Here is a 134,745-nt window from a genome sequence, read left to right as displayed (position 1 = left end):
CATTAAAGGATAGTTTCTTTTGAACAATTAGATTTTATTCAAGATTTTACAAGACTTTATTCACTGCTTCACCCACGAAATCTCTTAATTTCTAATTTCAAATTCTATTGTTGTTGCATACAACTTGTATATTCGATTTACGCCTTAGTTATTGCCTTTAAACTGCACACGTTTTATTACCTCTAGCAGTCTCTGGCTCTCCGCACGCTATTTTTAGTTTTAATTTGCTGTTGTTGTTGTTTTAATGCTGTCGTGCTTTGTTTCGAAACATCAAAAACACAATCGAAATGTAATTATGTGCTAAAGCACAGCAGGTGGTCCACAGCACGCACATAAATTTGCCAAATTTTCAAGTGGTTGTAGCATACTTCTAGGCGGTGCCGTGTATGTAACACACTAAGCGCTGTTGGCTTTTGTTCACCTTTGTTTTTCGCTTTTAGAAGTGTGTGTAGGTGTGTCTGCTGCAATTATGCAGACACTTTACTTTGTTGCTGGTAAACTCACTTTGGCATTAATTAAAAATAATTTGATTAAACGCAGATTTTCATTTAGCAGGCGATGAAATTTGAAACGGGTTAGGGGTTAGGTGTTAAAAGCGCATGGCTTAGTGGAGTGTAAGTAGAGTTGTAGATGAGTGAGTGAGTATACCATTACATTAGTCTTTATAAAAGCTGTGAAGGTATTGCCTAGTGCCTCTGAGCAGAATCCACTCAAGGCACTGATTTAAGACAAGCTGAAAAATTCGTTTAGTTTCTCTAATTGATGTCATATGTGTTGTTGTTAGACCTAAACTTTGAAGACAAGGTTACACACTGTGGGACTGGTAGCAGATATTGGATATGGCCTGGGTTAAAGAATCGTTCTTGATAATTCTGGCTCTCAAGAATCATTTCTTGTTCTCAGGTCACCAGAAATCGCTCGCTGGTGGAAATAACCAAAACTGAAGCCTTTATAGCACAAAAATGGTGTCGAAAACTTGCAACCCTGCAATAAATCGTTGTTTCGCACTTGATGTACTACTAAGCAATGATTACATATTTTATGTGGTTGGAAAAGAACGGTACAAAGCTGAACGATCAGGTAGATCATTGGTTACATGGTAATACTACAATAAGATCTTTTTTAGTCCATTTTCCATATTATTTCCGTTATAAGAGATTTTCTTACACCTAATTGAAGACTCTAGCCTTCATCACTTCCCTTTATATATAGTACAGCTGAAAGATGTAGCATAGCTTTAGGAGTCAACACAATCTGTACAGATCCTGCGAGGTGATTAGAGACACTATAAGTGATTGTGAAATAAATATATACTTCAATCACATAATTTGTAATGTACTGAAACGACGGTAACGTAATAGGCCAGTGCAGTAGCACTTTAAATGGTAAAAAGTGAAAAACTCCATCGGCAAGGAAAGAATATAACAAAAACCAAATAAGGAGAGCTGAGTTCGGATTCACCTGAATATTTTATACTCTTGCAACTGCCAAGAATCAAGGCCAGAGAAATACCTTAAGATGGAAACCGTCAATCAGAATCCCAGCAATAACATATACAGTTGAACTTCCTCAACTCGAATCACCATAGTCCACAAAAAAACTTCAAGTTAGAGAGACTGCCAGTTTTTGAAGGAAATTTGTATGAAATTTGACTGCTATTGCCGACTCAAGAGTTTGAGAGGAGCTGTGGAAGTTCAAGTCTATAAGTATATTGACTGATATAGTCGATAAAAAATTTGTTAATAAAATTAAAATCATAATACATGTTATATGCTGTATATGGGAGTTGGGGTGGTATCGATCACCCAACTTTATCTATTTTTGCCAATAATACATACTATTAATATGCCATATACCAAAAAAGATGCTGCCTGGGTTTCATAAAGTACCTCACATAACTACAATCAGCAATCATATGGAGTAAAGTCACTTGGATGTTATATATATGTTTATTATATGGGGTCTAGGTCAAGTTTTCGCCCAATTTTACCATTTTCTGCACAAAGATACGCTGTTATCAGTAAACTTCACCTGGAAGTTCGAAAGCCGTTGGGTTAGAAAAATGGGGGTTAAGGAAAGTATTGACACGATTTAACACATTTCTGACACACAGGTAAACCATTGATAGGAAAAGATTATGCCTGAATTTCAAAGCCCTCTATATAACTCGAGTGTAAAATTTAATGTCTAGTTATTGATTTATCGTGGGAGAAGTCATCTTACGATTGCATCCATTTCCACACTGTTGGTAGAAGCTCTTATAATGTTTGTGCTGAACGAATTTGGTTATTATAGCTTTAGTAGTACAGGAGACAGCTATATTCAACTTATTAGAGGGCGAGGCCACACCCATTTTTTCGAAGTTTACAGCCCACAAGTGCCTTGCTACTGCCAATTTTTCTTATCAAAGCGAATACTAAATTCCTTGGTGAATACTTTAGTTCTTACATACATACATACTATGTACATCAGATTGCCTTTGAGGCAACACTTTTTCCTCAGACAATTCCTTGGCCGTCTGCCAGCCATTTTAATTAATTTCTGAAAAAGTCTGAACACTTTGTGTATAAATTGAAATCAGTTTGGCAAAATTTCTTTTATTAAAACGAGACTTACTTAAAAAGTACCCGCAATACAGCAGCCCAACAAATAATCGCTCATTTTGTATTCTCTGCGTCTACGACCCGGCTCACACGCACGACTGACTTTGTTGATAGATAGGCGGCGTCGCTGTTTTGACTTGTTGTTGTTTTTTCTGCTGATTATTATATTTCTTTTGAAGCCCGCATTACTGCGCTTTATAGCTGCGCAGTATGCGTACCCTAATTATGTGCAACCTTTTTTGAGTCGGGTCAGCACGTCGCGGCCGCAACACATATTGAGCCCGTAATTATTGCTGTGTGTGACCTGCAATTGTCAGACAAATAAACTTATTTGCTTTATGTGACTTTTATATGAATTATTTCTACGCATTACCGTTGTATTTTTGTATATAACAACAACAAATGTCGTGCAGAGTGTGTGATGCTGCTGTCAAGTTGACAGTTGACGTATTGCCCACACCCAATTGGTCGTGTGGTGAAATTAAATAATTAAAATATTGTGTGGCGGCAATTTGTATGAATTGTTTGGCTTTCATTATTTGTTTTCCTACAAATATTTAATTGACGATTGCAACGTGATTGGAAAATTAAAATAAAATGAATTTTAATGAAATTGAATATCAATGGCAATATTAAAAGAACTCGTAGCAGTTATATATTGCAGCAGAAGCGGTAAGTGCCAAAAAACTTGCTCAGAAGGGTCAGAAAGGGAAGAAATGCATTGCTTTGTTATTTGAGAATAAATGAAGTTGTCCTAATCAGGAACTCGCCTCGGAACATTCATTCTGAAATAAGTTTCTCTCGAGCATAAAATGTTTTAACTTTAATCACGCAGCACTAGAACTCTAACAACTATTGAAAGGTGGACCTTACTGAGAGCGAAAATTTCTCTAGACGTCCTACAATTTGCACTTTTCAGAAGCACCTTGCGACTGCTCAGCTGCTGTCCGCAGTTTTTAAGACTGAAGTACCTTTCCTAGTAAGGTAGTCAGCCGTATAGTTTCCTGAAATACCGCTACCCGTTACCAAACATGAAGAGTTAAGTCATTCTTCCACTAATCTTGATCACATAGTCAGAGAATTCAATGCTAACATCGCTGCCGTACTATCGAAATGGATAGTCCCCACTCTGAAAAAGGCTGCACTCCGGAGCAGTAGACACACTGCTACCTTCATGGCCACCGCCACCACTGAGCAGACGTTGTAGTCTGGAAGCTTGAAATTGTAGCTAATGGAAAGTTCTTCCATTAATTCTCCCTGCAAGCTTTCATCCACCCCTAAGGAAAACACACCGCCGGTTCTCTGTAAGGAGTTACTTTAGCTTAAATTTTCTCTAGCTGGAGAGTTTCTCATATTTCAGACAGATGTTCGCAGATACTTGTATGACACTACCTGTTGATACCGATAAAACCGATATTTGAAATAATGGTTATCTTTATAGATTTCGTCTCTATCGGAATTTGAACCAATCTGTGTTCATATAGTAGTCACTTCCTCATCATTCACGGTTACAGAACTTCTTCTTGGAATCATATTGCATCTGGAGTTTTAGAATGCTGGGTTCTCTTGATATCGTAAAAAACTTTAATGACTAAGTTAGACCCTCTTCGAATTTTCAAATTACCTGTATGTGTTGTTTGTGACAGCGAAATTGTCATACTCCAAGGAAACTTCTTTCACATTCAAAATCACGTTTAAAAAGTCCATCAGATTGACTGAAATTTAGCACCAAATGAATAACTCTGGCTCTACAATATTACTTGATAGCTTCAAGAATGGGACAGGTGAAATTAATTTTATTGGAAATAAAAGCTCCGAAGCTCAGGATACTCATTATGACGAGTAATGATTGAGTAAAATCTTATAGGTTTTTATTTTCATCTTCATCTGCGGTATTCGCTTTCTCTCGAAAACTCGAAACGCCATCTCATCAGATGTTGTCATCGTCCTGCAGAGGCACCATATAACATAGTAAGGGATGATGAGAGACTTGTTCGTTGAGAGAGGACTTTACTTCTCAATTGTCTATTTTGGTATTGCTCAACGTTAGTTTACAAATCCGTATTAGTTTTGTGAAGATACCAAATTCAGGCAAAGCGGCATAAAGGCAGCTCCTTTTCGAGGTGTCAAAAGCAGCTTTGACATCAACGTAGGTAGGTGTGTGTGTGTCGATACTCTTTTTATGGGTCATTTCCTAGATTTGATGCATGGTGAAAATCTAGTCCGTTGTTGATTTTCCAGGCCTAAAGCCACACTATTAAGGTCTAATCAGTTTGTTGACGATGGGGATTTAATCTTTCACATAATACGCTCGATAGAACCTTTTATGTGATGTTGAAGAGTCTTATCCCACGGTAGTTGGCGCAGAATGTGGTGTCCCTCTTTTTATAGATTGGGGAGAGCACACTTGAATTCCAATCGTCGAGCTTGCTTTCGTCCGATGATATTTCACAATCAAGCTGTTGCATGCTCCTTATTAATTCTCCGCTGCCGCATATGAAAAGCTCGGCCTGTAATTCAACGACCCCCGCCGCTTTGTTGTTCTTCAGACGGATACTCGTAATTGCTATTCAAACTTGTCCATGGTCGGGCAATGGAACATCTGCTTCATCTTCATCGTTTGGGGAATCGGGTTCAACATCGCTAGGTGCCATTCAGCAGGCTATAGAAGTGTTTCCTCCATTATTTCAGTATGCTCTGAGCATCAGTCACGAGATCACCTCTTGGGATTCTATAAGAGTAAATATGGATATAAACTTATTAAAAAAACATGTTAAGTTGAACGCTTATAGAGCATATGTTCTCGTTCTCCATGTATGAGTAAGCTGTGTCGAAAGATCGCTAAGTAGACTATTTTAACTTACGAAACATCTCTTTCCCCTAGGATAATAGCAAATAGCACAGTTTTGGGTAAAGCTTCAATTTCTTTAATCTACATAAACATCTGTCTTCGCCAAGAAGGTAAAATCAGGTAGAGGAAAAGAGTGTTCTTTTTATTTGATACCCTTGAATATGGTATTCTACGAACTTTTCGATAATATATATATATACAACAGTAATACCTTGTCCCTTCTCCGATACTGACTCAAACTTTCCAGGTTAAATATTTAAATGAGCTGCGAAGATGAAGCGAACAAACTTTAACGACAAAATTTTGCATAAAGCGAAAAATATTCCCCTCCATCATTCTCATCCATATTTACTTGTACACAGAAGAGTACTTCCGTCTTTTGTCCCTCCTCAACAAAAGAACACACAACGCTTGTAAATATTTAAGCTAATTTTATTAATGCCAGCAATTTATTTCGTCAGCGCCAAACAACTGCAATAACAGCCCCTTGCAGCAGCTGTCTGCAATTGTGGGAGCGCGTATGGAGTAACGGAACTCTGCGCGTTGCCAATACACGTGGTGTACTTCGGAAGAAAGGAAAATATCGCTGCAATATTTTCGCTTCGCAGGCAATTAAATATGAAATATGATTAAGGAGTCACAGGAAGAAGAAGAAGAAGAAGAAACGTAAGAAGAAACAGAATTTAAGGGGGAAGAAAGTAAATAACTCGAACACAACTGTAAAGTGTTGAGGCAAAGAAAATGCAAAAACAATTACTGAGCTCTCCATTCCACCACACAACCAGTGGTGAAGAAGGGTGAAGTGGGTAATCGAGTGGCTAAATGAGGTGCAAATGAGTTTGATAAACGCCATGAAGACGAACGCAGCTGTGCACTGCTACGTGTATGTGTAAGTGTATGTAATTTATATAAAAACGAAAACATTTTTGGCACCGGAAGGTACTTTCAGAAGTATGTAAGGGGTAAGTTGTAGTGCTGTCATTTGCTTATTTGTTTTTGTTGGTGGAGAGGGGTTTCAACTCTGTGTAATTTAGTTGAAATAGTTAACTAAATTGTTGATTAGAATATTAAGTGCATATACTATATATGTACACATATGTACATATTAATTTTGGTAGGTAAGGGTGGTCTGGTAAGTTCGTGGGCCACAATTAAATATGTTAGACCAGTTTTGAGTTTTAGTGAAGCTAGATGGAGTTCCGTAGTACATGAGAAGGAGTGATCCTTCAGGATGCCAGTGCTTGGCGCGATTGCAATAGGCTTTACTAACGATTCATCTTCCAGTGTCACACACGGTGTGTTTCCCAAATGATTGAACGGTCACCTTGTTACTGCGGAACAAGTGCATAGGAGATTCTTTCACTGGTGCGTTGCCCTTGACATTATCTTGTCAGCTTAACAGTAATCTCGATCTGTCAGTACCATTCTACAAGCGTATGCCGCCGGAGAACTGTGACCAATGAGTATGCCATCCTTGTTCCTTATATTTTCTATCATGAGTGAAATTTAGGTATTTTTGATCTACCGCCTTGCACATGACCTTTACAGTGTAACATCTTGATGGATCATTCCATTTAATTTTAACCTTCATTGCCATGTTATTGTCCAGATCGCTGTAAAAATATGGGTTTATAAAACTCGGTCGCGTTATCGGCGGGCAGCCATACGCCACTCTTTGAAATCTCGTCCACTATCCCATTGCCAGCGATGCCTTTGTAGCCTGACATCTAGTAGAATTGAAGTCGCTTGTTTATGGCGACATTTTTCACTGCCGCCCTGCTTCTCAAGACACTTCTGACCGACATACGGTGATCGATTACTGCGTTCAGTTCTGCTTGACTTTCTACATAGATGTTGACTCTGGTATCGCCTGTGGATGCATTAAAGGCAGGCTTCGCACCTTGACCAATAGCAAATACTCTGCTTTAAATATACTGGAGTGATACGGCAACTTAAAGGCACTAACTTCAATACCCGATGTTGGAATGGTGCTTGGAGTGGAGTGGTTCTCGGATATCCCGAGCGAGCCTGTAAACCCTTTCCATTAGCTTTCGGTAGGTGGATTTCCGTACATCAGAACTACAGTCATACTACAACAACGTAGAGCAGAATTGGTCTCACAAAAGCTGACTAGAACCAGTACATGAGAGATGGAGTAAGCCCCCTGACTGTACCAAGCATCTGGCTACAAGCATGTAATGCATTGCTAGCTGATCATAGTAATGTTAAATATAAGTAGACACTTACCCGTTATAAAGATGGCAATGCCGTTCGCACATGTCATTGTCGTAGGGGTTTTTTCGTCTAAGTTCCTTAATAGTTTACATAGGATGACTTTCCTGGTAGTTTTAGCGTCGTTCTATTGTGTGCTTATACTTCTAGAGATCAAAACCCAGAAATTTCAAATCGAATGGGGAATGTTTGTTATCATTCGAAAGAACATTATTTAGTATTTATTTTTAAAGATTATCTTTTTCAAATGTTAGGTCCAATTTTTGATAAGTCGTTCAAGCATTTCGACTGTTATTTAGCTCATTCGCCCAGTGGTATTTTGTTACAAAGCCTGAATCGAAGCCGGATTGTCCGCATAGACTTTGGACACACACATTCCTACGGGACAAAGCCTAACGGTGTGATATCACACGATCTTGGTGGCCAAACGACCGGCTCAAAACGTCGAATTCTCCCCACCTAAATGTTCTATCAATAAATCTATTGATTGATGTGATGTGTGGAAAGTGGTGCTGACTTGTAGAAACCAAATGTCACCGAGATCACGAGTTTCAATTTCAGGCATAAAATAGTGTATTACCATAGCGAGATACCGGCCGCCGTTGATGGTTATATTCTCACCGACATCATTTTTGAAGAAATCATTGAACCGATGATTCCACCGGCCAAAAAAAACCCACCAAACCAATGTTTTCTGTTTTTTTTTTGGATGAAATAGTACATAGCTTTAGAATCTTTTCGGGTTGTTCTACGTCGCAAATTTGTTGCATACTCATTTAACCAGGAATGGACCTCATTAATGAACAAAATTAGGATCGGATCTTCTTGGACCTTTTCAAGAGCCTATAGAGCCATTATTTTGGACGTTTTCGATATAAGATATTGACGTAAAATGTCGTTCAATACGTAGGTCAGAGCTGCTGCGAATGGCGCCAAATCGACTCTCCACGGTCTTGGTGAACACTCTCAACTACGACTGCTATATTTTCCTTAATACTTCCTGGACGTGGACTATTCGGTCGAATATTATCCAATAATGAATGCTGGGTCTCAACATGGGTGATAGTGTTCTGAATAGTACGTTCAGTAAGTCGGTCTGTCAAAAAAAGGCTATTGAAAAAAGTACCTCTACATGGATCACCCCTATAACACGCAAAGGGAACTAAATAAGCACAGCTGGATTTATCCAACAATTTCTAGTGCTTATATGAATAACAGGTAGCTCAATTTGCTGTTACTTTTATTAATTTAAATACAGAAAGATCGCTATTTAATTGTTGTTTGAAGCCAAAATGCAAATTTTCAAATCCAAAAGCCAAATTTTCTCGCTTCTGTTCCGTTTTAAGTGTTGGAATATAATATACACCATCATAAAGCAGCCAAGGTTTTATTCTGTACTCAATGCAATATCCAGTTGCAAACTCTTTAGTAAACTTCTGCGGTCTTTGCTGGCAGAAAATCGATGAAAAATTTAATATTGTCAAACAATTTTTTATATATAAATACGTCTATATATCTATATGTATATATATATCGATTTGTTACGAGTATTATATGTATTTCCTCAATGGAATTTAAATTGCGAACATTTCAAGTGTTTTCTCACATTTCCAGACTCTGCACGTTTTATTTTTTCACTTTCGCCAAGTGTAGCATACTTTTCAGCTTATTGATGTCTGCTTGCAACAAAGTTTTTGCAGACTTTCACTTGCATACAGTGCAAAGATAACAAATAAATATGATAAACGAGGGGAAAACGAGCGGAAAAGAGTGAAAAGAACATATTTAAAAGAAACTCTCGCACAACAGCGCTGTCACATGATATATAAATGCGCCAAGTGCGGGTGGTGGCAAAGGCGCGCGGCGGCCTGTAGCAGGAATTTGCATAACTGATTTACTTGTTCATGTTTTTTTTGATTTTGTGTTGCGACTGCCATGGAATTTTGCGGTGATTTTTCAACAATTCTCAAAGCCGTTGCAACGCTATCATTGTTGTTGTTGCTGTTACTTCGGTTGCGCGTTTCGCTGGCGCTGTCTGACACGTGTCAGCCACATTTTGATATATGCAAGTTGCGCCGCGAAACTTTTGCCTTATCAGTTTACACAATCCCCTCCCGCCCACACTTTATTTTACAATTCTTTGTATGTCGGTATGACCGATATGGTGCAACTGGTGGTTTCCTCCCATAAGTATTAATGGTAGATTTTGCTACTGCTTTTAAGGCTTAAAGTTGCGGCTACCTTTGAAGAACTAGTGCACTTCGAGGCAAATATTGTCTTTTACACTGCAACTTAACTTGGGTTATCAGAACATCTGACTTCGCAAACATGATATAATACTGACCGGAATGAAAAATGTAAAAGGCTTCCTCTGTATCTATATACCTATTTCATTCTTTATATCACCTTTGGAGTCTTAAACAGAAGCCACTTCGTTATCTGTTTCACTCTGAGAGCTCAGGATTCCTATTGCTTTCAAAGTTCACTACCCAATTAGCACTTAATTATGAAAGGAAACTTAAAATTAAAATGGAATTTAAACTTAAAGTACCCAGTACCTTGTCTTCGAAACCTTTATAACTCTAGTATGTATAGTATATCACCAGAAGACCTCAAAAGGCTGGTCATGGTGAAAAAATCTCTACTAATAAGCCCAAAATTTTGGTAACATTACATCAGGTACACTTCGTTACTAACCTTTGGCAATGGACAGAACTTGAACTAATATCTTAGTTAAACTACCGATGCCTTGGAACACTGCCGATGGAACGTCTGATGAGAATTCAAGGTTCTCGATAACTATACAAAATACTGACTAAACCAATTTTTCCTATGATTTCATTCTCAGATTCAGATTCTTCGAAAACATACTCAAAGCACCTAGAATGTATTACTGCCGATTGAACGCCTGATGTAACCTTAAGGCTCTCGATGACTATACCACACACTTACTAAACCAATTTATCCTATAATTCCAAAGCTCTTCAGATTCTTCGAAAACATACTCAAAGCACTTAGAACTATACTAAGTACATAACATAGTAACATCGAGAAAATTTTATTGGGAACCCTGCCAACCGCAAAATATGCCTAAGGTTCCAACGATCTACATCAGATTTGAAACCTATGCAGATAATATTTGGATAAATGCTATCAAAGCCTCATCAACAAACCATAGATTGCGCGTAACCCGTCGCAAAATATTAGTTTTTCATTAAGGTTTTCCAATTTGCTGAGATTTCACTAATTTTATCTTGAGATATAATTATGGATTAGTATCGTCTCAATTGGTGCGACAGAAAATAAAAAAAACTGAACTCATTGGTGGTACTCTTAGCTCCGAACTTTTTGTACGAACTCAGTCAAGTCTAAGAGACCAGTGGAATAATATAAGGCGTAAGCTATTCCCATGCCTGCCGGGTCTACGTAACCGTAACGGATCCAGATTTTAACTGGTCAAAACTGTCAATTCGCAGAGTTCTGCCGCTACAATAACAACGACGCGAAAGCAAAGGTTTTTTAGAAGTAAAGTTAATCTTCTAATCAGTTCTTATATCAGATTTTTCTTATGTTATCAAACTAGCTATGTTTATTCGGCTATACTCGTATTCTTCTATACCGCAGACGATGATCCTACTTGTTCTAGTATGCTGGTTCCGTGAGGCAACTTATGCATTAGAATACAAGATACATAGTGCCTCCGCCTATCCAGTAGGGAAAAAAGAATTTTTTCAATAGAAAATTGAAAAACTAGGTCTTTAATATGCGGATCTTAAGTTAAAAATTAGTGTAGCAAACGATCCCAAAAGGGATCTAGTAACTAAAATTATCCCAGAATTTTAAGGTTGAGTCATAACGTTATGCCAATTCCGTGCATAGTTGAAAGCTAAGATATCGAGTTCAGTATACTTTCGGATTTCTAGAAAAGATTGACAGGTTTCAAAGCAACCACATTGAATGAAATCATAAAAGTGATGTTTCAAACGATCTCCAAAGCAATCTAGTATCTATCTACCATCCCAGAATTTCTTGGATGGGTCCCAAAATAATGCAACTTCCATTCATAGTTGAAAATAGAGGCCTCGAGCTCAATTTGACAGCCTCCAACTTTTGGAGTTGCTAGTAAAGATTGTCATATTTCCAACACTTAATTTTAAATGTATAGAATTTAAGTGCTTGAGCATTGGTGTGTAGAGTGGTACTCCAAATGACGAAGTGCTTCGGATAAGGGTAATATCCATTTTAAATGAACTTTTCTAGTCGTCTCATAGGTCATAATTTTCAACCACGGATGCCAATCTTTGTAGAAAACTGCTTTATTCTTTATTTTTGCTAAAGAAAGTTGCAAAGTTGCAAAAAACCAAGTGATATTCTACTAAAGTGCAAGCATATATCCAGAGACCCATTTACATATACGTTCATACATATATGATAGCTGTATTCATAAATATATTGATTATTTGTTTTTGCTCTTTTACTTTTTAGTGAGTGACTCCTAAGCACCACGTGGTTGTCATTATAACTTAATTAAATTGCGGTCACGAGCGCGCTGAGTTGCCTAGCAAACACACATACACACCCACAAAAGCGTTTAGGTACAGTGTGAGCCATTATTCTACGTACAACCAAAGCTGGTGGTCAAAGTTGGGTAGCAAAGTGAAGTGGCCAGAAATTATTCATCAAAAATTTTTAGTCGAAATTCGCAAAGCTCGTGCTCTCATGCTCTCTTCCATGAGCTGTGTTCATGCCTGTGTTTGTGTTAGTCTGTTTGTATGTTAGCAAACGGCTAAGTTTCGGTTTTAGCACAGATTATTATATTAGTTTATGTAATACTGTCAAACTAAGTGAAAATTAATTATTTTTGGTAGCGGGAAATTTGCGACAAAAAGTTACTTTTTTCCACAATTAAATAAGTTTTAATTTTGCACAAGTGAATTGCACAATTAATGTGAGGTGGTTGAGTTTTCATATTAAAACGACACTCAAGTGGTTTAGCGGAAAAACTGCATTATGGAGTGAAATGAAATGATTTTTTGTTTCTGATACGGAATTTTGCCAGTTTTTCGTTGTATTTGAGAGAATTTAAATAAAGTTAAGGTCAAATTGGAACATATTTCGTATTTAGATAATTTTTAATAATTAAATATATATTATACAAACATATTACAGGTCATCCAAGTAGAGGTTCCTTATTCAATAGCCTTTTTTTGACAGAACAGGCATGAGTCGACATCGCTTAGCTCTATGGGCCCTGAAAGAGTTCCAAGAAGATCCGACGTTTTCGAGCCAAATTTTGTTCAGCGATGAAGTTCATTTCTGGCTCAATGCAAAGTAAACAAGCAAAGTTGCCACATTTGGAACGAAGGACAACTTGAAGAGATTCAAAAGCTGCCATTTCATCCAGAGAAACAACGGTTTAATGTGCGTTGTGGGCCGATACGAGTATTTCTTAAAATTATGCCGCTGAAAACGTAACCTTCAATAGCACCGGTTATAGCGCCGTGAAAACCGACTATTTGATAGCTGAACTCGTCATCTCGGCGACAATTTTTTTTCAAAAAGACCGCACCATTCAATGGATTTATTGAGAGAACACTTCGGTGAGCAGATAATTTCACGTTTTGGGCCGATCGATAGCCACCAAGTTCTTGTGATATCACAACGATAAACTTTTTTCTGTGGCGATATATAAAGTCCAAAGTCTATGCGGACAATCCCGCTTCGATTCAGGTCTTGGAACAAAACTTTAGGTGTGTCCTCTTCCAGTTACCAGTCGGAATGCTTGAACGAGTCATCGAAAGTTGGACTCAACGGATGGACCTGAGACGCAGCTAAGGCTAATATTTGAAAGAGGTAATCTTCAAAATATAAATAGCAAAGATTGTTCTATCGAATTATAATAAACATTCCTCATTAAATGTTAAGTTTCAATGTTTTTTCTTTAAAAAACTAGAGAACAGCGAAATAAATAACTCTTTACAATATCTTATTATGAAAAATTAAGATAAAATTATAGAATCGAATAAAGATGAAAAATAGTTGCACCATATGTATAAATGTTTTACAATCGAACCGAATATCTGCTGAATATATATCTTATAAAATGAAAGTAGATTTTATTATTATTCAATATATAGGGACGGGACTATACGCCGCGGATTTTGAAATATGTCTGTCTTTATCCTTCCGTTTACCAAACTCATCTGTGGGGTTCTTCTCAATAACAACGGGAGGACTGACAGGGATCTTGCTCACAGGAACATTTTAAAGACGAAAACAGACAAGTTGACGAAATCAGGAGCCTCTCTAGACCCACTCTAGGCAAAGACCATGTCCGCTTGGAACGATCAAGAGAGAACTCAATACACAGTTTGTACAAATATGTGGCTATTAGTTCTACGCTTTTCCTCTAAATTTTTTTACTGATATTCCTGAAAATAGGATCCAATAAAAAAAACTACTACGTTACTGCAAAGGTCGCAAAGTTCTGAAAGCTGAACGCCGTTTTCATGAAACAGAAATGATCTCAAAATAAGTATATATCAAGAGCCACTTGATGGATAAAAAAAGTGAATCGTTTAGCGGTTACATAACACCTAGAGACACAATTTAAGGCAAGCCGGAGTATATAATTCTTATTCTTTATATCTTTTAGCCACCGCTTACCCGGTTACAGCGGAGTTTATAGCAGCAAACTGTTTCATTTGGTCTAAGACCGGAAGTCGTGAGCTGTTTGAGCCACATGTAAAAGAGCTTTCCTCACTTCTGTGAACTTCTACATATGACTTCATTCTTCAATTGCATCTTCCAAATATAGATCATTACAAGTTCACTAAACGTATCTAAATACATATCGCCTTCCAACATTTCATTTTGCAATCAAGCATCCAAAAGCTCAAATGAACTTCATGGGCTGAAGATCATTAAACAATAATCGATGAATGTCACCGCACAGAATATTTTTGTTGTTTCCGCTTGACCAGGAAATTAAATAACAAATCGAACGCTCAAGTTTTAATGATTTATCACACAACTCTTCTCGATATACTCGGTTGAGTCTCGCGAATTTCTTCAGCTGTTGTCTGTCAGCGCTGAACTCCTATACATTCTTAAAAAGGAAGATACAAAATCCATACAGGCAGACCGAACTTCTGAAAACTCGAGCCGATTTTAAGAAACTCTCTCTACAGCGAGCCTTTCTTGTGAGTTTTATATTAAAGAAGCTCTCCGGCAAAATTTTATCTAACTAATTTTATTTTTCAGCGAAATGTTGCCAATTTGTTGAGTAAAAAGATTTAATTACTAAAGTTCGTCGAGTTTATCAACGTTGGCTCTCTTCCTCCTCTATATCTTTTGCTATGCCCATCATTTCACTTTAATAAACACAAATTAGAATTGATTGGCTTCCTTTTCAAAATACTTTGTTTCCACTTATGTACTCCTACTTAGTATAACGCCACCCACTAAATAAGTCAATTTCCCACCCCTCCAACCACGCCAACAACGCTGGTTACAATCCTTTGTCAGACATTATACTGCATCCTGTGAGTCTTTGCCAAGCGCTGACGTCTACTTTGAAGAAGCACATTAAATGCTCTGCTATCTGTGATAGCTTTGCTTTACCGCCAACAACAACAACAACAACCAAATAACAACAAAAGTGACAGTTAAACTGAATAATGCCAGCGACGAGCCAACAGCAACGTTCCTCAGCATCTGTCGCATACTTATTAATCTTCGAGTAGCAGCTTACGCTCGGCACCACTATCGTTGAATTGTCGTATCCTGTCGCTGCAGGATATGCATTTCTCAGTGTTGGCACGCGCACTCACGCATTTGCTCCAATTTACATTGTCAGCGGACGTGATTCTACCAGAGTTACTGCAACGTCGGTGTATTGATGACACTTGAGCGCAACTGGAGACTAGAGTTGCAGTGAGGTGGAGGGGAAGTGGAGTGTTGAGAACGAAAGACAGGAACATAAGCAGTGGCATACCTATATGAGTATGTATGTATAGATAGAAGTACATCTTAAATAGTTTGAAAGAAACACCTCAACGTCTCAATGGAGTCTTTGGTGTGATTGCATTTGAGAAAGAGTAAACGAGTTTTAAGCGAACACATACTCGAGTTTTGTTGTTATATGAAGTGACATAAGTAAGCTGCAAAATTGTTACGCTCAGAGTAACATAGGTTTTGTGGCAACTAGAGTCCAAGAAGTCGTGTGCCCGAAGCAAAACTTATTTAAAACTGCTTAGAATTATTCGATTTAAGGGTCCAGATTTGCACGCAGACCCTCTCTAACCGAATGGACAAGTCCAGAGGGTCGACCAAAGTAAACAGATAAGATTTATATCTTCCGCTTTCAGTTTCATCCGCCTTCACTTAACTCACAACGAAGTTGGTCGGCATCAGCAAGGCAAACCAGTGTACTTGGATGGCCGCATGATACGATGCGGATTTTCCAGTTAGAGAAAAATGTGACAGCGATAAAGATATTTTTAGCCGTGATTTCCTTATTTGGTGGATCAAGGTCGAATCTATATTAAAGAAAATGATATTTGTTTCCAAATGGCTGTTCCACGGCAAGAAATTGATGAGGTAGTATTCGTTCTTCTTCCTCTTTACTGACGTAGACACCGGTTCCCCGATTACAGCCGAGTTTACAACAGCGCGGCAGTCGTTCTTCCTTTTCACTATTTGACGCCAATTATAGATTCCAAGCGTAGACAGGTCCTTCTTCATCTGGTTTTTTCAACAGATTGGAGGTCTTCCCCTTTCTCCGCTTCATCCAGCCGGGATTGCGACGAATACTCCCTGAGTTGGGATGTTATTATCCATTCGAACGACACTAGCTAACCAGCGTAGCCGCTGTCTCTTAATTCGCTGAATTATGTCAATGTTGTCACATATCTCATATAGTACAGCTCATCATTCCATCGATTGCGGTGTTCGCCGTTGCCAATGCAAAAAGAACCATAAATCTTCCGAATACCTATCTCACGAAAACTCGTAACGCCGACTCATCAAATATTGTCAATAGATTGAAGAAGTGGCACGGTAGAGAGACGTCTTGCCTGAAACCTCGTTTAGTATCAAACGGCTCGGTTAGATTCTTACCGATCCTGACGGAGCTCTTGACATTTCTCAATGTCAGCTTACACAGCCGGGCCAAGCTTTTTTGGCAGTTTGCCAGTCGGAATGAAGCATAGAACCAGTAAAACGCAGTTGTTGAGTGAGAATATTCTTCCGCCTCGACTGTTCTTCGGAGCGTGCGCGCACCGATTGGATTCGGTAGATGGCGTTCCTAGCTAACGAACGAGTTGTCTCCAAGAAACTGAAGAGTCTGGGCAAACATTTTCGTACGACGTCTTTCTTTGACTGATACAGTCCGAAAAAGCAGCGTTCGTTTGAGCAGAGGTACGCGGTTAAATTCTGTGTTAAACTCATTAAATCTGCGACAGAGACGTTTGATATGATCAAGCAGGCTTACCCAGATGTTGCTTTAGCAAGATGTGGTGTGTTTCGGTGGCACCAGGTCTTTATGGAAGACCGGGAAGAGGTCGCTGATGAATGAGAAAATTCTAAGTAAAAATGATGCTCATTGTCTTTTTTGAGGTCAAAGGCATCGTGCACCATGAATTTGTTCCTCCTGGATAAACCGTCAACACGTCCACCTTTACGTCGAAGTCCTCAAGAGACTCAAACAAAGGGTTAATCAGTTCCGACAAGAGATCGCAGCCGATTAGAAGTTGCACCACGACAACGCCCCGGCTAACACCGTCTTACTTATGAACAGCTAACCAAGACTGGCATCCCAACGCTTTCGTAGCCGCCCTACAGCCTAGATGTGGCCGCCCGGACTTTTTTGTTTCCTTGTCTGAAAAGGCCGAGGCAAGAATTTTGAGACGACAGAGGGGACCCAAGCAGCATCTACATCGGCTCTCAAGGCTATTTCGGAGAACGCCCTCCTTGACGCCTTCAGTGTTTGGAAATCGCAGAGCAGGCAGAGCTGCATCCATAATGAGCCAATTTTAAAATAAAAAAAAAGAATGTGACGATTGGTTCAATCAATTTTTTAAACCGACTCAATACTATGGATTTCCGGACGAACCCTGTGCTTAAGACGTAAAACAGCAAAAAGTGTACTTCTCAACTTGGCGGTGACCTACTATTTCTTACCAGAATAGACACAACGGTTTCAACTTTAACTGGTAGAACTCATCAGAAACATTCTTCCCTTTTCGGGTGAACGTGCCAGAACTCATAATCATATCAATGACATATCGGATCGCTTCAGACGAAGCTCAACGACGAATTTGACACGTTTAATCCATCTGAGATAAGTCTGATATCTAACCATTTCAGCAGTTGGGGCTTAATTTGTCACCTAGTTCTTTTCTTCAGTATCCAAATTGGAATGTGGACTCCATTGTATAAAACACGAACGCTGTCCATTACTCCGTTCCTTTCTTCAACAATCTCGACTTTTCAAACCTTTCTCATTTTACTGTAAACTTCTTCGGCATTTGAGTGAAGGAAAAGTAAATCTTGGTCGTTTATAAAAGGCATTATTATGTCTACATGTCTCCACACACTCATTGGTGCTCACTCGCGCATGGATTGAACTTTCAGCAAAGCGAGCCGTATACATGTAATAAAAATAATTCAAAGTTTTCTTTATGTTCCCACATACGAGTATGAGTGACGATATACACGATTGTATGTATTATGTAATAACTTTTTTCGCAAATTCCTCGAATGGGATTAATTTCGTTTTAAGAAGTTTGCTAAGGCAGCTGCCGTCATCGTCGCAAATGTAATGAGAAAAGTTTCGTAATTGTTATTGGCATACAATTATTGAGATTTCGTGAGCGAACCAATTATGGTGAAAGCGAAATTCGATATAAAATATGACTAATACGTATGTTTAAGAGTGCGGTTTTATTTTGCCACAAATCGTATGTAAGCGGTCGTAACCGAGTCGAGGAATGTGGGCTCATAAAGTAATTAAATTAACTGATAAGTGCAATAAACATTCAAAAAGAAATTAAAGAAAATTGCTCAATTTAGCATGAGAGCTTCTAATAATTTCGATGGCAAACATTTGTAATATGTTGAGTTACCCACGGAATGTTAGGGTCATCTTCTTCTGGCTGGGCTCCACAACATTACCTTAAACTAAGGCATTCCGCTACTTTGGCTGTGAAATGTCTGCGTCGTCTTCTGCTTGGTTAGCTTTCAAACCAATCTTAAAGATAAGTTTTACTCTAACTTGCCTGTCAATTTTAAGGAATCTTACATACTTAGAACACTGGGAATGCCTTTTCTCACAACTAGGTTTCATACTGCTTCTTACACAACGTAATCTCCAAATTCCATGACAACTTTTAGAGCCGATAAGTTCGAACAATATCTGATAGACAATGCAGTAACACACCCATCCTGGAGGGTCTTTATAAAAATTAGGTTCAACAAACTAGAAAGCTATTACGATTAAACAAATTTATCTAATCTGAAAACTAAAAATTATGAAACCAAATAAGTCAACCTTTACGAGTATTACTATCTCACCATCGCAGCTGAGTGCGAGTTTTTCTGAATGCTCTCTGAGCTGAAGTGTTTGAACAAAGAGTTGAGGAATTGCGTAGAACTTCGTGCCAGTTTAGTAAGCCGAGAAACTTATGAGGAGTCAGTTGTGTTTATCGAGTCTACCGCCTTCCGTTATTTTATTGACCCGTACTAGAGCGGACAGGTCATCTACACTTCATATCAACGATCATGGAAGATATTGTACAAGATTTGTCCGGAAAGTAATAGGACAAATTTTCTTCCGCTTCTTGCTAAAGCAACATCTGGGTAAGCCTGAAAATGAAAAATGGTAAAATTAACTTAACAATGGATTTAGGATTACAAAACTTCTCACACTCTACACTAATACACTAAAAGGTATATCAATGGCTGGAATGGTTAGACTACTAGAAGCATAAAGGGGTAGCCGGCAATGAGCTGGCAGACGAACTAGCCGAACTGAAGTTGTTCCGCACGGAGGAGAGAGTTGGCAGCAGGTAGGAAGAATGCACAACGCCAAGCTATTTACTACTGAGATGTTACAACCTTGCAAGACTTAGAGATATGATCAACCTCCCCCGGTGGAAATTCCATCTCCTTGTCACGATCTATACAGGGCACTACAGGCTCAGGAGGCACTTGTTCAATATAGGTATTGTCTCTTTTGCAAACTGCGGTTTTACGACATGGAAACGAAACTGCAGAACATCTGATTCCGGATTGCATGAAACAGGCTCGTGGCCTTAGGATCGCACCCAACAAGCTCCTTATAAATTATTCAGAGCGCTGGAAATTTGTAATCATATGTGATAGAGGAGAGGCCAAATAGAAAATAGATCGCATTGGAAAACCGCAACTATTTTCTATTTACGAGTATCTACGTGAACTTTGTAATATACTTAAGAAAGTATCCGACAACATAAATATGTCCACACTTTGAGAATATAGTCATCATATGTTTTCATGTGGCTCCATCAGATAACTTACGATCTTATAAATCTAACCACACATCGAAGGAAGTGTAGCCCAAATCCTAGTATAATATATAGCAAGTGAAATACTTACGACAGATCCGTCTTTATTCAACGGCTCTGACGAATTCCAACCGAAAAATTAACGAAACGCGTCGGTACCTGACATCAATCGTCTCAGTTTGCGTCATAAAATACACACAGTCCAAAGTTTTCCTCAACAATAAAAATTCGTAGCACCAAAAAGTTTAGGTTTTTATTTACGATTAGCATAAATAATTCACACTGTTGTGTAAACCTTTTACAAGGTGCCATAAAAAATTTATTCACTATGGAAATGAGCTACTTGTTTAGCGACGAAGTCGACGGCGAAGTGAAGCTTTTGTCAACTGAACAAGTGAATAATAAATTTTTATTGCGGCTGCGGTGTGCCTGAATGGAGGTGTTTGGGTATGGCTGTGCCGTTGGGAATTCATTTTGCACTCATTTAGTGTTTACTGTTATTGCACTTTCGCCACAAATAATGAAAAATTGAAAGCGAAATGCACAATGACGCGCAAATAAAAGGAAAATAATAAAAGCGAGCAAGACAATAGAAGAAAAGTGAGGTGAGATTTTTATTTTTGAGGAATCCATCTTTTGCTCTATTAAGAAAGGGTGCGAACGTTGTAATCGCGTCTAAAAAGAGCAACATTTTAGTGAAGTTCTAATAATAAGCGCGTCGGTCTGTCATTACTTTTCGATATGGTGACGAAATATAAGCCGAAATATAGACCGTAAGTACTCGAGTTGCCTCGGCGTGTCGCATTGTATCCGAATCCGCAGTGCTAGTTGAGCCGTTAGTCATAGAACTACTCTGAAAAGAGCAACGCAAGTACTCGAAAGATTGTGAAAACGAGTCAAGAGGGTGCGCCCAGACATCGCTCGTAACTGGATCCTTCATCACGACAACGCGCCGTGCCACACCGCCCTCAGCGTGTCCCAGTATTTGGCCTCTAAAGGGATCGCCGTGTTGCAACAGCCGCCTTATTCGCCCGACATGTCACCCTGTGACTTTTTTTTATTTCCTAAAACAAAATCGGTGGTCAAAGGAACCCATTTTGAGTCGATTACGGACATCCAGGCGGCCGTGACGAGGGTACTCGCGGACATCCCAGTCGAAGCGTTCCAGAAATGTTACGAAGCTGGAATCGCTGTATAGCTGCCCAAGGGGACTACTTTGAAGGGGATGGCAGAGTTGTAGAATAATTTTCAAATATACGGTTTTTATGGAATCAGTCTCATTACTTAATTGTCATACCTCGTATAGCCTATAACGACCTACATAAAATCTCACAAGCTGTTTTAATTTGCTTCTAGGAAAACTGATTAGTTTCTAGAACCATTTTGAATAGAACTATCCGTGAAACAGTCTCACTGTCGTTTTTCTCTTTTCGAAGCTCCACTTGTACAGTGTGGGGCTCAAAGCGGTTGCGGTTCTATTGCACTTTTCCGCAGCTTCTTTTTCCAGGAGATCGAATCATGTCAGTAAAATGTTACTTTTCAATTTATATTATTTTCTTTTGGCTTAAGCATCACCCAGTTATTATGATTCAAGATTTTAGCTTTACTAATTAGTTCGAATTGTGGAGTAATGGGGTATAGTTAAGTTTTTGGTAAGCAGTTACAGTTGTAGGACTATACCCAATTTCTGCTATTGGGTTCTTGCCGAGCAACCCGGAAACGAGAGTAATCCTTGTGTAAGATGCGGTAGCCAACCCTTATGGAGCCTGTGGCAACGATTTAAAGAGAGTAAGCTTCCGTTTAAAGATTCGCCGAAGCCTAATTGCAGCGTCTACTTACCAAAAGTGCAGCTGCGAGCGGGAGTCGGTCTTAAAACAAACGACTCGCTATATAAATGTGTATAAAGCCTTCTATCACTCGCCTAGCGACCATGTGTACTGGGTATGGAACCCGCTACGTAGAAACAACAGCCTCGAATGCAATAAAGATGAAGAGGTTCGAATGACAATTACCCTCCTGAAGAACAACAAAGCCGCAGAAGTAAAGAACTGACAATATTCATGCATCAGTTTCTTGGCAAGAAATGGTCGGATGAAATCATGCCTGAGGATTGGAACCTATGTGTGCTCTGCCCAATTGTAAAGGTGCCCCTTACAATCCGCGCTACTTACCATGGGATAAGCTTTAAGGTAGAGAAGGACCTGGCAGCACTCGATATCTCGAATTGGCGCCAAACAGTGAAAAGAAGAAACCACTGGGGTGTTATTTTTAACTCGGCGATAACCAGGTAAGCAGTGTCTGCGCCAGTAAAGAAGAACAAGAAACTCGAATTGTAATATTCTGGCTCTAAAACAGAATTTTTGAATTTCCATCGTAGTAGCTGAATCTATTAATTTATACGTATTCCATAATTAACTGCAGATAATATCTTAGGACACTTTACTACGGTTCCGGTTGACTACTAAATGCAGTGTTCGTGTTATTATGATGACCGTATGTCACTTAACCTTAGTTGCGCACCTCCAGCCCTTAATAGTCCTTAGCAGCTCCAACTTCATAAAATCTCAGTATAGTCTCAGTGTTCCAAATGTGGTAGATAGATTGTAGACCTTTCGGGCTCAATTATGCTTCTGATTTTTCGTTACCAAAAAGGTTCCTAAGAGCGTCAAAGCAAATTATAGTGCAGTTGATCAGAAAGTAAGCTTAAAGCCTTCCAACATTTGTTGACCATGTAGGAATTAATCGTTGGTGACCACAAGGCTAGCAATGACGCCTGGCTATCTCTAGATATGACAGCTTATCTCAACGCAGTTATTCAGTAGAACCCTAATGACCTTCTTTATGTCTAGTATTTCCGCTAAGAAGATGCTTGCTGAGTTTGGTAGACGGATGGAGAGAGATAGAGAGAGAGAGAGTAATCGAGGACCTTGGATTTTGGAACCGTCGTTGGAGTTTGAGATAGTATTCATAATGTAAAATCAATACTTTTTTTGCTTCGTCGTCACCTTCTACTTAAATGTGAGATTAATTAATTTTGGTTCAATTTTGAGTTATGAAACGTTTCGACGATAGTAAGAGTCTAGGGGTTTTGGATGCATTTCAAGAAAAACATTCGCAAGATATAGCTACGTGTATCACTCATTCCCTCGCCGATTTCAATTCAACAATTCATAAAGGATTTATGGTAGTTTAGTTTAGATTTTAATATTAAGTTTGCGCCTCCTAAATTTATTGCCCAAACGAGTCAAGTAATGCCAAAAATAGACAGCACAACCTAACAAACATAAATACCAATATTTTATATTTAAACATGACTGTAGCGACACATTCAATTCTCTGAAGCAATTACAAAGTGCGAGTGATTGGAATTTACGATTAGGTACTAATTTTTATGATTTTAGATTTGCGACACGCGTTTCTTTTTCTATTCCATAAAAAAATAAATTTACATAACCTCAAACTGCGCAAATGGTACGTATAAAATACTGTTTTATGACATGCGCCAAAAAATAATAAAAATATTTCATAGTCTGCGCGGCAAACATTTTGCAATTTGCATAACATTGCCAATTTTTCACAGCAACAATGCCAGTAAAAATACAATAAATATTGTTTAAGAATTCCCATATATTTCGCTCGCGCTAAATTCTAAACACTTTTGCAGCTACGCCGTTCCACTTGTTCAATAATATTATATGCCGTTTCACTTGTTCAATTGTATGCATGTACCGCTATATACCCTGCAATTTGAACGACATAGCAGCATGCCGTGTGCTCGTATATTGACCATTCGCTCACGTGCGAAAAACTGCTAGCAAAATTTATTGTTCAATTTATTTATTTGTCAAATGGTGAGAAAATTTACCGGATGCAACATTGGCAGCAATCGAAGGAGTGTCGAAAAAAGGTTGCGCAGCACAAACTAGATTTACATACCTAGCTACAATGGCAAATGATGCAAAAATCTGTAGCAGACATAAGAATTTCGGGTCAGAAATTTACTCAACGTTTGTTTTTTCTTTTTTTCTTTGCTGCAACTAGAGTTGAAGAAAGTAAGAAAGTAAGGTAACGGTAATGGTAAAACGGAAGTGCTCATGGACTAAGGAAAACAGCAAGTTCGAGCGTTTTTCTACGATTTATTTATGTTTTCCTTTTAGCCTTCAACGCATACTTTGCTCCTTTGATGCCATTGATTGTTTGTGTACGTAAAGTTGCCGTTTTCGGTTGAAATCAGCAAAGTTCGGTGCAAATTTATACACAAATACGTGAAAAAATGCGCCTGCAAAAAGGTTTTGGCAAGTTGCAAATAATGTCGGCAACCAAATATTGAACTGCGAAAGCAAGCAGAAAGCTCCGTAGAAAAACCTAAATGCAAACAACAGCAAAAGGTTGGCGAACGGAGGAAGTGAAATGTTGCGGAGTTACAGCTGTTAATAATTTATTGTTTTTCATTTATGCAGACAGGTTTTTGTACAGAAATTCCTAGGAGCTGAAGTGGAGGCGTATTTATTATCTAAATATTGAAAGTTTCTAAATATAAGATGACAGTCTGGTGTTATGGTACGGAGCCGTCATTTGTGATAGACATAAGACATTAAGGCATTTCAATGCAACTGTTTAAATGAGTTAAGTCCGCTTACAACTCCACCCGTCACCAAAAGGGCTCACCCTAATATGAACCAATGTAATCACCACATCTGGGAACATATGGGAAAACACCATAGTCAACGACACCACACTCGTACGCAACAAAACTCAACGCAAATCCGCTGAGACATCGTATAGTGCCCACCAAAGACGGCAGACTATCGAAGAAAACCCCAATCAGTCCAACCACTAACGCGCGTAACAATTGAAGCTGTGTCCATCCACTTTATGGAAGAATTTATCGCAGGATCTTAGGGGAACAAAAGTGAACTTCATTACTCAACAAAATTTTCTTGTGAAAATCAGGATCGGTGGCCATCTCGCTTAGGGTCTATTCATCAAACGTGTGACAGGCTTGATAGCCTTACGAAGCTCACTTTTGGGTTGAATGGGTACATTAATAAAAAAGCCTTCTGCGTAGCCCATTATCGTCCTTTCTTCTTCACTTTTGGAAAAAACAGTCACAGCGGCCAGGTCTAGGGAATACGGTGGCTGTCAGCACCAGTAGTGCGTTGTTTTTGACCAAATATTCGCGCACAACCAACGTTGCCTGAGCAGGTACGTTATCATGGTGCAAAAGCCAATATTTGTTCTTCAACATATCCAGGCGTTTCTGGCGGATTGCTTAGCATAACTTGCAGCTAATACTTTTTATGGACCGTACGACCTTTTGGCAAGAACTCATGATGCACGGCTCCCCTTCAATCGACTGTTACTATTAGTAAAACCTTTACGAGGTTTGACAATTAAGTAATGAGACTGATTATTGCCGCGCTTGTTGTAAACCTGTGACCTTTTTCTTTTTCCGGCATCCCTCCCCTCTCCATTGATATATGTACTATCGCTCTAGCTTGTTTAGTTCGCCTGCTGCGTCAAGTTGAGTAGACGTGTGTTTGTAGTGCTCGTCACGAAAATGGAAAAACGAAATCAAGAGCAACGCGTCGCGATAAAATTTTACGCCAGATTGGGCGAAACAGCTTCAGAAACGTACGCTAAAATTGTAAGAGTGTATGGTGATAGTGCTCTTAGACCCGGAAACCAAACGCCAAAGCTCACAACGGTTGTCCTCGCGTGTCCCCCGCCCGGAAAAAGCTCGAATGAGCAAGTCGAAGGTGAAAACGATGATTATTGCCGTTTTGATAGCCGTGGAATCATCCACAAAGAATTCGGTCCACCGGGGAAAACTGTGAGTCAAGTCTACTATTGCCAAGTACTCGAAAGATTGCGAAAACGAGTCAACATGACATCGCTCGTAACTGGATACTTCATTACGACAACGCGCCGTGCCACAAAGCCGTCAGCGTGTCCCAGTATTTGGCCTCTAAAGGATCGCCGTGTTGCAACAGCCGCCTTATTTGCCCGACATGTTACCCTGTGACTTTTTTTGTTTTCTAAAACAAAATCGGTGGTCAAAGGAACCCATTTTGAGTCGATTACGGACAACCAGGCGGCCGTGACGAGGGTACTCGCGGACATCCAGTCGAAGCGTTCCAGAAATGTTACGAAGCATGGAAAAAACGCTGCAATCGCTATATAGCTGCCCAAGGGGAACTACTTTGAAGGAGATAGCAGAGTTGTAGAATAATTTTCAAATATACGGTTTTAATGGAATATGTCTCATTGCTAAATTGTCATACCGAACTTGCTTGGCGTCTGACACGCTCTTCATCATTCACATCTTCTTCGACACTCTGAAAACATTTTGTACCACCTACATATAAGTAGTTGCTCTTGTCCAAATTAGCTTCATCATATGTCTGAGTCAAGGTTCGGTCCAAGCAAAAAGCTTTAACTAAACTTTATGTAGACAATCTTTGGTTCTGATAAGACGTCGTTACATGCCATACAGGTATAGCCACAAGCAATTCACTTAAGGAAACTTTTAGTGAACGCATTATCTCGCGTCCTGGACCTGTGACATGGTGTTTGTCGGTGCATTTTTTATAGGCTTCAGGGAAGCCATACGATCACAAATTGTTTCAGCAATTTCACTTTTCACAGGTTTTTGAATCTGCATTATGGTTATTTGACTTTCGGTAATACGCAACGTTGCAATGACTTGGAAATATCGATAAATCGTGGTGAAATCCGACTTATGTCGGTATTCTGCGTGAGACGATTGTCTCATGTCTCTAATAGTGACTATAGTAATTTAGTGATTCTGTTAGCCAGGAGTCTCATTTTGGTATTCTGGCAAATAGAGTAAACTACTTTACAGTATACTACTATACTGTAACTGCCAGAATACCAAAATGAGACTCCTGACTAACAGAATCACTAAATTGCTATAGTCACTATTAGAGACATGAGACAATCGTCTCACGCAGAATACCGATATTAATCTGACACTGTTGTGAAGCTGTCGTTCATGAGCTATTTGGCTATAAATGTGACAACTGGCGGCGGCTTGTTTCATGAAGAGGTCGCCTGATGGGCAAAAGGTAGTTCTGATAGACGTTTTTTAAACTGAATAATAAGCTCAAGTAAAAAAATAGGTGGAAAAACATGAAAACCGTCATCGCGAACAACCGAAGTTGTTAGGAATTTAACGGTTTTCTCGTAACACAATTTCTACTAATGCTAATTGTTTCCGGCAAACCCTCCTTTATGGGAAAAATCTATCTATTTTACTACAGTTTGACACTACTCTTAACACCAATTTCGACAAAGATGTAGTTAGTCGATAATTTGAAGCATTCAAAGCACCTATGCTCTCCCTCTCCTTCTCCCTCTCTTTCTCCTTTTTTCTCTTTTCAAACACCAACCGTGTAGTTTTCGCATAAAATATCTTAAAATCTTTCTCGATGAATAGACGATCTCTAAGAGAGATGAAGCATGTTCACATTTCTATATCATAATTGTCAATTCTTGTTTAGTTATTAAATAAAATTTTGAAGAATATACCAATGTAAGACAAGAAAGTTTATCCTTTCTTAAGTTCAAATCTTTCAGTGCTCAAAATTAAGGACCTTAAGTCTAGTTTGCTTGCATATGTCTGCACTAAAATTCCGCAGAATATTTCCTTTCCTGAAATGCAGCGCGACAACCGTTTTACTACTTGCATACTATTTAATTTTTTTTTATTTTTTTTTTGCAGCCCACTAAACATTAATCATTGCTTTCTAAGCGCCATGCAACAACAATAGAAAAACGTTTCGTCTAAATGCCATAAATAAATCTTGACAGCGCTTGTACACCTAACAATAAGTGTCGCCCTCAAGTGTGCAATAAAAATTACGAACACACACACCCGCAAGCACACATACACACATAAATACGTGCACAATATAAAGGCTGCAAGGCTTCCATACATATGCAAATGCCAGTTGCATTAACAATTTCAAGGGTTCAGAGGGCAGGCGCAGGTGGTGTCCTGGTGCGAAAGTGTTGTTGGTGTGAAAATGTAATACTGTTGGTGCGCATTTTTGCAGCTATAAATTCCAACACAACAGCAACGTGTTGGCAAATCGCAAGTCATGGGCTAAGCATGCGGCAACGATGCACTTGTGAACATACCCTGTAGGAAATTTTTTGATTTTAGTTTAAATTCATAAATATTTATGATAAGTGCTAAGTGCCACTGTATGCTAACATTCCGTTGAATAATCAACTACTTGGTGAGGAAAGGAGGTGTGCAAAATCTTATTGTGTTACCTCCAAAACTGAGGGACTCGCTTGCATATAATAAACGGATCGACTCAACTCATCACAGTGACCCTTTATATATTTCCATATACTTTATAGAGTCCCCGATGTTTCCTCTTGTGTGTTACAGGTTTTATAGAAAACCTAACGTACCCTGAGAAAAGTATAAAGATCGATATTTTTCCTAAACATTAGTAGCACAACGACTCGGGAACAAGACACTTGGTCATTGCGGACAATTAAAAAGCGTCTAATGATTTCTCCTGAATATCATTTAGACTTATATAGCTTACCACGAACTTATTTGTTTAACAGTATCTACTTGAATATTTTAGAAGATTGAGAAATTACGTCTGCTGGAAATGCGTGGAACAAATTCACATAATAAAAATTTCCCTCAATACCTTGATCTTGCTTCACTCACAAACTGTCAGTCAATAAATTTGGTAGCTTCTTCCTGAGACTGATGTCCTGAGACACACATAGTGTCCACGCTTTAGTTCGAGTATAGAAAAAAATACTGATGTTATGTATATGTATTACTGCAGGTCAACTCCTGCGATTTAGATACCATCTTTTTGTACAATTACGGTTTTACTGTCCATTAATTAAACTACCCAACAAATCACATCAATAAATATTCGTTAACTTCTTCACAGAGCTGGAAGAATCGGTATACAAAGAATTAATCTCCACTAATCATCTTTACTCGTCTGTATAATCTCAAGTCATATTTAAAAGGTTTAAAGAGCCACATTTAAGACGAAGAACAACGTAAAGAAGTTCAAAGGTGTAATTTTCTACCGAAAAACAACGGGTTGAAGTGGTTTTTGGGCTGGGGGAATCATCAGCCCTTGATAACCGACTATTAGGTGCCTGAAATTGAAGTTCGTGTACTAGGCGACATTTGGTTTCAACAAGACGGTGCCACTTCCCACATATCGCATCAATCAATGTATATATTGAGAGCACACTTCGGTAAGAAGATAGTTTCACATTTTAGGCTGGTGGATTGGTCACCAAGATCGCGTGATATCACACTATTAGACATTTTCCTATGGAGATATGTAAAGTCTTACGTATATGCGGACAGTCCCGCTTCGAATCAGGCCTTGGAGCAAAACATCAGACGGTTCATACAATTCGAAATGCTTGAACGAGTCATCGAAAATTTACTCAACGGATGGACCATCTGAGACGTAGCCGCGGCCTATATTTAAAAGAGAGTCGAATGATAACAAACATACCCCATTAAATTTGAAGTTTCTGTGTTTTTTCTTTCAACAAATAGGAAATCTTGAAATGGATCATTCTTTATAATATAATACTTACGAAAAGTTTAGCCGATAATCAGTTTGTGTTCGGCACCTTAATGCCGTCTGGCATGTGTACATGCAGGGATGTTGAGAAAAAACCGGAGTTCGAGGATGATTGTAGTGAATTCTCAGAGAAAAAGAGTCTGCCAAAAATGTTCTATGCAGTAGTAATCTGGAAACAACACATTGATTCCATCCCCAGTTTGTACTAGAGCTTCATAGTTTCGTATGCTAATTTAATCTTTTCAGCTTTCTACCGAAAATCAGTTGTCAGAATTGAAATAAGAATGTAATTTCTTCGAAGTGGATCGAGCAATGTTTGAAACTTGGATCCAACGATGTGGTAAGTTATTAAAAGTCGTAAAGAAGATCACTAATATCCCCTTGTAAAATTGAAACACCGCTTCACTGTCAACACTCCTGAGTCTTGAATGATAACACTGCAATTCGGACTATAATGGGATGACCTATCGCCGGAAGTTCTGCAAAGTCATGAAAGGCTCCCAGTTAAGAAGCAGAATGGTCTCCGTTCAAAGCAGTCCCTGCAGTCACTTGCTTGAAGCGGAACCGCCTCCTAGGAGCAGCAAGAGGGCCTTCCTCAACTACGTCAATGGCATAAGATAATACGCCGACCAAACTTCAGACAAGCACTGACCGCCACACACACAGTGGAGCCACCTTCACCGACTCCCTCTTAGCGAATGGCGTGCTTGGAATCAAACCACCACTCATTGCAGACGAAGAACTCGTGTTGCCGCGAGAAACGGTAGTGAACCCTGCGCAGCTTCGTTCTCTATGCTGTAGCAGGTTAAACTCCTACTTATCCAGAATCAACCCCGATATATCAAATTTAAATATATTCAGCATGACAGCTTGGGGCACGAGTCCCTGCTTGACTCTAACCACCTCATTGCATGTCCAGCTAACCTTGAAATAGCACGTTTCCTGGGCCTACCATTGGATGACCTCAATGACAACTTATCTGCACCTTACCATCTTAAAGGGGACTATATAACCGACCTTCATGTGTCGACAAAGAATTTATTATTTATTATTTAGAATTTAATACGTCTAGTTGAGAAGAAAGTTGTATCTTACTCGGCTTCTGCTATATCATGGAATCCTTCAGCTCTTTCTTAAGTTCCCTCTTCGCTTCTCAAATCAAAACCTGTTCTATGTAAATTAAAGTAATCAGATAGCACGTGACAAAATTTCTACTCGTTTAACAACAACTTAAGTGCGATTTACTGAGCCCATACCCACAACCGAACAGGAAATGATTTATGCGCTTTCTGCAAGCAGTGAAAGGAGCAAAAAGCAATTGCCTCTTTGACAATGATTTACATGCATAGTCTGGAATGCGTTAGGCTACTTATTTGTTATTTATATAAGATGTAGTATGGGAACCCCTCCAGCAAGGTATGAGCTGCTGTTGATGTGGTGTAGCCACTCATATTGGCCTTACTTACTAAATGAGTCCTGTCGAAGCCACACAATTTGTCCATGAATCAGACAGCTGCTCGTTTTGTAAGTCAACACTGGTTAGAGGGCCGCCTGGCGGCTATGCATGCAGAGGTATGCGAATGTAACATTTCAGAACCTTGCCTGTTTATTTATAGAGTGTATTGTTGTTATTGTTCATGCAGTTAACAACAAAAGCCTGCATGTTGCACAAATTAGTTTTGGTTCTACACTAAAGCTATTGAAATATACATACAAACACTGAAATATCATAGTTTTAGTCCTTTGACAGGTTAGGCTACTCGGTCGCACAGTTCACAGAATGAGATGATGTATTATATGCTCTCAAAGACAAAGCAGAATGTGCGTTGAGCGCCGCTCATTAACCATGCAAGAGTCAAGATTCGAAGCAGTAGACAGTGAGTTTTTTATTGGGTGGAGCAAAAGGAGAAGAGAAATAGGTAATAATAGACGATTATACTCAAAAGACGTCTGCTGAAATGAAGCATGGAAAATACGAACGGACTCAAGCGATTAGAAGTCGATGAAGCTTCAAAAACAACTTATTTTGTAAGTCATTGAATTCTTTTCCTAACACGTTTTTCTACTTCCGCTAGTCTCCCAGTCCTCGTATTCATTCGGACGTATCTAAATTCTTTCGATGCTTTCACTGATTTTTTAACAAGAACGCGTGTTTTGTTTCCCCTTCAGAAATTTCTGGGATGCATGAGTTCTACTTGTGCATACCATCAAAATATATTTTGGAGTTGCTTCAACGTTTCGGAGAGTCATCCGCTTTCAAAATATATTTTAGAGTACCTTCACCGTATTGAAGAGTCATCCACCTACCAGTGTCCAACCCGGAAAGCGTACCAGATGCCAAAGACTTTGGAAACTTGTGAAGATCTCTTAGCTTTATAGGTGAATTTAGTTAAATAGTTCATTTAGTCGTCATCAAAAGAAGGACTCTCATCCAAGGCTGATTTGATCCTTTCAATAAGGGTATATTTTTCATTTCGGTACCAAAACCGAGTGCACCACTCGGGGTGGGATGTATTGTCTTCACGTTTTAGCTCGCCTTCAAACGGATGTTTTTCGGCCACCCAGAGGATACTTGGTTTAAGACTGGAAGCCGTGAGCTGTTTGACCATATATGGAAGAATCGTCTCTGGCCACTCCCAAGTGAATGAGGCTCAGAGAACTTTCCTCACTTGCGTAAACTGCTATACATGATTCCATTCTTCTTTTAGTACTTCTCTCTCCGAAAAGGAGAAATTTTTGTAACTGGTACCGTCATTTCTTTCATGTTATCCAAATCCTTCCATTAAACTAAATTTTTGGTAAACAAAGGTTGGATTCTCCGATTAGTTAACTTCACGTCAGCTCGGAATATAGTTTCTTAGCACCAGGTTCCATTGTTTTCAGATTCATTATGCCGTTCCTACATTCAAATAAAACTTCGATACTTGGTTACCCACAGAGCAGGTTGCAGCTCTACAGGATTCACTCCGTATTTGGTTCATGGGCTCTAAAATATGCCTTGATATCACAAGACATGGAACTCTTAAGCAAGTTTAAACGGAATCAAAAGCTCTCAAGAGAGAAATCGAAAGGAGATCATTGGAGAACGTTGGGTTTATAACATACAAGTACAAATTTTTGGAATCCCACTTGTTATCCCAGCAGCTTTCCGAGGAGTAAGGATACTAAAATATTACTTAAAGAGTTAGGAGACCCGGATATCGGTCGTTCCAAGGGAATAATCACTGTAGAGTTCAAACTAAAAACTGCTCTCAATAGAGAATGAAGCGCACACACAACCAACTAATCTGATTTGATATTTAGTGAATGCTTCATCAGGCAATCTCCCTCAAGTTCAATGCTCTTGAAGTCTAAAACAAAGCAAAAGCTCACCACAAAGGAAAACAAAAAGCGGATATGACTTAAATGAGTAAGAAAATCAAAACAAGGAAGAACAACTTATATATTTAACACAGTGTGACGTTTACGTGTCTCAGCGTTGCGCCAAACGGACGCAGCTTCCAGCGCCAATTATTAAAACTGGCGCGACAACTTGGCGCCAGACACCCAGCCATCAACGGCCATAACCCGGCTGGGAGATTCTGCAGTCGACTGCTAAAACGGCTAGTCTCCAGGCTTGAAATACATACATCATGCGATAAACGCAAATACGCGTACAAAACGAGTTTGTGCATGTGTGCGAGGGCAATAAGGATATGTTGTCAATCGGTTGCAGACTGGCGCCGCCTCTTGCAGGAGCAGCTGTCGCTTTAACGAGTATGCGACGCTTCTACAACGTGACGCGGCTAACAATTGCTCGCTTTGGCGCACGGTTGGGGGAACGCGTCAGTCAACGCTCGGTCTGTTATTGTTGTTTTTTAGCTGATAACTTATACTTAGTGGTGGTAACCGGCGTATGGCTACGTGTGGCACGCAGACGATATGCAACAATTGGATATTAGAATAGACGATGACGACATCGTCAGCCTTGTAGCCACTATTCATGGCAGCCACGATTTGCCAGCAAACACATGAGGTCAAATTATGCGGCTGCTTTGTTTTCGCAGGACATCGCCACGTTCATTGCACTCAACGGCATGAAGAATTGTCTGAACGTGTTGCACGAGATGGCAAAGATTAATTTTAGTTATTTCTAATTTAAAAGCGCCTTTCAGCTTTATTCAGTTGGGGAGACTATTTCGTAGATAAACAGAAAAGCTGGAGGGACTCAGTCACCTTTGCAGCGGTTTTAGTTTCATAACCGACAACCAGATTTTCGGGTAATCTTCTATGAACCACTCTACCGATCTCTTAAAGCTTCAAACTTCATAAGTTTAAGTTTTCCAAGACAGCTGTAAGTTTGTGAACGCCTACTGGTGAAGACTGTGAGAAGAAAGAACTTAATTTTCTGACACAGAGTAACCACTGACGTGAACTCAATTTTCCGAAAATCCCATAGACCATTGTCAAATACTAATGCTACAAATTCTGGAACCTGTTAGCTTAAGTATTTACGAGTCAAAAAGGTTGAAGATACAGCAGCGTTTCAAACTAAACATACCACAGCTACATAACACAAGCTCTAGGCTTGAAGGCTCTAGCTGGGAATTCTCTGTTTAATGAAAGTGCAACGCTATTTTCCCACACTACCTCTAGGTGTTCTGGAATGGTATGATAACATGTAATGAGAAAATTAAGCGATTGCAATATTTGTTGCCGCATGTATCAGCTTCGAACGATTTGAGTCGGCGTTATTTGTAACCTTCTCATGAATATATCCGATATTAGCTTCAAGGCTTGTGGTTAGAACATTTTATTTCGTATACTTATTTTTATGAATCCAATAACATTATACTTTATATACTCTAACAAATCTACTCTTCGACATTTTAATTTAGTCGTAGCATGAAGCCGCTTTGCTTGCTTTATGGTTCCTCAGTTGTTGGTTCCTCAGTTGTTGGTTCTTCGGTTACTGGTTCTTCAGTTGTTGTTGCCTCATTTGTTTTTATTGTCGCTGGGTTCAACCTATCAGTAATTAGATTTATAGCAGTTTTGCTGATTACGGATTCAAGGAAGGACCGCTCGCAGTCGGCGCCATCTTCACATTTTTCAGGCAAAAGTTCTTTGGCAACTTTTGTGGCAATAGTGGAAACCAAGGTTGACGCTTTATCCATCACAGTTGCATGAATTGTGTGCATAATACTTCTTATTGTGTCTGTTGCTGATTCGACAATGCCCTGAAGTTGATGTTGTATGAAAGGTCTACCGCTGACACTTTGTATTTCGCCATTGATAAACAAGGCTGAAAAGAGAATATGTGAAGTGTTTGGATTTTAATTTAACTGTTTTGCTGGAACAAATATATCACAAAACGTTACGAAAAAAAGTTTTTGAAAAACATGTCTTTCTGCACCCATGCCAGTAGAAGCAATCCCAGCTGGGCTTCGCCAAAAACTAGCCAAACAACCAAGGAAGGCACAGCCGAGTCTAAGGACGGCGAGAAAACATGCTGTTAATCTTGCATCCAAAGAACGAACCATTCAAGTTTACTAGTGAGACACAACATGACACATTATCTTAAGTACACATCGGTAGTTTCAGCAGATAACCTGTCATATATATGACAAAATGCCAGCTCCAATTGAAGCAGGAGTTGGGTTCCTTGCTTGGATGTCTTCTTAGCTCTTTCTAGGAGCAATTCGCGTTCCTCGAAAAGGAATTAAAACTAAATGTATAAGTTCCAAATCCCTCACTCTTTTCCTTTAAAGTTTGTGTCGTAGATACACAATCGCGGCTCAATTTTTGTCTTGAAATGAATTATGAATTATTTCTTTTTAAATCGCCACTACGATTGTAGGACTCGTAGCGAACAAAAGTACTAGAAAAAAACCATCACAAACTCCCTTATCTTACAGTATTTTCAACACCTGTATGCATACGTCGTAGTAACTCGAGGTATCCTTAAAATCGCTTTTGAAATACTCAAAAAAACCTCGGTACCTACCGCACAACACCAGCGACACGAATTTGGTTTTCGAGAGCATTTTCCGGCAATCAACGCTTCTAAACACTAACTTATACTACCTAAAGAAGCCACTTCCTCATGGGCTTTTATAACCCGACTGATTGAGCTACATTTCTGAGGTTGTTTTAGAGAGCTGACCTTTGAACAGCACCTGGTTTGGTGAGATCTGTCTACTTCGCTTCGCAAGTTGATGGTGCTGCGCTCCGAAGTGGAATTTTTTCAGAATGGAGTTTACTCAATCTCTCAAAAGTTCTCTGAAAAACTGTACCCATATAATTTTAACAATAGCAATTCATGAGTGATTGGTATCTATTGTTAACTCATGAACGTGTAGCCGCATAGCTTAAAATTGGACGTGATGTCAGTAAAATTTTCAAACTATCTTCGTAGTTGTAAAATTAATCAAAGGAAACCTGATCTAAATGATAATGAGATCCGATAACATACGAGTAATTGTAATTTTTGTGCCCGCATAGCACTTTGAAAAAGTACAGATACTCGTGAAAATTGTCTGTTTTTTTCATCAAGAAGAATTTAAAAAACCTTCTAATATTGGCGGAAATCTCTTTATAATAGATAGTCTAAAAGCAAATGAGTCCTGACTTTTAAGGCACTTAAGGTACAGCGTGTTCTCAACTCGTTTATTTGAAAGTGGTTATACTGGTTCAGGCGTTGAGCTGCTTCGAAAAGTTTTGATATACCCGCTAGAGAGGGGAGCTTGGTCAGGGGCTAGCGGTGCTACTAAGACATGTCCAAAATGAAAAAACAGCATTTTTTGCAGTAGGAATTAAGGAGATTGTTGGTTGGAGTAGGAATAGTTATGGATAACACAAAACAAATCTAATGAAATCCGACTGTTTTCTCCCAAGTTTGGATTTCAAAAGTTTTTTCAGGTGCGGATTTCCGCTAGACGTGCATGGAGAATGAGAATGAAAGAATCGATAACGTCGGATCCAAAATAGACTGGTTGGAAGTGACGGGGGTATGCTCCGAGGACCTCGATATCACTTCCTCTCTATCCGTCAACCAAACTCAACTAGCATCTTCCAAGCGGTATAAGGCCTACACAGACAGCCAAGCGGCATGGCTAGCCTTGCCTTTGACATTTTCAAAACAATGACTGTAAGGTTATTGAATATGTTTGACAGACGTCATGCCAACCAACAGAAAAAAGTTGGGAGTCGTTCACAACAAATGTTCCCTACTAACACAATTGAATCTTGACTTGCACCTGGTAGCGCTAATTGAGCCCGAAGGGATTGCACTCTTGCTTACCTACTTATCCACAATGTTTTGGAACTATCAGCCGACGAAGTTCCAAGCTGCGCTGCCTCCTACTGACTACAATGAGTTAAGTGCCGTGCATGATTAATCTCAAATACTTAATGTCGTTTTCTGATGGCAATGTAAAGCGCATTTGGATTTATTCCACTTCTGCAGCCAAGAACACAGGTTTGACACCAACTCCAGCAAGATGGTACAGACATTAACCTCACTTCTTTTTTTATTCTGTAAAAATACTTGCACTGGAGAGTCTCGCTGTATTTTGAAACTGAATATGGTAATTGAGAATTATATTTACGTCTTCAAGCTTCGTGAATAATATTTGCATAAATATTTAACTGAAAGAAGTGGTGGATCATAATGGTAAAGTTATAGATGGCCGTAAGGAAAGATTGGAAATTATGCAGGTAATAGTTTGGTAGTTATTTCATCGGTTTCGTAGAACCAACTACTAAAATACATTGGGACAAAAAACACCCAGAAATTGTAATTAAATTCCCCGAATAAATGATATTTCAAAAAATAAAAGTATTGAGATAAATTGGTAGGTTTGTTAAAGCGATGGCAAGAGAGCTCGACATCTTTCGCTAGTTTCTTCGAATGATTTTGGTAGATATTTTGGGTATGAAACGCGTCCTTGCTCGACTCGTTCCAATAAAGCTGATTTTTTTTCAAAACGAATACCGTAAACAGGTCTCTTTGGATATGCTTGACCGTGGGAATTTCGATTCCAGATATATGGAGAGCATTATAACTGCCGATAAGTTATGGATTTATGAGTTTGACATGCAAACAAGACAACAATCACCGAAATGGAAGATAAAACATCACGCCAAAGTCGCTCAAAAATCAAGGTGATGCCCATTGCCTTTTGATATTCGTGGTTTGGTGCTTAAGAACTTGTTCCGAAGGGTCAGACGGTCAATAAGGAGTTCTTTTTAGCCGTATTGAGGGGTTTGCTTGATAAGATACGTCGAAAGCGGCCAGTATTGTGAAAGAATAATTCATGGATTTTAATACTGATAATGCATCATCACATAGAGCCACGATTGCGACCGAATTTATAGCCAACAAATAAGGGAAGGTTAAGTTAGAGTAAGTTTGAGGCCCTATGTTCCACCTAGGAACTACGGGAAAATATATATAAGTTAGAGTGCAACCGAACATTTTATACTCTTGCAACTTGAAAGAATCAACGCCAAGGAAATATTATACTTTATGGCGGTACACGTCAATCTGAGGATCGAAATCGAAGCAATTATATATACTATATATAGACTTTACTCTATATGATTAATTTTTTAGTAAGTGACATGTTAATAGTATGTGGTATAGTACATGGAAGTTTGGGCAGTTTCGATTCGATTTTATCTATTTTTTCCAATACCACATACTATTAACATGTCACTTACCAAAAAACTAAAAACAAAGTAAAGTCAGCCGGATGTTCAAAAATCCTGATATTAGTTATATGAGGGATAAGTCAAGTTTTCGCCCAAATTTATCTATTTTAGTCACAAAGATACACCTCTATGAATAAAACAGGTTCTCTTATTTGCATTGTGATAGCTCACATATTATCCGATATATATACATATACCGTACAAAGTCTCTCGGAAGTACGAATATCTCTTTTAAGGTATATGGGGGCGAAGGGAGGTATTGATTCAACCCATTTTCGATATGCAGACATACCATTATCAGAGAAGTACTATCCTTAAATTTCAATCCCACACATTGACCGGTTTAAAGTTCGGTACCTAGGGGCTTAAGAGATCGTCTTGGTACGACACGACTTAAATTTCAGCTCCGTGGAACAGTCGATCGAAGATATAAAAGAAAAGTGACTGAAGGAAATTAAGGCCATCCCAAAAAGTGCTAATGAAAAGTGTTTTGAGAACTGGAAAAATCGTTGCCATAAATGTATTACATGTGGTGGGGATTACTTTGAAGGCAATAAAATAAATATTGATGAAAACTTAAATATCTCATGTTTTATATATAATTTTCGGGTACTTTTTCGTCACAATATATGATCCTAAGAATCGTCCTTTATGGTTTCCGAAGTTCAATTTTATTTAGCAAAATTCTACCGGGCTTGGGAGGTTTAGGTGTTATGACTAAATCACATGAAGTGATTGAGGAATTTAGAATGGGCTGAGGTGATATACAAGCTTAAATTAAAGGCCATTATTAGGCGCTGCGAAACCCAAAAATTTCAAATTAATCGAAATAAACAAATAAAAAAAAACAACAAGTTTATTACATATGCATTTTATTTATTTACAGTATATATATGTATATATATATTATGTTTACAAATATTTTAGATACTCCGGCTATTAACAGCACCACTCTTCAAAACAAAAAACAAAAAAAAAAAAAAACAAATTGAATGAACATGTTCGTCACAATGTATGATGCTCAGTCAAGTTTTATTTAACCTACCACGAACCGCCCATTGCCATAGTACGATGGTACGTAATTGTTTATATTATCAAGATATTCCAAATAATTCTGCACATGTTTAGGGCGAACATATTTCTTTGTCGTACTTTCAGAATTATCTGTTTCTTTTGCTGTTTCTGTACTTACTTCAGGCTTAGTTGTTACAATCTCAGAGCTGCCATTCTTATTTTCACTACTTTTCTCCTTATCTTTTTCCATCGCATTATTTATCACAACCTTATCAAGTTCATTTTTATTTCCATCAGCAGCTGGTTTGCCACCAAGTAAGCTTGCGATTAGTTCTTTAGCTAAGTCCGATCCTATAACTAATGATGTTTGTGGTTGATTTATTACTATTGAGATAGGATCTGACGCGGTATTCGGTGGTTGTTCAAGCTCTTGTCCACTAACTCTTGGCATATTGTTGGCAAGCAGTAGAACTGAAATCAAAGTATTTAGAAAACAAATTTGTAATAAGTTTAGTGGCTTTTTGGTGGTAATATTCTAGTATAAAACATTCCTTATGCCTAGTGTCACCTTGAAAGAGGTTTAGTACTACATGACCGCTGATAACTTGTTGGGTGTTTAAGCCAGATTACAGTTCTTGTAAAACTTGTTATCTGTATATTACTGCACACTAACCAGAATACAATATGATTTATTCCTCTTTATGCAACCAACCGTCTTATTAGTTGCCTTTTCTGATTCTATTCAGAAAAAGTAAATTATTCTACTCACCGCCAATAGTCAAAAGCAAACATATTGGTCCCGGTAACATCTTCTTTGCCATTTCGTTAGTAGAAATCACGGATGTCTAGCGTTCACAAGTTGACCGTTTCAGGTTATCAGGGCGACTAATTTGTTAAGAAAGTTATAAGAACACCTAAGTGTTAAAGAGTATTTCACTCGTATTTAAGTTTGTTTTCACCAAATCACAAATGATCTGCGCCTATTGTTGTCAAGAAACGTGTAGTCGCATAACGATTATTTTTCAATGAGAAAAAATACGCCTTAGACGTGATTATAACCAATAAGATAAATTAATAAAATTCCCAAATCGATTTAATTCATTGACACGTTCATCGTATAATGAGTTCTAAGTTTTTCTTAAACTAAGATATCTCTTCTTTACTGACGTAGACACCGCTTAAGCGGTTATAGCGGAGTTTGCAACAGCGCGCTAGTCGTTCTTCGTTTTCGCTGCTTGACAACAAAAGGTGATTACAAGTGTAGCCAGGTCGTTCTACAACTGGTCTTACCAATCGAATGCAGGTCTTCCTCTTCCTCTGCTTCCCCGTCGAATACTCTCAGCGGTGGAGTTTCTTCACCCATTCGGACGACATAACCGAACTAGCGAAGCTGCTGTCTTTTAATTCGCTGAACTTTGTTAATATGATCGTATATCTCGTACAGCTCATTTTTTCCTTAGACTGCGGTATTCGCCGTACCCAATGCGCAAAGGACCATAAATTTTCCGCAGAACATTTTTCTTAAAAAGTCGTAGCGCCGACTCATCAAATGTTGTCTTCGTTCACATCTCTGCACCATACAGCTGGACCGGGATGCTGAGTGACTTATAGAGTTTGGTCTTTGTTCGTCGTAAGAGGACTTTACTTCACAATTGCCTACTCAGTTCGAAGTATCAACTCTTGGAGGTTGGTTGTTTTGCATTGGATTTCGATGCTAACGTTGTTTTTGGTATTAATGCTGGTTCCAAGATAAACGATATTATCCACAAGTTTGCAGTGTCAACAGTGATGCGGGGACCAAGTTGCGCCTGCGACGACTGTTTGTTTTATGACAAGAGTTCTTTCGTCTTGAACTCCTTCACTATCAGACCTACTAGCTTCACTTTCTTATCCATTCTGGAGAAAACTCTTCGCGGCCGTTGAGGCCAATAATATAAATATCAGCGGCTTACGCTAGCAGCCGCACACTTTTATTGAAGGTTCTCCAGCAGTGGATTGAAGAAGTCGCACGTAAGGAAGTCACCTTGTCTGAAATCTCATATGGTTTGGAACGGCTCGGAGAGGTCTTTCCTGATTCGAAGAGCTTTTGATACTGCTAGGCCATAATAGTTTTGCGGGGACGCCAAACTGAGACATAGCGGCATAAAGGCAAAGCGACAGATTGAGTAAAGATTAGAATATCTTGACAAAATTTTGGTGCACGTGTTCGTTGTCAACCGAGCGATGTTGGAATTGCGGTTGTGCGGAATCGAAACTTTGCCAATCCACAGCGAGATATAAACAAGTCTATTAGTTAGTAAATATCCAAACACAACATAGAGTGACATCTTTTGTTTGAAAGTTTTAAAAAATTGGCGTGGCTCATCACGGCCGCCCTAGAAATGCCATATAAAGGAGTGCAAACGCGGTGTGGGATTCGTGGTGGGAGAAAGACTCAGTTGTCGAATCCTAGCACTCGCTCCGATCGATGAGCGTCTAGCCACAATCCGCATCAGAGCAATATCTTTCAACATAACTCTGATTTGCGATCACGCCTCGACGGAAAAGAAGGACGACTAAAGTTCCTTTATAACAACTGACCTCACGATGATGTGTGCAAAGAAGTAACCTTTGGTACAACAGACGGGAAATTCAGTCTTCATGATGAAAAATCTTCAAATGGGATGGATCGACTTCGTAGGGGCCCGAAATAGGGTTGTCTGTAGTACAAGATTCCAGCACAAAAAAAAACACATCGATCATGTTGTGAGAAATGACATGTCTCCAGTGTTTTAGATGTGCGTGTGCTTCGAGGTCATAGCAACAACTCGAACCACTATCTTGTTATAGCGAAGATACGCACCCGTCCCTGCACAGCAAAGCACAACCGCCGGGAAGCTACGACGTCGAAAAGCTTCTATCACAACCGACAGCGAAACGGTTTTCTACTCGACTTGCACACCTGATATTTGAGAGCACTCATCAGCATCGAGTTAAGAGAACTGTGGAACAAGCTCATGCAAGCGAAACCATTGGTTTTCATAAAAGTCGAAAGAACAGCATGTACGATGAGGACTACCAGGCCGCAGTGGAGAGAAAGCAGACAGCCTAACTCAGAATATTGCGATCGACCACAACACGAGAGGGGTAGGGTAGTATAGATACCGAGAGTTGAAGAGAGAAGCGACACGCATATGCAGACAAATAAGGAAGAGGCCGAAATACATAAGTATGAAGAACTCGATAAGTTGGCCGACAGGGATAACCGAAAATTTTACGACAAAATGAGGCGACTAACGGAAGGTTTCAAGACCGGAGCATACTCCTGTAGGACCCAAAGTGGTGATCTAGTAGCTGATGTTCAGAGCATCTGAAGCTATAGAATGAACACTTCTCCAGCCTGCTGAACGGCAGTAAAAGTCTACTATAAGAAAATGGCGAATCCGATACCCCAATCCATGACGATGGAATAGATGTTCCATTGCCCAACTATTATGAGTTGCGAATAGCAATTACCCACCTGAAGGACAACGATACGGCAGAGGCCGATGGATTACCAGCCGAGCTATTCAAATACAGCGGCGAAGAACTGACAAGGTGCATGCATCAGCTTCTTTGTAGAATATGGACAGATGAAAGCGTGCCCGACTAAAGCTCACCATCAAAAAACTAATTGGACCTTATCAGTGATTCTTTAGACCGGGAAAATTTATTAGCGACCAGAAGAAGAAGAACTCACTTACAAATAAACTCAAGAGCTTTGAAGATTTTAGTTTTTTGAACAAATCGCATAAAGATTATGCATGGATTTGCGCGTGATGTGAATGCTTAAATTAAAGACTTTTAAATTATCGACATGCACGCCTCATCATCCAGAAACTGAAGATCTTCAGAAATTCCGACAACCTTCACTGAACATTTGAATTTAAACTGCGCGCGTCAAAGGATTTGGAGAATTATTTCTTTTTTTAGGTTGGTAGTACTGTCAGTCACATTTATGTCAAATTTCATGTCAAAAATATTCATTAGTGTTTGAGATATGTGTCGTTTTGTGAGCTGCTAAAAGAGAGTTTTTCGTTTTTTGCGATGTCGAAATTTGTTGAGCAAAGAATTTGCATTAAATTTTGTTTACGGGATCAATTTTCTGCTGCGGATACATTGAAGATGGTGCAGAAAGTCTTTGGTGATGAGGCTATGTCTAAAAAAAGGTTTACAAGTGGTATAGTGAGTTCCAAGCCGGCCGTGAACGTGTCGAAGACGAAGAGCTTCCAGGGCGACCATCAACCTCAACCGACGAAGCTCACGTTCAACAAATCAAAGATTTGGTGTTGAAAAACCATCGATTAACAATTAGAGACCCTGCTGATGACGTTGACATATCGAAAGGCTCAGCCAATACCATTTTGAAGGATGTTTTGGGCCTCAAGCGCGTCAAATCTCGACTAGTACCGAAAACATTGGATTTTTTGGAAAAAAGGCGTCGCGGTGAAGTGTGTGGAACGATGCTTTCCGACTACCAGGGTGTTATGAAATGCATTATAACTGGCGCTGAGACTTGGATCTATGCTTATGACCCCGAAACAACTAATCAATCGAGCGAATATCGTGCCAAAAAATAGCCGAGACAAAAAGAATCGCGCCAAAGTCGCTCAAAAATCAAGGTCATGTTGATTGTTTTCTTCGATTATCGTGGTGTTGTGCATTATGAATTCCTTCCAACCGGTCAAACAGACAACAAGGAATATTATTTGAACATTATGCGTCGTTTTCGTAACGCTATCCGCCTAAAAAGGCCGGAATTGTGGAAAGACAATTCTTGGTTTTTACACCACTATAATGCACCATCCCATACTGCCCTCGTAATTCGTGATCATTTCGCCAAAAACTCAACCCATATCGTTCCGCAACCACCGTATTCACCTGATCTGGCGCCGTGCGACTTCTGGCTGTTCACCAAGCTCAAAAGACCGCTCCGGGGACACCGTTTTTATACGATAGAGGAGATTCAAGCCGCAGCGAAGACGGAACTGAAGGCCATCCCGGAAAGTGACTACAACCAGTGTTTCGAAGATTGGAAAATCCGTTGGCATAAGTGCATTGCATCGGGAGAGGATTACTTTGAAGGGGATGAAATTGATTTGGAAGAATAAATAAAGAATTTTCAAAATAAATTCAATGTCACCTTATTTTTTGGGCACGAAAAAAACTTAAATTTCGGCTGATCACGCGTGAACAGATGGACCAGCTTTGCAACGAAGTTTGATTAGGTATTCAGTGAGGCAATACTTATATCGAAGTAAGAATTTTTGACAGTTTTTACTTGATTTAATCGTATACACAGTTTGCTTTGCCACTTCATAATGAATTTACTTTCCCTTACTTACTTACTTAATATTTTTTTGCTAAATTTATTTATATTCAACAGAATAGCAAAAAACAACCGCTATAATCACTGTAATCTGAAGAAGAATCCTTTTTTGTCGTAATAACGTTATTTATGACTATTTGACGATTATCTGCACTATACACAGAATTAGTATTTGCATTTGTATTTCCATTCCAATCTTCCAGAATCAATGGATCCGATGGCTTTTCTGTTTGAACTCCTATTGGATTTGCTCTAACTGTCAACATACTCGTAAAGGCGGCAAAAAATAGAACTGAAACGAAGAAACATAATTTATTTGTTAGAATTATATTAGTAATGAGAAGCTATTGAGCTGCTAATCCTTAATCTCTGATTTATTTTTCGATCACTCAGCAGCAGATTTTGTTCCGTAACTTAACTAAGACCCCACCAAAACTCGACATCAACACCACAAACTCTTCTTATTAAATCTGGGACTCTAAATATCCAATGCTGTTTCGACAATCTATCTATCTCTCTTTTATTGGGTACGAACCAGCAGTTGTTTTAAGTAATATTTATCAACACGTCGATGTTCTTCTTAAGGTAATGGTATCATAACGCTAAATATTTGTACTCACCGCCAATCGTCAGACAAACACTTTTGGGCCCCAGTGACATCTTATTTTTTAAATTTAGCAGAAACCACTGCACGCAGTTAGATAAGCTGTTAAGCACTTTTTCAGTACGCTTATTGCGCTGATCTCAAGTAAACTGATTGTTGAAGGAAAGTAGACGCAGAAAGTCTTTAAATATTTAGTCGTCCAATTTTTAAAGCTCATAAATTAACAATACCAATTCATAAATGTTTCGCGTTTATTGTTAACTCAAGAAACGTGTAATCGCATAGTGTTTGATTTGAGAGAGGAATTTTCACTGTTTAGTCATAAAATGATACAAAAGAAACCGTATCTAAATAGAGATATTTATTACCGCATTTCCATTTGAAAGAGTAAAGAAACATCTTAAAGTCACATCCAGCTTGGCTTAAAAAGTCGATACTAACAGGGATCGCACTTGGGTAGCTAGGCATTAGGACGTTGGTTCATTGTGGTACTTAAAACTCCAACATAATAGCTCATAAGACTCTTACACAACGACAAAACATTTTGAGCCTATGACAAATTTATTAAGACGGCTAATGTGAGTTCCGGCTATGTCTTCTGGATCACTGAAGGCAAAACTGCCGAAATGTTTTAACATCGCTCAGAAAGCAGTGACAACCGACGCCCGAGAATATTTTCGACATATAACTAAAACAAAATACAAATTCATAGAGGAGATTTTCCCAATTTATATGAAAGAGTTATATAGTAATAGCTGAAAACGATTTTTCATTTGCCTAAAGGTATGCGCTCTCAAGTGTCTTGGCCTCCCAAACACGGAACAATCATGGGGTAAGAGAGTTGTTTCCAACTCATCTTCTTTCATACAGATTCTGTAGATGTCCATGGTAGGATTTCCAGGCCTCACTGCCAATATGTGCTGTTAAAAGCCTCACAACTGGAGATGTGCTTCGGGAGTTCAACAATATCACTAGATTACTCCTATTAATCATAGGTCAAAAGCTTCTGCGAAGCCCAGCTGTATAGGATACGGGAGTACCGACCTACTTCCATTCTACCGATACTGATTCTAGGGTGCCTCTTCTTGCTAACTCATCAGCTTTTCAATTTCCTGCGATTCCCCTGTGGCCTGGCACCCACAGCAACCTCATCCCAAAGACACCGGATGCTATTGATAGCGAGGATAGGCACTCCTTGACCAGCCCTAAACGCACTCTTAATGAGTTCGAGGATAGTATCGACAGTCTGCTATCTGAGTGGATGGTCACTTCTCTGAAGGAGGCTGCACTCCAGAGCAGTAAATCTACTGTTACCTTAATGTTTGCAACCTGGGCCTGGAAAACACTGCAATTCTCAGACAGTCTGCAATGATAGAGAGCTCCTGACAGTAAATTAAGCTTTGACCCTCAGGTAAAGAAGACCATTGCCCCCTCTTCCCAACGACTTCTTCCCTCCCACAACTCCCTCGCCGGTATACGGGTAGAGAAGGAGCCTTCAGCGTTCGGTTAGGCGACACCATGATCCAAGTGATTCGATATGAAGTCGAAGTGAGTAAGGATTTCGTAGTCTTATAGCAACTTTCACACCGTTACACCTTCAGACGATGTCTACGGGCAATATGTGAAAGATGGCGTTAAGTGCCATGGTTGGAGTGGACCTTAGTGCACCACACGTGCTGATGAGCATCGCCCGTTGAACGCTCTCGAGTTTCTTTGTAAGTCTTTTCTAAAGCCCTAAAGTCGTTTCTAAAGCCCTTCACTACATAAAGTCTCCGCAGAACATAATGGGCCTGACTATGCCATAGCCAGAGGACCATTTTCGGTGAGAAACCTCACATTTTGCGAATGGCTCGTCTACAGCAGTACAAGGCAACCGATACCTTTTTTGCTTTCTCTTCGATATTCGGCTTCCATGAAAGCTTCCTATCCTGCCAGGAGATGATGGGGCGTAAAGGCCGCCATTTACCGTTACTCAGTATGCGCCAAATTAATTATACATATCAATACAAATCAATATTCATATATAGTAATAATAATTTTTTTAGATAACACATATAATTTAATATTTTTATTTAATTCTTGTGCTGTGGTACTAGATTTCTACAAAAATCACGTTCATAGCAAAGTGTTATCTCTGAGCTCTCAGAAATTTGTAATTTTGCAACAACCTTCAAGCTTGAAACAAAACTATACACATGTTCATGCAGTGCCTTCTTCTGATTCTGATACATCAGTTGTTGCAGCCATGCCGCTATCCCTTTGCGATGAACCGCCATTTTCTGAAGACCTATCTGACACGTTTACATACTTATTTACAAGTTTCTGCCTAGTTTCGGAGCAGTTTTCACAGGATGTTACAATCACTACGTTGCCATCCTGATTATGATAAACTTGATCTCCTCTTTCTTGCATACTGTCTTCAAGAGGCTTTCCACTAATGTTTGGAATTATGCTGGCAAAGAGTAGAACTGGAACCAAAGAATTCAGAAAAAGTATCTATTAGAAGTGTAGTGGCAATGTCCTTTAACGCCTGTTTTGTGCCTAGTGACCCCTAAGACGAGAAATAGGTCTACATGAGTACTAATGACTTGCTGGGAAATCAACTTTGTTGTAGAGAGTTCTAAACATGAAAGTTCTTGCAAATTTTTTCACTCTATTTTACTTCGGGGAAACCGGAACACAAATTAAGTGTTTTATCTTTAAGCACTCATCTGTCCTATCAGTCGCCTTTTCAGGTAATAGTTCACAACAGTAAATAATTTTACACACCAACTATAGTCAGGGACAAAAATATTGATCTTCTTCTTAGCATCTTGTTTCGCAAAAATTGTAGAATTGTCGGATCTCTAATTTTGACAAGTTGTTGGTCTTACGAACTCAACGGGTAGAATATTATGTCGTATATATTTCAGATGGTTCTAAAGCTGTGTAGCTCCGTACAATTTTAACAATACCAATTCATAACCGATCTGCGTCTATTTTAAGCAAGAAAAGTTCGTATAGCGAACATAATTTTACAACGGGACATGAGAACATGATATAACAACAAAAAAACAGCATTCCACGCGTTTCCTACGTACATACCTATCTCCCTACCAGTGGCGTAGCTAGGTAACCAAGGGCCCTGGGCCAAATTAAAAATGGGGCCCCACTGCTATGTAAACTGATTAGGTTTTTTCAAATAGAAATATAAAATATACAAATACTTTAAAACTGCTAATCGATTTAAGCTTTTCCTTTAAAAACAAGTATCAATGACTTCGTTTAAATGCAGACTTGATGCGGTTTTTTGTCTTCTTGCTTTTAGCGATAAATGTCCGAGCGAGTTTGGCATATTAATTGCTGCTGCAGAAGGGACAGAATTCTAAAGACAATAACATTGCTGGAAATAATTCTGCAGGAATGCTCGAACTTCTACGAAAAAATGAGGCGACTAACGGAAGGTTTTCAAGACAGGGCATACTTCTGTATGACCGAAAGTGTGGATCTAGTAGCTGATGTCCAGACCTATACTGAAGCTATAGAATGAACCCTTCTCTCACCTGCTCGAATGGCAGTAAACTTAATATAAAGAAATTGCGAATCCGATACCCCAATCCATGACGATGGCATAGATGGTCCATTGCCCAACTATGATGGGTTGCTAATAGCAATTACCCACCTGAAGGACAACGATACGGCAGAGGCCGATGGATTACCAGCCGAGCTATTCAAATACAGCGTCGACTGACAAGGTGCATGCATCATCTTCTTTGAGAATATTGAGCAGATGAAAGCCCGAACGGATCTTCCAAAGTTACTAACCAGAAATGCACCTGTGATGGGTATTTAGCTTCGTGCAACCGAAGTTAACGTTTTTCTTGTTAGATTATCAATTCGATTTTTCTTGGGGGGACGATTTATTTTTTATTCAACAGATGGTAAGAAATAACAATCGCTATAATCCTAGAATCGAAATCTGAGAATATCCTATGTTGTTCGTGACAACGCTACTTATATACTTGACGATTATCGCTCGTTATGCACAATTACTATTTATATTTTTATTTGTATTTGTATTCATATTTGTATTTTGTATTTGCATTTGCTTTGCGTTTGCATTTGGTATTCATATTTGTATAAGCAATCCCAATCTCCAAATTAATGCGATTCCGTTGTCTTTTCTGTTTGACTCCATTGAATTTGCTCTAACTGTCACCATACTCGTAAGGCGGCAAAAAATAGAACTGAAACGAAGAACATAATTTATTTGTTAGAATTATATTAGTAATGAGAAGCTATGACTGCTAATCCTTATCTGTGATTTATTTTTCGATCACTCAGGCCAGCGCTTTTGTTCCGTCACTTACTAAGAACCCCACCAAACTCGACATCATCACCACAACTCTTCTTATTAAATCTGGACTCTATTATCCAATGCGTTTCGACAATCTATCTAGTCCCTCTTTTAGTGAGTAACTAAGACCAGCAGTTGTTTTAAGTATATTTATCACACGTCGAGGTTCTTCTTAGGTACTGGTAATCATAACGAATAAATATTTTACTCACCGCCATCGTCCGACAACCTTTTGGGCCCCAGGGACATCTTATTTTTTAATTTAGCAGAAACCCTGCACGCGTTAGATAAGCTGTTAAGCACTTTTTCGTACCTTATTGCGCTGATCTCAATAAACTGATTGTTGAAGGAAAAGGTGACCAGAACGTCTTTAATATTTATCGTCATTTTAAAGCTCATAAATTAACATACCAATTCATAAATGTTTCCGCGTTTATTGTAACTCAAGAAAACGTGTCGTCTGCTAGTGGGTTTTGATTTGAAGGAGAGGAATTTCACTGTTTAGGTCATAAAATGAATACAAAGAAATCCGTATCTAAATAGAGATATTTATTTACCGGGCTTTCCATTTGAAAGAGTAAAGAACATCTTAAGGCCACTCTATCTTCGCTTAAAAGTCGATACTAACAGGAAGCGCACTTGGACAGCTAGGCACTAGACGTTGGTTTTCAATTGTGGTACTTAAAACTCCAATATAATAGCTCATAATACTCTTACACAACGACAAAACATTTTGAGCCTATACAAATTTTATTTAAGATGGCTCATGTGAATACCGGCTATGCTTCTGGATCACTGAAGGCAACTGCCGAAATATTTAACATCCTCAGAAGTAGTGACAACCGACGCCCGAGAATATTTTCGACATATTAACTGAAACAAATACAAAATTCATAGAGAATTTCCCAATTCGAAATTTATACGTTATTATGAAGAGTTTATAGTAATAGCTGAAAAACGATTTTTCATTTGCCTAAAGGTATTGCTCTCAAGTTCTTGAACCTCCAAATACGGAACATCCCGGAGTAAGAGAGTTTGTTTCCACTTCATCTTTCTTTCATATAGATCTGTAGATGTCACTAGTCGAATTTCCAAGTCTCCTCTGCCAATATGGCAATGTTTGTTAAAGCCTCACAACTGGTATGGGCTTCGGGGTTCAACAATATCACTAGATTTCTCCGATTAATCATAGGTCAAAAGCTTTCTGCGCAGCCCTTCTGTATAGTACTAAACACAACAGGAATACGGATTACCGACCCCTCATCCTCCGATAGCGGTTTCTAGGTTCTAGGGTGCCTCTTCTTGCTACACTCATCGCTTTGGGGGGAAATTTCCAGCGTCCCTGTGCCCTGCACCCACAACCAACCGTATCACAAGTCCCCTGATGCTATTGATCCGAGATAGGCACCCCTTGACCACCCTCAACGCACAGTTAATGACTTCAAGGATAGTGTCGAACCAGTCTGCTATCTGATGGTGGTCACTTCTCTGAGAGCCTGGCCTCCTGATCAGTAAATCTCTGTTAGCTAATGTCGCACCTGGGTCGGAAAAACACTGCAATAGTCAGAAAGTCTGCTTTGAAAACTTTGACCTTTCCGTAAAGAAGATCCTTCTCCTACAACGGCTTCTTCCCTCCCACAACTCCCTTGCCGGTATACGGGTAGAGAAAGAGCCTCCAGCGATCGGTTAGGCGACTCCATGATCCAAGTACTTCGATATGAAGTCAAAGTGAGTAAGGATTTCGTAGTCTTATATCACTTTCAACACGATACACCTTCAGACGATGTCTAGGGCAATATGTGAAAGATGGCGTTAAGTCATGGTTGAGTGGACCTAGTGCACCACACGTGCTGATGAAGCATCGCTCGTGGAACGCTCTCGAGTTTTTTGCTGTTCTTTGCTAGAACCCCCCCACATAAAGACTTCATAGAACCTAATGGCTTGACATGTTGTCCGAAAAGCCAGAGGGACCATTTTCTGTGAGAAACCTCAATTGCTCTGTTAAGTACGAGCATCATTACAATGCCGTTTTTTCTTTCTCTTCGATATTCGGGCTTACATGAAGCTTCCTAACCGGTCGGAGATATGGAGCGTAAAGCCCCGCATTTACCGTTACTCAGTTGCGCCTAATAATTATACATATCAATACAAATCAATATTGATATATAGTACTATATTTTTTTTAGATAACGACACATAACCTTTTGCTTTTTATTTAATTCTTGTGCTTTGCTACTAAGATTTCCCTACAACATCACGTCCTGGTAAAGTGTTTATCTCTGAGCTTCTCGAGAAAGTTTTGTAATTTTGCAACCACCTTCAAGCTTGAAACAAACTATACCATGTCATGCGAGTGCCTTCTTCGATTCTGAATACATCAGTTTGTTGCACCAATGCCGCTATCCCTTTGCGATGAACCGCCATTTTCTGAGACCTATCTGCCAGCGTTACATACTTATTTACAGTCGTTGCTATTTCGACGTCATTTTTTTTCACAGGATGTTACGAGTATCACAACGTTGCCATCCTGATTATGATAACTGATCTCCTCTTTCTTGCATACTGTCTTCAGAGGCGTCCACTAATGTTTGAATTATGCTGCCAAAGAGTAAAATGAACCAAAGAATTCAGAAAATGTATCATTAGACGTGTAGTGTAAGTCCCTTTAACGCCTGTTTTTGTGCTAGTGACCCATAAGACGAGAAATATGTCTACATGAGTGCTAATGACTTTCTGGGAATAAACATTCGTGTAGAGAGTTCCTAACAGGCAAAGTTCTTGCAAATTTTTTTCTCTCTATTTTTCTTCGAGGAAAGCAGAACACAATTAAGGTCTTACAGTCTTTCAGGTATAATTCATAACAGTAAATAATTTTACTCACAACTATATCAGGGAGCAAAATATTGATGCTTTCTTCTTAGCATCGTGTTTCGCCCAAAATTTAGAATTGTTCGGATCTCTAAATTTTGACAAGTTGTTGGTCTTACGAACTCACGAGAATATTTGTCGTGTAATTTCGATGGTTTCTAGCTGTGTGCTCCGTACCATTTTAACAATACCAATTCGCAAACCGATCTGCTCTCTATTTTAAGCAAGAAGAAAAGTTCTTATGCGACATAATTTGAAACGGTACTGGAACGTGATATACGCAAAAACATACAACCCATCTCCCTAGCCATTGGCGTAGCTAGGTAACAGGGGCTGCCAAATTAAAAAATGGGCCCCACGCTATGTAGCTGATTAGATTGTTCTCACTAGATATGAAATAGACACCACTTTAAAAATGCTATCCGATTAGCTTTTTCCTTTAAAAAAAGTATCAATGACTTCGTTAAAATGCAGACTTGATGCGGTTTTTGTTTTCAATTGAATTTATACGATAAATGCCGAAGCGAGTTTGGCCCATATTTTCTGCTGCAAGGACTAGGACTTCTAACATTGCTGTAAATCATTCCGACAGGGAATGCTCGAAAATTCACGAAAAATGAGGCGACTACCGAAGCTTTCAAGACCGGAGCATCTCTGTAGGACCCAAAGTGGTTGATCTAGTAGTTGGATGTCCATACCATACTAAAGCTATTGATGCACACTTCTCCGCCTTCTGAATGGCAGTAAAACTCTCATACAGTATACTCTCGAAAGTAAATTCTCAGAAAGTAAATAATCGCGGAAAAGTAAATCACCTTTTAAGAATACACATGCCCTCGAAAGTAATTTTTTATTTAAAAAGTAAATTTTTAATTTCTAATTTACTTATTCAGTAGAGTGTGATAAAAAATTCCAAACGAACAAGCAGCGTTTTTTACGATGATTCCAAAACCTTATTCTCTTGTTTTATCGCGTCTTTTTAGTAAACAAGAAACTGCTGTGAAATAGAAATTTTGTCAGACACTTCAGATGGAGAAGAAGTCAGCCAGGAACCCAAAGTGGACATATGCGTAAGAAATTCAAGAGTAAACAACTTGATCACTGGTTCAAAATGAAACGATGCAATCAGTTGTCAGACTTTTTGATTGTCGTACAAAAAATGGTCAGAAAATATATTGCAAAGACAACAAAAGCCAAAGATATTCAAGATTTTTTTTCTGTCATAGTAAATACATATGTATTTGTAATGTAAATTGTTTTCAGTAAATTTCAATGTTTTATTGAAGCAAAAAATGCTGAATTTTTTAAGTTTAATATGCATTTTGAATATTATAAAAACAGATATTTATGTATATATTTGGAAAAGTAAATTATTCGAAAAGAAATTACCCAAAATACCATCGATTTAACTTTTCGATAGTAATACTGTATAAAGAACTGGGCGAATCCGGATACCCTAATCCATGACGATGGAATAGATGTTCCATTGCCAACTATGATAGTGCGAATAGCAATTACCCACCTGAGGACCCGATCGCGGCAGAGGCCGATGGATTACCAGCCGAGCTATTCAAATACAGCGGCGAAGAACTGACCCGGTGCATGCATCAGCTTCTTTGTAAATTATGGACAGATGAAAGCCGACTGAAGCCACCATCAAAAAACTGATTGGACCTTTCAGTGTTCTTAAGACCGGGAAAATTTATTAGCACCGAAAAAAAAAGAAAGAAAGAACTCACTCAATAAACTCAAGAGCTTTGAAGATTTTAGTTTTTCTGAACAAATTGGCATAAAGAGATGGATGGATTTGCGCGTGATGTGAATGCTAAAATGTAGACTTTTAATTATCGCAAGCACGCCTCATCTCCAGAAACTGAGGATCTTCAGAAATTGCGACAACATTCACTGAATCTATATACATATCTATATACTTGTATATTTGAAAAAAACTTCATTTTCGGCTGATCACGCGGTGAACAGCTGGCCACTTTGCAACGAAATTGAATTAGTATTCATAGGCAATACGAGTACTGTAGACTAAACTCACCTTATAGGGCCACTCACACTTTTAGTTAAAAAGAAAATGCACAATTTCAAAGTCGTTATCAACTTTATTTTCTGCGAAACTCACTTCTCAATTATTGAATTGAAGTAATTGGATGTTTAAATATATATCTAAACTAGCAACCCGCCCGCTTCTGCACGGAAATAAAAAAGGTCTATGTCCCTCCTGAAACAATGATTAAAATCGATCCCGTGTTTTGATTTATTCCTATTACTGCGCCTCTTCTCCGCTACCACCTCCTGTGAGTATTGTGCACTCTAATTTGAAAGTTTTCCAGTGATTTTACACAAGCCAGCGTGCCCCATTGCAAGTTTGGTGGATTCAGGTTTCTTAATAAAATAACAGTACAACCCTACTTTCAACGCATTTTGTGAAGAGGGAGTCCAGATGGGTTCAAGATTTTAGAAATTCTGTAGGAAAATGAAACAGCTTCTTCCAATCGAGAACAGTATCGACCGGTATATATTTTCGTCGGCGCATCACCCTTTGAAAGAATCAAGTTATTTACTTTACCCTACTTGTTCGTTAGTTGTGACAGAATAGCTCTTTATTTAAACCAAGATAATTTGTCTTATCCCTTTTGTTATCATGTCAGGATAGACATTGTTGACTAACTCTTGGATGTGTCTATCAAAACACATAGGTTTTCTAGGTACTCCTTCCCTCACTTTGTTTTGAATTCTCCATTGCCAACCCTTTTAGCAGCATCTCTAGGAATACCTGTTCCGCACGTGAAATGACGAAACCCTCATATTAGTTTTTTTAAGTCTTAATTTTATTGACATCGTGACCAAAAATTATTATTATTATTTATTGCTTGGTATATACGCCTCAAGCTGCTAGCATTTTTTAGATTGCAGTTTCTATTATCTGATCAATTTTTTCCATATATCTTCCATTTTTTATCTTCCTCATCTAAAATCTTTTTAGCGATCTGCCTGTACTCTCGAAATTTTGCCTTCTAGTTACGCTAGCATTTATTTCGGGTGCCTTGTGACGTGGAGGGTAATATCGTCGGCATCTTGTGTCTATTGATTCTTATCACTTGAGTTTTATATTTTGTTTGCTCTGACGATGAGGAAGACAAATCTACATTCCCCCTGACAATTGTAATATTAAAATTGTATTTTTTTTTTTTTTTTTTTGTTCCCCCCAAATTGACGGTTGGTGCCAAGACACACCTGGTATGCCTTCTATAGTTTGAGAAATGCACAAATACGCAAATAGTTGCTTCGGTTGATGAGCTGATATTTAAAAAATGGGCCCGTCCTGTGGCTCGACTCTCAATTTTGTTTTAGCTAATTTTCTTTTGATTTCGCTCTTCCACTCAGTTATAACTATACAAATAATTGTGTTTTTATAATTGGCAGTTTAATTGTTGCAGGGAAATTTACTTACCTTTTTCCACCCATTTACCATCTTTGTGGTGAGGACCTGAAGCATTTAAGCGATTCCTGCCATAACGAGCTATTGTCGGTTTTATTGTGTTTCAGTAAACCCTCTTAAGATATCTGATTTTTTTCCCTAAATTCAATATCTCGCATTTGGGCGTTCAGTAAATGCTTATGTTTCCCCTACAATTAGTTAATTTACTTCGTTAGAATATTATAAATAAATTCCTTAACTTACATTTTTCTCAACCGTCTACACCCACGAAATATAACTGAATATTCAAATCTGCTAGCTATTATCTTCTGTTTTTTTTCGATAGCAAAACGATAAATTGATTTCGATGAGCACCCATAAACCGATACAAATTCTGTTTCGAACATCAAACCAATAATATCTGAATTCATGACCCTACTGCTTTTTTTTTGATCGTTTTCAATTCCGATTCGACAAACTACATCAGATTCCACACACCCCCGAATTACATGAATTCAGTACGGTAAATAACGACATGAATTGAAATACCCACATACTTACATACGTCCGAAATTTACTGCTCGAGAGATTCGTACATATGACTTACAATACATTGTACGTCCGATTCTTTCTACCATACGATCTTAATTCAACACAGATGAGGTGGGATGAGATTCCCACATACTTCTAATATTTCTTCGGTTGACAGCGAACAACACACAACAGTTTTTTTTGAAAACGTATGCTCTTGTTTAAACATTTGGTAAATAGAAATGAATCAACTATTTTTTTTATGCAGAACGAAAGTAAATATTCCTAAAGTTAACTTCAGTAATTTCATTTTAATCGGTGGGATTATTTTATGATGTATGGCTGTGTAAACAAAAATGTATGTTTTTTACTCACGATTTTGTCCCGAGTGCCACGCCCCCTTAATATAATTCTTAACATTATAATGACATAAACTCTTCCTCTTCAAACAATCTTCTATTAAAAAAACCGCATCAAATCAGTTGCTTAGTTTTCAAGAAAAAAAAAAAAAAGAAAGAAAAAAAAAAAAAATTTCTTAATTTTTATACAATTTTTTTATCATCTATTTAGTGTTTTGAGTTTTATTCTTTTTAATGTGTTTTTTTCTTTTTAGTTTTTTTTTTTTGGATTTTTTGTCTTTCTGGGCATTTTTTTCTTTGGTTATTTTTTATTTTCTAATTATGCTTTTTTTTTTTATTGTTATTTTGTTTTATTTTGTGTTTATGTTTACTATTCTATTTTTGTTTTTTTTTTTTTTATTTTTTATTTTTTAATTGGTTATTTGATTTTGTGTTTTTACTTTTGGTGACTATTTTTTTTATACTATTTGGTTTTTATATATCTTTTTAATGTGTTAAAAAAAGAAAAAAAAAAAGAAAGAAAAAAAGAAAAACAAATAAGAAAATGGATAACAAGAAAAAAAGAATAAAAAAAAAAAAAAAAAAAAAAAAATAAAATTAAAAAAAAAAACAAGAAAATAAATAAAGAAAAAAAAGAAAAAAAAGAAAAAGAAATAATAAACACAACAAAGAAAAAAAAAAAAAAGGAAAAAAAAAAACAAGAAAAAACCCAACACAAAAAAGAAGAAAAGACAAAAAAACAAAAAAAAAAAAAAAAAAACAAATATAAAAGAGAATAAGAAAAAAATAAAAAAAAGAAAAAAATAAAGAAAAAAACGAAAAAAGAGAAAAAAGAAAAGGAAGCAAAAAGAAAGAAAAGAAAGAAAAAAAAAAAAAAACAAAAAAAGAAACATAAAAAAAGAACAAAGAAAAAAAATGAACAAAAAAAAAAAATAAAAAAACAAAAGAAAAAAAGATAAGAAAAAAAAAGAAAAAAAAAAACGAAAAAATAAAAAGAAAAAGAGAAAAAAAAAGAAATAAGAAAAAAAAAAAAAAAGAAAAAAAAAAAAAAAAACGAAAAAAGGAAAAATTAGATAAAAAAAAAAAGAAAAAAAAGAAAAAAAAAAAAACCAAGATAAAACAAAAAAAAATAAAAAGAGAAGAAAAAAGAAGTAAAAAATCACAAAAAAGAAAAAAGAAAAAACAAAAAAAAAAAGAAAAAAAAAAAACAAAAGAAAAAAAAAAAAACTACAAAGGACGACAAATACCAAAGAAAAAGAAATAAAAAAAAATAAAAGAGAAAAGACAAACACAAAAAAAAAGACAAGAAAGACAGACAAAATAAAAGAAAAACCTAAAAAAGATAGTAAATATCAACACGGCAAAGAAAAAAAGCTAAAAGAAAAAAAATGAAAAAAATTACAAGAATACAAAAAAAATAACTTAAAAAAAAAAAATCAAATAATTAACAAAAACATAAGATAAAAACCCACTAACTAGAAATTTGATTTTTTGTTTATTTTCTTTATTTTTTTTTATTAATTATCTTCCATTTTTTTTTTTTTTCTTTTATTTTTTTTTAAATTTTTTTTTTATTTTTCTAATTTTCATATATTTACTTTACTTTAGTTTTTTTTTTATTTTTTTATTTTCTTTTTTTTTTTGTTCGTTTCGTTTGTTTTTTTTTTTTTTTTTTTTTATCATGGGGGGGTGTACTAATTTTACTATCTTTTGGTTTTTGTTTACACTTTTTTTTATTTTTATTCTTTGGGGTTTTTCTATGGCTCTACTATTTTTTTATGTTACACATGTTTCTTTTTTTTTTGCTCGTTTTTTTTATATTTTTTTTTTTTTTGCTACTTGTATTATTTGTGTATTTTTTTGTATTTTTTTGTTTTATTTTTCTATTTTTTTTCTATTTTTTTTCCTCTCATTTTATTTTTTTACTTTATTTTCTTTTTTTTTTATCTATTATTTTTTTTTTTTTTATTATTTTTATATACTTTCTTTTTCGTTTTTTTTTTTAACATTAAGGGGCATATTCAGAAAAAGTGACTTTGTTTATAATATGTAGTGAATGTGATAGTGATGTAAAATGTAAACTGAGCAATTATATATTGGAACCAGTAGGTTATTAGGTTTATTATATATTAAGATAAATAGCACTCGGTAAGCGATCGAAACCGCGATGCTGCGGAAAGCGTAGATGTTGGCTGTTCGACGTCGTATCAACGAAAGGTGCGCGAGCTGCTTTCTCTATTCCTTTTGTTCTAATTAGACTGCGTTTGGGTGCATGTGCGTGTATGTGTGTTAATGGTGGTGTTCGCTCGCGTGATGAGGTGAATAGTCGATCCGGTGTGATGAATTGATGCAGATGTGATGCGACGTCGCTACTCATTTAGCCAAGTACTTATATCGGAGTAAGAATTTTTGACAGTTTTTACTTGATTTAATCGTATACTCAGTTTGCTTTGCCACTTCATAATGAATTTACTTTCCCTTACTTACTTACTTAATATTTTTTTGCTTTTATTTATTTTTTACCATTTATATTTGTATTTATATTTGTATTTATATTTGTATTTGTATTCATATTTGTATTCATATTTGTATTCATATTTGTATTATAACCTCCCCAATCTTCCACAATCAATCGATCCGTTGGCTTTTCTGTTTGAACTCCAATTGAATTTGCTCTAACTGTCAAAATACTCGTAAAGACGGCAAAAAATAGAACTGAAACGAAGAAACATAATTTGTTTGTGAGAATTATATTAATAATGAGTAGCTATTGAGCTACTAATCCTTAATCTCTGATTTATTTTTCGATCACTTAGAAGCAGCTTTTGTTCCGTAACTTAACTAAGACCCCACCAAAACTCGACATCAACACCACAAACTCTACTTATTGAATCTGGGACTCTAAGTATCCAATGCTGTTTCGACAATCTATCTATCCCTCTTTTATTGAGTACTAACCAGCAGTTGTTTTAAGTAATATTTATCTACGTGTCGGGGTTCTTCTTAAGGTAATGGTATCATAACGATAAATATTTGTACTCACCGCCAATCGTCAGACAAAAACTTTTAGGCCCCAGTGACATCTTATTTTTTAAATTTAGCAGAAACCACTGCACGCAGTTAGATAAGCTGTTAAGCACTTTTTTCAGTACGCTTATTGCGCTGATCTCAAGTAAACTGATTGTTGAAGGAAAGTAGATGGCGAAAGTCTTTAAATATTTAGTCGTCCAATTTTTAAAGCTCATAAATTAACAAAACCAAGTCATAAATGTTTCGCGTTTATTGTTAACTCAAGAAACGTGTCGTCGCATAGTGTTTGATTTGAAAGAGGAATTTTCACTGTTTAGTCATAAAATGATACAAAAGAACCGTATCTAAATAGAAATATTTATTACCGCATTTCCATTTGAAAGAGTGAAGAAGCATCTTAAAGTCACATCCAGCTTGGCTTAAAAAGTCGTTACTAACAGGGATCGCACTTGGACAGCTTAGAATGCCGATCCGTTGTGGTACTTAAAACTCCAATATAATAGCTCATCAGACTCTTACACAACGACAAAATATTTTGAGCCTATGACAAATTTATTAAGACGGCTAATGTGAGTTCCGGCTATGTCTTCTGGATCACTGAAGGCAAAACTGCCGAAATGTTTTAACATCGCACAGAAAGCGGTGGCAACTGACGCACGAGAATATTTTCGGCATATAACTAAAACAAAATACAAATTCATAGAGGAAATTTTCCCAAATTTCGAAATTTATATGGTTATATGAAAGAGTTATAATAGCTGAAAACGATTATTCATTTGCCTAAAGGTATGCGCTCTTAAGTATCTTGGCCTCCCAAACACGGAACAATCATGGAGTAAGAGAGTTGTTTCCAACTCATCTTCTTTCATACAGATTCTGTAGATGTCCATGGTAGGATTTCCAGGCCTCACTGCCAATATGTTCTGTTCAAAGCCTCACAACTGGAGATAGGCTTACTGAGTGTAAAAATATCAATAGCCCAGCTATATAGTACTAGAACACAACAGGAAACGGGAGTACCGACCTACATCCACTCTACCGATAGCGATTCTAGGTTCTAGGGTGCCTCTTCTTGCTAACTCATCTGCTTTTCTATTTCCTGCGATTCCTCTGTGGCCTGGCACCCACACCAACCTCATCACAAAGACACCGGATGCTATTGATAGCGAGGATAGGCACTCCTTGACCAGCCCTAAACGCACTATTAATGAGTTCAAGGATAGTATCGACAGTCTGCTATCTGAGTGGATGGTCACTTCTCTGAAGGAGGCTGCACTCCAGAGCAGTAAACCTACTGTTACCTTAATGTTTGCAACCTGGGCATGGAAAACTCTGCAATAGTCAGAATGTCTGAAACTGCTGATGATAGAGAGCTCCTGACAGTAAATTAAGCTTTGACCCTCAGGTAAAGAAGACCATTGCCCCCTCTTCCCAACGACTTCTTCCCTCCCACAACTCCCTCGCCGGTATACGGGTAGAGAAGAAGCCTTCAGCGTTCGGTTAGGTGACTCCATGATCCAAGTGATTCGATATGAAGTCAAAGTATGTAAGGATTTCGTAGACTTATAGCAACTTTCACACCGAGACACCTTCAGGCGATGTCAACGGGCAATATGTGAAAGATGGCTTTAAATGCCATGGTTGAAGTCGACATTAGTGCACCACACGTGCTGATGAGCATCGCTCGTTGAACGCTCTCGAGTTTCTTTGCTGTTCTTTGCTAGAACCCTCCACCACATAAAGACTTCATAGAACATAATGGGCTTGACAATGGTGTCGTAAAGCCAGAGGACCATTTTCGGTGAGAAACCTCACATTTTGCGAATGGCTCGTCTACATCAGTACAAGGTAACTGTACAAGAATTGTAAAAAAAGCACGTCTGTATTTTATAACCGTCTATCACAAAAAAAGCCGCTTCTTTATTGAATACCTCCTTAAATATACATTTGGTTAACGGATTGTAGCATCACGCCATATGATACATATGTGCATACATATATATATGAATGTCTATAGTTTACATATTGTAGATTTACATTTACATTCGCTAAGCTAGAGTGAAACTGCTAGTCTACGAATACAAGGAATAAAAGGAGGACACAATCATATTGATCATTCAGCATTCAGCAATCAGCTGACTGGTATCGGTTTGCGTCCTTACTAATTATGCGCAGGACTGCATTTTACTGAACTTAAATCTTGAACATCCTGCCCGGCTGAACCCTCGCGGTTCAGTAATTCTTCTGTAGGACCAGTTAGGCGGCATAACTTCTGCACCGGTCGCTGACAGCGCTGCTTACTAGGAAATCCATTTGATGATGTCTTGTTGGTATTGTACTCTATGGTCACGGTACGAACCAGGCCATCACTGCCCGGGTGAACGTCAATCACCCGTCCCATACGCCAAACCGATGGTGGCAAATTTTCACCACGTATAAGAACTACATCTCCACGCTGAACATTGGGTTCCGATCTAGTCCATTTGTTCCGTGTCTGAAAAGTATTTAGAAATTCGGATTGCTAGCGGCGCCAAAAATGCTCCAACATTTTCTGGAGGCGTTGCCAATATCGAAGACGATTTTCGGAGCTTCAGGCAATGGAGGATCTGGACGACAATTGAGTGATCGTCCGATCAGAAAGTCAACCGGAGTTAGAGCTACCCCTCCTTCTGGATCATCTTAGAGAGCTATCAGTGGTCTAGAATTTAGACACGCCTCGATGCGAGTCAGGAGAGTAGACAATTCAGAGTAACGCAACGTCTGGCTGCCCATGATCCTCAGCAGATGCTTTTTAGCTGAACGAACTGCTGCTTTCCATAGACCGCCGTGATGAGGTGCGGAAGGTGTTCCGACATGTAGCTTCAGCTGCCAGATGTTGTTGAGCATGTGCTGTTACCCAAGCCTTTAAGTCTTCCTGCATTTGACGATTAGCCCCTACAAATTGTGTACCATTATCACTGTATAAGTAGGCACAGATACCCCGTCGACTAATAAAACGATCGTAAACATCTATAAATGCCTGTGTACTCAAGTCCTCTGCCAGCTCAATATGAACCGCTCGTGACGCCATACAAATAAATATGGCAGCGTAGGTTTTTGTAGTCAGGGTAGCGCGATGCTTCCCCACACGTACATTGAATGGCCCGCAGTAATCCAAGCCACTACGAGAGAATGGTGGAGCCACTAGTACACGTTCTTTCGGAAGCGAAGCCATTTGTTGACGTTGTCTAATTTTAAGATGCCTACGACATGTAGTGCAGGCCCAGATGAAAGACTTTACTTGCGCCCGTGCGCTTATAAGCCAGAAACGTTGTCTAAGGAACTGAAGCATTTGTTGTATTCCACCATGTAAGCAACGTGTATGAGCATCAGCGACTAGTAAATAAGCCAGAGCACCACGCGGAATTGTAATTTGATGTCGCTGATCTTTACTTAAGTCGGAGTTTGTGAGTCGACCACCTACTCTCAGTATGCCATCTGCATCCAAGAAAGGATTGAGTGCTAAGATTTCACTACGACCCGCAATTCTGGAATGTAATGCAAGAGACTTAATTTCTTCTTTAAAATTATTACCTTGTGCTTGTCGAACATGCAGAAGTAAGGCCCAGTGCTGTTCTGCGACTGAAACTACATCGTTCCTGTAACCACGATATTTGGGTAACCAGCGCCTTAACCAAACAGTGGTGTTAAGTAAACGACTCAATTTACTAAGTTTCTCTATGAGAGGTATCCTGTTGTCTTACGTGGATGTCATAATCCACTGGTAATTAGCTCTGGAAACGAAGATGGAGACCACACGACATTCAGCATTTGAGAGGTGCTCCTCCTCCTCCGTTAAAGAAGGTAAACGCATTTCCTCCACGCCTTGGTGAATGCACGTCGGTCCGGTCCACCAAAGGTGATGATCCGCTAAGACGGCGGGAGATAAACCTCTGCTTGCACAGTCGGCTGGATTTGACTCCGACCGAATGTGCTTCCAAGCGTTGATGTCTGAATTAAGTAGCTCTGCAGGAAGTTCAGCATCCCATGGCAGGCCAGCCTTCCATAAGTCCTGTATGAATAGTTTGGCCACCACGACTACAGGTGCCAATACCCCAGTTGGATCATATAATTTCGCTACGTCACTCAAAACCTTTCGCTTGGTATGCATTGACGTGTCGTCAACTAAGCCTACCTTGAAGAAGAGCTCGTCGCTCACTGGATCCCAGTAAAGACCCAATACCTTGGTTGTTGAGTTGTTCAACTCTAGTTCTGATGCAGAAACTGTTGTACCGGTTATCGCAGATAATACGTGTGTATAATTGGAATTCCACTTTCCCAATATTAATTGTCCTTGTTTCAAAATAGTCGCTACATCTTGAGCACGGGTAATAGCAAGTTCATCGCTGTCGACGCTATCCAAATATTCATCAACGTAGAAATTATAAAGTATGCTATGACGCGCTGCGGCAGCCCGGCTTGGGTCATAGATGACTTCATAATTGTCATTCGCACATTGACGCAGTGCGCGTATTGCGTTGAATGGACTACAAGCCATTCCATAAGTTACCGTCTTCAATTCGTACACTTGAAGAGGTTCTTTTGGCGATTCACGCCAAAGTATTTGTTACCATTTACGATGTCGTCTATCTACCAGTATTTGTCGGAACATCTTCTGTATGTCTGTAGTGATGGCTACCTTGCATTTGCGAAAACGGTGAAGGATGTCGACAATATTGGCATGTAGTTGTGGTCCCGAAAACTGTGTATCGTTTAAGGATGTCCCACTCGATGTCTTCGCGGAAGCGTTGAAAACTACGCGAAATTTTGTGGTTACCGCATGATGAGGTATGAAGTAACCATTTTCTTTGTTGGTGAAAGCTTGCTTGCTAACCTCCATATGATCGAGAGTAATGCATTCTCGCATAAATGCAATGTACTGCTCACGAAGACATGGGTCGTTCATCAACCGCCGCTCGAGTTGTAGAAACTGGCGGAGTGCCGAATGATGAGATTCTCCAAGAGCAGGAGCATCTGGTCGAAATAATATTTGCACCTGGTACCTGCCGTCTGAGGTACGGGTAACTGTGTCGTTGAAGATCGTCTCACAGTCATCCACCTGTACTTCGGATGATAGTATGGGCTCTTCAAGTTCCCAGAAGCTTCTAATTAACGTGTCTAGCCGTTGTTTGTTGACACATTTCGCAGTAAGAGATGTGTGTAAAGTGGAGTGAGCAGAACTTATGACTGGTCCAAATACTACCCAGCCAAGACGAGTGTTCAAAGCGCAAAGTTGCTCTGGAGAACCCTGGATGAAACCCTCCTGAAAGAGACCCGTCAGAACGTCAGCACCAAGTAGCAGATCCACCGAACTTGGAGTGGCAAACGTTGGGTCAGCTAGCGGTAAATCTTTTAAATGGCTCCAAGCTTCTGCGCCTATATGCGTATCTGGCGTTACTGAGGTTATTGTCGGCACGACATAAGCCTCGAGTTTGAAGTTAAGGTTGTTGTCAAAGGCAGCCTGCATCTGTACCCTTACTGTAGACTGTAGCGCTAGAACCATTTCCTTCAATTCGTATCTCCCCTGGACGCCTACGAAGACACATACGTTTTGTAGTGGCATCGGTAATCAGACTCACCTGAGAGCCCAAGTCGCAGAGGGCACGACACACGAATTGTCCTCCATTGTGATCGATCAGGATGACCTTCACAGTCGCTAGTACAATGGTCCGGTCTCCATTAATGAGAAATGACCGGACCTTCCCCAAATGTCACTGTTGCCGTGGGTATATCTGTGGCACCTGTGTTGAAGGTGTGTCCAGGGATATATTCCGATCGGTTATGTGACTGTTGGTGTCTTCCTCCATGGTCGGTGTATTGTTCGCAACGTTGCCTTTGCAGAGCATCGTATGATGACGATGGCACCTTAAGCAATCACGCGATGTACAAACACGAGATCCATGGTCACTTCCAAGGCAGTTGAAACATAACGAAAGCCGCTTAACTGTATCCCACCGTTCCGGTATGGAAAGATTAACGAACCGTTGACACTTGTGTATTCGGTGTCCGTTAGCGCAAAGTTGGCAAACAACCATAATCCCTTTCACTGAATGTAACGGCTGAGATGAGTTTACCGTTGCAACGTTAGCCTTAACGGGATGGGTTGGTCTCTGATGAAGAGTTGTTGTACCGTTCGTAGCTCCTTGGGGCAAATTGTTGGCACGCTTCTCAATAAACGTCAAAAAGTCCTGACACATTGGTATGTTGTTCGTCTGAAGGCTCATCCCCCACTCATACCTGGTGATTGTGGGCAATTTAGGTAGCAGAAGTGGCACCAAGAGAGCGTCCCAATGCCTTACCGGAAAACCCATAACGCTTAAAGCTCGCATCACATTTTGGACGGTGTCAACTAGTCGAAGCAAGCCTTCTGTGATTCGGCGGGTTGATTAGGTAAATTCAGGATACGCTGCACGTGCGATTCTACTAACAAGCGTGGATTATCAAATCGCCGTTTCATCTCCTGCCACATGTCCTCATAGCCGCCTGTGTAAAGTCCACCGACCAATGGTACGCTATCAGCATTGACATGTTGGCGTAACTTGCTTAATTCATAACTGGAATCCAGATCCTTGCGATTGTGAACTAGTGCCTCGAACAAATCTTTAAAAGGCAGCCAATTCGCTGGGTCACCATTTAACACAGGAATCTTAATTGGATCTAATCGCATGTCCGATTGATTCGCCACACAAATACCACCTTCACCAGCGTCACATATACATATACGACGTAGTCGAATACATATTTGTGTGTACAGCAACTCCGTAGCAGCTAAGAAGTCGTCATGTGTGGTCAATTCGCTGGCTTGTGCTGAAGACACCAGATCCGTATGATACTCCATAAACCTTTCAAAATGCTTGTCCAACTGTCCACGAATCACATCGCAAGGTGCATGCATCAGCTTCTTTGTAGAATATGGACAGATGAAAGCCCGACTGATCTCCCAAAAGTTACTAACAGAAATGCACCTGTGATGGGTATTTAGCTTCGGTGCAACCGAAGTTAACGATTTTTCTTGTTAGATATAAAGTCGATTTTCTTGTTTTTGCTAAACTTATTTTTTATTCAACAGAATGGGAAGAAATAACAATCGCTATAATCACTAGAACTCGAATCTGAAGAAGTATCCTATGTTGTCGTGACAACGCTACTTATGAGTACTTGACGATGATCGCTCGATTTATGCACAGTATTACCATTTATATTTATATTTGTATTTGTATTTGTATTTGTATTCATATTTGTATTTGTATTTGCATTTGCATTTGCATTTGTATTCATATTTGTATAAGCAAATCCCCAATCTTCCAAAATCAATCGATCCGTTGGCTTTTCTGTTTGAACTCCAATTGAATTTGCTCTAACTGTCAACATACTCGTAAAGGCGGCAAAAAATAGAGCTGAAACGAAGAAACATAATTTATTTGTGAGAATTATATTAGTAATGAGAAGCTATTGAGCTGCTAATCCTTAATCTCTGATTTATTTTTCGATCACTCAGCAGCAGCTTTTGTTCCGTAACTTAACTAAGACCCCACCAAAACTCGACATCAACACCACAAACTCTTCTTATTAAATCTGGGACTCTAAATATCCAATGCTGTTTCGACAATCTCTCTATCCCTCTTTTATTGGGTACTAACCAGCTTGCGAAAATCGACACGCCGCGGTTAACTCGTCTATAATCGCGTAAGCGGTGTCTACGCCAATTAACAAGAAGAACCAGCAGTTGTTTTAAGTAATATTTATCAACACGTCGAGGTTCTTCTTAAGGTAATGGTGTCATAACGATAAATATTTGTACTCACCGCCAATCGTCAGACAAAAACTTTTGGGCGCCAGTGACATCTTATTTTTTAAATTTAGCAGAAACCACTGCACGTAGTTAGATAAGCTGTTAAGCACTTTTTCAGTACGCTTATTGCGCAGATCTCAAGTAAACTGATTGTTGAAGGAAAGTAGATGCAGAAAGTCTTTATATATTTAGTCGTCCAATTTTTAAAGCGCATAAATTAACATTACCAATTCATAAATGTTTCGCGTTTATTGTCAACTCAAGAAACGTGTCGTCGCATAGTGTTTGATTTGAGAGAGGAATTTTCACTGTTTAGTCATAAAATGATACAAAAGAACCGTATCTAAATAGAAAGATTTATTACCGCATTTCCATTTGAAAGAGTAAAGGAACATCTTAAAGTCACATCTAGCTTGGCTTAAAAAGTCGATACTAACAGGAATCGCACTTGGGTAGCTAGGCATTAGAACATTGGTTCATTGTGGTACTTAAAACTCCAATGTAATAGCTCATCAGACTCTTACACAACGACAAAATATTTTGAGCCTGTGACAAATTTATTAAGACGGCTAATGTGAGTTCCGGCTATGTCTTCTGGATCACTGAAGGCAAAACTGCCGAAATGTTTTAACATCGCTCAGAAAGCAGTGACAACCGACGCCCGAGAATATTTTCGACATATAACTAAAACAAAATACAAATTCATAGAGGAAATTTTCCCAAATTTCGAAACTTATACGGTTAAGTGAAAGAGTTATATAGTAATAGCTGAAAACGATTTTTCATTTGCCTAAAGGTATGCGCTCTCAAGTGTCTTGGCCTCCCAAACACGGAACAATCATGGGGTAAGAGAGTTGTTTCCAACTCATCTTCTTTCATATAGATTCTGTAGATGTCTATGGTAGGATTTCCAGGCCTCACTGCCAATATGGCAATGTGCTGTTAAAAGCCTCACAACTGGAGATGGGCTTCGGGAGTTCAAAAATATTACTAGATTACTCCGAGTAATCATAGGTCAAAAGCTTCTGCGAAGCCCTGCTGTAGAGTACTATAACACAACAGGAAACGGGAGTACCGACCTACATCCACTCTACCGATAACGGTTCTAGGTTCTAGAGTGCCTCTTCTTGCTAACTCATCAGCATTTCAATTTGCTGCGATTCCCCTGTGGCCGGACACCCATACCAACCTCATCACAAAGACACCGGATGCTATTGATAGCGAGGATAGGCACTCCTTGACCAGCCCTAAACGCACTATTAATGAGTTCAAGGATAGCATCGACAGTCTGCTATCTGAGTGGATGGTCACTTCTCTGAAGGAGGCTGCACTCCAGAGCAGTAAATCTACTGTTACCTTAATGTTTGCAACCTGGGCCTGGAAAACACTACAATAGTCAGAAAGTCTGAAGCTGCTGATGATAGAGAGCTCCTGAAAGTAAATTAAGCTTTGACCTTTCCGTAAAGAAGATCATTGCCCCTTCTCCTAGAACAGCTTCTTCCCTCCCACAACTCCCTCGCCGGTATACGGGTAGAGAAAGAGCCTCCAGCGTTCGGTTAGGCGACTCCACTATCCAAGTGTTTCGATATGAAGTCGAAGTGAGTAAGGATTTCGTAGTCTGATAGTAATTTTCGCATCCATGCACCTTCCGACGATGTCTACCAGCAATATGTGCTGATGAGCATCGCTCGTTGAACGCTCTCGAGTTTCTTTGCTGTTCTTTGCTAGAACCCTCCACCACATAAAGACTTCATAGAACATAATGGGCTTGACAATGGTGTCGTAAAGCCAGAGGACCATTTTCTGTGAGAAACCTCACATTTTGCGAATGGCTCGTCTACAGCAGTACAAGGCAACCGATACCTTTTTTGCTTTCTCTTCGATATTCGGCTTCCATGAAAGCTTCCTATCCTGCCAGGAGATGATGGGGCGTAAAGGCCGCCATTTACCGTTACTCAGTATGCGCCAAATTAATTATACATATCAATACAAATCAATATTCATATATAGTAATAATAATTTTTTGAGATAACACATATAATTTAGTGCTTTTTCTTTAATTCTTGTGCTGTGGTACTAGATTTCTACAAAAATCACGTTCATGAGCAAAGTGTTATCTCTGAGCTCTCAGAAATTTGTAATTTTGCAACAACCTTCAAGCTTGAAACAAAATTATACACATGTTCATGCAGTGCCTTCTTCTGATTCTGATACATCAGTTGTTGCAGCCATGCCGCTATCCCTTTGCGATGAACCGCCATTTTCTGAAGACCTATCTGACACGTTTACATACTTATTTACAAGTTTCTGCCTAGTTTCGGAGCAGTTTTCACAGGATGTTACAATCACAACGTTGCCATCCTGATTATGGTAAACTTGATCTCCTCTTTCTTGCATACTGTCTTCAAGAGGCTTTCCACTAATGTTTGGAATTATGCTGGCAAAGAGTAGAACTGGAACCAAAGAATTCAGAAAATGTATCTATTAGAAGTGTAGTGGTAATGTCCTTTGACGCCTGTTTTGTGACGAGAAATAGCACTCATCTGTCCCATCAGTCGCCTTTTCAGGTAATAATTCATAACAGTAAATAATTGTACTCACCAACTATAGTCAGGGACAAAAATATTGATCTTCTTCTTAGCATCGTGTTTCGCAAAAATTTTAGAATTGTCGGATCTCTAATTTTGACAAGTTGTTGGTCTTACGAACTCAACGGGTAGAATATTATGTCGTATATATTTCAGATGGTTCTGAAGCTGTGTATCTCCGTACAATTTTAACAATTCCAATTCACAACCGATCTGCGTCTATTTTAAGCAGGAAAAGTTCGTATAGCGTACATAATTTTTCAACGGGACCTGGGAACGTGATATCTTCTTCTACTAAATTGGCGTAAACACCTCTTACGCGGTTATAGCCGAGTTAACAACCGCGCGCCAGTCGTTTCTTCTTTTCGCAACGTGGCGCCAATTGGATATTCCAAGCGAAGCCAGGTCCTTTTCCACCTGGTCTTTCTAACGCAGTAGAGGTCTTCCTCTTCCTCTGCTTCCCCCGGCGGGTATTGCGTCGAATATTTTTAGAGCTGGAGTGTTTTCGTCTACACATACGACATGACCTAGCCAGCGTAGCTGTTGTCTGTTGATTCGCTGAACTATGTCAATGACGTCGTATATTTAATACAGCTCATGGTTCCATCGAATGCGATATTTGCAGTGGCCAACGCGCAAAGGACCATAAATCTTTCGCAGAACCGTTCTCTCGAAAACTCGCAACGTCGACTCATCCGCTGTTGACATCGTCCAAGCCTCTGCACCATATAGCAGGACGGGAATTATGAGAGACTTATAGAGTTCGCTGGTTCCAAGATAGACGAAATTATCTACAACTTCAAAGTTATGACTGTCAACAGTGACGTGAGTGCCAAGTCGCGAGTGCGACGACTGTTTGTTTGATGACAGGAGATATTTCGTCTTGCCCTCGTTCACTGCCAGACCCATTCGTTTTGCTTCCTTGTTCAGTCTGGAGAAAGCAGAACTAACGGCGCGGGTGTTGAGGCCGATGATATCAATATCATCGGCATACGCCAGCAGCTGTACACTCTTATAGAAGATTGTACCTGCTCGATTAAGTTCTGCAGCTCGAACTATTTTCTCCAGCAGCAGATTGAAAAAGTCGCACGATAGGGAGTCGCCTTGTCTGAAACCTCGTTTGGTATCGAACGGCTCGGAGAGGTCCTTCCCGATCCTGACGGAGCTTTTCGTGTTGCTCAACGTCAGTTTACACAGCCGTATCAGTTTTGCGGGGATACCAAATTCAGACATCGCGGCATAAAGGCAGCTCCTTTTCGTGCTGTCGAAAGCAGCTTTGAAATCGACGAAGAGGTGGTGCGTGTCGATTCTCCTTTCACGGGTCTTTTCCAAGATTTGGCGCATGGTGAATATCTGGTCGGTTGTTGATTTGCCAGGTCTAAAGCCACACTGATAAGGTCCAATCAGTTCGTTGACGGTGGGCTTTAATCTTTCACACAATACGCTCGATAGAACCTTATATGCGATGTTGAGGAGGCTAATCCCACGGTAGTTGGCGCAGATTGTGGGGTCTCCTTTTTTATGGATTGGGCATAGCACACTTAAATTCCAGTCGTTGGGCATGCTTTCGTCCGACCATATTTTACAAAGAAGCTGATGCATGCTCCTTATCAGTTCTTCGCCGCCGTGTTTGAATAGCTCGGCCGGCAATCCATCGGCCCCTGCCGCTTTGTTGTTCTTCAGGCGGGTGATTGCTATTCGAACTTCTTCATGGTCGGGTAATAGAACGTCTGCTCCATCGTCATCGATTGGGGAATCGGGTTCGCCTTCTCCCGGTGTTGTGCTTTCACTGCCATTCAGCAGGCTGGAGAAGTGTTCCCTCCATAATTTAAGTATGCTCTGGGCATCGGTAACTAGATCACCTTTGGGGGTTCTACAAGAGTATGCTCCGGTCTTGAAACCTTCTGTAAGCCGCCGCATCTTTTCGTAGAATTTTCGAGCATTACCCCTGTCGGCCAGCTTATCGAGCTGTTCGTACTCACGCATTTCGGCCTCTTTCTTCTTCTGTCTGCAAATGCGTCTCGCTTCCCTCTTCAACTCTCGGTATCTATCCCATCCTGCACGTGTTGTGGTCGATTATAGCGTTGCGAGGTAGGCAGATTGTTTTCTCTCCGCTGCGACACGGCACTCCTCGTCGTACCAGCCGTTCTTTTGCACTTTCCGAAAACCAATGGTTTCGGTTGCAGCTGTACGTAAGGAGTTTGAAATGCCGTCCCACAGTTCCCTTATACCGAATTATTGATGAGTGCTCTCAGAGAGCAGGAGTGCAAACCGAGTAGAAAAAACGTTCGGCTGTCTGTTGTGATTGTAGCTTCTCGACGTCGAACTTTCTTTGTGTTTATTGCCGTGCGTTTTTAGCTGCGCAGAGGCGAGTGCATATCTTGACTGCAACGAGTTGATGTTAGGACCTCGCAGCGTACGCACATTTAAAACACTAGAGATATGTATTCCGTCTATCGCAACATGATCGATCTGGTTGGTGGTTTTTCGATCCGGAGACAGCCAGGTAGCTTGATGTATCTTCTTATGCTGGAATCTAGTACTACAGATAACCATATTTCGGGCCCCGGCGAAGTCGATCAGCCTCGACCCATTTGGGGATGTTTCGTCGTGGAGGCTGAATTTACCGACCGTAGTGCCAAAGATACCTTCTGTGCCCACCCTGGCGTTAAAGTCGCCAAGCACGATTTTGACATCATGGCGGGGGCATCTCTCATAAGTGCGCTCCGAGCACTCATAAAAGGCATCTTTGGTCACATCGTCCTTCTCTTCCGTCGGGGCGTGGGCGCAAATCAGCGATATGTTGAAGAACCTCGCTTTGATGCGGAATGTGGCTAGACGTTCATTCACCGCAGTGAATGATAGTACTCGGCGACGGAGTCTCTCTCCCACCACGAATCCAACACCAAACTTGCGCTCCTTTATATGGCCACTGTAGTAAATGTCACAAGGACCTAAGAACGTGATATAACAACAAAAAAACAGCATTCCACGCGTTTCCTACTTACATACCTATCTCCCTACCAGTGGCGTAGCTAGGTAACCAAGGGCCCTGGGCCAAATTAAAAATGGGGCCCCACTGCTATGTAAACTGATTAGATTTTCTCAAATAGAAATATAAAATATACATACACTTTAAAAATGCTAACCGATTTAAGCTTTTCTTTTAGAAAAAAAGTATCAATGACTTCGTTTAAATGCAGACTTGATGCGGTTTTGTTTTCAATTGATTTTAGCGATAAATGTCGAAGTCGAGTTTGGCCCATATTATTTCTTAAACAATTTTTTACTATTTTTAATTTGCTAAATGACCTTTCAGCTGCTGCAGAAGGGACAGGAATTGTAAAGAACAATAACATTGCTGTAAATAATTCCAACAGGGGTAATGCTCGATAATTCTACGAAAAAATGAGGCGACTAACGGAAGGTTTCAAGACCGGAGCATACTCCTGTAGGACCCAAAGTGGTGATCTAGTAGCTGATGTCCAGACCATACTAAAGCTATATAATGAACACTTCTCCAGCCTGCTGAATGGCAGTAAAACTCTAATATAAGGAAATGGCGAATCCGATACTCCAATCCATGACGATGGAATAGATGTTCCATTGCCCAACTATGATGAGTTGCGAATAGCAATTACCCACCTGAAGGACAACGATACGGCAGAGGCCGATGGATTACCAGCCGAGCTATTCAAATACAGCGGCGAAGAACTGACAAGGTGCATGCATCAGCTTCTTTGTAGAATATGGACAGATGAAAGCCCGACTGATCTCCCAAAAGTTACTAACAGAAATGCACCTGTGATGGGTATTTAGCTTCGGTGCAACCGAAGTTAACGTTTTTTCTTGTTAGGTATAAAATCGATTTTCTTGTTTTTGCTAAATTTATTTTTTATTCAACAGAATGGGAAGAAATAACAATCGCTATAATCACTAGAACTCGAATCTGAAGAAGTATCCTATGTTGTCGTGACAACGCTACTTATGAGTACTTGACGATGATCGCTCGATTTATGCACAAAATTACTATTTATATTTGCATTTGTATTTGTATTTGTATTCATATTTGTATTTGTATTTGCATTTGCATTTGCATTTGCATTTGTATTCATATTTGTATAAGCAAATCCCCAATCTTCCAAAATTAATCGATCCGTTGGCTTTTCTGTTTGAACTCCAATTGAATTTGCTCTAACTGTCAACATACTCGTAAAGGCGGCAAAAAATAGAACTGAAACGAAGAAACATAATTTATTTGTGAGAATTATATTAGTAATGAGTAGCTATTGAGCTACTAATCCTTAATCTCTGATTTATTTTTCGATCACTTAGAAGCAACTTTTGTTCCGTAACTTAACTAAGACCCCACCAAAACTCGACATCAACACCACAAACTCTTCTTATTAAATCTGGGACTCTAAATATCCAATGCTGTTTCGACAATCTATCTATCCCTCTTTTATTGAGTACTAACCAGCAGTTGTTTTAAGTAATATTTATCAACACGTCGAGGTTCTTCTTAAGGTAATGGTGTCATAACGATAAATATTTGTACTCACCGCCAATCGTCAGACAAACACTTTTGGGCCCCAGTGACATCTTATTTTTTAAATTTAGCAGAAACCACTGCACGCAGTTAGATAAGCTGTTAAGCACTTTTTCAGTACGCTTATTGCGCTGATCTCAAGTAAACTGATTGTTGAAGGAAAGTAGACGCAGAAAGTCTTTAAATATTTAGTCGTCCAATTTTTAAAGCGCATAAATTAACATTACCAATTCATAAATGTTTCGCGTTTATTGTCAACTCAAGAAACGTGTCGTCGCATAGTGTTTGATTTGAGAGAGGAATTTTCACTGTTTAGTCATAAAATGATACAAAAGAACCGTATCTAAATAGAAATATTTATTACCGCATTTCCATTATAAAGAGTAAAGAAATATCTTAAAGCCACATCTAGCTTGGCTTAAAAAGTCGATACTAACAGGGATCGCACTTGGACAGCTTAGAATGCCGATCCGTTGTGGTACTTAAAACTCCAATATAATAGCTCATAAGACTCTTACACAACGACAAAACATTTTGAGCCTATGACAAATTTATTAAGATGGCTAATGTGAATACCGGCTATGTCTTCTGGATCACTGAAGGCAAAACTGCCGAAATGTTTTAACATCGCTCAGAAAGCAGTGACAACCGACGCCCGAGAATATTTTCGACATATAACTAAAACAAACTACAAATTCATAGAGGAAATTTTCCCAAATTTCGAAACTTATATGGTTATATGAAAGAGTTATATAGTAATAGCTGAAAACGATTTTTCATTTGACTAAAGGTATGCGCTCTCAAGTTACTTGACCTCCCAAACACGGAACAATCATGGAGTAAGAGAGTTGTTTCCAACTCATCTTCTTTCATATAGATTCTGTAGATGTCCCTAGTAGAATTTCCAAGTCTCTCTGCCAATATGGCAATGTTCTGTTAAAAGCCTCACAACTGGAGATGGGCTTCGGGCGTTCAAAAATATTACTAGATTACTCCGATTAATCATAGGTCAAAAGCTTCTGCGAAGCCCTGCTGTAGAGTACTATAACACAGGAGGATACGGGAGTACCGACCCACTTCCATCCTACCGATAGCGGTTCTAGGTTCTAGGGTGCCTCTTCTTGCTAACTCATCAGCTTTGCAATTTCCAGCGATTCCCCTGTGGCCTGGCACCCACACCAACATCATCTCAAAGACACCGGATGCTATTGATAGCGAGGATAGGCACTCCTTGACCAGCCCTAAACGCACTATTAATGAGTTCAAGGATAGTATCGACAGTCTGCTATCTGAGTGGATGGTCACTTCTCTGAAGGAGGCTGCACTCCAGAGCAGTAAATCTACTGTTACCTTAATGTCTGCAACCTGGGTCTGGAAAACACTGCAATAGTCAGAAATTCTGAAACTGCTGGTGATAGAGAGCTCCTGACAGTAAAGTAAGCTTTGATCCTCAGGTAAAGAAGATCATTGCCCCCTCTCCTACAACGACTTCTTCCCTCCCACAACTTCCTCGCCGGTATATGAGTAGAAAAGGAATCGCCAGAGTTCGGTTAGGCGACTCCATGATCCAAGTGATTCGATATGAAGTCGAAGTGAGTAAGGATTTCGTAGTCTTATAGCAACTTTCACACCGTTACACCTTCAGACGATGTCTTCGGGCAATATGTGAAAGATGGCGTTAAGTGCCATGGTTTGAGTGGACCTTAGTGCACCACACATGCCGATGAGCATTGCTCGGTGAACGCTCTCGAGTTTCTTTGCTGTTCTTTGTTAGAACCCTCCACCACATAAAGACTTCATAGAACATAATGGGCTTGAGAATGGTGTCGTAAAGCCAGAGGACCACTTTCGGTGAGAAACCTCACATTTTGCGAATGGCTCGTCGAGTTTGCCAACGGCTCGTCTACATCAGTACAAGGTAACCAATGCCTTTTTTGCTCTCTCTTCGATATTCGGCTTCCATGAAAGCTTCCTATCCGGCCAGGAGACTCGTTACCGTTACTCAGTAAGCGCCAACTTGAAGGCGACCTGCACTACATCACGACCAGTTGCTAAATGCTAGCGGAATTAATTTTAGACGCACACTTCTTTCACATCACCAGTTCTATGTCGTTTGTTCTAGTGCCAAAATAGCAATAAAATTAATTATACATATCAATACAAATCAATATTCATATATAGTAATAATAATTTTTTTACATAACACACATAAGTTTTTGCTTTTTATTTAATTCTTGTGCTGTGGTACGAGATTTCTACAAAAATCACGTTCATGAGCAAAGTGTTATCTCTGAGCTCTCAGAAATTTGTAATTTTGCAACAACCTTCAAGCTTGAAACAAAACTTTACACATGTTCATGCAGTGTCTTCTTCTGATTCTGATACATCAGTTGTTCCAGCCATGCCGCTATCTCTTTGCGATGAACCGCCATTTTCTGAAGACCTATCTGACACGTTTACATACTTATTTACATGTTTTGGCTTAGTTTCGGAGCAGTTTTCACAGGATGTTACAATCACTACGTTGCCATCCTGATTATGATAAACTTGATCTCCTTTTTCTTGCATACTGTCTTCAAGAGGCTTTCCACTAATGTTTGGAATTATGCTGGCAAAGAGTAGAACTGGAACCAAAGAATTCAGAAAATGTATCTATTAGAAGTCTAGTGGTAATGTCCTTTAACGCCTGTTTTGTGCCTAGTGACCCCTAAGACGAGAAATAGGTCTACATGAGTACTAATGACTTGTTGGGAAATCAACTTTGTTGTAGAGAGTTCTAAACATGAAAGTTCTTGCAAATTTTTTCTCTCTATTTTACTACGAGGAAAGCAGAACACAAATTAAGTGTTATATCTTTAAGCACTCATCTGTCCTATCAGTCGCCTTTTCAGGTAGTAATTCATAACAGTAAATAATTTTACTCACCAGCTATAGTCAGGGACAAAAATATTGATCTTCTTCTTAGCATGCTGTTTCGCAAAAATTGTAGAATTGTCGGATCTCTAATTTTGACAAGTTGTTGGTCTTACGAACTCAACGGGTAGAATAATATGTCGTATATATTTCAGATGGTTCTAAAGCTGTGTATCTCCGTACAATTTTAACAATACCAATTCACAACCGATCTGCGTCTATTTTAAGCAAGAAAAGTTCGTATAGCGAACATAATTTTACAACGGGACCTGGGAACGTGATATAACAACAAAAAAACATACATACCTATCTCCCTACCAGTGGCGTAGCTAGGTAACCAAGGGGCCTGGACAAATTAAAAATGGGGCCCCACTGCTATGAAAACTTATTAGGTTTTATCAAATAGAAATATAAAATATACAAATACATTAAAAATGCTAACCGATTTTAGCTTTTTCTTTAAAAACAAGTATCAATGATTTCGTTTAAATGCAGACTTGATGCGGTTTTGTCTTCAATTGCTTTTAGCGATAAATGTCGAAGTCGAGTTTGGCCCATATTATTTCTTAAACAATTCTTACTATTTTTAATTTGCAAAATGACCTTTCAGCTGCTGCAGAAGGGACAGGAATTGTAAAGAACAATAACATTGCTGTAAATAATTCCGACAGGGGAAATGCTCGAAAATTCTACGAAAAAATGAGGCGACTAACGGAAGGTTTCAAGACCGGAGCATACTCCTGTAGGACCCAAAGTGGTGATCTAGTAGCTGATGTCCAGACCATACTAAAGCTATAGAATGAACACTTCTCCAGCCTGCTGAATGGCAGTAAAACTCTAATATACAGAAATGGCGAATGCGATACCCCAATCCATGACGATGGAATAGATGTTCCATTGCCCAACTATGATGAGTTGCGAATAGCAATTACCCACCTGAAGGACAACGATACGGCAGAGGCCGATGGATTACCAGCCGAGCTATTCAAATACAGCGGCGAAGAACTGACAAGGTGCATGCATCAGCTTCTTTGTAGAATATGGACAGATGAAAGTATGCTCGACTGAAGCCCACCATCAAAAAACTGATTGGACCTTATCAGTGATTCTTAAGACCGGGAAAATTTATTAGCAACCAGAAGAAGAAGAAGAACTCACTTACAAATAAACTCAAGAGCTTTGAAGATTTTAGTTTTCTGAACAAATCGCATAAAGATTATGGATGGATTTGCGCGTGATGTGAGTGCTTAAATTAAAGACTTTTAAATTATCGACAAGCACGCGTCATCATCCAGAAACTGAGGATCTTCAGAAATTGCGACAACATTCACTGAATCTATATACAATATATATATATACACTTGTATATTGAAAAAAACTTAAATTTCGGCTGATCACGCGTGAACAGCTGGACCAGCTTTGCAACGAAATTTGATTAGGTATTCAATGAGGCAATACGAGTACTGTACACTAAACTCACCTTATAGGCCACTCACACTTTTAGTTAAAAGAAAATGCACTAATTTCAAAGATCGTTACAAACTTTTATTTTCTGCGAAACTCACTTCACAATTATTGGGTTTAATTGAATTGAAGTATTGGATAGTTAAATATATATATAAACTAGCAACCCGCCCCGGCTTCGCACGGAAATAAAATATAAGGCCTATGTCACTCACTGAAAAAATGATTAAAATCGATCCCGTAGTTTTGATTTATTCATTACTGCCCTTCTTCTCCGGTACCACATCCTGTGAGTATTGTGCACTCTATTTTGAAAGTTTTCAGTGATTTTACCAGCAAGCCAGCGTGCCATTGCAAAGTTTAGGTGGATTCAGGTTTCTTAATAAAATAACAGGACAACCTACTTTCAACGCCATTTTGTGAAGAGGGAGTCCAGATGGGTTCAAAGAGTTTAGAAATTCTGTAGGAAAATGAACAGCTTCTTCCAAATCGAGAACAGTATCGACCGAGTAGTATATTTTCGTCGGCGCATCAACCTTTGAAAGAATCAAGTTATTTACTTTACCTACTTGTTCGTTAGTTGGTGACAGAATAGCTCTTTATTTAAACCAAGATATTGTCTTATAACTTTTGTTATCAATGTCAGGATAGACATTGTTGACTAACTCTTGGATGTTGTCTATCAAAACACATAGGTTTTCTAGGTTAATCCTTCCCTCACTTTGGGTTAATTCTCCATTGCCAACTTTTAGCAGCATCTCTGGAAATAGCCTGTTCTCACGTGAAGATGACGAAACCCTCATATTAGTTTTAAGCTCTAATTTATTGACATGTGACCAAAAATTATTATTATTCTTTATTGCTTGGTATATACGCCTCAAGCTGCTAGCATTTTTAGATTGCAGTTCTATTATCTGATGAAATTTTTTCAATATATCTCAATTTTTTTATCTTCCTCATCTAAAAATCTTTTTAAGCGATCTGCTGTACTCTCGAATTTTTGCCTTCTAGGTACGCTAGCATTTATTTCGGGTTGCCCTTGTGACGTGGAGGGTATATCGTCGGCATCTTGTTGTCTATTGGATGCATTATAACTTGAGTTTATATTTTGTTGCTCTGACGATGAGGAAGACAAATCTACATTCACCCCTGCAATTGTAATATTTAAATTTTCATTGACGGGTTGGGTGCCAAGAGCAACACCTGGTATGCCTTCTATAGTTTGAGAAATGCCACAAAGACGCAAAATAGTTTCTTCGGTTGGAGTGAGCTGATATTTAGAAAATGGGCCACATCCTGTTGCTCGACTCTCAATTTTGTTGTGAGCTAATTTTCTTTTGATTTCGCTCTTCCACTCAGTTATAACCTATAGAAATAAGTTTGTTTTAATTGCAGTTTAATTTTGACTGAAATTTACTTACCTTTTTCCACCCGTTTACATCTTTGTGTGGAGGACCTGAAGCATTAAGCGATTCCTGCCATAACGATTCTATTGTCGGTTTATTGTGTTTCGTAAACCCTCTTAAGATATCTGGATTTTTTTCCATAAATTCAATTATGATCGTATTTTGCGTTCTATTCTTATGTTTTCCCCTACAAAAATTAAGTTAATTACTTCGTTAGAATATAATAAATAAATTCCTTAACTTACATTTTTTCTCAACCGTCTAACAACACACAGAAATATAAACTGAATATTCAAATCTGCTAGCGATTATCTTCTTGTTTTATTTCTGATAGCAAAACCGATAAAATTGGTTTCGATGACACCCAAACCCGATACAAATTCTGTTTCGAACATCAAATCAATAATATCTGAATTGATGACACCTACTGCTTTTTTTGATCGGTTTCAATCCCGATTCCGACAACTATCAGATTCCACAACACCCCCGAATTACATGGAATTCAGTACGGTAATAACGACATGAATTGAAAATACATACATACATACATACATACGTCCGAAATTTAATGATGCGAGAGATTCGTACATTTGTACTTACATACATGTGTACGTACCGAGTTCTTTCACCATACGATCTAATTCAACACGAATGAGGTGGGATGAGATTCCCACATAACTTCTGATATTTCATTCGGTTGACAGCGAACAAACACACAAACAGTTTTTTTTTGGAAAAAGTAGTGCTCTTGTTTAAACAATTTTGGTTAAATAAGAAATGAATCAACTATTTTTTTTGATGCAGAACGAAAGTAAATATTTCAAAGTTTAACTTCAAGTAAGTTTCATTTTAATCGGTGGATTATTTTATGATGTATGGCTGTGTAAACAAAAAATGTATGGTTTTTTACCACATTTTGTCCGAGTGCCACGCCCCCTTAATATATTTCTTTACATTATAATGACATAAACCTTCCTCTTCAAACAATCTATCTATTAAAAAAAACCGCATCAAAATCAGTTGCTTAGTTTTCAAGATTTAAACATTTAAGGGGACATAAGGACAGAAAAAGTGACTTTGTTTTATAATATGTAGTGAAGTGATAGTGATGTAAAAAATGTAAACTGAGCAATTATATATTGGAACCAGTAGGTATTAGGTTATATATATATTAGATAAATACACTCGGGTAAGCGGATCGAAACCGCGATGCTGCGGAAAGCGTAGATGTTGGCTGTTCGACGTCGTATCAACGAAAGGTGCGCGAGCTGCTTTCTCTATTCCTTTTGTTCTAATTAGACTGCGTTTGGGTGCATGTGCGTGTATGTGTGTTAATGGTGGTGTTCGCTCGCGTGATGAGGTGAATAGTCGATCCGGTGTGATGAATTGATGCAGATGTGATGCGACGTCGCTACTCATTTAGCCAAGTACTTATATCGGAGTAAGAATTTTTGACAGTTTTTACTTGATTTAATCGTATACTCAGTTTGCTTTGCCCCTTCATAATGAATTTACTTTCCCTTACTTACTTACTTAATTTTTTTTTGCTTTTATTTATTTTTTACCATTTATATTTGTATTTATATTTGTATTTATATTTGTATTTATATTTGTATTTGTGTTCATATTTGTATTCATATTTGTATTATAATCCCAATCTTCCAAAATCAATCGATCCGTTGGCTTTTCTGTTTGAACTCCAATTGAATTTGCTCTAACTGTTAACATACTCGTAAAGGCGGCAAAAAATAGAACTGAAACGAAGAAACATAATTTATTTGTGAGAATTATATTAGTAATGAATAGCTATTGAGCTACTAATCCTTAATCTCTGATTTATTTTTCGATCACTCAGCAGCAGCTTTTGTTCCGTCACTTAACTAAGACCCCACCAAAACTCGACATCAACACCACAAACTCTTCTTATTAAATCTGGGACTCTAAATATCCAATGATGTTTCGACAATTTATCTAAGTATCCCTCTTTTATTGAGTAGTAACCAGCAGTTGTTTTAAGTAATATTTATCAACACGTCGAGGTTCTTTTTAAGGTAATGGTATCATAACGATAAATATTTGTACTCACCGCCAATCGTCAGACAAACACTTTTGGGCCCCAGTGACATCTTATATTTTAAATTTAGCAGAAACCACTGCACGCAGTTAGATAAGCTGTTAAGCACTTTTTTCAGTACGCTTATTGCGCAGATCTCAAGAAAACTGATTGTTGAAGGAAAGGTGACGCAGAAAGTCTTTAAATATTTAGTCGTCCAATTTTTAAAGCGCATAAATTAACAAAACCAATTCATAAATGATTCGCGTTTATTGTTAACTCAAGAAACGTGTAATCGCATAATGTTTGATTTGACAGAGGAATTTTCACTGTTTAGTCATAAAATTATACAAAAGAACCGTATCTAAATAGAGATATTTATAACCGCATTTCCATTTGAAAGAGTAAAGAAACATCTTAAAGTCACATCCAGCTTAGCTTAAAAAGTCGATACTAACAGGAATCGCACTTGGGTAGCTAGGCATTAGAACATTGGTTCATTGTGGTACTTAAAACTCCAATATAATAGCTCATCAGACTCTTACACAACGACAAAATATTTTGAGCCTATGAAAAATTTATTAAGACGGCTAATGTGAGTTCCGGCTATGTCTTCTGGATCACTGAAGGCAAAACTGCCGAAATGTTTTAACATCGCTCAGAAAGCAGTGACAACTGACGCCCGAGAATATTTTCGACAAATAACTAAAACAAAATACAAATTCAGAGAGGAAATTTTCCCAAATTTCGAAATTTATACGGTTATATGAAAGAGTTATATAGTAATAGCTGAAAACGATTTTTCATTTGCCTAAAGGTATGCGCTCTCAAGTGTCTTGACCTCGCAAACTCGGAACACTCACGGGGTAAGAGAGTTGTTTCCAACTCATCTTCTTTCATATAGATTATGTATATGTGCCTAGTGGAATTTCCAAGCCTCTCTGCCAATATGGCAATGTGCTGTTAAAATCCTCACAACTGGAGATGGGCTTCGGGGGTTCAACAATATCACTAGATTACTCCGATTAATCATAGGTCAAAAGCTTTTGCGAAGCCCTGCTGTATACTACTATAACACAAGAGGATACGGGAGTACCGACCTACTTCCATTCTACCGATAGTGATTCTGGGGTGCCTTCTTGCTAACTCATCAGCTTTGCAATTTTCAGCGATTCCTCTGTGGCCTGGCACCCACACCAACCTCATCACAAAGACACCGGATGCTATTGATAGCGAGGATAGGCACTCCTTGACCAGCCCTCAACGCACTATTAATGAGTTCAAGGATAGCATCGACAGTCTGCTATCTGAGTGGATGGTCACTTCTCTGAAGGAGGCTGCACTCCAGAGCAGTAAATCTACTGTTAGCTTAATGTCTGCAACCTGGGTCTGGAAAACACTGCAATAGTCAGAAATTCTGAAGCTGCTGATGATAGAGAGCTCCTTTCCGTAAAGAAGATCAATGCCCCTCTCCTACAAATACTTCTTCCCTCCCACAACCATCGCCGGTATACGGGTAGAGAAGCAGCCTCCAGCGTTCGGTTAGGCGACTCCATGATCCAAGTGATTCGATATAAGGTCAAAGTGGGTAAGGATTTCGTAGTCTTATAGCAACTTTCACATCCATACACCTTCAGACGATGTCTACGGGCAATATGTGATAGATGGCGTTAAGTGCCATGGTTGGAGTGGACCTTAGTGCAGCACACATGCTGATGAGCATTGCTCGTTGAATGCTCTCGAGTTTCTTTGCTGGCCTTTGCTAGAACCCTCCACCACATAAAGACTTCATAGAACATAATGGGCTTGACAATGGTGTCGTAAAGCCAGAGGACCATTTTCGGTGAGAAACCTCATATTTTGCGAATGGCTCGTCTACATCAGTACACGGTAACCAATGCCTTTTTTGCTCTCTCTTCGATATTCGGCTTCCATGAAAGCTTCCTATCCGGCCAGGAGATGATGGGGCATAAAGGCCGCCATTTACCGTTACTCAGTAAGCGCCAACTAGAAGGCGACCTGCACTACATCACGACCAGTTGCTAAATGCTAGAGGAATTAATTTTAGCAACCCACATCTTTCACATCACCAGTTCTATGTCGTTTGTTCTAGTGCCAAAATACCAATAGAATTAATTATACATATCAATACAAATCAATATTCATATATAGTAATAATAATTTTTTTAGATAACACACATAAGTTTTTGCTTTTTATTTAATTCTTGTGCTGTGGTACTAGATTTCTACAAAAATCGCGTTCTTGAGCAAAGTGTTATCTCTGAGCTCTCAGAAATTTGTAATTTTGCAACAATCTTCAAGCTTGAAACAAAACTATTCACATGTTCATGCAGTACCTTCCTCTGATTCTGATACATCAGTTGTTGCAGCCATGCCGCTATCCCTTTGCGATGAACCGCCATTTTCTGAAGACCTATCTGACACGTTTACATACTTATTTACAAGTTTTTGTCTAGTTTCGGAGCAGTTTTCACAGGATGTTACAATCACAACGTTGCCATCCTGATTATGATAAACTTGATCTCCTCTTTCTTGCATACTGTCTTCAAGAGGCTTTCCACTAATGTTTGGAATTATGCTGGCAAAGAGTAGAACTGGAACCAAAGAATTCAGAAAAAGTATCTATTAGAAGTGTAGTGGTAATGTCCTTTGACGCCTGTTTTGTGACGAGAAATAGGTCTACATGAGTACTAATGACTTTCTGGGAAATCAACTTTGTTGTAGAGAGTTCTAAACATGAAAGTTCTTGCAAATTTTTTCTCTCTATTTTACTTCGGGGAAACCGGAACACAATTTAAGTGTTTTATCTTTAAGCACTCATCTGTCCTATCAGTCGCCTTTTCAGGTAATAATTCATAACAGTAAATAATTTTACTCACCAGCTATAGTCAGGGACAAAAATATTGATCTTCTTCTTAGCATCTTGTTTCGCAAAAATTGTAGAATTGTCGGATCTCTAATTTTGACAAGTTGTTGGTCTTACGAACTCAACGGGTAGAATATTATATCGTATATATTTCAGATGGTTCTAAAGCTGTGTATCTCCGTACAATTTTAACAATACCAATTCATAACCGATCTGCGTCTATTTTAAGCAAGAAAAGTTCGTATAGCGAACATAATTTTAGCTACTGTTTCCTACGTACATACCTATCTCCCTACCAGTGGCGTAGCTAGGTAACCAAGGGGCCTGGGCAAATTAAAAGGCCCTACTGCTACGTAAACTGATTAGGTTTTTTTCAAATAGAAATATGAAATATACAAATGTCGAAGTCGAGTTTGGCCCATATTATTTCTTAAACAATTCTTACTATTTTTAATTTGCAAAATGACCTTTCAGCTGCTGCAGAAGGGACAGGAATTGTAAAGAACAATAACAATGCTGTAAATACTTCCGGTAGGTCGCATTTTGGCACTCCATATTTGCTCATTATCTGCTTACATAATCGTTGAACAGTCCATGCTTGAGTTAGTTTAGGTAAAACTATGTGTTAAATATAAATAAATTGAAGTGAAAACCTAGGCCCTTTTATATCTGAATATTTCATTTGGAATTCGTCCCACTTCTGTCATAAAATTGCTTTATCAACATATAATAAAAATGTTGGTGTTAGAACATCGAATATATGATACTGCATTCATACCAATAAAACGGGTATCTAATTGAGTTAATTACTGTGTCTAGTACATTATTTTTATTGAACATTTTAAATACATTTTTCTAGTTTTGAAAATCGCTGATCAACAGCTAATTCATCAAAATATTTTTAGACCCTGAAAAGAGTATATTAAGTTTGTAACACCCAAAAGGAAACGTCATAGACCCTATAAAGTACATATACAAGTTAAAAAACGTTTTGTTGTTTTTATTAAAAAAATATATTCTGGGAGCTATGCTACTTTATTGTATTCTGTGTAAGAACTGAATTTTGCAATTATTTCGCTTAACTCTAAACCTACGTTTGCCGCTGCAAAGGGTTGGAGTTTGCTGACGCTGCGCTTCCCATAGGTTGCCACTACACGTGTCGCAGTCTCAGCGAATTAGTGGTGTCATATTATTTTACTTTGTATCCTATAATATTAATGCATCATATGATACTTTTGAATATATGGCTTGCTAACTTATATATATATAAATGAATCAGTATGTCGAGCTTAGTTATATCCACTTGCGAGGCAAAAAACGCGTTTTTTTTTGTGAATTTTTTCCAAAGAGGCATTTTATTTTATACATTAATGAAAAAATGTACTTAAACAGAATTTAATGTACTTTACAAATCAGCGGTTTTATTTAAAAAAATATTGGATTTCCTAGATCCTGTAGATGATCTGCGGAGAGACGTCCAAAAAAAGGTGCTTGCTTGGGCGGTGAGCAAGATATCTCTGGTCCAAATTATCTGAAAACCAAAAACCAAAAATATTTAAGTTTTGTGATAAATAAATACAGGTAATGATCGAAGGTCTAGTCAAAATTTTGATTTTTGACAAAATGGCGACGGTTCAAAAAAAATTCAGTTTTTCATGAAAATTTTTCACTTCAAAGTGGCTTAAAAAATCGAATTATTGTCCAAATTTTTATTCCTTCGATCATTACCTGAAAAATATATCTCAATAGGTCGTGTGAAAATTTCAAACCGATCGGTTTAGCGGTTTTGGAGAAATTTTTTCATCGACCCTGAAAACACGGTTTTGAGATAAACGCGTTTAAAGTTTCGGGAACGATTTACACTAAATAACGCTGGGAACGTTCTTAGTAATACGCTTATATCTCCGACACTAATTGTCGGATCGATTTGAAATTTTCAGAGAATATTCTTGAATATATGTACATTCAAAAAATGAAAAAAAAAAATCGATTTTTTGAAAATTACAAGTGGATATAACCCCTTAAGATATCGTTTTGAAATTTTGCAAATATTTTTTTCTTTTCTCTGCGCATTTGTCAGATATCGGACCATTATAATACATATATAGCTGCCATACAAACTAAGCGATCGGAATTAAGTTCTTGTATGGAATCTAGCACCTCCTGGTGGCACCATCAATATGTCGACTAGTGCTTTAGAATCTGATATCTTTATCGATTGTCCAGTGAGACAATTCATGACATTTCATCGATTGGAAGTGCGTTTTCAGTGTCAGTTTCGAACAAAGAGCCAACATTAAATTTTGTTTAAAACATGTTAAACTTTTACCGAAACATTTCAATTGATAAAAAAATTGTATGGCAATGATTGCCTATACCGTAGCAGAGTGCACCATTGCTTTCAACGTTTTCAAAGTGATCGTAAAGACAAAAATGACGATCAACATGTGGGCCAATCAAAATCCGTGATCACCGGAAATTCCATCGAAACTGTGCGTGAATTCATCAAAAATCAACCGGAATCATCTTTGAAATTCATGGAAATGGAATTGAACATCTCCAAAGCATCGATTTATCGCATTTTGGCCAAACATTTGGGCTTACGAAAGGTGTTTGCTCCGCACAAATTGACTGACGACCAAAAATTGCTCAGAGTCCAACATTCGAAGGACGATTATTTGACCAAAAATCAAATTTTAACCATTAACCACTCCCCGTATTCACCTGATATGGCACCGTGCGACTTCTTCCTTTTCGGAAAAATGCATTTGCCCATGAAAGGAAAGCGTTATGCAGACATAGAGGCCATTCAAAGGGCTTGCACCGGCATACTGGCGGCCACACTGTGTATTGAAGCAGAGTGAGACTATTTTGAATAAAATAAATTGAATTAGCAAAAAAAAACATTTTTTCTGTTTTTTTTTGTTTTAAAGTCCTTTTTACTTTGGAACGCACCTTGTGTACCAATAAATGATCAGCGCGACGAGCTGAGTCCATTAAGAGGTTATATCAACTTATAATTTTGAAAACATAGATTTTTTTGTCCATTTTTTAATGTTATAGATTCTAGAATATTGCCTGTAAATTTCAAAGCAATCCAGTAAATTGTTTCGGAGTAATGAACGTATTTGTAGAGACATATCCGAGCGTTTGAAAGTAGGCGGAACCGTAACGGTAATAACAGCCAAAACTTTAAACGCGTTTTTCTCGAAACGATGTTTTCAAAGTCGGTGAGAAATATTTTTCCGAAACGGCTTGTGCGATTGACTTGAAATTTTCACTGGGTCTTCTTAGATATTTTTGTCAAGTAATGATCGAAAAAATAAATAAAAAATAAAGATTTTCTTTTTGTTGGGAAGCCGCCCTTTTTTGTCTATAATCAACATTTTGGCTATTGATCTATCCTAAAAGTAATACTTTTGATTTTTTTATTACAGTTAATTTGGATCAGGGATATCTTCACACCTTTTTGTGGAGGACTTTCCAATATTTTTATTAATAAAATATGAATTCTTAGCATACTTACGTTAAATTCGCTAATGTTCATATATTTTATGTATGTACATATTCAATAAAAATCTTCTACAGAAAAAAATTAACAAAAAAAACATTTTTCTTTCAAGTGGAAATTATCCCTTAAGGCTTTACAGGTTACGGGTTTCAAAAATCGAATTTTTTATTGGCTTATTAAATTTTACGACATCTAAAGAATATTTCCTCTATTTTCCAGTTGATCCGAGTAATAGTTTCCGATATACTGCTTGTTTGTCAGAACCGATATCGTACAACTATAATATGTATTATAGCTGCCATACCAACTGACCGATCAAATCAAGATAAGATTAATTTTCACTTTTTTATTATAAAAAATCATATGTGAAAGGTATTGTAGCTTCGGCGCAACTGAAGTTAATGTCTTTTCTTTTTTTTCAACATAAGGTTTGACCAGTTGAGGAGGCTTAATTATGTTCAATCATCAAACGAAGTAGTTAAGCTTATTAAATATATGTATGTAATTTGCTTAGTAACATAATAAGCGCTTTCTGAATAACTTCTCTTTAAATAAAGTATTATCGCAATTCAACAAAATTGAGGATTGAATCAAAGCATTATTAGATAATAAAAGATATAATAATAAATACACATCTACACATCTTTGAATAATACATTCAGCTTTTCTCCATCATTGCTTAATATTTTGAGTCACTTTTACTTATACTCCAAATATCGTATATATAACTTAAATCACCAGAACTGCTGTAAGTCCAACTAGATACACTAGATACACTAGAAACACTTTCCACGGAAGATGCTGAAAAGCTTTCAACTGATCTTGAAAATGGCTCATCAAAAAACTGTTTTGTCATAATTTCAATATTTTTCCGGTGCATACTATTCTCCGCTTGCGTAGAATCTCCATTTCCTCTATAGTTATTTATCACATGCTTAACTGTGTCATTATTTCCTTCTGCAGAAAACTTTCCATCATTTGTCTTTGAGAACAATTGTTCTGCACTCGCATCTCCTTCAAAAGGCTTTCCACTAATTCTTAGTATACTGCTGGCAAGTAGTAAAACTGTAAGGAAAAATTAGAAATAAATTGTAATAAATTGTTTCCATCCTGATTATGATAAACTTGATCTCCTCTTTCTTGCATACTGTCTTCAAGAGGATTTCCACTAATGTTTGGAATTATGCTGGCAAAGAGTAGAACTGGAACCAAAGAATTCAGAAAATGAATCTATTAGAAGTGTAGTGGTAATGTCCTTTGACGCCTGTTTTGTGCCTAGTGACCCCTAAGACGAGAAATAGGTCTACATGAGTACTAATGACTTGTTGGGAAATCAACTTTGTTGTAGAGAGTTCTAAACATGAAAGTTCTTGTAAATTTTTTCTCTCTATTTTACTTCGGGGAAACCAGAACACAAATCAAGTGTTACATTCTTTTCAGGTAATAGTTCACAACAGTAAATAATTTTACTCACCAGCTATAGTCAGGGACAAAAATATCGATCTTCTTCTTAGCATCTTGTTTCGCAAAAGTTGTAGAATTGTCGGGTCTCTAATTTTGACAAGTTGTTGGTCTTACGAACTCAACGGGTAGAATATTATGCCGTGTATATTTCAGATGGTTCTAAAGCTGTGTGTCTCCGTACAATTTTAACAATACCAATTCACAACCGATCTGCGTCTATTTTAAGCAAGAAAAGTTCGTATAGCGAACATAATTTTAGCTACTGTTTCCTACGTACATATCTGTCTCCCTACCAGTGGCGTAGCTAGGTAACCAAGGGCCCTGGGCCAAATTAAAAATGTGGCCCCACTGCTATGTAAACTGATTAGGGCTTCTCAAATAGAAATATAAAATATACAAACACTTTGAAAATGCCAACCGATTTGAGCTTTTTCTTAAAAAAAAAAGTATCAATGATTTCGTTTAAATGCAGGCTTCATGAGGTTTTGTTTTCAATTGCTTTTAGCGATAACTGACGGAGTCGAGTTTGGCCCATATTATTTCTTAAATAATTTTTTACTATTTTTAATTTATTAAATGACCTTTCAGCTACTGCAGAAGGTACAGGATTTGTAAAGAACAATAACATTGCTGTAAATACTTCCGTTAGGTCGCATTCTAGCACTCCATATTTGCTCATTATTTGCTTACATAATTGTTGAACAGTCCATGTTTGAGTTAATTGCGGTAAAACTAGGTGGTAAATATAAATAAATTGAAGTGAAAATCTAGGCCCTTTTATAACTGAATATTTTCTTTGGAATTCGTCACACTTTTGTCATAAAATTGCTTTATCAATATGTAATAAAAATGTTGGTGTTAGAGCATCGAATGTATGAAGCTGCATTCATACCAATAAAACGGGTATCTAATTGAGTTAATTACTGTGTCTAGTACATTATTATTATTGAAAATTTTAAATACATTTTCCCAGTTTGCTGACCGCTGATCAACAGCTAATTCATCAAAATGTTTTTTCAACTTTTCTTTGCCTTTACGAAGTTTTATTGCAGATATCGTAACGACCCTACTGAACCATGTACTCGTAGTCGGATTAAGTCTTTTAAGAGTAGTGTCCGATTCGTCAGTGAATTTTGACAGCAGATCCCAATGTTTGATGCTGTTTCCGAAAAAGTTATACAATTTTTGTAACGTTGTGAAAAAAATCAGAATTTCCACACAACTTCTAAAAGCATCATTTATCACCATATTTAGTGGCACAATGTACGTACTATACGTTTGGCTGGATATCCTTAATATGTTTTTGTACATACTTATAGACACACTGGCTGTATGATAGCCTTGCCTAAGCTAAATTTGTAACACCACACTCAAGGAAGCGTCGGAGACCCTATAGAGTATATACATAAATGATCAGTATGTTGAGCTAAGTCGATTTGGCCATGTCCGTCTGTCTGTCTGTCCGTCTGTATATATACGAACTAGTCCCTCAGTTTTTAAGATATCGTTTTGAAATTTTGCAAACGTCATTTTCTCTTCAAGAAGCTGCTCATTTGTCGGAACTGCCGATATCGGACCACTATAACATATAGCTGCTATACAAACTGAACGATCGGAATCAAGTTCTTGTATGGAAAACTTTTGCATTTGACAATGTATCTTCACAAAATTCGGTATAGATTATTTTCTAAGGCAACAATGTAATCTCCGAAGAAATTTTTCAGATCGGCTTACTATAACATATAGCTTCCATACAAACTGAACACATATTTGGTATATTAGCTTCGGTGCAGCCGAAGGTAAGGTTTTTTCTAGTTTTTTATTTCGAGAATATTGGCTGTAAATTTCAAAGTAATCCGGTAAATACTTTCGGAGAAATGAGCGTATTTGTTAAGGCATCACCGAGCATTTGAAAATAGGCGCAACCGTAACCGTAATAATAGCCAAAACTTAAAATGCGTTTTTCGCGAAACGATGTTTTCAAAGTCGGTGAGAAATATTTTTTCGAAACGGCTTGAGCGATTGACTTGAAATTTTCACAGGGTCTTCTTAGATACTTTTGTCGGGTATGATCGAAGGAATAAAGTTTCTGATAACAATTTCGTTTTAAAGTGACTTAATTTAAAGTGTAAATTCTCGTGCATAAAAAGGATTTTTTTGTTGGGAAGCCGCCATTTTGTCTAAAATCAAAATTTGGCTATTGACATATTCACATTAGCTGTATTTATCCATCCTAAGAGTAATCCTTTTGATTTTTTTATTTCAGATAATTTGGATCAGAGATATCTTCCTCACCGCCAAACACCTATTTGTGAAGGAATTTCAGGAGATCTTCTACAGGAACAACGAAACACAATATTTTTATTAATAAAATTCGAATTCTTAGAATACGTAAAATTCGCTAAATGTTCACATATTTTATGTATATAATCCATAAAAAGCCTCTTCAAAAAAATTAACAAAAAATACATTTTTTTTTACAACTGGAAATGATGCCTTAAGGCTTTACGGGTTACGGGTTTCAAAAATCGATTTTTTTATTGGCTTATTAAATTTTACGACATCTAAAGAATATTTCCTCTATTTTCCAGTTGATCCGAGTAATAGTTTCCGATATACTGCTTGTTTGTCAGAACCGATATCGTACAACTATAATATGTATTATAGCTGCCATACCAACTGACCGATCAAATCAAGATAAGATTAATTTTCACTTTTTTATTATAAAAAATCATATGTGAAAGTTATTGTAGCTTCGGTGCAACTGAAGTTAATGTCTTTTCTTTTCTTTCTTTTGACCAGTTGTGGAGGCTTAATTATGTTCACTCATCAAACGAAGTAGTTAAGCTTATTAAATATATGTAATTTGCTTAGTAACATAATAAGCGCTTTCTGAATAACTTTTCTTTAAATAAAGTATTATCGCAATTCAACAAATTTGAAGATTGAATCAAAGCATTATTAGATAATAAAAGATATAATAATAAATACACATCTACACATCTTTGAATAATACATTTAGCTTTTCTCCATCATTACTTAACATTTTGAGTCCCTTTTACTTGCTCCATTCATGGGATACAAAGCCTTCATTAAATTCTGGTCTTCTAGAAATATCGGAAGAAAATGATGATATGCTTTCCATTGAACTTTCCCCGGAAGATACTGAAAGGCTTTCAATTGAACTTGAATATGAATCGTCAAAAAACTGTTTCGTCATAATTTCAATATTCTTCCGACGCATACTATTCTCCGCTTGCGTAGAATCTCCATTTCCTCTATAGTTATTTATCACATGCTTAACTGTGTGATTATTTCCTTCTGCAGACAACTTTCCATCATTTGTCTTTGAGAACAATTGTTCTGCACTCGCATCTCCTTCAAAAGGCTTTCCACTAATTCTTAGTATACTGCTGGCAAGTAATAAAACTGTAAGGAAAAATTAGAAAAGTGTATAAATTGTAAGCGTTGTTATCAGCATAAGTTTTTTGGGTATTATCCCTAAAGTTTTTGTGATTTACGGAGCACGCTTGATAGTGGCGCTGTACTGGGTTTAACAACTGTAAGCCCAATCAACAGCATTGGTCTGCGTCTCAACTAACAACCCGACAATGTTTAACGCATACTTGAAATCGTATCTCAAAATCCACCCATTATGAGCTGTGACCTTGCTCTAGTGATTTGCTGTGTACCTAGCTGTTGTAATGCGAAATTCAAGTATCCATTAGCAGTTCCGCTTTTGTACCGAAGTCATGCTCCATATGTTATTTAAGACGAGAAATATTTCACTAAACCCTCAATCAATCGTTAAAAAGTTGTACTTACTCCCAGTCATCAAATACAAATATATAGGACACGGTGACATCTTGTTTGTTAAATTTCGTAGAATTTTATACAAATAATTTAGCTAAATCACTTAGTTAGATAGTAGCTGAGTACTGCATTGCGCAACGGTTTGTGGAAAACTTATATGGAGCAGCTTTACACTAGTCTACATAGTTTAGTATTATTTTCGCACTGAGTTCTTGAAGGAAATTCAGCAAAAAGAGTCAGGCAAATTGAAGGGTACGAAATATTCGTAAATCTGCTATCACTCTCTGAGAACGTGGTGTTTCAGGTTACAATTTTAAACCTTATATCTCTTAGATTTGCATGGATCACACACTTGTGTCATCGAAACCCGATGCTACCTGGGAGCAAAACTGCAAAAGTCATGTGCGAAATGGTAGATCGGAAGTACACAAAATTCTTATTGGTACTCGATAGAAGAGATCACTAATCGGAGTACTAACTGGTCACTGTTTGGTGGCAACACACGCCCGCAGAATGGAGCTTCTTGTTGGAGAATACTGCGTAAAATGTACAAAGCTTGGTATCAGGGTAACAATGGAACATCTCTTGCGCACTTGTCCCGCATTGACAAGACTATGCTGTAAGTATCTGAGGCCCCACGGCATGATACGTTGGAGGAGGTGTCGTTAGTGAGGCCACATAGTCTATAAGTATTCACGTCAAGCGCTGGCTTCCTAAAGGATGACTACTCCTCATGGATATGGTAGAAATGAAGATAGAATAAAAATTGAGGTTCTGCACCGCGACCTAGGGTCTATTGTGCCCTATGGATATGGTAACTGAACTCCATCTGGTATCGCAAAGAATCAAAACTGGAATATGGTTTATTGCCCTACCAGATTCACCTAACCTAACCTGTGTCATTTTTAGCACTTGGGTTTTGGGCCCGAAGATTATTCTTGGCTGGATATTAATCATGTATCTGATGCTTAGACTCGAACTAAACTATTATTGCGGGTAATCAGACAAAGGACCGGTGCTATTTTAACTACAGGGATTTGAGTTCCATCGATCTGCTGCTATGACATAGTAAACGGATATCTGTGATTCCGACAAAAGAACATTTTTTAGAAGAAAATGGATGTATACAAAATTTCGGATCGACAACTCAAAACTATATTCAGACGGACCACTCACGCTGCTCTGACATTTCCTCTTGAGGATTACAGACTTCGTGGCAAGCTCAATATACCCTGTTCATGCTCGTACAAATTGAATTCAGAAACTCTGAAATGAAAAATAAATTTCGGTGTTTCAGTGTAGGAGAAAAATATAATCTGATCCTATGACTTGTCTTCTTTATTAAATGGAGACTGGCGTGTTGTTGCATATCTCGCAGTTTCTAGCCGGGACGTGACCAAACAATGAAACAAGAACGCTTATAAATACTAATCGTTAACGAATTATAGCAGTTTACTAACCAGATTAAAGCTTTGTCTTCAGAATTTAAGTAACAAAAAGCCAAGTACAAAGACTCTTTTTACATGCAAAGCAAGCATTCTGCCGATAGTAGTCGGGGCCTACAACAGCGTACAGCGAACACTGTTCCTGATATTGTCGTAAAAGATCAGAAAATGTGGTCCCTAACTCTTGCCAAGTAGTTGCTTAGAAAGCTGGACAGATGTCGTTGAGCTCAGCACAGTTTCAGGAGTTTCCTAAAGCCTAACGGGTCTTGAATTACTCTTTCAAAGCTAGATATGTATAACGTAGTTTTTTTTATACACAACGAAGCATGCAATTAATCATTAGTCTAACGGATAATCTCTTACTCTGTCTTAGTTGTTTGAAAAAGGACTTCTCACAAGTGAGCGGCCTGTAGAATCTGACGCTCCGACGCAGCCTGAGCGTAATGAAAAACAACTTACATTGGCTGGTCCATATTTGAATCTTTCTTATACCGATTTACATCTCTACCTTACATCTCTTTAAGTTATAAATTTCTTTAATTGCCTGCTTTATTAGATCTCATGTCGAAATAGAAACTTCCATATATATATATCGGTCGCATTGTTATTTAAAAACCCCTCATTTTCTGGCGCATAGTGGCATAGAGAATCAAGACCATTGGACTGTCTGCTGCAGACTTCGGACATTTAAAATCCTGTGGTAGATATTCTAAAAACTTTTAAAAATTCTAAAAGCTCTACATTCCACTTCGTCCATAATAGAAAAACTTCGTTACAACGTCGAAATGAATTAAGACTCAATAACTTTAGGCGCTTCAATTATTTTTATTCACGCTTCTCTTACATACACTTTCAATAGACTTACAATATTGTGTGAAATAAAAAATGTACCAACTGTACCAAATGTTACCAACGGCATACTATCTTTGTATTCAATTTGTTTTCGCTTTTCGTCTGTTGTAACTTGCATCCCTTTAAGTTCTTTGTAAGAGATTTCAAAAAATTCTCCAAATTTATTACCGTTGACAAACGATTTTCTGATGATTCTTTTGTGTCCGGCGAACTATCACCACCTTCACTTGTATTCTTCTCTGCTGAGTTATCCGTATCCTTATCTTCATCGGTGTTACCTCCACTTTCGCTTCCATTCTTCTCTGCCGAGTTTTCTGTATCCTTATCCTCATCGGTGTTACCTCCACTTTCGCTTCCATTCTTCTCTGCTGAGTTATCCGTATCCTTATCTTCATCGGTCTTACCTCCACTTTCGCTTCCATTCTTCTCTGCCGAGTTTTCTGTATCCTTATCCTCATCGGTGTTACCTCCACTTTCGCTTCCATTCTTCTCTGCCGAGTTTTCTGTATCCTTATCCTCATCGGTGTTACCTCCACCTTCACTTGTATTCTTCTCTGCTGAGTTATCCGCATCCTTATCTTCATCGGTCTTACCTCCACTTCCGCTTCCATTCTTTTCTGCCGAGTTAGCTGTATCCTTATCTTCATCGGTCTTACCTCCACTTCCGCTTCCATTCTTCTCTGCCGAGTTATCTGTATCCTTATCTTCATCGGTCTTACCTCCACTTCCGCTTCCATTCTTCTCTGCTGAGTTATCTGTCTCCTTATTTTCGTCGGTGGTGCCGGTTTCCTGCGAATTACTTTCTTTACTTTTGCTACCATCTTTCTCCGGTAGTTTGCCTTCGTGAATCATCTGTTCAATCATCTTAGGTGTGAGGCGTTCTTGCAGAGTTTCGTTAATGGATTTAATTATAATTTTTACAAAGTCTAATATTTCATTTTCTGCAAAACCTAACAACCCTTGATTTAAACTCTTTCCGTGGACTCTTGGGATGTCAGCGACAAGAAGAATAGCTGCAAAGAAAACAAGTTTACTACTCATTTTAATATTATTATTTCTCTATAAATTAGTTCAACAGTTAAGAAGGAGCTTCCTTCGAACTTTTTAGTATATATCCAGCTTCCAATGCCCTTAAGGATCTCTAATACCTACCCACTATGAGGACGGATAAACACAGAGTTTGCGGCTTCATATTGTGTACAGTTCAAATGTTGGAGAATAACTGTCAAACGATAAGTTATTTGCCTTAAATATAGAATCCAGTTTAATCAGTCTACAAATTGTAAATAATTTTTAACACGAGCTCATTTTTTTATTTACCGCAAATTAATAGGACTTGGAAATCGAAGGAAAATTCACCTTAGTATATTAAGACTCTATGAGGGAATAGCATAGAAAATTCCACTTAAGTTTTCTATTTTCGCAGTAATTTGAAGGACTGACACAATTTTTGGGAGACTGCTTGGACTTTATCTGGTTACATAGGGGTTAAAAATTAATCTGAGCTTACGCTAACTTCAAATTTGTTGCCACAAGCTTAAGAGGTAAGCATACTCGTAATTTTCAATCTCCACAATATCTTTATCTTCATAATGTGAATACTTCTTTTGTTCTGTCTTTTTAACCTGGTTTCCAATATAGATCTCCCATTTTATCAATACAAATAGTCAGTCTGAACTTTATGTGAGCTAAACCCCTTTTTACTCATCCCTTGTATTTTCGAATGTAGCTGGAAAATTATTCTCAGTCCCACTCTTGCTCGGCCATTTTATGTCGTCAATATAGATGGAGATCGCAAGTACGCAAGTTTAAATTTTTGTGGACATTAAATCAAAGAAAATGTAAAAAGTACTCAGTATCTTGGAAAAGAGCCTACTCCGGTTTTTCCGTTTCGATTTCCTTAGTTCGCAAATTTTGTTAAGTAGTGTCATTTAAAACAAACCAAGTACGTAACTTGTTTTCTAATCGTCACAAAACGTGTTTGGGCATTCTAAGTCTAAGTGTTCAAGCATAATAGAATTTTTGAACACGTTTAGATTTACTAGTTAATTTGGGTGATGTAAAATAATGTTTAGCAGTTGTCAGATGTCAAAAAATAAGCTTGCATAAGTGAAGATAAAATAAAGGAATCAAAAGGGTGGGACTCTCATTCGCCTTCAAATGGATGTTTTTTGACTACCCAGAAAATACTTGGTCTAAGACCAGAAGTCGTGAACTGCTTAAGTCTCGCTTGCGTGAACTTCTACACATGGCTCCATCCGCCGAACATTACCCCAAGAAAATCAACCATCAACATGACCACCTCAGACACAGTGGAAGCGGTTGATTCCGACGAAAATATCAAAAAAGTCCACAAAGTAATTTTGGATGACTGTAAAGTGAAGTGGTTCCAGCTATCAGGCATTCTAAAATATCAACTGGATATTTACATTACATCATTCACGAATATTTGGATAAGAGAAAACTATGTGCAAATCGGGTGACTAGACACTGGAGCACTTTTGACCAAAACCAATGACGGCTTGATTTTACGGATCAGTGTTTGGAGACATTCAACCGTAATAAACTTATACTTTGGCGTCAATATGTGACAATAGATGAGACATGGTTCCATCATTTTATTTCAAAGTACATTCGTAAGTCTGCACACGATGTACCCACTCCAAAGCGTGAAAAAGCGCAGAAAAACGTAAAAGTCGGCTATCAAGGTTATGGCCTTTGAATTTTGGGATGAGCATGGGATATGTTTTATTGAATACCTTAAAAAGGAATGACCGAACGAAATCGCCGGCAAAAATCTATGAATTTGACTTCGAATTGCTTCTGCATCTATTGTTTCAGCATCTTTTGTATTCTCCAGATCAGCCACTCGCCAACTATTTCCTGCTCTCAGTGGCTTATTTTGAAGCAAAGTACAAATCGTGCTACAAAAATGGCGTCAAAAAGTTGATAGAATTTTGCCAAAAAAATGTGTTTGCTATGTAAGGCCAGGAACTTTTCAATTGACCCGTTATATCTCAGTAAGGATGTAGGATATCTTAGAAATATGCCTCAATCCCACACTACGAATATACCCTTGTTATTTTAATGAACGAAGTAACTTTTTGCAAGGATGGAAGAACGAGATTCAGATAAAAGTAGCGAGCAGAAATATTGGACTTTATGTTTTCTTGGGTGCTCTGTTAATATTTTTGGGAACCCTATCGATGTTATCTTTTTTCGACTGATCAGCGCACAACACTGCTGTGGATTTGAAAGGGGAGGAGGAAAACTGTAATGAGATTGTTAGATAAACCAGAACTACTGATACTAGATACTAGAGATATCATCAAGAAACCCTCTCCCGATAATTGCAGTCGTTTTCGTATATAAAGCTTCCCAGTCGTTTAGAAGATGTTTTATGGTTTCCACTTCATGAATATTTCATTTATTGCTGTGATCACTGCTTGGAGGCACTGCAATGCTCTGATAGACGAAAGGCGATTCTGGTATATAAGTCTGAGTTTAGTTTCCATGAAAGTTTTCTGTATAAAATTAGTCCTACGAAACTTGACTTATCTCCAATTGTTAGCCTGTTACAATTTCATAATGTTGGCATGACCTCTTAAGTCTTTAGTCTATATATTATAGTTTATAAATTATTTTGACTTTCCTCCATAACGAGAGAACATATTATATATATAGTAGCGCCGCTTTAAAAATGGTCAATACCCAGGCTTTAATGTGGTCCTGTGATTGCTGTAATGTAGACGGGCATAATCCATCAGGTCCCGGCGAGTTGAAGAGCTTGAAACTGCTTTTCGCCTAATATACTGACATTCTTTTCTAAGACTATATCTGCAGGAATGCAATTTATCACTAATCCACACTTTCATGTATACGTGGACTTACGCAAATTAGTGAATAGGTTCGTTTCCCACGATTGCATTTCTTCATGCCTTGCTTTGGTCCTTTTATATCACGATGATCTCAACAGCTCCGTGCTCTCACCGTGCCAAAACTTACACAAGAAATGTTCGATGCCAAGAACAGTATGACTGCCTGCGATCCACGACACGGACGTTATCTCACTGTTGCTGCTATCTTCCGTGGACGTATATCAATGAAGAAAGTTGACGAACAAATGCTAAATATCCAAAACAAGAACAGCTCATACTTCGTCAAATGGATACCCAAAATGGATACCCAAAAATGTTTAGACTGCCGTTTGCGATATTGCACAATGAAGTTTGAAATTGACGGCTACATTTATTGGTAACTCGACAACTAAGCAGGAATTAATCAAGCGTATTTCGCGTCAGTTCATTGCTATGTTTCGTAAGAAAGCTTTCTTGCATTGGTGCACAGGCAAAGGCATGGACAATGTGGAGTTCACTGTGAAATTAACATGAACGATTTGGTGTCCGAACATGAGGTTTGACAATTAAGTAAAGAGACTGATTTTATTGCCGCGCTTGTGGTAATCCCGTGACCTTGAAATTCCCTTTGTCTTTTTCCGGCATCCCTCCCCTCTCCATTGAAATATGCACTATGGCTATTGTTTAGTTCGCCTGCTGCGTCAAGTTGATTAGACGAGTGTTTGTAGTGCTCGTCACGAAAATTGAAATCAAGAGCAATGCGTCGCGATTAAATTTTGCGCCAGATTGGGCGAAACAGCTTCGGAAACGTACGTTAAAAATGTAAGAGTGTATGGTGATAGTGCTCTTAGTCGTGCCCAGGTGTTTCGATGGCACAAATGGTAGTCTCCGCGCGCCCCCGCCCGAAAAAAGCTCACATGAGCAAGTTGAAGCTGAAAACGATGATTATTGCCTTTTTTGATAGCCGTGGAATCATCCACGAAGAATTCGTTCTACCGGAGAAAACTGTGAATCAAGTCTACTATAGTCTACTATCAAGTCTACTATTGCCAAGTACTCGAAAGATTGCGAAAACGAGTCAACAGGGTGCGCCCAGACATCGCTCGTAACTGAATCCTTCATCACGACAACGCGCCGTGCCACACCGCCCTCAGCGTGTCCCAATATTTGGCCTCTAAAGGGATCGCCGTGTTGCAATAGCCGCCTTATTCGCCCGACATGTCACCCTGTGACTTTTTTTGTTTCCTAAAACAAAATCGGTGGTCAAAGAAACCCATTTTGAGTCGATTACGGACATCCAGGCGGCCGTGACGAGGGTACTCGCGGACATCCCAGTCGAAGCGTTCCAGAAATGTTACGAAGCATGGAAAACGCGCTGGAATCGCTGTATAGCTGTCCAAGGGGACTACTTTGAAGGGGATGGCAGAGTTGTAGAATAATTTTCAAATATACGGTTGTTATGGAATCAGTCTCATTACTTAATTGTCATACCTCGTATATGTATAAGAAACCTTCATTTCTAAGCAATACTTGATGTACTTCTTAGGCACATGCTGTGGCGACTTCTGCGATCTGCAATTTGGCTTTCATTCTACATATTTTAGACCATAATCTTCGTTGCAACGCCAAAATGAATGTAGACTCAATAACTTTAGGTGTTTCAATTATTTTTATTTACTCTTGTTTACACTTTCAATAGACTTACAATACTTTTGTGAAGTAAAAACTGTGATATTTAATAAAAAAAAAATATATTTTACCAATGACATGCCATTTTTGTATTCGTTTTGTGTTTGCTTTTTGACAATTTTACTTTGAGTATTTTTACATTTTTTTCAAAATTTTTAAAAAGCTTATCCAATTTAGAACCTTTTCCAACAATGTTGATAATTCCTGCGGAATTTCTAAAGTTGCGCTTCCATTCTTCCCTGCCAAGTTCTCCATTGCGTTATCTGCGTCGGTTACAGCTGTTTTCGGCGAATTAACTCCAATTTCATTTTCGTCTTTCTCTGCCTCTGTTGGATTGTTTATGGTAATCGTAAATGGCTGCATTTTGGAGCGTTCGAACAGAATTTCATTAACACCAGTAGCTACACCGCTTATCAAATGATTAAGTTCTTGTGCTGCAAGGCTTAACAAATCGTTAGTTAAATACATGCCTTGGGCGCTTGGTATTTCAGAGGCAAAAAGAAACGCTGTAAAGAAAAGTTTGCAACTTAAATTAATATAACTATTTCGCTACACATTAGTTCAACAGTTAAAAAATAATTTCCTTCGCACTGTTTAATAAACTTCCAGCTACCAATGCTCTGTAGGAATCTCTAATACCTACCCACTATGAGGACGGATAAACACAGAGTTTGCGGCTTCATATTGTGAACAGTTCGACAGATGGAAAATAACTGTCAAACTATAGGTTATTTGTAGCGCCTTAAATACAGAATCCATCATAACCAGTCTACAAATTGTAAATAATTTTTTCGTCACTAAACACGTGAGGGTATTCAGTGAACAATGAAACTACATCAAAGCTCATAAACAGAACAAGAGTTTTGAAAAAGTTTAGATTCCTTTGTATTAATTTGATTATTTTAAAATTATGTACTAGCAGTTGTCAGACGCAAGAAAACAAAGTTATACAAGTATGTGTTATGTAGACTAATTAGCTATAACTCATTTGTTCTTGCGCTTAAAAACGTTTCGGAAACATCGAATGACGTCTGGAGTTTGTTGCAAAATTATGCCAAAGCCCGCTAATATAATGCGCCAATTCAGGTAATGACGATATTTCTCCGCAACGCTGATGACCATATACTTAATAAATTTTCTGTAGCTTTTCTTCTTCTTTATTAACGAGGACACCGCTTACGCGTTTATAGCCGAGTTTACAACAGTGAACCAGTCGTTCTTCCATTTCTTTTCGGTGTTTTGCACCGAATTTGAGATTCCAAGTGTAGCCAGATCCTTCTCTACCTGGTCTTTCCACCGGAGTGAAGGTCTTAAACTTTCTCTACTCCGCCCGGCGTGTACTGCGTCGACCTCCACATCTGTTTTCATCCATTCGGACGACAGCGTAGCCGCATATATCGTACAGCTCATTGTTCCATCGACTGTGATATTCGCCGTTGTCAATGCGCAAAGGACCATATATCTTCGTCTTGCCCACGTTCACCACCACATCCATTTAACTCGTTTCTTTGTCCACCCAGAGAAAGCAGATCTCAGCGATATTGATGTCATTGGCGTACGTCAGCAGTTGTACAATCTGTTAGAAAATTGTGCCTTCTCTATTCAGATCTGCAGCTCGAATTATTTTTTCAAGGAGTGGGTTGAAGGAAACCTTCTGTCTGAAACCTCGTTTAGTATTTAAAGGCTTTTAGAGATCCTTCCACTGCTCCCCAACTAGCTTTGAAATCAACGAAGACGTGGCTTATACCGATCCTCTTTTCACGGGTCTTTTCCAAGTTTTGGCACATGGTGAATATCTAGTCAGCTGTTGATTTTCCAGACCTGAAGCCACGCTGATATGGTCGAAACAGTTTGTTGACAGTGGGCTTTAATCTTTCACGAAATACACTATATGCGAGTAATTGCTATTCCGACTTCTTCATGGTCGGCAATGAGACATCTGCTCCATTGCCATCAACTAGGAATCGGGCTCACCATCTCCAGGTGTTATGACTTCACTGGCATTCAATCACTAGATCATCTCTGGGAGTTCTACAAGATTATACTACGGTCTTGAAACTTTCTATTAATTACCGCATCCTTTTGTATAATTTTCGACCATTTGTACCGCTTTTGGCGCAACTGCAACTTGTTGAACTGTACACTCGTAATAATTTCCTAACTCCTTAACTTGCCATAGAGCAACCCACCAATGTGACACTTAGATTTTGCGGCAGCTTTAGCGGCGGCAAAGGATAATAATAACTACTCGGCTCATAGGTATACCATGAGGAAAAGGTATGTAAGTTAAGGGCGATCAAAGTGCAAGATCACGCTTTATAGGTATCAGTAGACTATATTTGTTCTCGTATAACTACAAAAGATTTTCTAAAAGCAATGCCAATTATGTTAACCAATTTCACGACTTAAGAGTAAACATTTGTTACTATCTAGGAAGCTTGGCTCAGACTTCGCAAATATAATTGTGAGTGTGCATGACAGCTCCTTGAGAAGAAAGGCCGACGTAAAGATGGACAAGACTAAATCGATTCAGCTCGTCATTCAGATCATTTACACGCTTTTGTATCCAAAATGGATAAAAATGGGTCATGTACCTCCTAAATCTACCCAAAATGCAAATTTCTACAAGATAAATGATAAATTTCTAAAAGATAAATATTACCTCTTCTTTTACCTCTTCCATATACCTAAAATGCGAACTTCAAACCTCTGGTTGGCTATGTATCGTATATATCGGTCAAGCTGTAGTAAATCTCAGGAAAATTAAGTGTATGTATATAGTCCACTTTAATGCTGGAAGTATCGGAAATTGGTGCACGAATATTCAAAGCTCCCACATACTTAGACTTCAAGTTGATCAGTGTTTGAGTTATCTTCATGAAGTTGAAAACCTCCTTACTTGTATGATAACAGAAGATAATGGAAAAGGACATTGTTGATTCTGTGATTGTGGGATAGAGGGACATTAATGCTTAAAATGGTTTAAGCAACACTATGTCACAGGTTTCTCACTTTCTTCTTACGAGGTTTGAAAATTAAGTAATGAGACTGATTTTATTGCCGCGCTCGTGGTAAATCTGTGACCTTGAAATTCCCTTTCTTTTATTCCGACATCCCTCCCTTCTCTATTGATGTATGCATCATCGATCTAGCTTGTTTAGTTCGCCTGCTGTGTCGAATGACCGTCACAGAAGACTGTTTGGTACAAGTGGAAAACGATCCCACGCTGTTTGATCGAGTTATTACGGGCGATGAGAGCTGGTTTTTCCAATACGACTCGGAAACCAAAAGCCAAAGCTAACAATGGTTGCCTCCGCACGCCCCCCGCCCGAAAAAAGCTCGCATGACCAAGTCGCAGGTGAAAGCGTTGATTATTGCCTTTTTTGATAGCCGTGGAATCGTCCACTAAGAATTCGTTCCATCCGGGAAAACCGGGAATCAAGTCTACTATTGCCAAGTACTCGAAAGATTGCGAAAACGTGTCAACAGGGTGCGTCCAGACATCGCTCGTAACTGGATCCTTCATCCCGGCAACGCGCCGTGCCACACCGCCTTCAGCGTGTCCCAGTATTTTGCCTCTAAAGGGATCGCCGTGTTGCAACAGCCGCCTAACTCGCCCGACATTTCACACTGTGACTTTTTTTTTCCTAAAATAAAATCGGTGGTAAAAGGAACCCATTTTGACGGCCGTGACGAGGGTATTCGCGGACATCCCAGTCGATTCATTCCAGAAATGTTACGAAGCATGGAAAACGCGCTGGAATCGCTGTATAACTGCCTAAGGAGACTACTTTAAAGGGAATGGCAGAGTTGTAGAATAATTTTCAAATATACAGTTTTTATGGAATCAGTCTCATTACTTAATTGTCATACCTCGTATATGACGGAAAGGCGAGGCAAGCACAGTTTAGATGTGTGACGCATTCTTCGGCGACTTGTATGATCTACAGTTCGAGTTTTCATTTTATATATATATTTTATATAAGTAAGTATGGCTAAATACTTAGACGGTTGTACATAATATTCATTGCAGCGTCGAAATAAATTAAGACTCAATAGCTTTAGGTATTTCATTTATTTTTATTTACTCTTCTCTTACACTTTCTTTAGACTAGCAATACTTGTATGAAGTAAAACAATGTAATTAGAAATTTGTATAATACCAATAGTAGACTACATTTGAATAAACTTTTTGAACCTGCATTCCTTTAAGTTCTATGTATGGGACTAGAATACCCTCTAAAAGCCCTTATCCATTTTCGTATCTTTTTTATTAATTCAAGTCTTTCTGATGCCGTCTCCTTATCTTCACCGATATCATCTGTTTTCTGCGAAGTATCTATATTCATAAGCGATTGACTATTATCGCTTTCGCTTCCATCTTCCTCTATCAATTTTGGGTTGTTAAGGATAATAGTCACTGCTTGCTGCATTGGTGGGTGATCCAACGGAATATCGTTAGTACCAGTACCTGCACCTTTTATCAGATGATGTAGTTCTTTTGCAGCAAGGCGTAACAACTGGTAAGTTAAAACTATTCCGATTCCATGAACTCTTGGCATTTCAGTGGCAAGAAGAAATGCTGTAAAGGAAGGAATGTAATATAATCACTCATTCCTCTAAAGATTAGCCCATCGATAAAGACACAGTTTCTATGGAACTGCTTAGCAGACTTCCAATGCTCTTGAGGAAGCTTCAATACCTACCCACTATGAGGACGTATAAACACAGAGTTTGTGGCTTCATCTTGTCTACAGTTCAAATGTTGGAGAATAACTGTCAAACGGTGAATTATTTGTAGCGCCTTAAATACAGAATCCAGTAAGCAGTCTACAAATTGTAAATAATTTTTTACACGAACTCATTTTTTTATTTACTGCCAATTACGCTAAATTCAAAATTATTATCATAACGTAAAGGAAAACCATAATTTTCAATTTTCTCAATATCTTTGCGGCACGTCAATTCACATATCAAGTCTTTGCCCGGTGTTACGGAATGAATTTTGGTCTTTGTCTTCAGCCTACTCGTGTTTATTTTCAATTGCTTTTTTTTAGATCGTAAATTTTGTGAACTAGTGTCATATAAACAATAAGTTCCAATACAAATACCTTGCTCATATATTAGTCGTCACTAAACATGTGAGTGCATTCAGTAGACAATGAAACTACGTCGAAGCTCATAAACAGAATAATATTTTTCAAAAAGTTTAGATTTCTTTGTATTAATATTAATCTTTACTGACGTAGACACCGCTTACGCGGTTATAGCCGAGTTAGTAATAGCGCGCCAGTCGTTTCTTCTTTCCGCAATTTGGCGCCAATTCGTGATACCAAGTGAAGCTGGATCCTACTCCAACAGATCTCTTTCCTCCGCTTTCCCCGGCAGGTACTGCATCGAATACTTTCAAAGCTGGAGTGCATTCATCCATACAGATGACATGACCTAGCTATGCTCAACGTTCTATCGAATGCGATATTCGCCATTACCAATACGCAGAACCTTTCTCATGAAAACTCGTAATGTCAACTAATCAGATGTTGTCATCGTCCATTTCTCTGCAGTATATAGCAGGAGAAGAATGATGTGTGACTTATAGTGTTTGGTTTTTAGGAATTTTATTTCTTCCAGTAGTAGATTGAAGAGGTCGCACGATAGGGAGTCGCCTTGTTTGAAACCTCGTTTGGTATCGAACCCGATCCTGACGGAGCTTTTGGTGCTGCTCAGTTTTCCGAGAATACCAAATTCTGACATAGTGGCAGAAGGCAGTTCCTTTTCGGGCTATTAAAAGCAGCTTTAAAATCGACGAAGAGGTGGTGGGTGTCTGGGTATTATGAGTTTCTTAGCAATATAAATATACTCTACTCAGAGTCTACTCATTGTTCAATAGCGTTTGTTTCCGGCAAAATGACGCAACTGCACACATAGCCAGACCTGTTATTTCGGAGCTCCAACTAATTCAAGAAAGTGCACTTTCTGCTGAATTTAAGCATTCTATTAAATCGATAATTGATTCAATCCCGTCTTTAACCCTTCAGGCTGAAATTAATCATTTTCTAATTAGGTGTCGCATATGCATGACTGAACAGGGAGGTCATTTAAGGGTCCAAAAGGTTGTCAACGTTGTAAAGTGGAAGGTAAAGTGGAAACATCTAGGCACTCTTTACGCCGTTTTCCTGCCATTGTAAAAGAAGGCATAGCCGACACTGAAACAAATTTGTAACAGACTCAAGTCTCTTTGTTGATCTGAGAGGGTCTTACGATCCAGTTTTTAGGAGTTTATAGGTACCACAAGGGACAGGCGTTCTAGGCTGTCCAAATTAGATCCTTCTTGTATCGACTTTTGGCCTAACTCAACCTAACTTGCTTCCAAACACTCATAGGACAAAGGTATTTTATTTTCTGTTTTGAAAACAATACATACTTTCTATATAAACAAACTTTAAATTCTATCCGATTCTTTCACTTTCCAGTATAGTACACTTAAATAGGCCAACTAAATCAAAAATTATCAAAATCGAACTCCAGATACCGAATATGTGGACACCAATTTGACCAGCGAACATTTTATCTAAAATACTCGTTAATCTGGCAGACATGTTTTTAAAGTTCGGAGCAAATTCTTTCTTGATAACAGTATATATATAATACAAATATTTGACAAAAGTTGATTGAATCGATTGCAGGCTTTTCTTAGCCTTCTCATGCTTAATAAAAAATGTTCGAACTTCTGGTAGACTTTATACCAAATGTATCGCAAAGCTGTGAGTTATCTCAATAAAAGTAAGAGATCGTGTTTTTCTAATAATCAAATAGTTTTTGGCTGTCACATCAATTTTCAGGCATACCCCTCATATTCTCAAGTATCCCACCTATGTTTTGAGGTATATCAGGATGTTCAGGGGCTGTCACATCAATATTCACATATACCTCATCGAAACACTTTGGCACCTTATAGATTTTTTCAAAAGTCTCATCAATGTTTACTCATACCGCACCGATATTCTTCGGTAACCCATCGATGTTCAGATAGGTCTTTTCTGGTACTTGTTCTGGTACTTGATCGGTTTTCTCGGCCATCCCATCAATGCTCACGCAATGTTTTCGGGTACCCTATTGATGTTCTCAGGTAGCCCGTTGCTGTTCCCATTTTCTGATTGATTTGGCAAGCCAAGAAAGAAGCTGTAATGTGAGATAAACTGTAACAAAAACTCTCCGCCAAACTTCTAAAATGCGGCAGCTATGAGATGCAAGATAGGAGCCGCCGATATCGGACTATACCATATAACATCGAAATGAATAAAGACTCAATAACATTAGGTGTTTCATTTATTTTTATTTACTCTTCTCTAACACTTCCTTTTGACTTACAGTACTTGTGTGCAGTAGAATTATAATATTCAAAGGAATTTTTATATTACCAATGGCATATTATATTTGAATTAGATTTTTCTTTGTTTTTTGATTGGTTGAACTCGCATTTTTTCAAGTTCTTTATAAGAGATTTCACAAAATTATCCAAATTTAATATTTTTCCTATTGATTCTTCGCCTTCTTTACTGCCGCTTCCATTATTTTCCGCCGAGTTATCTGTCACCTTTTCTTCAACGGTTACATCTGTTTTCTGCGAATTATCTGTTTCCAGCGAATTATTCCCATTTTGACTTCCATTCTTCTCCGACTCCGAATTATCCGTCTCCTTATCTTCGTTGGTTGTATCTGGTTCCTGCGAATTATTCCCATTTTCGATTTCATTTGTTGAGCTTTCCGTCTCCTTATTTTCGTCGGAGGTATCTGGTTCCATCAAATTATATGCATCCACATACGTTTGAATTTCTCTACTCTTCCTTCCATCTTTCTCTACTGGTAGATTTTGCATCACAATTTGAATCGGTGGCATTGTGGCACGTTCAGGTAGCAGAACATCGGTAACGCCAGTAGCTACACCTCTTACGAAAGAATGGAGTTCTTTTGCAGCAGCTCCTAACAACTCTACAGGTAATAAAAATATTCCATGGACTCTTGGCATTTCAGAAGCGAGAAGAAACGCTGAAAAAAAGTGAATAACTTATTTTAATAAATTATTCCTCTACAAATTAGTCCATCGGTGGAGACACTGTTGCTATAGAACTGCCTAGTAGACCTCTAGGTTTCCATTGCTCTTGACGAATCCTTAATACCTACCCACTATGAGGACGGATAAGCACAGCGATTTCGGCTTCATATTGTGTACAGTTCGACAGATGGAAAGTAACTGTCAAACGCTAAGCTATTTGTCTTAAATACAGTATGCAGTATAACCAGTCTAGTACAATCGTGTCATTTAAACAGTAACTTTCAATCCAAATACTTATCTAATCTTTTAAACGCCAATAATTACTTGTTCACCTTTTGTTAAAAGCACGGCAAAGTTTTGACGCCAACGCCATAATCGTTGTTTCGTTTTTGAAAAGTATTTTTCTTTGTTGTCAGTATACTTTAGCCTCTTACTGACCAGTGCATAACCCCAGTTACATAAAGACGATATATTCTGGAGATCTGGATCAGAGTTAGTAGGCTATATTTGTTCTCCAATAATGACAGAAGATCGACAACCAAATGCAACAAACAATTTATTGAAAGAAACTTTTGGAGAGCATATCATCTCGCATCGGCGGCGTGTGACTACTAGCCCAAAATTATTCTCAGAACATTATGGCAAACCCTATCTTTACAATAAAGCTAAGTTCTTGGCCATAACTTCAAATTATATGTGCTTTATTTCTTCTTGGAAATCAAATGATTTAGAAAAACACACTTTTTCTTAGAAAGCGCTTACTTTAAGAACCACAACTTAATATACTGTTTTCCTGTTACGGTTCTGAGAATATATAGGAGATCATAGCTGGCAAAACAGCGGATAACTGGAGATGTTTCATTGTCTTGCCAAGGAATTTTGAAGCCAATACAATACATCTTCTACGACCTACCATACGTTAATAGATATTCTACAAACGTTTAAAATTTCCAACTCCAACTGACGTATGGAACGCCTTGGCGCATTTCATGTCAACGATCTTAAATTGAAAGCATACAGAATACAGTTTTAGCAAGAACTTAAGCCGCTAGACTTTCCCAAGTGATATCGCTTCGCTCTATGGGTTCTTGAAATGTTCCAAGAAGATCCAAAGTTGTCTACAAAAATTTTTTTTGGCAATCAGGTCCAGTTCTGGGTCAGTGGGACATATTTTTATTTCCTGTCTTCTTACGCTTTCATTACACTTACAATACTTATGTCCAGTAAAAACTTGTAATATTTTAAGCAGTTTTTATATTACCACCGGCAAACAATTTTAGTATTCGAACTGTTTTCGCTTTTTGACCTTGCATCTCAAGTTCTTTGAAAGAGATGTTAGAAAGCTATCGTCATCCTCATCTCAAGTTCTTTATAAGAGATGTTAAGAAGCTATCCTCATCCATTAATTCTAGATTTTCTCATGATTCTTTCGGCAGCTGGTGGTGGTCGTCCTTTAATACATCTAACTCTATTGCTACATTAGGATCAAGTTGCTGGTCCTTATCCGCTGCTAAATTTTGTTCATGAGTTTCTTCTAACTGACTTTCATAGTTTAAGCATTTTCCACAGGCACCTGAGATGTGGCTTATGGTGAACAAAGCTGCAATGACACAATGAAGGAAGAATGTTACCATTCTACTTCCATACTTGTACGAGTAATAATCAAGAAAAGCGAATAGATCGCCAGTTCTGCTGTCTTTTGCTATCTTATTCTTTCATCTACGTTACAATAGTATCCGAAAGTTCTCGTCCTGAAGGTTTTGACTATGATACATTCTGGGTTCACATTTCATCTTATTAATGCATGTTTTAGAAGAAATAATTCCGAAGCTCCAGCAAATATTTTCAAGAAACAAAGTACTTGCCACTAACCATCGCATATATGAAATATATTTTGTTAACCATCTTGTATGCATGGGTTTGTACCGTTCCAATTCTTACTAGATCGACCGGAGATCTGGAAGTATAAAGACAGTTCTACACTGTCAATGAAGCCATCGTTGGAAGTTGTTTAGATAGTGAAATCAATCGGTTTATAACAAATTTGTTAGAGCTTTTATCTGAGGACTGAGTTACACGAAAGTTCGAACATTTTAATGGGGCTCATTGTATGGGTCAAAAAACATGTGACTCCATTAAATATATTTATTATTTAATTTTTAATAAAATATGCATTTACGCGAATCACGTAAAAACTTGCAGTTAAAACACTCTTTTGTTGAAAACAATACGGTGGTTCCCATTACCAACCAGTTGGAATTTACTAAGTATTCTCCAGACACGAAATGGAAACTTCCTTACCCTTCTTTATAGTGGGCTTGATGTGGGGTTTATGAAACGAAAGTTTTGAAATTGTCAAACAATTCAAGCAGATTCATTTGAGATTTGAAAAAAAATCTCTTAAGTTGTTTTCGTAGCACTACTAAATATTTTTGGCTAAGCTCAAGCCACCAAGGGTTACGCTTGATGAACTGTTGATGGCCTAAGCAGCTATTTACTAACCAATAACCAGCCCCTGATCAAGAGCGATAGGAGAGGAAGGTTCTGTTTAAAAGACCTGAAACATTCGTCTCGAAATAAGCAAGCAAAGCAAATAAGCATCCCATCCTTACTTGAGAGGTAAGCAAAAATCCGACGTCAGACGCTACAAACGGAAGTAGTCGGAATTCTCAATTACTTAGCTCAGCTCTGTCGGGGTCACAGATTTTGGTCTGCAAGACGTCGTTTAACTGTAAATATCAAACAAGCAGTCCTCGACCAGGAGCAACACACAGACGACATACTAAAAAATTCAACTACGAAGTAAAACCATGATTTTGACTAACGATTTGGAAACGTTCAACTTGGGCTGAAGACTGTGGCATGCTGTTACCACCGTTTCTACGGAGTGTTCATGTACGTTCGATACGACGTTGGCGGTACAGCCTCAGTAGAGTATAATCCTGACTAGTGCTCTAGACTGTGAATTCCCATAAGGTCGCTCGTCAACCCTCGTGTGGTCTGAAATATACAGATAACTATAGAGATGAAATTGCAACCGTACAATCGAGCGGAGATACATAAATAACGTAAATAATTAAAACAACAAACGAGAACAGAACCATCATGTACAAAGGGACGACGAGCTAAATACTTTCAGAAGGCAAAGGAGGCTTCTACGCTCGCTGTTACAGATGCGAAACAAGAGATTCCTGAAACAGGGGATGTAAACAGACAATAGATTCCTTATATGGACACAACTCGCCGAGCCAAAAATTATTTTTGAAGAAAACAGCAGAGGGGAATGTGGCTCTCTTAAAGTGTCGCGGCACACTCAACAAGATAATATTAGCAATGTCAAGGCAGAAACTATAAGTACAAAGTACAGTGTTTCGACATTATCGGTAGCCTGCGCCGAAACTGAAAAAATGCAGAAAGCGATACAAGACGCACCAAAGCAACTAGAGATAAGGGAAAAGGGGGAGGGATAAGAGAAAAGAGGGAGAGGACCCGGGAGAACCGTTTGCAAAAAATCAACAAACAAAACGAGCAACCGCAACGCACCTGGATTTTTATCCAGCCAATGAATGTCAACTCGGCATCATTCCTCGAAATTACCTCAAGAACCTTTTCAGCCACCACAACAACAACAACATGACAATCTTCAGAAGCAAAAACGGGTCAACAGTGCCAAAATATGGTTTTATTAAAGTTTTCCCCGAATTATTACAGAAGGCCTATGGCTAGCTTATGCCAGAGGCTAGTTGGGCATTAAGTGTCTGCTAAGGCGGCTATGTTAAGTCCAACATCTAAAATCTATTAAAAATACTTACGCATCGGTTCAAAATGAAAAAGCAAAACACTCAATAAATATTACCATTTTTTTGTATAATCATTTATTAATTTTTTCATATAGTAATTTAATTTACCGTTTTGGTCTTTCACAAATTAGTTCGTGAAAATACTGTCTAAATTTATACATTTTCTTCACCATAAGCAGATTCGTCCGTCAAATTAGTTGGGCGTTCGCGTTCGGCCTTCTCATGTACACATATTGTCGCAGTCACCTCAATTTAAGGCTAAATTTTATTTCTTTTTAAATGGGTCTATGCTGATATAGTGACCCCGGACGATTAAACTCTTTCTTGAAGTCATATTCTATGCGGCCCAAAAAATCATCCGGCGAATACCTCCGATATTGCGGCTGACGCGGCGGCGGATACTGCGGCTGTGCTGATCTTGCCTTTCTTATAGAGGTTTGCGCTAGCTTGTCATCAGTTGCCGATTTTCCAAAAGTATTGGAGACGAGACTTAAAAGGAGACAAACTGTAATTAAAGTTTAAGAATGAGCTTTTGCAATGGACAGGGAAAGTATTTATTAAAACATATTCAAATCGAAACTAAGATTTTTTCAACAGAATTATTTTCCTACTCATTTAAAGTTGCTAGCAATCAGATCTTTGAGCAGATGGACAATCTATGCAATACTTCTCCCATATGACCTTGAAGATAAGTAGTTTTAGAAAAATTATACTTGCCACCAACTATTACATGTATCCAGTTTGTTTCCGAAGCCATTCTGCGTGAATGATTTTATAGAGAGTAAAAACGTTTGAGTTTATAGCCAACCTTTGAATTTATAGTGAACTCTACGAAGTCACTCTGTGTTTGGTTACTAATACGAGTATATGTAGTAAGATGGACGGAAGTATTGATTATCTATAAACTGATTGTTCAATTTACACAAAAGTTTTCAAAAATATCTAAGTGCCTGCCATTGTTTGTGACCAAAAACGTGTAGTTGCATGCCAAAAAGCATCGAAGTGTTCTATGAGATGTGATTAGGAATTAATGCATTTACTATTTTTTTTTTAATTTCGAGTTTCTTGTGAATTTTAAAGATAGTCGAAAATACTAGCAATAATATAGAAAATTTCAATAAAAAACTATCATTACTATGAGCCTGTTTCGTAAGTTTTAGTAACTGTAAGCTTTCGGAAAGAAGAATAATATGAAAATTGACAAGTTACTCTCACAAAGAGCAAAAAACAAAAAAGTAAAGAAACGGAAAATTGGCAGAAATTAACAAGAAGATACAAAATTTTAATTTTCAAAATCTGTACATTTTAAAATGGTAAAAATACCGTAAATTAATGAATCAGTTCTCTCTGCTTCTTACACTCTCACCTGGTGCTCTCTTCTTGCAGAAGTCCAGACGCTGAACCCAATTTTCGGCTTTTAATTTTCAAGCATAAAGCAGTTAATACTGCTGCAATTTCACGTTCGATATTCGTACAAAGTTCATCAATCGTTGCTAGCTTGTTGGCATAAACCATAGACTTGACGTAGCTCTACAGGAAAGGCGCCAAATCTCACGACCGAAGCGGCCACTTGACTGGGCAATCTCGTGAGATAACACGTTCACGAAACTTGGCTTTCAAAAAATCGATTGTGACATTCGCTGTGTGTCTTGTGGCGCCGTCCTTTTAGAACCACATATTGTCTAAGCCCATGTCATCCAATTCGGAACAAAAATATTCGGTTATCGTCGAGCGTTAGCGATTCCCATTCACAGTAACGTGCCGGTCTTGATCATGATGGAAGAAGTACGGTCAAATGACGCCGTCGGCTCATTAGATTAGATTGAAAGATGAGGAATGTACCGCGATCTTAGGTCTATTGTGCTCTCTCCTAAATCACATAGACTCACTTAGCCACAGCACATTGATGAAGACTACCGGATGTTAGTGAGCCGATAAACCATACCAAACCAAGAAGACGATTTTTCGATGAAAATCCGGATCATATTAAAGTTTGTGCTCAGCCCAATTCACGAACTTTCACGGCTTCCGTTCTTTCGTCAATTTGATCTTGTAAGAATGTAGGCCAAGATCTTTTCCCAAAATTCACTACAACGACGCCTCAGGCATGTCCAACGCTTGAAAACGACGTGCGAGAGGCTGATTTGGGTCTTCCTCAATTGATGCGCTAGCGACAGCATATTCTCGACAATACGGACACTTCTTTCTCTCACTGGCATGGCAACAATTTTTACTGAGCCTGTGGATTCAAATTTTTCCACTAGACGCTCAATTGTCGATCTGACAGGACGATTATTAGGACCATATAGTGCACGTAGTGCTCTTAAAGTTGAGGCCACTGACTCTGAATTTTATTAGTAAATTTTAAAAATTTCGACTCGTTGTTGGATCGTATATCTTTCTATAATGAAATGACAATCCTTACTAAAGAGAAATGTTTAAAAAGAGCGGAAAGAAGTATGGACGGTTGGTTGTCCCTATTGGTCTACTTTTGTAGCGTCGCTATTGAAAAATCAGTTATAACTTTGTCATAGAACTAGACCAGTAGTTTTCAAGATAAACCGTTTCAGCCCATAAATATTCAACCACGCCGTTTCTTTTATTTTTATTTATTTCCGGCCTAAGATCGCCAGTTAATTATGTTTCCTTTAACTTTTATTTTTATAAATTTATATTTAAGTCAAAGAAACGAAGCATCCGATATATGTATACAGAAAGCTATCGCATTCAATTACATGGAAAGTTAATGATAGTACTTTAGGTTATCATAAGGCGATTGTTGCTTTTTTCTTGACTATGAGAATCCGCTCTGGACTATGAGAATCCGCTCAGCTCAGCTTAGCCTACATAGCCTATAGCTATCTTACTTCTTAATGCCGAATGACTTTCGTTAAACGGTTTTTTCAGAATATGGGTTCTCCTTTCGATCTTTTTAAGTTGTTTTGATTCTTCAAGAAATTTTTGATGCAACATTCCAGAGGTTGGCGAGCGCGGCCTTTATGACCTCTAAGCAGAGTATAACATTCTTGCATTATTGCGACTATGTAACTATCATACCTGATATAGGATAATGAAGTGAAGTAGCAGTTCTTGGTTCCCATTATGTGGGCTGATCCGTCGTGGAACAGGGGAGTTATTATTCATAACCGCCGCAAAATATAAAATAAACTAGCAATGCCATCGGAAAGAAACGCTGAAATACTTCCTTTTCCTTTTTTAGGTTCCACAGGGGCTTCGTCAGGGTAACAACTTATGTATGGGCTTTTTGAAAATTTGTTCAAGATCACGTAAAATTGAAAAGTAAGAAACAATTTAAACAAATATATGTACAGACCAGTGTAGGTAATTTTGTGCATTAATTCCTAATCACATCTCAAATAACACTGCGATGCTTCATTGGAATGCAACTACACGTTTTGGTCCCAAACAATGAGAAGCACTTACATATTTTCAAAGACCTTTGTGTAAATCGAATAATCAGTTTATTAATGATCAATCAAAAGCAGTCGAGCTTACTATAAAAGCAACCCAAACAAAAGGTCTCAGAGACATTGGGAAAAGTGTTTCCCACAAGAATTCATTATAAACTAGAAAGGTTTTACATCCTACAAAATCAGTCACGCAGGATGGCGTCGGAAAAAAACTGGGTATATGTATTAATTGGTGGCAAGTATCTATTTTTCATAACTACCTACAAGTATTACAAGGACATATAGCAGAAATATTAAAAAGAAGCTTATTTAGAGAAGAGAAAATAAGAACAGCTCAATGCTGCCATCCTAAATTGTTTACAGAATAATTCTCTAAATAAAATCTTAATTCCGCCAAGCGTTCTTTCTTATAAATGAGTATTTTTCGCTTTCCACTGCAAAAGCTCATTCTTACATTTCAATTGCAGCTTGTCTCCTTTTAAGCCTAGTCTCTTATACAACTGGAAAATCGGCAACTGATGACAACCTGGCGCAAACTTCTATAAGAAAGGCAAGATCAGCTCTGCCGCAATATCCGAAGCAGTATCCACCGAATCATCTGCCAAAGTATCCAAGGTATCCTCCTGATGATGACGAAATAATGCCGCATCACGATCCACCACAAATGGAAGTAGTTTTAAATTCACAGCCTATAAAAGTACGCGAGAAGGCCGGTCAAGAACCACAACATATAATGGCCAATATACCTTCGTACTAACTGTAAATAAATGAACAGTGTTTTCACCAACTTAATTTTGAAAGAGCGACAAATTGGATATCAAACAATGGAATTTTTGCAAAACCGCAAGAAATTTATTAAAGCTTAAACATCTATGAATGTTACATATATGTAATTTAACATGTAAATATATTTTGGGATTTGGAAAAATTAATAAATCATTACATAAAGCAATATTTATCGAGACTTCCTTATTTCCACTTCATACAAATTTGTAAGTAGTTTTAGTAGCTTTTTTGCCTAAGACGGTCCACTTTCCTTGATAAGATGATCTTTTGCAAATAAAAACAGCTGAGCTTTGTTGACTCTGCTTAAAGTCTTTTTTCTGCTAAAGAGCTTAGCTCCCTAAGAACAGTACGAGGGTCTACAGACGTCGCTGAGCACTCCTCTATCAATGCTGCGATTTTCGATTCTTTATTGGGTAATTAATAATAATATTTAGATATACGAGTACTATTATACCCATATAATAATAATGGGTACTAATAATGCTGGTTATAACGGGTGATACAAGTGGAGTGGTGTCAAGCTGTCATGTTATATTTGTTCGCTATTATTTAGTATTTCATCACGGAAAGACTCTTGCCTTATCAATGTTTAGAAATTGTTTAACGAACGAATATTCACGTTCTGTAATGAATGTGTTTCGCACGCTTCGCTCAACTTATGGCCAACATAATGGGCCTACTGGCCATTGCAACCCCATCACCCATCTTGAAACCCAGTTTTTTCCTATTGAATAATATTCAATCGAAAACATCACACAGGGAAGGAAATATAGCAGCCGTAGCTGAGAGAGTACACGAAGACCGTACAGAGTCGATTCGACGCCGTTCCCAGCTACTCGGGCTAACGTATGGAACGACTTGGCGCATTTCGCGTGGAGATCTTAAGTCGGAAGCGTACAAAATACAGCTGTGCAACAACTGAAGCCGCTTCACTCTATGTGCTCTTGAAAAGTTCCAAGAAGATCCTACATTTTCAAAGCAAATTTTGTTCAACTATGAGGCCCATTTTTGGCTCAATGGGTATGTGAACAAGTAAATCGCCGCATTTGGGGCGAAGACTAAGCTGAAGACATTCAAAAACGGCCATTTCATCCAGAAAAAACAACGGTTTGGCGTGGTTGATGGGGCGGTGAAATCACCGGTACATATTTTTTCAAAAATGATGTCGCTGAGAAGGTAACCGTCAAAATACCTCTAACAGACTATTAGATGCCTTAAATTGAAGCTCGTGTTCTCGGTAACAATTGGTTTCAACAAGAAAGCTTCACTTCCCACACATTTTTGGACCGGTCGATTGGCCAACAAGACCGTGTGATATCACACCGTTAGACTTTCTGCTGTAGAGATATATAAAGTCTTACGTATATGAGGACAATCCTGCTTCGATTCATGCCTCGTAATTTAGGAAGGTAGATATTTGACAACCTGAGATATGGGATTTCACATTTTTGCGTTTCGGGCGTATTTAGTTATTGATTTATCGCAAATTTATTAGTTATGAATAGTACCGTTATATAGGGGTAAGCGGGATTATACTCCGATTTCATCTATTTTCACACTGTTGGTAGAATTACTTATAAAATTTGTACTCTGCAAATTTGGTTGTAGTAGTTTAAGTGGTTTAGGAGATATGAACATTAAACTTGTTACAGGTCGGGGCCAATTTTCCAAATATTTTGCCAACAGGTGCCCCTTGCTGGTACGATCGATACCCTGTACCAAATTGCAGCTTCATATCTTCATTGAATGCTTAGTTATGACACCTTTTATGTTTTCGGTTAATGTGGATTTGTGGGCGTGACAGTAGTCCGATTACGCCCATCTTCGAACTCGATTTTTTTTTGTACTAAGGAACTCACATATCATCGAGATATTCCAATTTCTGCTCAAGTAACAGCTTGCACGGACGGACGAACAGACAGACAGTCAACCGAATTTCAACTTTTCTCATCATCCTGATCACTTATATATATATATAACCCTATATCTATCTCGTTTAGTTTTAGGTGATGATACTCTGTAGCAACTCGTTCCAAGAGTATAAAAAATAGCAATAAAAATAGTAGAGATTTTTCTAATTGGTCCAAAAGACCGTTCCCAGGATAGTCGATTTGCGAATTCAGGTCGGGTTAAATCAGGTCGATTCTTGAGTGTTGTACCAATATTTCTTTCGATTCTTTAACCCTACCAAATCAACAAAAACAACTCAAAAAACTCGAAATCAGAAAATATATGCTGATACAAATCTTAAAGAAACGCATCCCCCGAAACCTTTTAGCTATATAAACTAAGCTGGTCAGCGTCCAATAAAAAAACAACTATTGCCAGCAGCATTGATGATCGAAAATGCTATCAACAGCTATCGGTGCAGTCGAATGTTGATAATCTTCTACATCGTTAAAGAAAACTAAATCCTTCAGTTGTTTTTTTCTTTTTTTTTGCTTTTTAACATTTCGTGTTACCAAGTGAAGCTAAGTCCTTCCCTACCTGATCTTCCCAACGAAGTGGAGGTCTTGCTCTCCCTCTGTTTCCAGCGGCGCGTACTGAAACACAAACCTTCAAAACTGGATTGCACTCTTGCACCCTGATGACATGACTTAGTCAGCGCTGAAGGTTCAAACATTTCAAACATTTGGGTAGCTTTGTCTTTTCCTATTATTATAGTAAAAAATTATTAGTAGATTGAAGCTACAGTTTCAAATATATAGAAAATTGTTCTTATAATTTTATCTGCCCTTGTATACTGCTCATTACTTTATTATTATCTTTCCATGTACGTCCTCATCCTTCTGGCATTCAAGTCGGCTTGTGAAGTTTCTACAAATATATCTGATTTACTTTCATTTATCCCAATAACGTCCTTTAGTTCTTCCAAAATAATTTGAATTAATCCCTCAATTTCTTCACGATCTATATTCATTAATGGACACCAGCTTTCACTTTCAGGATTTTGTCTTTCCTCATCATCAGATGCCAACTCGGCCAGCAAATCGGTGATAATTGCTTTTATTGCATCGGTATCTTGTGGATTAGCAATTTGGAATATCGGCAGAGATGATCTTACTGAAATTTGAGGAGCTTGCACCGCATTGCCGCAAGGCACAGATTGCGCATGAGATCTTCTAAACAGGCTTGTGACTACTAAAGCTACCAAGATATTGTAAGAATAGAATAAATGATAAGTTTTAGTTCTCTCAAATATCATTTGCTATGTTTATGAAATATGGTCCCTACCTCCAACGATTAGATATACGTACTTTGGCCACATCTTGTTTGAATGATTGAATAATGTGAAAAGTCCTTCCTGCGGTGACAGGAGAAGTTTGTTCGAATAGTAAAAATAGAAAAGTCTCAATAACGCCTATATTCGCGAACTGAGTACTTTTATATGATTCAAGCTGTTACGAAAGTGTTCATTATTTACGAACAGAAGCGTGTAGTTGCATATCAATAAGCAAAAATTTTTCGCATGAAGTGCAAATATGCATTGACTCGCAAATTAGATATACCTTTAATATAATATAATGTACACTGTGGAACACAGTTAGATAAAACAGTGCCATATAACTATTTTTAAATCGCATTTGCCAGTTGCGGCATTTGATTTACCCCCCTCTCTTTATCTAGACGTCAACTTCATAATACCTCCCTCGTAGAAGCCCCCCTCCTTATTTGCGAAGAACTGGGACAGCCACTTTTCACAAGCCTCTTTTGAGTTCAATTTTACACCAACAAGGGCGTTCGCCATGGACAGGAACCGGTGGTATTCCCTTGGCGCTATGTCCGAGCTATATGGTGGATGCGATAAAATCACCCACCCGAGCTCCCGTAGCTTCTGATGAGTGTGGTCTGGCGTTGCCCTGGTGGAACACTACACCCTTCCTGTTGGCCAATTCTGGACGCTTCTGGTCGATCGTCTGCTTCAAGCGGTCCAGTTGTTCGTAGCCGATGGTAGAATTAAGCGTCTGGCCATATGAAAGAAGCTCATAGTGGATGAATTCCTTCCAATCCGACCAAACACACAGAAAAACTTTCTTGGCCGTCAATCACGGCTTGGCCACTGTTTGGGACGATTCACCGGCTTTCGACCACGACCGTTTTCGCTTGATATTGTCGTATGTGATCCATTTTTCGTCGTCAGTCACCATCCGCTTCAAAAATGGGTCGAGTTCGTTCCGTTTCAGCAGCATATCGCAGGCGTTGATTCGGTCCAGAAGGTTTTTTTACGTCAAATCATGCGGCATCCAAACATCAAGCTTTTTTGTGTATCCAGCCTTCTGCAGATGGTTTAAAATGGTTTGGTGACTAACTACCATCTTCTGGGTGAGATCACGAGATACCACATAACGGTCTAACTCGATGTTTTCCATGATTTGATCGGTATTCGTCGTCACAGTCTTCCGCCGGCTAACTAAACGCTGTTCAGGCGAAAGTCTTTCAATGGTGAAATACCAAATAACCCTAAAGAAATATAAGATGACAGCTTGACACTACTCAAGCGTGATCTGTCAAAAAAAGTCTATTAAAAACAGTACCTCACTTCGGATCAGCCCTCAAAAATAACATCTTACTCAATGTTAGTATAGTTTCTAGACCTTAAAGATAAAAAGCAAGGAAGGGCCAAGTTCGTGTGTAAGCGAACTACAATATTTATACTCTTGCAACTTACAAGAATCAAAGTCCGAGAAGTTCAGGAAAATATGGGATTTTCGGGTAATATTGATTGGATTTTATATATTTTTGTCAATACCACATACTATTAATATGCCATATATTAAAAAAGTGTTCCCTGGGTTGCATAAAGTACCACACATATCATCACCAATCCTATTGAGTATGAGCCGGATGTTCGAAGATCCTGATATTAGTTATATGGGGGCTATGTCAAGTTTCCGGCAAATTTTATATATATTTTTTTTGTATTTTTGATTTCTTTTTTTTATAATTTAAATAATTTTTTCTATAAAACCCCTTCTTTAAAAAGTTAAAAGTTAAATTTACGTCACATATTTACAGAATCTTCATGCTGGCGCCTTCTAACATAAGTGCTGCGTTGCTCATTCGACATGGTGTACTGCACACAATTTCGATGTAAGCTTCTTTCTTTTCTGTATAATTTTATTCACACCAAGAAACTACAACAGCGCAGCGCTTCATTAGAGGACTAAAGTGACCACTTCATAAGATTGTGATTCAAGTTTAAGCAGAGAAAGCATATATAGGCTGTTTTCGAAGAATTATTAGAGCTTTAGACGTCTCCTTTGTCCAAACACGATAATAAACAACTGTGCTTAGTGTTTGATGAAGACTACTGCTGTGGATAATCAAATTTTGGTGTCACTGGTGCAAGAGAGAGTTCGTCATTGCTTTTGAGCAGTACAGCTACTCCTGACAAATTTAAACTACCGAGTTTAGCGCTCATTGGATTATAATACCTTCGAGCAAAACCTTTTCATTGTTATATTTTTATAGCTTCAATTTCTCGAAAGTATTATATATATAAATCTTATATAATTTGTGATTATCTGTCACGTAAGATCCTAGTGCAAATTTAAATGATCTTTGTGTAAACTAAGGCAATTTATATGTACCGGCACGATCTTCGTTTTCAACAATACCTCATTGTAAATTCAATTATTCTATTGTTGTCTTAATGGGTATTTCATCACCCGAATCGTACTATAAAAGAACGTGCGAAGTTGTGTCAATATTCAGTTTAAGCAAAGGTGTCTTCAATCGTCTTCAAGTGTCTTCAAGTTCAGATTACATTTCTAGAAGGATGTTGCAGAAAAAAACTTTAATTGTCATGCTCGTTGGTAAGCAAGCTTATATATTACTTTTCATCCTAACTCCATAAAATGTTTGTACATTACAGTGCTTCTAATCGCCAACGAACTGCCAGGCAGCAGCGCTGCTGATACAAATTGTCCAAACCCTGAAGCAAATGATGCCCCCCAGGGAATCGACGACGCACCTAAAGTTTCACATGATGAGAATGTTTCACGTCGTAGTCCAGGCATCCATGATTGAGGTTTGGGTAAAAGAGTCACACCTCAGCAATTGCAAATTTAAAAATTATATTAAAATATGTCAATATGTTTTTGTGAAATACCAAACAGACATTAAATAAAAATAAATACAAATAGCATGCAAAAAAAATATATCGTAATATAAATGAATTTAATCTCCTTTAAAACTGCTATTCAAACTCTGCATAATATTTCATCTTAAACAATGGCTGTAAGGCCCTAAGAAAAGCGAAAGCACGGTTGGTTCCAAAACTACTCAATTTTTGCGAAAATCGGCGACGCGCTAACGTCCTTAAAACATGCTTTCCGACTACCGAGATGTCGTGAAAAAATGAGTCTAAGATTTATGCTTTCAATCGGAAACAGACGATTAATACACCTAAGTCGTCACAAAGGTAAGGCGAAAACAACACGTCAAAGCAGGTCAAAAATCAAGGTTATGTTCAAAGCTTTTTATCAAAAACACAAGCCTACGAGTGGTACTAAGCCTTCAAAGTGAGTCAAGAAATCGTTGAACACATGCCTCGGTCAAGAGTACCCTCGCCCTCTTCAACTGACGAAAATAATAAAAAAGTGAAAGATATGGTGTTTGAAAATTGTCAGGCAAGTGTTTGAGAGATGGCAAGAGAGTTCATCATATCTTGCGAGTCTGTTCGATTGATTTTGGTAGATATATGGGATATGAAACGCGTTCTTGCTCGACTAGTCTCAATAAAGCTGAATTTTGTTTTTAAATGCCACCGTATTCACCAGGTTTGGCTCCGTGTGATTTTGCATTGTTTCCCAAACTGAAACTGCCGCTCCGCCGAACCAGTTTTCAGTGGATCGAGTAGATACTTGTAAAATAAAATTTGCTGAAGGAGCTAAAGGCCATCCCAAAAAGTGCTTATGAAAAGTTTTTCGCTCAAGTTTCCTATAAGGAAGTTTGATAATGTGCATTCAGTTCGATCCAATAGCTGACAAATGTCTTTTAAAGAATCGATGACAACTGTAAGACTTCAGGTTATATCGATTCTTTATAAATTTTTTGCTGCTCATTTTTTATTATTTAATAGCATTCAAGTAGGATAGCCATTATGTTAGTTTGGTTTAGGTTAAGAGGTCAATCTTAACAGGAATCTCACTTAGACAACTTAGAACGCCGATCCGTTGTGGTAGCTTAACCGACTATATAATGGGTGGTCGAAGTAGAGGTACTTTTTTCAATAGCCTGTTTTGACAAATCATGCGTGAGTCCTGTCACGCTGTCAATGTTATTTTTTTTTCAATAATGTTGGGGCTTTTGACATGGAAAGACTTACGCCTGAACAACGTGTGAATATCGTAAAACTTTACTTCGAAATTTCACGTTCTGTAAAGAATGTGTTTCGGGGGCTGCGATCAACTTATGTTCAAAATACAATTGTGCTACTGAACGTATTATTCGCAACACCATCGGAGACCACGCATTCATTATTGGATAATATTCGACTGAATAGATCTCGTACAGCACGCAATATATAGCAATCGTAGCTGAAAGTGTACACGAAGACCGTGGACGGTCGATTCGGCGCCGTTCGCAGCAACTCGGACTGACATATGGAACGACTTGGCGCATTTTCTGTTGAAAACAAAGCTTGCGCCTTCACCGAAGCCTCTTGACCTTTCCAGCAAAATTTTGTTCCGCGGTGAGGCCGATTTCTGGCTCAATGGGTGTAAATAAGAAAAATTTAAACATTTAGAACAAAGGGCAACCTGAAGAGATTCAAAATCCGCCACTTCATCCAGAAAAAACAATGGCTTAGTGTGGTTTATTTCTTCAAATATGAGACCATTAAAAACATAGCCTTCAATGACAACCGTTATCGCGCCATCATAACCAACTATTTGATGCCTGAAATTGAAGCTCGTGATCTCCGCGACATTTGGTTTCAACAAGACGGCGCTACTTCCCACACGTCGCGTCAGTCAAAGAGTTTATTGAGGGAAGATTTCGGTGAACAGATAATTTCACGTTTCGTGCCGGTCGTTTGGCCACCGAAATCGTGTGATATCACACCGTTACACTTTTGCCTGTGGGGATATGTAAAGTCTGAAGTCTATGTGGACAATCCCACTTCGCTGCAGGTCTTGGAACAAAACATCACGCGTGTCATTCGCCAGTTACCATTCGAAATGCTCGAATGAGTCTTCGAAAATTGAACTCAACGGATGGACCATCTGAGACGTAGCCGTGGTCAACATTTGAAAGAGATAGTCTTCAAAACATAAATGCCAAAAAATGATCTTTTGAATGATAATAAGCATTCCATTGGATTGACAACAAGACTAAGAAAACAAATTTGCTTTCGTTTTACATAAAAATAAGAATATATATTTGTTTATAATTTTAGTATTTGAAAATTAACTTTTTTCTTATTTCTATTACTTTACATAACTGGATCATTTGAGACAGCTTTAGTGGTATGAGAGCGACCGAATACATATTCATCATTTAACTGTTGTGCATGCTTTTCAGGGATAGATGTTAGACGGGGTTCAGAGACATCTGTTGACTTTTCTGCAACATTTGCGGTAGGTGTCGCGGTACTATTACCACCTATTTTTCGATCAAGAGGATAACCAGAGCTTGTTGACAATTGGTTCACAATCAGAAAAGCTAAAATAATTAAAAGCAAATTCGTTATTCGAGACATATAGATAGCATGGATAACTGCTGTGGTGGGATGCTCTTCTCATGACATATCAAACACTGTCTGGCTATGTGACTACGACAATTCGAAAATCGTGAAGTGATGTTTCCATATTGGATATAAATTAATTATTAATGTCATGCGAAGTGAGCAATATGCGACATCGTTTCCATGGCGTTTCCTGAAATTTTGGAGCAACTTATTCTTAAAATCAGCTATATTTACCAACGAGCAGGAACATTAAATAACTCTTGGGCAACATCCTTGAAAAAGTATATTAGCAACTCGAAAACAGCCGAAAAACCTTTGATTTCACTGAGGATTAATCAAATATACCACGTGCTTATATAGTAGCATCTGTGAGATTGCAACATCCATTAAGACAATAATTGAAGAACTTAATTTAAATTCAACTATTGTTCTAAGCGAAGAACGTGCAGTTACATGTTAAGGGTCTAAAATGAACAGAATCCAATCAATTCATGCAAATGAGGGTTTCAACAAATTTTCTCAGACTTTCATTAATATTTTGATAAGTATTGATGGGAAATTATTCAAGCTTGTTCGAACACTATCTTGACTTTAGAATTAAAGTCAAATAGTTCAAATCAAACTTTCCATCCTAAGAAGTCGATCCTCACAAGGACAGCGTAGAACGCCGATCTGTTGTTGCACCTAAAATTACATAAGAGTTTACAAGATCCTCGAAATGGCGCTTTGAAATTATCACAAATTTGTTGAAATGAGATGTTGCAACCTCAGTCTTGCAAAGCCTGAACATTGTAGGTCTGGAGACTGGAGGAAGTGCCCCTACGATGTCGCAGCATGAACTTTTTGCTGAGTTGAAGTACTTAAGTAGATATCTTGTTCTAATCTAAACCAAAATGATGTTGCAGTCGCATAAGAGTTGGTCGTCGTCCGGTGATGAAGTGCCTAATGCTATTTCTGTCGAATACAGATAATCTTTCATTAATTTCTAGCGCACAGCTTACGAGCTCAACGCGAATATCGCCACTCAGCAGTGGAAGCACTCGTCACCCTGAAAGAGGCATTTCTTCGTAGCGTTACATAGCCAATTTTGCTTGAAAACCACTGTAGTAAGCCGGTAGCCTAAAACCAAGATTGTCGAAAAGCTCCTTACAGAAAACCCCACTTTCAAACTTGCACTCCAGCTCGGAGCCATCAGCAAAAAATCTCAGTAGGTCTCTTCTCCAACGAATACTCCCTATCCACGTATCCTTCGTCGGTATATGAACAGAGATAGGCCGCAATGAGTAGTTTTTGGAGCGAAGTGATCCAAGTCCACAGCAATTAAGTACAGTCAGTTCTCAGATCCTTTGGTGGAGATGAGATCAATTTATCCGCATTTTCTGTGACTGAAATTTGTGGACTTGTCGTTATTTGCTATTTTAGTTAAGAGCTACATATATAAGGAAGACTCTAGGCTTTCTTTAGCAGTACCCAAGTACCCCATCCACGTATTCCTCGTCGGTATATGAACAGAGAAAGGCCACAACGAGTAGTTTTTGTGGCGAAGTGATCCAAGTCCACAGAAATTAAGTAGAGGAAGGAGAGTATTTCAGTTTTCAGATCCTTTGGTGCAGATGAGATCAATTTATTCAGACTGTAGACTTATCACTCTCTGCTATTTTGGTTAAGAGCTATATAAGGAAGACTCTTGGCTTCTTGGCAGTATCCAAGTAGTATAATCATTCTTACTTGCTTAACTTAATACTTAGGTCTGCTCTCTCGCTCTAGTAAGATAGATTAATTTCAAGCCAGACTGGGTACTGAATATGTTTTCTATATGCATTCCTGATAGCTTTCAAGCAACTGTTAACCGGCAACTAAAAAGAATTGTTGTTGCCTACGAATTTAGGCGACTCTCGACGTTGGAGCTCTATGTGGCTTTCCACAACGAACCGACTATTTTTGAAAAAGTTCTCTAGGAGGAGGTTTAACGAGAATCAGTGAGCATCAATTAGTTGCGCTTCAAGGATCTTTATTTGCGTTTCAATGATTAACTTACATGTTCACAAAAATATTACAAAATATATTTTTAAATCATTTTATGTATCAATATATTTCAAAGCTTTAATATTTTATAGAAACGTATTAAGATTTTTTTTTTAAATGATGTTACATATATTCGAAATTTTTATATTTTGCGCTGATATTATATCTAAGTTCTTTAGGAGCTTTTGCCCGCCAAGTTTGACTTTTCTAGTTTTAACCAGATGGTTCTCGGTCCATCCGGCATTTCTACCAATTTCGCTATTTGATCCAATACCTTTGTAAATACAAGCTTTTTGTCGCTGGTGTCAGCTCCGCCCGTAGTATTTACGTTTTTGAACTCACTTGCTGTACTAGCATCATCGGAAAGTTCATCGTTGGCACAACCTTGGGAAGTGAAGGCTTCATTTGGTATTTCGCAAATGATTAGGAAAACTAAAATATAGAAAAATCATTATGCAACAATTTATAATTATATCATTTACTATAACTGACGTATGTAAAATGATAAATAACTGTGGATGGCACATAAGCGGCTTCTCTTCTTACTTAGACTTAAGAACTCATGACTCTATATGTTTTTTTATATGTAGCAATCCACCAAAATAAGTTAGCAGCATGAGTTTTTTTTTTTTTTAGAGAACCTTGAAACTTCAGCACTTACCAAGGAACAAATAACAGCCAGCATATTTCGGGAACATCCTCGATTTAGTACGGTAAAAAGATGCTGAAATAGCAGGCTAGCTCTCGGAACATATGATTTATTACCACTAAAGCTTCATAAAACTGTAATACGGCTTATATAGTGCAATCTGGAAAACCTCAGTATCCATTATGGAAGACAATAGAAAACTTTAAATTAAAAACTCCCATTGTTCTTAGCGAAGAACGTGGATTAACATACTAATTGAAAAGAAAGAAAGTAATCAAGCGCAGGCAAAACTTATGCATAATACTAATAACATTGTCTATTCATTCGTCATCATCTTTTCTTCTTCTTATTTATGGGCGCAGACATCGCTTACGGGCTTATAGCCGAGTTTAGAACAGCGCGCCAGTCGTTATTCCTCTTCGCTGTTTGGTGCCAATTGGTGGAGTGAAGGTCCTTCTATTCTTCTGCTTCCTTGAGCTGGTACTACGTCGAATACTCTGAGAGCTGAAGTGTTTTCGTCCATTCGGACGACATCGAACGTTTCGAAGTAGACCTTTTCGAACCTGACAGAGTTTTTGTAGTAGCTGGCGCAGATTGTGAGTTCTCCTTTTTATAGATTTATATTCCAATTCGTTTTTCGCCACCGTATTTGAAAAGCTGGGCCGGTAATCCAGCGGCCCTTGTCGATTTGTTGCTCTTCAAACGGTTAATTGCAATTCGTATTTCTTCATGGTCGGGCAATGGAACGTCAACTCCATCGTCATCGATTGGATAATCCGGTTCATCAACTCCTGTTGTAATGCTTTCACTGCCATTCAGATGACTGGAGAAGTGTTCTCTTCATAATTTCAGTATGCTGTAAGCATCAGTCACTAGATCACCTCTGGGATTATGAAACCTTCTGTTAGTCACTACATCTTTTCGTAGAATTTTCGAGCATTACCCCTGTCGTCCAGCTTGTCAGGCTTTTCGTATTCACGCATTTCGGTTTTTCTTTTTTTTTTTGTCTACAAATGTCGCTTCCCTCTAATACTTCTATTTAAGTCCAATAGTATCCAATCGGTATGGTAAAAATCCTACTTCATTGGAAGATAAATAAGCTAAGTTTTAACTATAAAAGTGTGTATCCTCTTAAAGGATCAGCCAAATCGCTTCAAAATAAACCCACATTTACATGTTTATCTTCTGCAGCAGGTGTTCTCTTAAAGCCTGGCGATAAGGAAAAGTTGGTGATCAGCAATTGTGTAGACTGGAATTCTTGATGACAATAGAAAAACAATAACATAAACCTAACACGTTTTTGTGAATGACTCCGATGTTTGAAGAATTCTCCGTAGACTAACCAATCGACTAATTATCGACTTTTCAAAAGCAGCAGAGCATTTACTTGCCCACCACTGGTGTCCTCCAGCTTTCCAAGCTATTAGTCGACCTCTTTCAATTCCGTAGTCTATTTTTGGGAACTTCCTATTCAAGAAGCAGTTCCAAAAATATTGTCTAATTAATTTTTATTAATTGTGGCTGCCTATCACACTTTCTTGTTCATGATACGGAAATATTGTTTGTATGGAACACTCCAAAGGCTAATTAAGACACACACAATAGGAAACAAGGATCAAGGCTGTTTGTTTGCTTCCACTGACTCATAAGAAGTCTATTTTTTAAAACTTATTAAGGACTTTTATACATTTTGATGGAAATTGTAATTAAATTTTTCATATTGAGGCGTTTGTGTGAGAACATCCGTCGAAAACGGCCGGAATTGTGGATGAAAAAATCATTGATTTTACTCGATAATAATGCACCATAGCACCGAGGGCCGATTGTGACCGAATTTTAAGCCAACAACGCAATTAATACCAACGATCAACCACCGTATTCAACATATTTGATTTTTTTCTTATTCCCCAAACTGAAATTTCCGCTCCATGGAACCTGTTTTCAGTCGATCGAAGAGAGCTTATGGAAATTGTTTCGAGGACTGCAAAACTCTTTGACATAAGAGTATTAGATCTAATGGGGACTACTTTGAAGGCGACAAAATAAATATTGTGTGTTTCATTTACAATTTCCAGGTACTTTTTTGTCACAATTCAGCTTCGTACGATCATCAAAATTAAAACAAACGAATAGTCACTTTTTGCTTGACACATATATACATAATTTTTATTAAAAATATTATTATCATTGTATAAACTTATGCTTCTTTGGGCGCACTCTTCTGTATTTTAAGCCATACATATTCTGGTCCACTTTCCATTGCTATATATTGGGAAAGCATAAGCAATATCCTTTTAAATTTCGGTGTCATAGCGTCACTCTCGTCTTCCATTGTATCCGGATGCAGAAATTCATTTACTATATCATCACTTGAAATTGCTTCACCGGCTATAATTCTATCTTCATCATGCAGAAATTCTCCATCCTTGGCACACTGTGTTTCCTTAATGACTACACAAGCTGAAATAAATATTTTTCATTTAAAAGTTTAGGTTAAAACAAGTTAACTTCGGTTGCACCGAATACACTTCACAAATAAAAAAATTAACACTAACTTGACGGACGGACAGGGCTAAATTAATTCAGTTCATCAGGCTTATGATTTATATATATTTTTGAATACATTATTGGTTCGCGGGACTTCTTCAATCTATTGCTGGAGGAAATAATACGAGCTGCAGAGCTAACTAGAGAAGGTACAATCTTCTATAAGAGTATACAGCCTGTATCTCCTGTCGTCAAACAAACAGTCATCGCACTCGTCATTGCTGACAGTCATAACTTCGAAGTCGTAGATAATTTCGCCTATCTTGGAAACAGCATTAACACCAAGAACAACGTCAGCATCGAAATCGAATTTCGTCTCTAGACGAAGAAAGACAAAGAGAACAAAGACCAAATTCTACAAGTCCCTCAGCACACCCGTCCTGCTATATGATGCAGCGATGAACGATGAGCTATGCGAGATATACGACGATATTCACATAATTCAACGAATTAAGAGACTGCGGCACGATGGCTAGGCAATGTCGTCCGAACTGATGAAAATATTCCAGCTCTGAGAGTATGCGACGCAATACCTGCCACGGGAGGCAGAGAAAGAAAAAATGTATTCTAAGTGACTTACCAACTATTAACAGTGTTACGAAGATATTTTTTGTCAACATCCTGTATCTTCTATTTATTGCGTTGTGGAGAACGTCGCTAGACCAGACTTAAAATGTAATAGTAAACCATAGCGCCCTCAATAAGGTTTTATATAGCGTCCGTTTGATAATCTACGGCACATTATAAAATGAAACTCAATTCACCATTTGTTCTTGAAGACAAAAGTTGGGTATTTGCATTTAGATTGAGTAACGTGTTGGGACATAAAATTGAGAATCTTACAAAGTTCAGAGTATGTTTGTATGAAATTCATAAAAATATAAAACTGTCGGATCAGTTATACCGAAATCTGGTACTACTTTTCATGTAAGGTAGATCCATCTGCCAAATCTGACAACATACTATCATCTTAGTAATCACACAGGAGACGTTGAAAGATAAGGTAAAGTATTTTGAGCTTACCACAAATTTGTTAAGACTACTGCGCTAATTTCACTGAAGGTTTGTCTACCGAGGAAAGGAAAGAAGAAGTAATTCGGGGGACGTCGAGCCTAACGATCTCGCTGACCAGCGCTTGCCCAGCTCACAGCAGGTTCGTAGGTTCTGAACCTAGATGCTAGAAGACATAGAAAAAACCACAAATATCCAATTGAATGAAGTTGTAGTAAAGGCACCCTCTGTGGCAAGCTCAGCGGTTTTGCAGCTTCCGGCGATTCCGCTGTAACCGGGCGGCCACACAAATGTAATATGAACAATTTTAGATGCCTTTTTAACGAGATCTTGCTCTCCTTGATTAGTTTTGTGCACAAAGTTAGCGAGCTGAACCTGGTATAAACGCTCGGCTATCGAAGTGCATGCACGTCACTCTGAAGGAAGCTACACTTTGATGAAAAAATTCACTGCACCTCTTTCCGATTGGCTTTGACTCGCCCGAAAACTCATTCGCATAAAATATTATTGGCTTAACTACGGTTTCTTAGAGTCAGTACACCAGTTTTGGTGAGAGGCCCCACCTTTTCCCAATTCCTCATTTAAACAGTGTTAGACGACCGATACCTTCCTCACTTTTTCCTCGATGTTTGGTTTCCATAAAAGCTTAAGAATAATCCAAACTTCTTTGCGCCGTCCACCGTTTGAAGAAATAAGGCCCCCAACGGAGGGATAGTAATATAAGGAATTGTAATATCCTAGTAACTATATAAAGAAAGCTCAGTTTTATTTGAATTTGCGGCTAATCCATTTCTATCTGCCCACTTGGTTTCCACATTTAGATACCCTTGGGTGTGATCTTAAACGGTGTTTAGGAATTTTCTTTTTACCGGAAGATCTACATCGTTCGCGTGGGCCGCCTCCCTCTTTTCTCCAGTTTCTTCGAAAGGTCTTTCAACACTTAAAACCTGAGTAGAGAGTAAATTATGCTAGAATAACTCTCAATAGTTACACTTATTTACTTTTCGAAGTGCGCCTGGACTTCTCCCATTCGCCACAACCGTTTTGTGGCAAGTGAGAAAATAGATGCTTTGGCCTAATTTTAAAGGAAGATACCCATAGCACCTTTTATGAGGAAACAGTAATGCTACTTTGATTAATTAAACTCTAGATCTCAGTAAATCTAGAAGTCTTTATGGAAGATCTAACTTAAATGCTGAAAGCTCGATTTGAAGTCATATTGCTGTTGCCCTTGATCTAAATTGCCGCATTTGAGACAAAGAGCAACCTGTAGAGATTCAAGAACTGCCAATTCATTCAGAAAATACAACGGTTTGATGTGGTTTATGGGCTAGTGGAATCATCGATCTATAATTCTTCAAAAACAATCCAGTT

At 38.2% G+C, this 134,745-nt stretch overlaps 11 protein-coding genes, 5 long non-coding RNA genes and 1 other non-coding gene across 49 annotated transcripts; 2 read left to right on the top strand and 15 right to left on the bottom strand.

The window, feature by feature from the left end:
* Positions 1-34,610: 34,610 nt before the first annotated feature.
* On the bottom strand, positions 34,611-35,952 carry LOC105229684 (eukaryotic translation initiation factor 4 gamma). Its single transcript, XM_011210115.3, has 2 exons — positions 35,826-35,952; positions 34,611-35,123 (listed from the first exon to the last, which is right to left on the bottom strand). The coding sequence occupies exons 1-2, from the start codon at positions 35,863-35,865 to the stop codon at positions 34,747-34,749; spliced, it is 417 nt and encodes a 138-aa protein (XP_011208417.3). The 5' UTR covers positions 35,866-35,952; the 3' UTR covers positions 34,611-34,746.
* A 3,543-nt stretch (positions 35,953-39,495) lies between these two features.
* LOC105229674 (uncharacterized) lies at positions 39,496-40,475 on the bottom strand. The gene is made up of 2 exons (XM_011210103.3): positions 40,317-40,475; positions 39,496-40,018 (listed from the first exon to the last, which is right to left on the bottom strand). The coding sequence occupies exons 1-2, from the start codon at positions 40,366-40,368 to the stop codon at positions 39,570-39,572; spliced, it is 501 nt and encodes a 166-aa protein (XP_011208405.2). The 5' UTR covers positions 40,369-40,475; the 3' UTR covers positions 39,496-39,569.
* Positions 40,476-44,809: 4,334 nt separating this feature from the next.
* LOC109579850 (uncharacterized) lies at positions 44,810-45,652 on the bottom strand. The gene is made up of 2 exons (XR_007422573.1): positions 45,515-45,652; positions 44,810-45,186 (listed from the first exon to the last, which is right to left on the bottom strand). It is a non-coding gene; the product is annotated as an uncharacterized LOC109579850 (transcript).
* A 1,902-nt stretch (positions 45,653-47,554) lies between these two features.
* Positions 47,555-85,972, bottom strand: LOC125778200 (uncharacterized). The gene is made up of 3 exons (XR_007422571.1): positions 85,757-85,972; positions 85,214-85,471; positions 47,555-47,708 (listed from the first exon to the last, which is right to left on the bottom strand). It is a non-coding gene; the product is annotated as an uncharacterized LOC125778200 (long non-coding RNA).
* Positions 59,506-60,335, bottom strand: LOC125778201 (uncharacterized). Its single transcript, XR_007422572.1, has 2 exons — positions 60,066-60,335; positions 59,506-59,737 (listed from the first exon to the last, which is right to left on the bottom strand). It is a non-coding gene; the product is annotated as an uncharacterized LOC125778201 (long non-coding RNA).
* On the bottom strand, positions 64,050-83,055 carry LOC125775291 (putative uncharacterized protein DDB_G0283051). 9 transcript variants are annotated; one of them, XM_049454787.1, is made up of 3 exons: positions 82,890-83,047; positions 74,580-74,705; positions 67,143-67,356 (listed from the first exon to the last, which is right to left on the bottom strand). In XM_049454787.1, the coding sequence occupies exons 1-3, from the start codon at positions 82,927-82,929 to the stop codon at positions 67,217-67,219; spliced, it is 306 nt and encodes a 101-aa protein (XP_049310744.1). In that variant the 5' UTR covers positions 82,930-83,047; the 3' UTR covers positions 67,143-67,216. The 9 variants fall into 9 exon arrangements, with proteins under 9 accessions (XP_049310742.1, XP_049310740.1, XP_049310741.1 ...); XM_049454785.1 differs by lacking the exon at positions 74,580-74,705 and having other exon boundaries at positions 64,050-67,488; positions 82,890-83,055; XM_049454783.1 differs by lacking the exons at positions 74,580-74,705; positions 82,890-83,047 and adding an exon at positions 75,034-75,223 and having other exon boundaries at positions 64,050-67,488.
* Positions 80,019-81,139, bottom strand: LOC125778199 (uncharacterized). The gene is made up of 3 exons (XM_049454792.1): positions 81,049-81,139; positions 80,819-80,990; positions 80,019-80,763 (listed from the first exon to the last, which is right to left on the bottom strand). Coding segments are annotated over exons 1-3 (612 nt in total). The 5' UTR covers positions 81,051-81,139; the 3' UTR covers positions 80,019-80,325.
* A 3,608-nt stretch (positions 85,973-89,580) lies between the features above and the next one.
* LOC125775312 (uncharacterized) lies at positions 89,581-90,869 on the bottom strand. 4 transcript variants are annotated; one of them, XR_007422569.1, is made up of 3 exons: positions 90,729-90,869; positions 90,403-90,539; positions 89,581-90,319 (listed from the first exon to the last, which is right to left on the bottom strand). XR_007422569.1 is itself a non-coding variant. In XM_049454793.1 (3 exons), the coding sequence occupies exons 1-3, from the start codon at positions 90,769-90,771 to the stop codon at positions 89,934-89,936; spliced, it is 483 nt and encodes a 160-aa protein (XP_049310750.1). In that variant the 5' UTR covers positions 90,772-90,856; the 3' UTR covers positions 89,581-89,933. The 4 variants fall into 4 exon arrangements, 1 of the variants encoding a protein (XP_049310750.1); XM_049454793.1 differs by having other exon boundaries at positions 90,403-90,456; positions 90,729-90,856; XR_007422568.1 differs by having other exon boundaries at positions 89,581-90,539.
* A 2,642-nt stretch (positions 90,870-93,511) lies between these two features.
* On the bottom strand, positions 93,512-94,666 carry LOC105223524 (uncharacterized). Its single transcript, XR_007422491.1, has 2 exons — positions 94,544-94,666; positions 93,512-94,147 (listed from the first exon to the last, which is right to left on the bottom strand). It is a non-coding gene; the product is annotated as an uncharacterized LOC105223524 (long non-coding RNA).
* A 2,111-nt stretch (positions 94,667-96,777) lies between these two features.
* LOC105223527 (clumping factor A-like) lies at positions 96,778-103,086 on the bottom strand. Of its 22 annotated transcripts, none has more exons than XM_049455272.1 (4): positions 103,018-103,086; positions 97,359-97,841; positions 97,170-97,232; positions 96,778-97,106 (listed from the first exon to the last, which is right to left on the bottom strand). In XM_049455272.1, exons 1-4 carry the CDS (start codon positions 103,055-103,057, stop codon positions 96,883-96,885), a joined length of 810 nt encoding a protein of 269 aa, XP_049311229.1. In that variant the 5' UTR covers positions 103,058-103,086; the 3' UTR covers positions 96,778-96,882. The 22 variants fall into 22 exon arrangements, with proteins under 22 accessions (XP_049311229.1, XP_049311234.1, XP_049311233.1 ...); XM_049455277.1 differs by lacking the exon at positions 97,170-97,232 and adding an exon at positions 97,233-97,295 and having other exon boundaries at positions 96,778-97,169; positions 97,422-97,841; XM_049455276.1 differs by having other exon boundaries at positions 96,778-97,232; positions 97,359-97,421; positions 97,485-97,841.
* Positions 103,087-106,452: 3,366 nt separating this feature from the next.
* Positions 106,453-107,158, bottom strand: LOC105223525 (uncharacterized). Its single transcript, XM_011201266.2, has 2 exons — positions 107,081-107,158; positions 106,453-106,956 (listed from the first exon to the last, which is right to left on the bottom strand). Exons 1-2 carry the CDS (start codon positions 107,118-107,120, stop codon positions 106,583-106,585), a joined length of 414 nt encoding a protein of 137 aa, XP_011199568.2. The 5' UTR covers positions 107,121-107,158; the 3' UTR covers positions 106,453-106,582.
* A 2,300-nt stretch (positions 107,159-109,458) lies between these two features.
* LOC105223528 (uncharacterized) lies at positions 109,459-110,715 on the bottom strand. Its single transcript, XM_049454874.1, has 3 exons — positions 110,559-110,715; positions 109,854-110,423; positions 109,459-109,556 (listed from the first exon to the last, which is right to left on the bottom strand). Exons 1-3 carry the CDS (start codon positions 110,596-110,598, stop codon positions 109,459-109,461), a joined length of 708 nt encoding a protein of 235 aa, XP_049310831.1. The 5' UTR covers positions 110,599-110,715.
* Positions 110,716-117,743: 7,028 nt separating this feature from the next.
* Positions 117,744-118,615, top strand: LOC105223530 (uncharacterized). Its single transcript, XM_011201269.4, has 2 exons — positions 117,744-117,896; positions 118,129-118,615. The coding sequence occupies exons 1-2, from the start codon at positions 117,857-117,859 to the stop codon at positions 118,416-118,418; spliced, it is 330 nt and encodes a 109-aa protein (XP_011199571.2). The 5' UTR covers positions 117,744-117,856; the 3' UTR covers positions 118,419-118,615.
* A 2,501-nt stretch (positions 118,616-121,116) lies between these two features.
* On the bottom strand, positions 121,117-121,830 carry LOC105223531 (uncharacterized). The gene is made up of 2 exons (XM_011201270.3): positions 121,682-121,830; positions 121,117-121,594 (listed from the first exon to the last, which is right to left on the bottom strand). The coding sequence occupies exons 1-2, from the start codon at positions 121,713-121,715 to the stop codon at positions 121,209-121,211; spliced, it is 420 nt and encodes a 139-aa protein (XP_011199572.2). The 5' UTR covers positions 121,716-121,830; the 3' UTR covers positions 121,117-121,208.
* A 1,743-nt stretch (positions 121,831-123,573) lies between these two features.
* Positions 123,574-124,608, top strand: LOC125778098 (uncharacterized). Its single transcript, XR_007422486.1, has 2 exons — positions 123,574-124,263; positions 124,323-124,608. It is a non-coding gene; the product is annotated as an uncharacterized LOC125778098 (long non-coding RNA).
* A 2,216-nt stretch (positions 124,609-126,824) lies between these two features.
* LOC125778192 (uncharacterized) lies at positions 126,825-127,502 on the bottom strand. The gene is made up of 2 exons (XR_007422563.1): positions 127,374-127,502; positions 126,825-127,114 (listed from the first exon to the last, which is right to left on the bottom strand). It is a non-coding gene; the product is annotated as an uncharacterized LOC125778192 (long non-coding RNA).
* Positions 127,503-131,964: 4,462 nt separating this feature from the next.
* Positions 131,965-133,099, bottom strand: LOC105223532 (uncharacterized). Its single transcript, XM_011201273.4, has 2 exons — positions 132,941-133,099; positions 131,965-132,273 (listed from the first exon to the last, which is right to left on the bottom strand). Exons 1-2 carry the CDS (start codon positions 132,978-132,980, stop codon positions 132,011-132,013), a joined length of 303 nt encoding a protein of 100 aa, XP_011199575.2. The 5' UTR covers positions 132,981-133,099; the 3' UTR covers positions 131,965-132,010.
* Positions 133,100-134,745: the final 1,646 nt, after the last annotated feature.

The sequence above is a fragment of the Bactrocera dorsalis genome, chromosome 4 (genome assembly GCF_023373825.1).
Source record: "Bactrocera dorsalis isolate Fly_Bdor chromosome 4, ASM2337382v1, whole genome shotgun sequence".
Classification (NCBI taxonomy): domain Eukaryota; kingdom Metazoa; phylum Arthropoda; class Insecta; order Diptera; family Tephritidae; genus Bactrocera; species Bactrocera dorsalis.
This window is presented reverse-complemented; position numbering and strand designations above follow the sequence as displayed.

What these genes read in the sequence shown, in the direction of transcription:
- LOC105229684 (XM_011210115.3), bottom strand. Translation starts at nt 35,865, where the DNA reads ATGCTCTCGAAAACCAAATTCGTGTCGCTGGTGTTGTGCG. An exon ending in CGTGTCGCTGGTGTTGTGCG is followed by an intron (nt 35,124 to 35,825) that starts GTAGGTACCGAG and finishes TTCTCTTTTCAG; the next exon opens with CCTTGTTTATCAATGGCGAA.
- LOC105229674 (XM_011210103.3), bottom strand. Translation starts at nt 40,368, where the DNA reads ATGGCAAAGAAGATGTTACCGGGACCAATATGTTTGCTTTTGACTATT. An exon ending in TTTGCTTTTGACTATTGGCG is followed by an intron (nt 40,019 to 40,316) that starts GTGAGTAGAATA and finishes CTTTGATTTCAG; the next exon opens with TTCTACTGCTTGCCAACAAT.
- LOC125775291 (XM_049454785.1), bottom strand. Translation starts at nt 65,654, where the DNA reads ATGCCACTACAAAACGTATGTGTCTTCGTAGGCGTCCAGGGGAGATAC.
- LOC125778199 (XM_049454792.1), bottom strand. An exon ending in ATGTAAACGGGTGGAAAAAG is followed by an intron (nt 80,764 to 80,818) that starts GTAAGTAAATTT and finishes TTATTTCTATAG; the next exon opens with GTTATAACTGAGTGGAAGAG.
- LOC125775312 (XM_049454793.1), bottom strand. Translation starts at nt 90,771, where the DNA reads ATGCTAAGAAGAAGATCGATATTTTTGTCCCTGACTATAGCTG. An exon ending in TTTGTCCCTGACTATAGCTG is followed by an intron (nt 90,457 to 90,728) that starts GTGAGTAAAATT and finishes CTTTGGTTCCAG; the next exon opens with TTCTACTCTTTGCCAGCATA. An exon ending in TGGAAATCCTCTTGAAGACA is followed by an intron (nt 90,320 to 90,402) that starts GTATGCAAGAAA and finishes TTTTCCTTACAG; the next exon opens with TTTTACTACTTGCCAGCAGT.
- LOC105223527 (XM_049455256.1), bottom strand. Translation starts at nt 103,057, where the DNA reads ATGAAGCCGCAAACTCTGTGTTTATCCGTCCTCATAGTGG. An exon ending in TTTATCCGTCCTCATAGTGG is followed by an intron (nt 97,842 to 103,017) that starts GTAGGTATTAGA and finishes TTTTCTTTGCAG; the next exon opens with CTATTCTTCTTGTCGCTGAC.
- LOC105223525 (XM_011201266.2), bottom strand. Translation starts at nt 107,120, where the DNA reads ATGAAGCCACAAACTCTGTGTTTATACGTCCTCATAGTGG. An exon ending in TTTATACGTCCTCATAGTGG is followed by an intron (nt 106,957 to 107,080) that starts GTAGGTATTGAA and finishes CTTCCTTTACAG; the next exon opens with CATTTCTTCTTGCCACTGAA.
- LOC105223528 (XM_049454874.1), bottom strand. Translation starts at nt 110,598, where the DNA reads ATGAAGCCGAAATCGCTGTGCTTATCCGTCCTCATAGTGG. An exon ending in CTTATCCGTCCTCATAGTGG is followed by an intron (nt 110,424 to 110,558) that starts GTAGGTATTAAG and finishes ACTTTTTTTCAG; the next exon opens with CGTTTCTTCTCGCTTCTGAA. An exon ending in TATAAAGAACTTGAAAAAAT is followed by an intron (nt 109,557 to 109,853) that starts GCGAGTTCAACC and finishes CTCACATTACAG; the next exon opens with CTTCTTTCTTGGCTTGCCAA.
- LOC105223530 (XM_011201269.4), top strand. Translation starts at nt 117,857, where the DNA reads ATGGCGTCGGAAAAAAACTGGGTATATGTATTAATTGGTG. An exon ending in GGTATATGTATTAATTGGTG is followed by an intron (nt 117,897 to 118,128) that starts GCAAGTATCTAT and finishes TTTCAATTGCAG; the next exon opens with CTTGTCTCCTTTTAAGCCTA.
- LOC105223531 (XM_011201270.3), bottom strand. Translation starts at nt 121,715, where the DNA reads ATGTGGCCAAAGTACGTATATCTAATCGTTGGAG. An exon ending in CGTATATCTAATCGTTGGAG is followed by an intron (nt 121,595 to 121,681) that starts GTAGGGACCATA and finishes ATATCTTGGTAG; the next exon opens with CTTTAGTAGTCACAAGCCTG.
- LOC105223532 (XM_011201273.4), bottom strand. Translation starts at nt 132,980, where the DNA reads ATGTTGACAAAAAATATCTTCGTAACACTGTTAATAGTTG. An exon ending in CGTAACACTGTTAATAGTTG is followed by an intron (nt 132,274 to 132,940) that starts GTAAGTCACTTA and finishes TATTTATTTCAG; the next exon opens with CTTGTGTAGTCATTAAGGAA.